A 144,179-nucleotide genomic window follows, 5' to 3' on the forward strand; every position below is an offset into this window, starting at 1 on the left:
ATTATACTACAAAAATAACTACAATGTCCATGCCCTTTAATTCTGCAATCCTACTGTGAGGCATATGCCCCAAAGTGGTCCATGATTTAAAAAAAAATCCCATATACATCAAATTATTTAAAGTAACACTTTTAATAGTGGCAAAAAGCTGGCAGCATTTCTTGGACTCAACGATCCAGCCAAATCAGCCTTCTTACTGTTCTTTATACAAGACGTTATCTCCCAAGTTTTTGCTTTTTGAATTGGCTGTCCCCTATTTGCAGAGTACACTTGTTCCTCCCCTCTACCTCCTAGAATTCCTTGTTTGCTTCAAGACTCTGCTCAGCTGGTCAAGCAAGTATTAAGAACCTGCCAAGTGTTAGGTCCTGTGCTAAGCTTTGGAGATAAAAAAAAAAAAGCCCTGATCTCAAGGAGCTCACTGCTTAATGGCAGACAACATGCCAACAACTATGCATAGATAAGACAGTTACAGGATAAACTTTCTACCTGAAACCGTTCCTGATCCCCAGTTCCTAATGCACTCTCCCCCAAATAACCTGATATCTATATTGCACATATTGTCTATATTTATATGCTTTTCTCCCTGAAAAGAATGTAAGCTCCTTGAAAGTGAGGACTGTTTAATTTCTATCTTTGTATCTCCAGTGCCTGGCACATAGTAGGCATATGGTAAGGCTTGTTGACTGAACTAACCAGAAATCCATTTATGACTACAGAGAAGCATAGGAAGCCTTATCAGATTCTTTTTAGCATAGTACCTGGCACATAGTAGACAGTAAATAAATGCTTGTAGGTTTATATGAACTAAATGAAATAAACAAAACCAGAGAAACAATATACAATAACAACGTAAAGGGAAAGAACAAAGAAATCAAAACCAAATGCTGCCATATTATAATTAACTGTTCGATCCCAAAGAAGAGAGATGAGAATTCATCTCCCTTCTTTGCAGAAGTGGGGGACTCACTGATTGTTTTCCTTCATTCCTGAACAGGACCAAAATGACATCACTATGTTGGAGTCAAGGTACAGTGTGTATGACTGGCTGCTCACACAAATACAGATTGAGCACGAATAGTCCACAGGAACATCTGGAGCAGAGGTGTCTATAAATTTGTGTATCTCACTGTTCTTTTGAGCTACTGCAATTCTGTGCTCATGGAGCACAGCGCTTCTTTGATGCAGGCACGCCATACTGGGAGGACCCTTGCCAGTGTCTCCCTGTACTAGTCTTCCCTGAACACACTCTACGCTCCAGTAAGGGACTACAGATGGAGAACACTATATAATGTACTTAAGGTGGGACTCGATTAATGTTTTGGCCAGCTTTGCTTAAGTGTTTGTTCCTCTTTTTTGTATGATAGCTCTCTGGGGGGCTTCACCAGTAGGAATATACTGCAAAATCTAGGTGATGTAAAAACAAAACAAAAATCAATACAAATTTTTAATCAAAAAGGCATTAAATGTCTTCCTGGCATTAGAAACCCAAGCAAACTTCTCCTGGGCCCTCCTCTCTATCAGCACTGTTTCTCAGCCCCCAGGCTAAGAAACACTCTAGTGTTCCCAATCTTTTCAGTATGAGGTGCATGGTCTTCTGGGCTCTCTCCCAGAGTACACCATTTTAGCATCTTGCCTCTTGTTGAATCTGTCTAATCTTGTATTATTGTAACTTTATCAATTAGGCAGTTAATTTGAAGGCCCATTTTTACTGCTTTCCCAAGGTCCCAAAATTTGTTATCTCTCTACTTCCCTTCATTCTTCCCTCCTCCTCCCAATAATTAGGGAACCACTTCCACATCTGCCATGAAGTAGCTTTACTTAGGATCACAGATTTAAAGTTGTGTGGGATCTTAGGGCCCATCTAACTTAGCTCCTTCATTTATATGGATAAGGAGAACCAAGACCCAGAGATGGTGCCGTGTCCAAGGTCACACCGATGTAGCAGAATTCAAATACAACTCCTCTAACTTCTAATAAATTTTTTATTGCACCATGGGGTCTTTCAAGATGAATATCTAGCTTGAAAGGGGCTTAAGGTACTTAGAATGATAGAATTAGGAGCTCAAAACCATCCCAAGTTTGATCCAGGCCAATCTCCTCATTTTATAGAGAACTGAGGGGCAGATGGTCAAGCTACTGGCCAAAGGGACAGTGAGTGGGGAGCTAGATGGGAAGAGAAGCAGACTCTTCACGCTTCTAAATGGCTCCTCTACACCCCTCCCTCCATGTATCACATTACTTAATTGAACCCTTCTGAACCTTCTGTACAAAACATATCATTTACAAAGAGACCCTCTCGCCCCCATCAAAATATTATGGGGATACTGACGATATTTGAGGAGAAAAAAAAAGTCAAAAACATGAACAAGAAGCTCCTTCGGAAGATAATTATTTAACTGTACAAGGCAAATAGCAGCCTTCACAACAAAAGCAAATTCCAGGCCTGCTCTGATGTGCTTCCCCCAAGAGATCCCCCACATCGAAACGCCCCCACCCTAAGCAAAATACATTTAAAGTGGTGCTAGTGTACAATTAGGGGCCGTCTGATTCTGGCACTGAACTTTGTGACTTATTTAATTTTGTTCAAATTGAATAAACGTGTCACTCGTTTACATAAGTCATTTACAGAATGGCTGCGGTTAGGGGAAAGGAACAAATGGGGAGGAAACAGAAGTCCCAGTCCCCCTTTCTCCACGCAGGGACTCCCTGGTTGTCAGGGGACCCCACCCCAAACCTTCTTTTACAGGCGGTATCGAGGCCTCCTCTGCAACAGTTGCCCTTTTCCTTCCCCAGCCTCTCCCACTTCGGCCTTCGGGATTGTCCGGTCACCCCAGTTTCCAGGTTTCCCCCTCCCCCCACAGCCCCTTCCCCCGGGGCCAGGCCCTGCTTCCCGGTTTATGCCCTCGGGCTCGGCCCCTGCTCCCCGACTTTCTCCTCCCCTGTCCGGCCCCACACTTCTCGGCCTTCCTCAACCGCTTCCCTTACCTGGAAACGGGTTTAAGAGAGGGTCACAGTGCCCCCCTGGCGTCCTGGTCTCCCAACGACTCCTCTCTAAGCCCTGAGAGGACTTCAAACGGATAGGAATCACCACCACTACACAATGGGACACCACCCCCCCAACCCCCCCCTCGACTGGCCACGCCTACGCAGCCTACGCCGGCACGTGCGTGCAAGTATGTTAGGGGGTAGCACGTGCACACCTGGGTGTTAGTCCACAGTAGCACGTGCCAAATCCGCGAGGAGCAGCTGCGCATGTGCCCCACAAAGTAGTTCCACTAGATGACTCTTATCTTGGCAAGCGTTGGGACTTTGGAGCGCTCGTAAGGAGTTTTTTTTTTTTTTAATTGAAAACATCTTCACTCTCTTCTAGCTTTTTATATATTAAATATGTCTTTTAAAATGCTTCATTATGTTTTCCAGCTAGTCATTTTTTAAAATTAGTTTTTTTATAAACTATTCAATATTTCTTTTGAATTGCTCAGCAACCCCTTGCCCATGGTAAAGGTATTAAGTAACAGCAGAATTCGAATAGCTACTTTGTCTTCGAATCCAGTAAACTCTCTCTGATACCTCATTTACTTTTCAAAATGATTAGCTAAAGTGCTTCAGGCATAATTTTACAGATGAGGAAACTGAGGCTGGGAGAGCTGGATCGATTCTACCAGTCACACAGCTAAGAAATGTCTTTGGTGGGATTCCAGATATTTCCCAAATTATTCACTTTATTGTTTTCTGAAACTGAGCACATCCCTTTGTTCTGCCCCAGTGCACTTTATCGTTGCTTTTATATTTTCTCCTACAAATAACCTTTTTTTTTTTAAAAACCGTTTTTAGTATTACCTTAAGATATACGAGGTAAGTAAAGCATATTGTCGTCGACTTTGTTTTTATATTTAAACTCTTGGATTGATACTCTTCTAAATGAAGCCTTCACTTATATTTCGATGCAATTGAGTCATACACTACCACCACCACCACCACCACTCCCAGCCAAAAGGTCATCTTAAATCGCCATAACACCTATGGCCGCCACTCCTACTAGGGCGTCCAATTTGGCCACTCTACTTCGATCCTCTGTAAGGAGGCTGATAGATAACTGGACTCCACCCCTTGAGGTATAGGGAAGGAGCAGGGCATTTGATTTGCAGGTCTTTTTTATTTCTTTATGCCCCAGGACTGAGATAAGAAGTATTTATCTGGGAGAGAAGAGGATAAAATCCAAAGGTGATTTGCTTGGGTTTCCCCAGAGGCTGGGGGCGGGAGGGGGAAGTAGGAGTCAATTGCCGCAGGTAACCCAAACTCCCGGATAAATAGCTAGCAAAAACTAGGATAGACTCGTATCCCCGCCGACCAGGTGACTGGAGCCGGGAGAGGAGGAGCCCCGCCTAAGCCCGGCCCACTGCAGACAGGTTGCTCCGTGGCTCAAGGTGCGCCCTTTCGTCACGTCCCCAGCGCCCCCCTGATTGGCTGCTCCAGCAGCCCCCGCCCCTCCCTGCCAGCTGGAGCTAGTGGCCGGTTCCGCGGCGTTCGGCGTCGCCGCCATCTTTGTTGATGTGTCAGCTCCGCTGGGGTTTGGGGAAACCTGCGGCTGGTGAAGAGTAACATTCCCGGCCTTCCTCACCGCACCCCCTCCCCGTCTGACCTTGACCGCCCCTCCCCGCCCCCCCCCTCCCTTGGCCTTCCAGACCTCGCCATGGAGAGGCTGACAACTTAGTCGACCGCCTCACTGCCGGGTAAGAGTCTCTTTCGGAGGCTTGGGGAAAGTAGGAAGGGAGTTCCCCGAGGGGAGTCGAGCTCGGGCTGGGAAGAAGAGAGTCCTTGGGCTGAAGAGGCTCCCCCGGGGGGGTGGCGGGGCTGGGGCCCTGCGCTCCTCCGCCCCTCTCCTCACGCGCTGGGCCCAGTTCGGAGCGGGGTCGCCGGGGACGTTCTGAGGCCCTGAAGGCGGAGCGAGCGCTTGCTCTTGTTCCTCCGGGTGGAAAGAAGGTGTGTGTGGCGGGGGCGGGGGGCAGGAAAGGGGTGTCGGTAAAGTTGTGAGCCCCGTACCCCGCTGTGCTCGCCCCTTCTCTCCCCGCGCCTCGATTCCCATAGGGGCAGGCGGGGAGGAGTAGGGAAGACCGAATGGGAAGCGAAGCGGGGAGCTGTGCTGGGGGGGGGAGGGGGGCTTGGGTCGTGATGCCTGCATGCAACGAAGCAGTTTGCGGAGAAAAAAAACACCACTCGTTCCATAAGCTGTATGTTTCCGTGTTGTGTTGTGGTTTTGACTCTTGTCGCGCCTTTTTGTTGTGGCGGCGTCGGGTCGTTAAGGAACCACTTCCTTCGAATGAGGGACAAAGGGGGTGCCTGTAGCCTTCCAGTCTCTAGTGCTTTTCAGAATCCGAGGGCGGCCCGGAGTTTTAATGAGCTCGTGACTTCCCATGAGTAAGACAGAACGATAAACTGAGGTAGGACGGCAAAGAACAAGGGGGACCTTGAGTGCTTCAGTAAACAGTAGGAAGCAAGCTTGCAGCCGCACCCCCGGCCTGTTCCTCCGCGTAGATTTGAGTTAGGAGAGCGTTTGGTGTTATTGTTTTACGTCCAGTTTATCGATTGGCATAATATGTTTGTGTTAGCGTGTAAATGGCCCTTCGAATTCAGCCCAGTTTTTTTTTTTCCCCCAAATTCAAACGCAAGAAACATGCAGGGAGGAAGTGAGCTTCATTTCTGTAAGTGGTGTTTTGGTAGCCCTTCAGGTAGTTGTTAATTCATTAGTCTGTAGGAGAGCCTTCTGCCCTGTGGTAGTCAGCGCTCAGGTATGCCGCGGGTGGTGGTGCGGGGTACCTGGATCTGCCTTGCTTAATATCTTCGGTTTGTTTTCCTGTGGGGAAAAATTAAAGTTCAGAAAAGTTTGCGATTGAATGGTGCAGCCGTCAGCCCTGTAGCGTATAATGTGTACTCTTTTGAGCTGCTTTTTGTAACTTTCCTTGTGTATCTGCGGAAACAGGAATAGTTATTCTTGTAAAACGCTAAACAGTTTGCCATGATTTATTTTTCTGGGTATAGTCACATGGATTATATTGAATTAAAATACGTGGGAGGCTGCAGGAGAATGGAAATTGCGTTGAATTCCATGTTCCAATCTGTAAACGAGTTATTTGTGAAATTCCCTTGATGGCATCATTTTAAAAATGCCATCCCTAAACAATAACTACAGTTGGACCTTGGGAAAACTTTTAAGTATTAGTCAGTTTTACACAATCAGTAGGCAGACCTGCAGTCTCATTTGGCATTTCTGAATTTTTTTTGTTGATGAATCATGAGGAGAATGGCTTGTAGTGGTTTAGAAACTTTTTTAATCCTTTAAGAGTACCTCTGCAGTCTGACTTGTCAAAATCTATTGAATGTTTGCTAACAGTTGAGCACTCATGTAACGAGCTTATTGGGCACCAATAATTCTCTTGCAAGAAACAGTATTAAGGAGCAGTGAGAGACGTGAAGATGCATACATAATAAAATATCTCCCTCAAGTTTTCAGTTTGGTAGGGGAGAGAAGTATATGCAAATAACTATAAAATTAGATGGAATGTAATCACTGTTTAAAAATGTATCTATGAAAATAAGTAATGGTATTTTAGAATAAAATGTTAGATAAACAGTAGAATTACATCATTCTCACAACGTGAAGTGTTATATACTGTACTGTAGCACTTCTTAAATGATTCTGAAGTAGGATAAAGCAACTTTGTGTGAATGTTCCCAAATACCTGTTTTCCCTGGAAGTACATTCTACTGATGTACAAATGTTTTCTACTTGATCTAAGGTCAGTTTATTACCATGAGCGTCCTTAGCCTGAGGCAGTTTTCCTCTCTTCCCCAGCCTTTTTCATTGTTTTGTTTGGGGGAGTTTGGCCGGGGACAGGATCCACTCCTGATCTTTGTGTCAAGTTCCATTGACTCATTTTAATTTACATGTTTGTAGCATAAAGTTAAAAAAAATAATAAACTACAGCCTGATTCCTGAATTCCACATAAACATGTTAGTAAGCTTACTACTTTTGTTATGTTATTTTACTCTTCACATTTTGGGAGACAGTAATACATATACATATATGCATATATACATATGTATGTAGTAAGTGCCTATTATTTGTCCTGCTATGTATTAGTTAAATTTGAGTAGGATAGTCCCTGCCCCCGAGGAGCTTACTGTCCATTATTAGAGGAATGAGAAAAATGCCTGAATAACTAATGGGGGTGGGGTGGGGAGGGAAATGCTAATAACACCAATGAGGATGTGATTTATGGGGATACAGAATAGGTTACTCTCCCTAGATGAGTCTGGAGTCTAGACTAACTTAATAAAAGGATTTGTTCTGTGAAGTTTGGATTCAAAGGGCAGAAGTTGAGGACCTAGAAGAGCCACATGTGGCCTGGAGGCCCCTAGTCTGGAGAAGCCATCTCTCCTTTAAGCCCCCTGAAGACAATAGTAGCAGACTTGAGCAGCAGCAAATAAGGTGTACTATCTGTTTGAGGATGCCCTAAAAAGATGTATTTGTACGTGTAGGTTTCCCTTGCTTGTTTACAACCTGTTCACTTTCTAGAAACAATTTTATCTCAGGAATGCAAATTCCAAATAGTCTATCTCATCTCAGATATTCTGAGGAAAGGCCCATAAGCTTCACCAAACTGCCACAGGGATGCATAACAGTAAAAACTCCCTACTCTTACCCTGTCTTAGAGTTGTTTCGGAGTCAGAGAAGTCTTGCTTAGGGTCCTGACAGAAGGACTTGAACCCATGTTTTCCTGACCCTGACACATGCTCTCTAGCTGTAAATTGACCTTTCCCAACAAATTTTATCACTTGCTAACAAATGGGGTTGGGAGGGTGTCTGAATAATTCACAAACTGGAAAAAAAAATTCCTAAAATGTAGTTGGTTATATCTTGTGGATTGATTGACCACTAATTATATTCTCCTCTCTCCTATAATAAAAAGGAATCTTTCACAAAATGCTTAGCATAATGCCCAGCCCTTAGCTGATGATATTCAATATCTACCTGTTTAGAACTTTTCCCTATTCAATCATGTTCCAATTTTGAATTTCTATGTATATAGCATGAAGATTTAAGCAAAATTTAATCCTCAGCTAAAAAGCTTCAATATACGGAAATCATGCAGATGACCTGAGAAACTTTTCATTAAATCTGAGATTGAACTACAAGTCAGAATTTTTGTTGTTTTTGTTTGTTTTTCTTTTCTTTTAAGACACCTTCTGAATTGTATCTGGTGATTGTAAATGCAGAACTCGGGATTCTGGAACACGGAGTTGAAAAATACACAGTAAGAGAGTAGGTCTTGTTTTTTCTCTAGTTTTATATAATTAAAAGGAAATGCTGAATTTCAGTTAGAGGTGAGTGAAAAAAAGATTTTTTTCTCCATCCAAATTCACAGACCCCCTCAAATTTCCTATCCACAGACCTCCTTTGTGGGGATGGGGTGGAATGGATCCCAGGTTAAGAACTCCTAGACCAGATCTGAAAATCTTGAGAAAACTGAATTATCATAAGTCTTGGGTGACTATTTTAAGGTTTTTGAGTAAGGTATAATGTCATCACATAACCGAGAGTTAAACTTCAGGTGATAACTAGGTAGCATAGTGGATAAAGTGCCAGGCCTGCAGTCAGGAAAACTTCTCTTCATGAGTTCAAATCTGTCCTCAGACACTAGCTATATGATCCTAGGCAAGTCACTTAACCCTGTTGGCCTCTGTTGCTCATCTGTAAAATGAGCTGGAAAAGGAAATGGCAAACCACTCCAGCATCTATGCCAAGAAAACCCCAAATGGAGTCATGACAAGTCAGACACAACTGAAAAACAACTCAACAAAATGCTTCAGGATGATCAGTCTGGCAACCAGGTATGGAGTGGATTGAAAAAGAGAGTAGATAGATCAATTCTAACAGTCCAGGAAAGAGGTTAATTAGGACCAGAGCTGGGGTGGTAGCTTAAGGATAAAGAATAATTGAAATTGTAAAGGCACTGGCCACATAGTTAAATGGTGAAGTTCATAGTGGAACTCTGCCTGAGTTCAAATCTGGCCTCAAACATTTTAGTTACTAGCTGTACGAACCTGGGCAAGTCACTTAACCCAGTTTGCCTCAGCTTCCTCATTTGTAAAACAAACTGGAGAAGGAAATGGCAAACCACTCCAGGATCTTTGCCAGGAAAACCCGAAATGAAGAGTTGGACATGACTGAAACAACTGAAAAACAGTGAGAAAATCACCTGAGTTAACCTGATTGGATTAAGAAGCTCAAGGTTAGGGAAGCACTGAGGGAGTTTAAGAGCCAAACTGGAAGAGTGACTGCCCTATTAATAAAAATAGGGAATTTAGGAAGAGGAACCAGGTTGGGAGCAAAATGAATTGACTTTGACAAATGTTAACATTGAGAGGCAGTGTAGCATAGTGAATAAAAAGGCTGACCTCGGGAAAACCTGGGTTCAAATTCTATCTCTGATGAAACTTGACCTTGGGCAAGTCATAACTTCCAATTGCCCAGATGACTTTCTAAGATTGAGTTTTAGAACAATCACTGATCTGCATTCTTTATGACAGTTCTTTACTAGGATCCTCCTACACCTATGAAATTATGAGTCTGACGGAAGAAAAAATAAGAAGTGCAGGGAGAACCTTTGGATCACCAACATTTATGAACTAGGAGAACCAAAGAAAGCCCATAAAGGAGGAGGGAGAAGCTTCCATAGAGTTAAGAAGAGGATGAGAATGATAAATTGCAGAAGTCAAGGGAAGAGAGAACAACAAGAAGCTAAGCTATTGTATTTTCTGTTTGAGTTATTTGAATTTGATGACCTTAACAAAATATCAGCAGAGTAGTGAGGGCAAAAGCAGATTTCAAGGGTGTTAGGGATAAATGAGCCATGTGTTATGTAGGGACAATGGATATACACTATATTTTTGAGGAGTTTGTGTATTAAGTAAAAGGGATATTTGTAACTTGGGGTAGGAGGTTAAATTGTTTGGTTTTTAAAATATAGGAGAACTGAATACATTTTGTAGCCAAGAGAAGGAGCTAGTAGAGAAGAAGGGATGGAAAATACGCAATAGGAAAGTGAGAATAATGTATTAATTGATTGGGGGAGGGCAGGAGTAGAAATAATTGAAAGAATGAGGACATCTTTTATGCCTTATCTTCCTGCTACTAGTTTGCAAGCTGTTACAATATCTCACAATCCTTTATTTGTATTACTAGATTTTGAGCTTTCCTTCAAAAAACATTTTATTTTGAAGGGGAGAGGAAGGAAGTTAAGGGAACTCAGTGTTTAATGGCCTGTGTTACTAATTAGGTGGTCACTTGTAGAAAGTGAAGGGGCTTGCTTGAGGAAGACTAGCCACCCTTGGGAGAATATAGAGCCATAACTAAAGATGAACAAAAATGATTATCCTCATTGGGCTCTAAGTGCTTTTTAGCAGTGAGCATCAGTGATAGAGACAGTTTGAGAGTTGTTTGTTTTTGTTTTTTCCTCCTGTCTGGAATAGCAAAGTGAGATTTAAATAGGAACAAGATTTGTTGATACATAGTATAGGTATAAAGGGGATGAGAAATTCTAGGGTATTAGCAAGAGGGTAGGCAGAAGAGTGAAACCAGAAACTAGCTAATGGACTGAGAGAATAAACAGAAGCCAAAGAGAACTGGAGGTCACACTGGGGTCGATGAGCAAATTCTACAAAAGGAGAGAGTGGGAGAGGTGGAAGAATGGTAAGGATTTGGTCAGAGTGGGCAATCTCCAGTATTTAATATCTTGGAGGTGTGGCAGCTCTTAATGATGTGGTATGGCTGCTTGTGTTCAGGTAAAATACCAAGATGAAGTAACTATAAAGTAAAACCATAATAGCAGAAGTTACCAACATAAATGTTTGTCACCAAGGTTGAAGGCAAACAATGGAGTATGGTGATCAGGTTGCAGGAGGAGACAGTATAAGGGAATGCAGTGGGTTTAAAAGGGGAAACATTTGGAGATTGGTGGAATAATAGGTGAGGAACAAGAATTACATCACCCTTTCTGCCTTATCCTTTGAGGAGAGCTGAAGGAAGTTGTCTCCATTTGGAGAATGGTTTAAGGTTTTCCTTGCAAAAGACAAATGTTGTGTTGACTTTACACAATCTTTCATTTATAATGTAGTTTCTGAAAAAGGTAAAAAAGACTGTGCTTATAAATTAAATAATCCAACTTTCTAAATAGCATTTCTACATAGTATTTGGGTAACATTTTAGTGTTTATTGGCTAACAATGTAGTAAGATTAGTTTATATTAAGGACTAATGATAAACATATAATACCAGATCTTTTAGGGGTTTACTTTGGAAATTTCTGTTCCTGTAAAGATAGGGTATCAATTTCTTGTCATAATGTTTAACATTATCAATTCCCAGATTAGAATATGCTATATTTTTTGTTTGTAATTTCTTTTCAAGATTCTTATTTAGAATAGTTCAGTTGACAGAAAAAAGCTTATTAAAGAAATACTTTTTCACTTGTTTGACTCTTTTATAGAAAACAATTTGCTAGAAGTGAGATCTTATTTAGATCTTAAGTGAGATTAATGGGGGGGAGAGGGGGTAACAAATCACAATTACTGAGGTTTTGTTTTGTTTTGTTTTTTTAGAGGGATGAGGAGTGTTTTCAGATAATTTGAATAAGCAGATAAACTTCACTGACCAGTTGCCTACAGCTGATGAGCTCCAGTAAGAGCGAAACCACTTCTCACTCCATTGCAATAATTTTGAAGTGTGAATTGGTCCTGTAGTACTGTGTCATAAAACATACTAAAATGGAAAATAATGGAATTACAAGATTATATGTGTTCAGTGTCTTAAATATTCTATCACATTTTTCCTAGATGTAAAAATTACTAGTCAGGCAAGTTAGTTTTTATCTTATTGTTCAGAGCTGTATATGTGTATCACTTTGGGGGTTTATAGACACTCCCCAAATTCTGAATAGTGACCTAAGAATGTGCTGAAGCTGAGTTGCACATTGCAATCTAACTCCCCTGCTCACTTTGGACAATTGCCAGACCATTCTGTAGCTCAGATGGGGAGCTGTTTGACCCCAGCATCACTTACCTACTTACAGTTCATGTACATTTCAAAAAATTTTAATTCGAACATTTGTTTAATATCTACTGTGCTTAAAACCCTGTGCTCTACATTGAGAGAGCTATAAGATTGGGTTCCTCATCTTAAGGAGTTTAGAATCTAATAGGGAAGATAAGGGATACATAATAATTATATAGTACAAATAGAATATAGTAATTGCTGGAAAGAAATAGAGTACTATAAGAGTTTGAGGAGGGAGATACCGTTACCTCAGACTGATAGGGGAGAGATTAGGCAAAACTTCATGGAACAGGTAGATGGGATTTCAGTATGCATTGAGGGGAGAACACATTATAGAAAAGGGGAAAGTCAATAGTAAAAGCATGGAAATGAAAAAGTGTATGGTGTTTGTGGAACATTGGTCCATTTTGACTGCAGTGTGGTATTGTGTGCCAAAGAGTAATATGAAAAAAATAGAAAAGGTAGACGAGCAAGATTGAGGAGAGCCTTGAATTCCAGGCTAAGGTGTTTGGACTTTACTCAGTAAGTAATAGAAAGCCATCGAACAGTGGAGTGATATGATAAGAAGTATGCATTAGAAAAATTAATCTGACAAGGGTATATAGGATAAGTCAGACTGGAAAAGATTTAAAGAATTAGGAAAGGTGGAAGGGAATTATCCTCCTAAGAGGTAGGTAGAGTCAGAATTAGGGCACTGATAGTGGTAATGGATAGAAAGAGAAGAATGTCATAGATTTGTGGAAGTAGAATCAATCAAGCATTTATTAGCACTTAACTGTTTTTTTTAGGTGCTACGATCCAAGTCTGAAGTGAGGTAGTTCTTGCCCTCAAGGAGCTTGCCTTCTGTAGGTGTGAAGGGAGGCAGAATGCAAATACATAGATCTATAGGTATATACACAACACAAAACTTAGACAAGGTAATCTTGGGGGTGGAAGGTAGGCTAAGAGAATGGCTCTTGAGCAGAATCTTGAAGAAAATCATGGATTTCAAGAGTTAGAAGTAAAGGAATGGGGAGCAACTGCTAGGCTAGTACAGAGGCATAGAGATAATGTTCTGTGTTAGAGACTCAGTAGACCAGAATGATTGGAGTGTGGAGAATGGGAGACAGAACAAGTTATGAAAAGCTTTAATTGACAAACATGAGTTTATATTCGATCCTAGAAGAAGTAGGGCACCAATGAATTTTATTGATTAGAAGGGGTAGCATGATCAACTGCATTTTGAGGAAATCTGTTGACAGTTGGGTATAGAGGGTGAGTTAAAGAAGGGAGAGACTTGAGTCAGGAATGCTAATTAGAAGGTTCTTGCAGTAGTCCAAGTGAGGTGACAAAGGTTGGAACTAGGACTGGGGAACCCATTAAATGTTGAATGGAAGGGGAGAGTCATATTGTGGTTTAAATCATATGATAGAGGGTATAAATAAGGAAAGTAGAAGGGCAGATTTTAGGGAAGAAATAGAGGACAGTGCTTTGAATACATTCTCTTCATAAGGGGGTAGAAAGAAGAGCCCACCAAGGCAAAAGAACCAAGAGTGTGTTGCCATGATAACTGACATTTATCTGTCTTTAAAGTTTGCAAACCACTTTACATACACTATTTCATTTGAATCATGAAAGCCTGGAGAGAAGAGAGTGTCTGGGGTTGGTCAGCATTGTGAAATACTTGAGAGAGGGAGGTCAAGGAAGAAACAGAAAAAACTATGAGATTTGGTGATAGAAGGCAAATTGAAAAGGAATGGGGAGTTGGGAGTGAGGTTATAGAGGCATCTTGTTTCCCATTTAGTAGTTAGTTCATGAACCCCTTAATGCTCGAAGGGGTTTGAACTAAAAATTCCTTAGTGACTCCTTAAGTAGTAAGTAATTGTAAAGGATATTATGAAAACTATCTTTAATTACCCTGGAGATTCACAATACATTTTTTTGTTCTTATTATTTTGAAAGGGGTTCAAGGAACAAAACCAAGTTCTGGATGTGTGAGGTAGTGAGAGAATAAAGTGTGAAGACTTCACAGGGTATATGTGTGTGTGTGTGTGTGTATGTATATATATACATATATATATATGTATATATATATATATATATATGTATATATATATATATATGTATGTATTTATATCTAAAATGTTTGGGAATCAATATTTAGAGAAGGGGCAGGAATGGGAACCAGTTGAGCAGGAAGACTGACTAGATCCTGAAGAGAAGACCAATGAGTTAGATCGTGAGGTTGAAGAAGTGTATAAGGATTGGTGTGGGAAGCTTTCAACTATGGAATAAGAGGGGGGACTTTGAGTGGAACACAAGATTGTGAAAGCTTCCCTATGAATAACTCAGGCAAGGTGATACTCAAATACTACAAATTTAGTTAGGATGTGGACCTCACTAGGCCTAAGTTTCGTTTTCCTGTAAATCATATGATTTCGGGGAAATCAGGTGGTATTCCCCTCTTCCCCTTCCCTAGCCTACTTACAAACCGCCATCTTAACATTAAAGTTTCCCTATAAGGTAATTCTGTAGTTTCTGTGCTGGTATTGGGTAAAACTTATTCCTGGTTAGATTGTGAGGCCACCTGTCCCCGCAAATGGGGACAGGGGTCCAGCCTCTGGGGTGGGATTTCTTAGAATTGTTTGTACAAGGATATATATCCCCTTGCTTGCCTTCTCCCCCTTGCCTCTCTTCACTACTATCTCCGCACTGGTAGTGGGAGATGCCCAATTCTCGAGACTTGGTCAAATAAAGCTTCTGTTTTTTTCCTACCTTGAGAAACCAAGACATCTCTGTTTTTTTCACTTGAGCCACTGGTTTTTTGTCCCACACATGGAAGTCTTACCTGGAATCAGTATATAAAAAGTGCTTTTCCCTGGGGACTAAATGAATCAATTAAAAACTGGACATTTTCAAGAAATATGGTATTTGGGATTACTGTTTCAATTTTGAAGCAAAAGATAAAGAGACTTCTGCAGCAAGTAGCCTATTGATTATTAATACATAAGAAGTGCTGTTGTGTAGTAGTAATAATAATGCCCTGTCAAGTCAGAGGCTCTGAGACAGTAACCTGGAGCAAGTCATTTAACCTCCCTGGGTCTCAATCTCCTTATCTGAAAATAGGGGCCTCCGGAGTTCCCTTTCAGCTCTGAATCTATGACTGTAATAAAACAACAGGTGTGTAATTAAAGGGAAATATTTGGATAGAACACAGGAGAGAAATTAAGGTTTTAAAGAGATTTGTGAATTATATGCATAAAAGTGATTATTGAAGCTATAAAAGTGTATAAGATAACTGAAGACTGACCTTTAGGTAATATCCATATTTGAGTGGGGAAGAAAGAAAAGGTGACATTATGAGTTTACATTCCCAACTAACCTCAGTTTCTTTTTAAATAGGCTTATTAGCTAGATGAAGGGAATATACCATGGATGAAATATGCCTGGATTTCTGATAGGGTCTTTACAGACCTTTAATGAGGCTGTGGATAATATAGGTGTATTTAGATTTACCTGAATAACAGGGCCCAAAGAGCAGTGAATGGATTGAATAGATGTCTCCAAAGATCTGTCCTTGTTCCTGTTGTTGTTCAGTTGTGTCATGGACCATACTGTCCATTGGGTTTTCTTGGCAAACATACTGCAGTGGTTTGTGTAGCAACAATCTGCTTGCAGCTACTGTGGCTGTGTAAGACCAACAACAACCAGTACATAGAAGGACTGTTGACACAGGTTCTTTGATCTGCTTTATTAAGGAAAGCAACTTTAAGGGGTTAACAATCTCAGTTTAATTAAACATACATATATCATTCATTTAATTCAGGGGGGAAGATGAGCCCCCTGAACTTCAGGGTAAATACAGACAGAAATTACAAACATCAACAGATAGACCTTGTCTTGATTCAAATCACAATTAATTCATAGTTACCAGAGAAGCACCAGTATCTGTCTGGGTTATCAAAGGCGGTTGGGGGGGGGGGCGTGGTTACAACAGCTTGCCCAGAGTCTCAACACTCCTGTAAGTGAGCCCCCAAATGTCAAACACCAACCTCAGATCTTATATACCTGTCCCAGGGCCCTGGGGCACTTGATTACCTCAGTGCTGAGAAACACTCAAAGAACAGCGAAAAGTCCCATTTAGGGTGTGGGAAAGTTAGTTAATCCCTAGTACCACCATATACTGGGTTTTTTTAATCAATGCCTTCCAATGGTCTTAGCTGCTGAGAAACATTCCAAGACAAGATCCCACTTTACCAGCCCCATTCAAACAAAGGCCAGAATCATTAAAGGCACTTAAGAGAATAACTGCAAAGAGCCCCATTCTGATTACCACTATCGTTTGTCCTTTCCTTCTCCAGTAGATTAAAGCAAACAGGTTAAGTGACTTCCCCAAGGTCACAACAGAGAGTGTCTGAGGCCAGATTTGAATTCAGATCTTCTTGACTCCAGGCCCAGTGCTGAATCCACTGAGCCATCTAGCTTCCCCTTTTTCATATACTTTTTAATCAATGTCTTGGATGGAGTAGATTGCATTCTTACCAAGTTTACATGGTTGCATAAAGCTGGGGTGGGTGGCTGATATGTTCAGCGACTAAATCAGAATGCAAAAATTGCAGGCCTTTGTCAGTTCTACCTCCTTTCTCAGTCACCTCTTCTTTCCTTCCTCCCCCATTGTCTTACTTCTGAGATTACTTTTCCTTTATACTGTATGTATCTTTTATGGACATAGTTATTTGCATGTTTTCTCCCCCATTAGAATGTGAACTTCTTGAGGGCAGTAACTATGTTTTTGCTTTTTTTTGTATCCTCAGCTTTTAGCACAGTGCTTGGCACATGGTAATGCTTGTTGACTGACTAAAGTCTCATGCTGTCTTTATGGAAAAGAGAGCAGATAAATGGATTGTGGATAATATACTTAGGTAGCTGACAGGCTAGATCCAAAGAGTAGCCAGCACCCTGGCCAAATACAACTCTTCACTAGTTGTCTTGTCTATTCTTCCCCCTGCCCCACTCCCTCCGTTCTCACCCGAAGTCTCCACATCCTTGCTTTTCAGGTGCATACTTGCTGTCTGGCTCCCCAAGACAACTCTACCTTGAGGCTGACTCAATGTTTGGTGAGTCCCTGCCTGGAATCTCCCATATCCTGAGATGACCAAGCCTGATTGATAACTCTTTACTATTATTGGCTTGCCCCATTTGCACACCTGGCCCCCTGGGGATGATGATAATCTACTTGAATTCATTCCTCAACTCTTACCTCATCATATCTTCCTCATGCCAGCGATTCAGCACCAGGGCTATCATTATACAATTCCATTCCCCATCCCCCACTGCAGGCTTCTGTCCCTATCAATCCAAACCCACCAACATCCCACTCAAATCCTACCTACCCCTTCCATTGTGGTTCCATAAATAACAAACTTACTTTCATCTTAAATCTTCCTTTCTCCTTCCATTTTGCACCCACTGAGACTTGCTCTTGATGATACCTACTTCCCTAAGTACCCTTTTTTCAGCACTGTTTACACACTTTCATTCATAGCCTGCCTCCCTTGCCCCCAGCTGTTGAAAGGGAATTTACTTTCTTTACTTTCTTTTGCTACCTCTAGACTCTCCTTCTACTTCCATCATTTAGTAACTTTCCTTTTGAGATTTAATTCAATCCATATTTCACCCAAATTCTTTTAGCTATTATCTACCTACCTCTAGGATACTTTCCTTCCTTCCTCAGTGAATTAAGTGCATATTTCACAGTTATCTCTCCTCCCCAACTCTTGGCCTCATTCTAGGGTTCTTCAGCATACACATATTGATAACTCCCTCAAAAATCCTAACTTACCAATTCCTAAACCCTATTCTTTGCCCGTGACTTACCTACTCCTCCACCTACTTCTCAGCTATTATACAGAGATGATCTTGCCATCACTCACTAGGGTTCCACTTCCATGTTCATGAACTCTGAAATTCCTTTATCTGATCATAGTCTGTGGTTATTTTGCCTTTCCCTCTGTCTTGCAACCCTGTTCTTATACTCACTGTGACCCCTCCCCTCCATCTCTTCCCACTCAGTTCTTTCTCAGGCCATCATCCCTGTGCTCACTATACTCTCCTACCTTCTTCACCTTGACCCCATGATGAACCAGTTCAATTCTACTCTATCTTCTACACTCCAGTCCCTTGCCCTATCACTCATCTTTCCCCAGCCCTGGATTACTCCACCATCTATTATCTTCACACCTTTTTACATGTTGTTGAAAGAGGCTGGAGGAAATTATAAAACTCTGCTTACTGGGTCCACTACACATTTGTTACATAATCTCAACTGAGCCCCCCCTACTGAGGCAAAGTAATCTTCTTACACCTCTCTAATCAATTCACTATTCAGCATATTTGGCCTTTCCAATTCTTTTCATCCCTTCTCAAACTACCTGTTGTGTGCGTTCCTTCTCCCCTGAAAAAAATTTGAGGCCTTTTGCATCTCATCTCATCTCACATCACTCAGATTTCTTCCCCACAATCTCCTCCTTCACCCATCTCACATGAAATTGGCCATTTTTATTGCCAAGGTTAACCACCTCTCCATATATATATGTGGTTGCATTCCATCCCACCACTTTCTGAGTAATCTTCAATCCCTCCCTTTCTGCTAGTGGCTTCCTTGTTCCTACACACATATATCTCTCTCCCCATCCTCAAAAAACTCACTTGATCAGTCCATCCCTGATAGCTATTTTCCTATATCTCTCTTCTTTTTTGTAGTAAACTCCTTTAAAAAGCCATCTTTAATCAGTGCCTCCTCCACTTCCTTTCCTCTCACTCTTTTCTTACTTCTGTAGTCTGGCTTCATACCTCATTCAGCTCAAACTGCAGTCTGCAAAGTTACCAGTAATTTTTTTTATTGATGAGTGTAATGGTCTTTTCTCAATCCTCATGCTTTTCAACTTCTCTACAACCTTTGATTACCTTTTTCTCCCTGATACCCCCTTCTGTCTAGGATTTTGTAACACTGTTGCTTCCTGGTTCTTCTCCTGCCTAACTGCTCATCTACACCATCTAAAAGTAACCTCTAAGGCTTTGTCCTGTTTCTTTTCTCTTCTCCTTTTATACCATGTCACTTGGTGATCTCAGCAGGTCCAGTTAATTCAAGTACCCTCTCTGTTCAGATGATTCTTAAATCTGCCCAGCTCTGTTTCTAGTTTGCATTCCCAGTTGCCTAGTAGACATCTTGAATTGGATGTCCCTTAGACATCCTAAACTCCACATGTCTGTAAGAAACCGGGGCGGGGGAGTTTTGTTTCCACAGAGTTGAAAGTATCTCTCTACCTCTTCCCCACCAGCTTTAGCAGAAACCAGGCCTATGGTCTGTCAGATGAAAGGTTAGACGCATGCTTAAACGAGCCATTTGAGGAGGGCATGACGCAGACAGTCAGGGGTTTGCATCTGGCCAGTGAAGAGCCTGGCAGGAGATTCGAGGTGAGGATCAATAAAAGGACTGACATCCATCTGAGTCTTTTGTGCTTTCTCCTGTACTCTGTTCAGAGTATGTACCCGTTTATTCAGGAGGAATAAATGTAATCTGTAATTAAAACGTTCCTGGCTTCCCAGTGAGTGTTGTTTATTCCTAGACAATGTAAGTATGTTTCTAACAATGTCCAAGACAGAACTCATTATCTTTTCCCTAAAACTCTTTTCTCTTCCTGCCTTCCATAGTATTGTTGAGGGCATCACCACCAAGTCACCCAGACTTGGAATCTAAGTGTCATCCTCAGCTCTTTACTCTCACCCTTATCCACCAGTGTTTTGCCAAGTCCTGTCTATTCTGCCTTCTCAACTTCTCATAAACATCCCCATCTTCCCCCGATGCTGCAACCTCCCTGGTACAGCTCCCTCACTACCTTACGCCTAGACAATTGCGATAGCCTTCTGGATGCTGCTTCAAGTCTCTTCCCTCTGGTCCCTCCTCCACTCAGCTGTCAAAATGGTTTTCCTAGAGTTCAAGTCTGACCATCTCAAAACTTTCCTAAAGTTCGGGTCTGATCCCCTTTTCAGTAAACTCCAGTGCCTCCCTGTAATCTTCAGATCAGACATAAAACCTCTCTTTAGCTTTTAAAGCCCTACTTATGCTGTTTCCCCTCCTTATATTACATTCCCCCTCCAGGACTCTACAATACTTTGATAGTAGCTTCCTTCTGTTCTGAACTGTAATACTCCATCTTCCTATTCTATGAATTTTCAGCGATTGTTTCCCCCTGCCCAGAATGCTCTTTCTCCGTGTCTCTTCCCCCTGACTTCATTCCTGTGTCAGCTAAAATCCTACATTCTGCAAGAAACCTTTCTAGTCCCCCTTAATACATTGGCTTCCCTCCAAAATTACCTTCCGTTGTCTCACCTCCTGGGTTGTGAGCTTCCTGAGGGCAAGGAACTCTTTGGCTTTCTTTTTATCATCTTTGTTTAGCAGTATTCTAAGCAGCCTTACCTGTGGGTGCTGTGCCCAAAGGAATGTAAATGTTGATCTCTGAAACCTCTCTAGATATCTTGTGGGCAAGGACTGTGCCTTAAACCCAAATCTCTCTGGCTGTCATTGATTGGCCAACAATAGGTCCCAGCCCAAGCCTCACTTGGTCTTTATTTGGGCCCTGGTGGCTCTGAATGACTGTAAATAGCAATTATTTCTCTGTTTTGGCCAGGAACCTAAGGACCTTCTCCTCCTAGGTTGATTTTTTTTTTGTTAAGTAGATGAGAGAGACCACTCTTTGCCTTATTTCTTACCTATCTTTAATCTCTGAATGGAGATTTAACTGAGACCTGGGAAAGACCGTAACTTAAAAAGGCCAAGGTCTCTCATTGTGTCCTGGGCCATCTCCAGTTGTCTTGATCTGTATTTTGCCGCTGGACCCAGATGGCTCTGGAGGAGAGAGTGAGGCTGGTGAATATGGACCACCCTCCCTCACTTAAATCCACTTCACTTGCAAGTCACCTTCTTAATGTCATGGTCCTCTTCCAGAACAATACCCTAGTAGGTGCTTAATTAATTCCTTAAAAAAAAAAACAGACTTGAATAGCATTAATGGTTCTGCATCAGTTGTTGTGGTGGTGTTTTTTTTAATAACAGTTATACAAATTTTTAAATTTTATTCTCATCCTTAAGTTTCAAGAAAATTTTGTACTATTATGAAAAAAAATTGGGACAAAAATTTCAAGTTAAACAATTATACATTGTAAATGAAGCTATTCAATGGGAACTACCCCTGCTACACTCCTCAGCTCTATTATCTATTCTATCCTCCTCCTTTAACATCTCAGATATCCATTCCCCTTTCTTAAACCTATTACCACAACCTCTTTAGCTTAATTCAGAACTATGCTCTAATAATCCTTCTCAACAAGGCAGCTTTTAATAATTCCACTTCACTGCATCGTTTTCAAAGGAGGTCTAGGGTGGAATATCCTAGGAATCTGTATTTGACCCTGTGTTGTTGTTTACCATTTATGTCAGTGACTTGGATAAAAGCTGAGGTGGCTTGCTTATAAAATGTAAAAATGACAGACCTCTGGGAGGGGTAGCTAACACACTAGATTAGTGATATCAAACTCACGGAAACATCTCTGTGAGCTGCATACTGATTTAACTACAAATGAACATTTTCATGTTGTATTTTTATTTATTTTGTTAAATATTTTACATAGAATGAATACATTTTAATCTGGTTTCTACCACACTAAGGGAGTTTTGTAGGCTACATGGCAGTTTTGATACCTGCACTACATGCAGTCAGGAACCAAAAAATCTTGACAGGTTAGGACATGGAGCTGGATCTAGTAATACAAAATTCAGTAGTGTAAAGCCTTACAATTGGGTTTTAAAAATCAACATACGTTTCAAATGGTAGAGACATGGTTAGCAATTTGTCATGAGCTGCTTTGAGAAGCAAAGCTTCCAGCAATAAAGTGATATTCCCGTTCTACTTTGACCAGGTCAGATAATATCTGAAATATTGGGTTAACAGTTTAGCAAGAATATTAATAAACTGAAAAGTGTCCAGAAGAAAATAGGCAGAATGGCAAAGTGCCTTCACCGCATGTAGTATGAGGATCGGTTGAAGGAATATTTTTATCTTAGAGAAAGAAGATGAGGTTCAGTGACTTAAGAGCTGTCTTTTGAGTAGTTGAAAGGCTATTGTGTGGAAAAGGGATTAGATATGTTCAATTTTGTTTCAGGGGCGGAATCAAAAGTTATATATGCAAGCTGCAAAGAGACAAGTTAGAGTTGATGTATGGAGAGACTTAACAATTAGAGCTATCCTTGAGAGTAGTGGATTGCCTCTGGATTTGTGAGAGTTGAAGGTGGAGAAGCAGAAGCTAGATAACATTTATCAGGTATGTTGTAGTGGGAGATTTTCAGATTTGGATTGGTATATATGATCACTGAGTTATCTTACACTTCCAAAATTCTGTGTATTTAAGGATACATTTTATTTTTTTAGTCTTCTACAGTTTCACCTCATAAATAAAATAGTACATGTCACTCCCCTACTCAGAAGGGGAGTTTTCTTCAGTTTTCTTTTTCCCATAGCCTATAGGATAACATTGAAATTCCTTAGCCTAGTAGCATTTCAACTCAGTCTAACTTCAATGTACCATTTTGGTATTTCAGGCTATTCCTTTGCACATAACTTTGAGTTCCAACTAAACTGTAATTTAAAAAAAAATTGCTATAGCATGCTTTTTAAAAGATTAATTTATTTTTGTTTTCAACATTCATTTTCACAAGATTTTGAGTTACAAATTTTCTCCCTATCTCTCTCCTCCACCTCACCCCAAGATGGCATACATTCTGATTACCCCTTTTCCTAGTCTGCCCTCCCTTCAATCACCACCTCCCACCCCCATTCCCTTTCTCCTTACTTTCTTGTAGGGCAAGATGAGCTGTGTACTCCATTGCCTATATATCTTATTTCCCAGTTGCATGTAAAAACGATTTTTAAGATTTATTTTTAAAACTTTGAGTTCAAAATTCCATTCTTCCCTCCTCAGCCACCCTCCTTGAGAAGGCAAGTAATTCAATATAGGTTATACATGTATCATTATGCAAAACACTTCCATAATAGTCTAGTTGTGAGAGACTAACTATATTTCCTTCCATCGTATCCTCTCCCCCTTTATTCAATTTTCTCCCTTGACCCTGTTCCTTTTCAAGAGTGTTTGCTTTTGATTACCTCCTCCCCTGATCTGTCCTCCCTTCTATCATTCCCCATTCCTTGTCCCCTTCCCCCGCCCTACTTTCCCGTAGGGTAGGATACCTAATTGAGTGTGTATGTTATTCCCTATTTAAGTCATATCTGATGAGAGCAAGATTCACTCATTCCCTTTCACCTGCCCCCTCTTCTCTTCCAATAGAACTGCTTTTTCATTTATGTGCTTTCACTTTTATGTGAGATAATTTACCCTATTCTCTCCCTTTCTCCTCCCAATATATTCCTCTCTCACCCCTTAATTTTATCTTTTAGATATCATCCCTTCATATTTAACTCACCCTGTGTCTTCTGTCTATATATATGCATATTCCCTCAAAATCACAAATATCATTTTTCCATGTAGGAATGTAAATAGTTCAACTGTAATAAGTTCCTTATGATTTCTCTTTCCTGTTTAGCTTTTCATACTTCTCTTGATTCTTGTATTTGAAAGTCAGATTTTCTATTCAGCTCTGGTCTTTTCATCAAGAACGCTTGAAAGTCTTCTGTTTTATTGAAAATCCATATTTTGCCTTGGAGCATTATACTCGGTTTTGTTGGGTAGGTGGTTCTTGGTTTTAATCCTAGCTCCTTTGACCCCCGGAATATCATATTTCAAGCCCTTCAATCCCTTATTGTAGAAACTGCTAGATCTTTGTTATCCTGGTTGTGTTTCCACAATACTTGAATTGTTTCTTTCTGGCTGCTTGCAATATTTTCTCCTTGACTTGGTAAACTGTAATTTTTGTCATTTCACAGTATCTTCTGTGTCCTGCCTCCAAACATTTTTGAAGATTTATTTACTATGCTTGAGATGCTCCCCTCCATATCTATGTTGAAATCACTTTTCCTTCAAGGCCTCACTTACCACCAACTTTATGGACACTAGCCTGATCTGCTCAGCCTCAAAAAACAAACAAATGGGATGTTTTTCCACAGCTGAAAGTGACCTTTCTCTGCTGAAAATTCCTTATCAAATATCTGGATTTCTCCATTGCCCCTACATTATTAGTTGCAAGAATACCCCTTGCATCTTACTTGTCTTCGCATCTTACTTGTTGGTAAGCTCCTTGAAAGCAAGGACTGTTACTTTTCATCCTTTTCTTTGCTGAATTGGATTAAATGCTTTTCTCTTAAGTCATTTTAGTGAAGCCTGTGATACTAGTGTTGTCTCCTAGACACTTTTTGACCAGATTATTTAATGTTAATACTATTAACAAGTTATGTTCTTGCTAGACTGGAAAGCTGTTTCCTGAACTCTGTATTCCATTTTCAGCATCCATGGATTCCAGCAGGGTGCCCTGTCCTCTTCCTCTTTTTCAGTTCTTGGAATCCCAGTCTCCTTTCACGCTCTACTCAGTGTTAGCCATCTCTGTGAAGCCTTCATTTACCTCTCCAGTTGTTACCTCTCCTTCCTCAATTTTACTTGTGTTAGATGTGTGAACCAGTTGTATTCTACCCCATAGAATGTAAGCTCTTTGAGTCAAGGAGTATTTCATTTATGTCTTTGTACCCTCAGCACCTGAAAGGTGTAGCAGATAGTGACCTAGTTGGCTTTGGACCTAAGAAGATCTAGGTTCAGATTCCAGCTGTAACACACTGTCCATGTTTGAAAGTCACTTAATCTCTCAGGCAACTCTTAAAACTATAAATTGTAGAAAAGGTGCCATTTTAAGTTTCCTGATTGGGGAGTATACTATTTCAATAAAATCACTGCTTCAGTCCATGTCCCTAGTATCTAGTGCAATGCTCTGTAATTTATTTCAGTAAGCATTGATTACATGCCTACCATGTGCTAGCTATGGATAAATTAAAAAATGGAATATGGATGGAAGAAAGGATATAGACATCAACTACAATATTTTCATATAGGAGTTAATTGGGAGAGCAAAATACCACCATAAATACTCTTTTATAATAAGGTGTTTACCGTACATGTGTGAAACACAGCAACAGAGAGAACCTTATTGGACCTTTTGATAATCACAAGAGACATAAAACACTAAAAGTGTTTGCCACTGTTACGGAAGATCCAATACAGGGTTCAAGATAAAGATGGATTCTCTTTTTTCAGGACCTTTCTTGTGCTGTACAGGTACTAAAATAGTTTTCCTTCTGGTTTCTTGTTTCATTGCCACGCTCAATAATTCAGTTAAATTATTAGTATTTTTAAAAATTCTCTTCTAGGTGCTATAAAGGATTATTACAGATGTACAAACGTATCCCTGTCATATTAGTTTCTTTCCTTTTCTTTGCTAATTAGTTTTAGAAGACCTATGCCCTCACCAAATCTACTGATTCCAGAGTTATCTTTCTTGATTTATCTCATATGACTGATCACACATCTGCTTTTAACTTAGTGATTCAGTTTGCATTGGACTGAGCCAAGTGAAGTTTCTGCAGCTCATTGTGTTTCATTTGTTTTTCTGGGATAACTGAGTAGTTGACTTTTTCATGAAATTTGACAGACAATTCTAAGATTCAATGATCTATGACATCCAAATTCATTTTGTGGTTCATTTCTTTTTTAAAAAGGTGAGGAGGGTAGCCAAGTTTTCAAATGAATACCTCAGTAATTTGATCGAATTCACTGAATTTGTGATTATGAGCTATGCTTGGAGGATTTCATTGAGAGATCAATACACAGCCCATAGAACCATATTTTACTTTGTAGTTGTAGATATGTGTTTTCTCCCAATAGACTACAAATTCTGTGAAGATAACAACTAATGTCCCTTTCTCCTGCTTTCCTGCAGCGTCCTGCTTATAGTGAGTACTCAATAAAAGCTGGTTTAATGAGTGAGTACTCTGCTGCTTATTTGCTCATCTAGTATTAAAAAAAATGCTATCTTTTCTTATCCTTTTATCCTGGGGCAGGGCCAGAAAAGGACTTTCCGACCTGAAAGAGGCAAGGTTCCTAGAACTAGGAACACCCACATTTTATTTGTACCTATATTTATTACTATTGAGAATATTTGCAAATCACCATGGAACATCGTAGTTCCCAGATTCCCTGCCAACCTGAAAAGCATATTCTTCTGTCCGTTATCCCTTCTGACCTGGCATTTCTCTGTCATTTTTACTGCAGCAGAGTAAGATTTAGTTGGTACCAGGACTTTGTTGTCCTTATTTCTCTGTGATATGTCATGTGTCTTGGAATAAGTGCTGCTTTGTGTCGGGGTGCGGGGAGTGATACACTGAGAAGCAGCCTGCTATAGTAGATAAGGCTGGCCTTGGAAGCAAGAAGATGAGGTTTCGTGTCTTGCATCAGGCACGTAATGTGCTTGTGTGACTATGGCTTGCGTACCACTTGACCCGTTGGTGCTCCCAGCAACTCTTAAAGACTGCATGCTTGGAGGATGTCTCCATGCTGGGGATTCCTCACACAGATGAAGTCAGGTTTTAGACAAAAAATACAGCATGAAATAAAGCCCTCAGAGTTAGTAAAGTCTTTTCCTGACTGTCCTCATACCCTTTTAATCTTTCTGTCTTAATATTCCTCCATTCTTTTCTTCCAGGCCCTCAAGATGGTCTTCCTATCTCCTTAGAATTAAAGTAATCATCATTTTTCTAGCTCCACCTCCCAACTGCTGACTTCTTCTCTACAGTGTACCTTTAGGGGACTAAGAATAAACATGGCAGGAAAAATGAAAATGAACAGATCCATTGTCGTTGTCTGAGTTGCTGTCAGTGTTACTGCCCTGGTTGGAAAAGATTCAATGAGAAGTATGCTGACTGTGGAGTTAGAGAACCAGGATTCAGATCCTGACACTACCTCCGTGACCTTTGGCAGATAACTTACCCCCTCTGGGTCTCAGATGGCTTGTCTTTGAAATAGATTTAGACCACATGGACTCTGAGGGCTCTTTTAGCTTTAGTTCTATGATCCTGTGATCCCAAAAAGCCCAGGTGGAAGGCAGCAAGAGGTCATTCTTGCAGTAGTCCTTGTGGGTTAGTCACCCTTTCAAGAGATACCTGGTCTGTGTCATCTTTGACTTCACACATGAGTTTAGGGAGAAGGGGCACGTGTGTAGTACGATTTATAGTGTATCTTATCTTTTTTATTTCATGTGATGTATAGGATGTCAAAGAAGAAGCATTCCCATCTGCTTTGCTTCTACACCCTAAGGACCCAGGGACCTTCCCATCAGACTTCCACCTGAAACCTTCCATGTGTGTTTCCACCTGCATTAGAATGTGAGCTCCTCAAGATCAGGGCCTGACTTTTCTGTTTGTATCCCCAGCACTTAGCATAGGGCTTTGTACACAATAAGCTGTCAATAAAGACTTCATTCATCCATGGTTAGTGTGTGATATTTTGGGCTTTTTTTTCCCTTTTAGATTTTTAACAAAATAAAATAAGAAGATCATAAGAAATGCAGAGTGAATTGGTGCCAGTTAGCTTGTCCGAGGTAGAAAATATACCTTCCATTTCATCAGATAAAACCACTGGCTGTACATCTGGCTCAAAAGGCTCCACGAACTGTTTTTCTGGAGATGAAGAGAGCAGCTTAGACAAAGATTCTAAACTGCTTCCATCAAAAAAAGAGATGACTTCACTTATGCTTCCTGAAGGTAATCAAATTGAAGCACAAAAGGATTACTCACCAGATCATAGTGGAGTTGGAAATTCTTATGACAAAGCAGACATGTATGAAGAAAAATCTCAGAGAATAACTCATTTTCCTGGTGGTGATTTTGCAGAACAAATATCAAAGACAAATGGAACGGAACAAACACTTACAGAAATATTGCAAGAATTAAGGTCATCTAAACTTACAGAAACATCCAGTGAAAAGACTTATTCAGAAAGTCCATATGATACAGACTGCACCAAGAAACTTATTTCAAGAATACAAAATGTTTCAGCACAGGAAGATTTGTTGGAAGAAATAGAATCAGAGCTCTTATCAGCAGAACTTTCAAATGAACATAGAGTACCCAATGGAATGAAAAAGGGTGAACGTGCTTTAGTTATGTTTGAAAAATGTGTACAAGATAAATATCTGCAGCAGGAGCATACTATAAAGAAGTAAGTAGCATACTGTAAAGAAATAAGTATTAACTTACCCCAAAATCCATTTGGGCAGTTATCAGAGAAAGAAATTTTAAATGCAAAATTAGTACTTTAGCATTGAAGACCTGGTAAGTAGATAATATAGTGCTGAGTCATACAAATTCATCAGCTATCTTGTATTTTTATAAGATAACTTTATCAAAACTTTTCTTAGAAAAATGTCACACATATTTAGTTATCCATAGGAAAAATACCAAGAAAATTAGAATTTCTTTTTCATTTTATTAACTGAGAATCTAATCTAAGAAATGTAACTCCTTAATCTAGTCTTTGAAAAACAACAGCCATCCAGAGAACGGTGCTTTAGTTAGGAAAGTGAGTTGAGAAATTTCTGTCCTACCACTGTGTAAAGTCATTTAGTTAACCTCTACTAAAGTCCAGTCCATGTCTTGTGGTATGGAGATAGTTCTGGGTTCTCAAAGGCCGAGCCAATAGAGTACAAGTACTGGCAAGACTAACCCATGCCTGAAAGGTGATTAATTGTATATCTGTTATTGAAGAACTAGCATACCTGATTTTGGACAGGCTTATTACTTTTTGGCCATAGCAACTCTCAGAGAAAAAATAAGTTGTGATCCGTATTGGTGGATACTCACACCAATGAAGTGAGATAGTATACCTGAAATACTGAATATAGAAGTAACTCAGGAGCCTTAATATTCTTGTAGAAAAATGACTGAATGAAATTAAACAGTAAGAAAATATCAATTTCTAGAGTAGAAAATATGTACTGTATGTTTTTCACTTTGAGAAAGTGAATTTTGGAGTAGGGTTTAGGACAGTGACAGGAACTGCTATAAAAATAAATATAAAAGGAACTTTAAAGGAAAAGAGAGGTACCAGGTGGGGATCCATAAAGTAGGAACAGGGGAAGGAGAGAGATTATTAAGTTTACCACAGGCCAAGTTGGAATGTCCTCCCAACTGGTCTATTTCCTGTCATTTCTTCCTCTAATGAATCCTGTACATCCACAAGATTAACCTGCCTACATCTTAGATTTTGTTTTATTATTCCCTTATAACTTTTCCCGGAAACAAAGGCCCATCTTTCTAATACCAACATTCTGGTGATGTTGATGTTGTATGGCTGTAAGACATGGAACTCTAGAATCTCTGAAGAACTGAAAATATCACACTGAGAGCATTGGAGAGGTCCATGATGTATATGAGCAAGCTGTAGTATATAACTAACTAATGAGAAATAGAAACACAGAAATAAACACAAGAGTAAAAAATGTTGTCAGGGAAATGGAAGTGCTTGTCATTTAGCAAGGTAGAAGGATAGTAGCCCAAGTATTCAGTCAGTGTCCTCATGGTATCAGGAGAAAGTAAGAGTCTGCAATGTTGGGTACACCCCTTTTTGACAAATTTACGGAAGATACAGGCAGGCATGAATAGGTTGTAATCTGCGTTGTTGGAAAGAATATCCAAATCAGTGAGTTTACAGATCCATTTTGTGTATACTCTCCAACTTTTGGTTCCTTATTTTCTGAACAGTAGCATTTCTGAAACTTTCTGGTTTCAGAACCTTTTTACACTGAAAAATTATTCAGGATCTTAAAGAGCTTTTATTTATATGGATTATATTTATAGATATCATTAGAAATTAAAACTGACATTTTTACAGTATTTCTTAATTTTAAAAATAGCAATAACAAACCCATTGCATGTTAACATAAATAACATTTTCAGAACAACATTTTTCATGAGAAGAGTAGCATAGTTTTACATATTTTTGCAAATCACTTTAATGTCTGACAGCTGGATTCTCATAACTATTTCTGCGTTAATCTGTTGTGAATATTTTGTTTAAAGTATGTGAAGAAAATCTGATATATAATTGGAAAATTAAGCAATATTTTTTAATAGGCAGATAACATCTTAGTAATATTATGAAAGTAGTTTTGAACTCATAGACCCCCGAAAGAGCCTCAGTGACCCCTAAAGGTCCATGGACCAAACTTTGAGAACTGCTGTTCTATAGGATAAAGTTCTGCTCTTCAAGGCCCACTGTTGTTCTGACCTACCCCCATTTTCTAGACTTATTTTGTACAATTTAATAACAAATAATATAGCTAAACTAGGACTACTTGCCCCTCCTCCTGCAGGTCATGGACCTTTGCTTTGCTTTGCTGTTTCGTTCATTTTTTTGACTGTTAAGATGTCAGCTGTTCCATGAAGCTTTTCTTGATAATCCTGATGAGAAACGATCCCTTCATCTGATTCCCCTAGGATTTTGATCATATTCCTCATCTACTGCACTTGAGATTTATAGCAAATCATCTTATACTGTTTTTATTTGTATTTATTATTCATACTTTGTCCCTTTTACTACATTTTAAGTTGCTTTGAGTCTAGGTTCAGGACCCTTTTATATTCCACATAGCATCCAGCATAGGACTGACCATGTGTATAACAGTGTTCAATAAATGTTTAGACTAATGTTTTTACTTTGTAATAAGGTTTCTTTGATATAAATTAGTTAGGAGTAGTTTCTTCAATCTAAAAATAAGAATGAAGTAGAAAAGAGAATTTCCCCTCCACCTTGTTTCCAGGGAAATGATTTATTTTTTCTGCTTATTTTGTCTATGCAGAATATTTCCAGATAAATTTCTTCCAAGATAAATTTCTTAATTATTTGTGCATCACCTCTAAAATTGTTTTAACTATATTAGCTGTCATTTAGTTCAAAATACTTCATAATTTTTACCATTATTTAAGTTTTTTAATTAAGAATATTTTCTTCTGTTTATGTATTAACTTTTAAAATAGAAAAAATTCTGATTTATTGCTAGTTTTCTTTCATTGATAAAATTAATATCAATTTTCTTAAATCTCAATGAAAACTCTTTCAGATGTACATAAAATTTAATTGTATTAACTACGAATAAGATTAAGAAATCTCAGTCCCCTAAAAATTGCCTTAAATTTAGCCAGGGTTATTTTGTATCATTGTTTTCTGATATAAATCAAGTCATTCAGATAAATTTTATAGCTTTAGGCACTATTCTGCAAAACACAAAACTGCTTGTTGCATATCTTCCAGATATCCAATGATATATATACTTGTAGTGTTAACTTATTCTGTGGTTCCAATCACGTGTCATTGATTTTTGAGATTTGACTAATATTACAATTAGGAACTGTCAGCAGAATTAATTTATGATTCAATTTAACAAATATGACAGATCTATTTTTCTTCTGTAATACAAGGTTCTGTGCTGGGCACTGGGGATACAAACACAAAAGAAAAGAATCTTGATCTCAAGGAGCTTGTATTCTATAAAAATAAATTTACATTGACTTTTGTTTTTCCTGTCTCTAGGGATCACATACGGAAATGTTTGCATTTCAGTTTTCACCATTTTCACACTAAAGTCATATAACTATAATGGAATATTATTCAGCAATACATATTTTTAAAAAGCATATGCACGGAAAGAAAATGAAAGATGCAATTAATATTCCCTGTAATATTAGGTACTTACTCAAGGGCATATGGTTATTTCATAACAGTATTATTAACAACTCGCAGCTCTCCACTAAACAAGCCTGCCTGATTTGCTTTTTGTAAAATTCATTCTGGAAATGTTAATTTATAATAATGGCCATAGCACATTTTGCAAATGAGGTACGGGGTATAGTCAGTAAGATGATTGAAAGACAGAAATTTTGCTGTAATCATGACAGAAATCCACACCCCCTTAAATGTGTACCTTGCAGCAATTTTTATCTTTTTGGTTTATATTTTGTCTATTCTATCCTTTTTATATTTAGGTTAATTAAAGAAAACAAGAAGCATCAGGAACTTATTTTAGAAATTTGTTCAGAAAAAGACAACCTAAGAGAAGAACTAAAAAAACGAACAGAAACAGAGAGACAACATATAAACATAATTAAACAGGTAAAAGGCAAACAAATAGCCTTAAAGCCATAGGCTATAGGCATACCTCAGTTTATGCAATGTATAGTAAGAGGGGTTTTTTGTGTGTTGAGTATGTAGAGGGGAGTTTGTAATGTGAAGTAGTCCTTTTAGTGAATCAGTCTCATGCTCCCCCATTTTTCTTTACAATAAAACTGAATTTGTATTCAGATTTTTCCTCATTTTGCTCAGAGGAGGTCCACCTTTACTCAGCTAGATGATGTGGAAATGAGAAGACATAAGAGGTAATTTGATTATCAACTCCTGCTAATTTAACTGCTAATTGAGGCAAAGCAATGATCCAGAAGCACTGATTTGAACATTTATATTTTGGAATGCATTTTTGTAGTGATATCTAAATATAATGCATTAATTTGCTATTCAGGCTGGATTTTTTAAAGTAATAGCTCTAAAAAAATGATGAGGCTGTACCTCAGAATTGACTAATTGACTTTCTGAATTCACTTCTTCCTTGGTTCAACTCTTCCCTGTACTGCCTGTTGTTGCTCCTCAACACTGAGCAGAGTTGTTCTTGCTATGCTCATGCTCATTTCTTGTCCCCTTGGGAGAGGGCTGAAGTACATGAAATATTTAAAGCTTAAGTAAAACCTTTCTTTTTCTATTTAACTTCCTAACCTGGCATCTTAAAAGGAAATAACAATAGGTTTTTAAAAAGTACTAATTTTTTGCTAATCTGGTATAGCTAATCTACTTTTGTATAAATGGGAGTTAACTATAGTTATAAATTTTTATTTACTTGGATGCATGTTCCTTGTGCCCCATGAGAACTAGACTTTAATGGACAAGCTGAATTCTTGTTTCTTATTAGGATTTTCACGCTATTGATTAGGAAATTCACACTGGCCAGGTGGGAAGGAACCAGAACTGTTCTTTTTAATGAACTCACTGGTAATTTGACCACTTCCTATAAGAGGAAACTGAAGTAACCATAACTTTCTTAACATTTGGAAAATCATACTTGTAACTAGAAAGCTGATAATTTTTGTTAGGTTTTTTTTAACATCTGTACATTTTTAAACATTAACTGTATAAGGTGACTGATATTTATATAGTACTTTGAGGTTTACAGAGTGCTTTACATACATTCTCATTTGAGCCTCACAATACCATCTGAGGTACAATAGAGATACTTTATCCCCAGTTTACAGATGAAAAAACTGAGTCTCAGAAAGCACAGACTAATAACATTGCATTACTTTAATTTTATTTTTTACATCTAGACTATTCGGTGTAGGTTTTCCTGTATAATATCATTTCATATTCATTTGTTTAAATATTTATGGTAGTTTTTTTTTAAACTTGGTATAAGAATAATCTGGAAATATTTGCTTTACAGTTAGAAACAAGAATAGAGGAACTCAATAAAGACATTAACATTTCCAAAGAAAAACTTGTAACGCAAGATACTGCAGCCAAAAATGCGATTCAGCAATTACATAAAGAAATGGCTTTTCGAATGGAGCAGGTAATTTCTTATCATTATTGTTACAAATCTGATATCCTGGTGAGTATGTTTCATAAGTAAATTAACATCTTTAGAACAAGAGTATCAGTAGTGCATAAGAAAAAAATTTAGTAAAGAATTTGTTGATACATTTAAATAATTGACTACTTGTTCTGTGCAGTCAAACATACTATTTTTTGAAGCCAGCCTAGAGGATGCTGTCTACTTTATACAGATGAACACTGTTCTAAAGCAAAGCTTAGTCTGTCTTCTTAGTTCCAGAGTTCTAGATACTATTTTGATTCTGTTCCATTTTGGAACTGTATTTTTAAAAGGCATAGTAAGTTAAAACTCATAGGAAGCAGGCGATTCCCTCTACACTTAATTCTAACTTAATTAGTAGTCTCCAGTTTCATCTTGAACATTCCCAGTGTTGAGGAGTTAAAAGTAGTCTGTTTTTAGCTTTAATTATTTGCATGTTCTTTATATTGAACCAAAATCTGCCTGCCTACAACTACCGTCCTTTGGGTCTGCATGCATTAGATTCCCCTTCTACATTAAAGTGCTTCAGAAATTCAAAAGAGCTGTTTTGTCCTCCCTTTTCCTCCTTTTTCCATGCTTCTTCTTGTTGAGTCATTTCAGTCATGTCCAACTCTTTATGACCTCATTTTGGGATTTTCTTGGCGAAGATACTAGAGTGGTTTGCCATTTTCTTCTCCAGTTCATTTTACAGATGAGGAAACTGAGGCAGACAGCATTACCCAGCTAGTAAGTTTCTGAGGTCAGATTTGAACTCAAGAAGATAAGTATTCCTGATTGCAGGGCCTGGCATGCAACCACTGTACCAGCTAGCTGCTTCTTATGTAGCATTGGTTTTAGACACTTTTACTATCTTAGTGTTCTTTGTCTTAGTAAATTATATCTTCCTTTTCCAAGTGATAAAAAACCTGTTTAATAACTAGAAACTGACTGTAAAAGGAAAAAAAAATTTTCTGTCTCTATTCTTCTGGCACATCTTCCATTCTCTATTATTTCTTACAGATTGCCATCCATGATTCGAGATGACATATACAAGCTTTCAGTGTCTGACACTGGAAACTTGAACTCATTTTAAAACCACTGGATGCATTCTTAACCATCTCATTTATCTTTGACAGCAGTTTACTTTTGTTAATAAGTTATTTAGCTGTAGTTACATCAAAGATGAAAGCAAAATAGGAGTTAATAAGTTTTTCTTACCCTTTATCATTTAACATTATACTATCTGTCCCAAGAAGTGGATCTCTATATTTTTCTTTTTTCTCCTCTGATTTAACTTTAAATAGTCTTAACCAAGTTCTTGGCATTTTTTGTTAGTTTTAGCTCATTCAGGATGTTAACCTTCTTGCAGCTTTTTTTAGATCCTTATTATCTATTTATGTTTTTGTTACTTGCCTCTCAACACTGTTCCTTGTGCCTCATGAGATGTTGTCTATCTGTTGACAGGAACACAGTGTTCTCAGATCATAAAACATGATCAAAAAGTCCAAGATCTGTTCTTTTGAGACCATTTCTTTAGTTAGCTCTTCATTTGCCATGTACTCCTTTCTGTACCAAAGTCCCAATCCTTGACTGGTAGAAAAGAGGCAAGAACCACTTGTGTTCTGAAGCCCTTCAGTTTGCTATCATGGACTCACATCCCTAGAGGTTCAGTTTGTTTCTTGTTACTATATCATTCATTATTACTTGAAATAACAGCAGTTGGTTTTGCTGGTTTGATTTGATCAGCACTAGAAGGCTTCACATCACTTTATCAGTTGGAAAGTCTAGGAAAATACCACATTTATATTTTGCTATAATAGTTTTTATGTAATTCCATCAGTACACATTTATCAAGCACCTACTATGTTCCAAGCACTGTGCTAAGCACTGAGAATACAAATACAAAGGGAAGCCGGTCCCTTATTCCAAGGATCCTACTAATGAGGGAAGACAGAACACAAAAAGTAAGCTGAAAAGTGTGGTAGAGGGAAGAGGTACCAGGGGCTTGATGTTTCATAGAGCCGAAACAAAGCAGAGCTGCTGATCTGGAAAGTTCTGATCTGAGCCCTCTAGGAAGGAAGGCTTTGGGAGGAATTTATTGCTCCGTTCTCCAGCCCTCCGGTCAAAGGGGAGAGGCAGCTGGGGGAGTTAAGAAGGCATTGAGTTTAAAAACCAAGTCAATCAGCATAGTACTAAGATTTCAGATGATTGGAATAATTTTATTAAGTTTATCTCAAATTCCCCATGTCCAGGAGAAGCATGATGTTCCATGGAATCACCCAAGCAGAGCTGCTGTTGGAAAATGGAGAATTACCATGTAGACAAATTCTTCTTAGCGACACTTCACCAGTGAATAAAAACAGATCAGTAGTATATCTTCCTATCAAGTTTAGTTGCAGGGATTCCTGCCTATGAGTCTTCCTTATTGTTCTGTGGAGCATGGGATGTTGCTTCTTTTTGTTGTATAGTTCCACTAGCATAATTTCTCCTTTTTCTCTGTCATGTCTTAACAAGTTCTTAGCACTGATTTTGATTCTTTTTTGGTTCTTAATAATTTGGTTCTGTAATAAGCAGAAATATGGATAGACATTCCTTTTCTTCCTCTGACAAGTATTGATAGGTAGGTCATTGCCAAGGCAGGAAGACAAAGCAGCAGATAATGCAGCAGGTCACTGAAACAGGTCCTTCAGTTCCAAAATATCTCCTAGGACTATAATTGAATTACAGTCCTTTGTGGCTTCCCTGGTAAGCTATTCCATAATCTGTCAGGTGATGAATATGCAAAAGTTTAGTAATATAAGATGTGTATTTAGTTTGGAGATGTTCGATTACAGTGCATTTTCCGATGATTTATTCTTCCATTTACTTTGTATTTAGGTGTAGAGGTAGCCTTGAAATATGCTAGATACTTTGTAAAGGGAAAATCAGTGTGACATCATGACTGAAAGAATTTCCTGAGTGCTTGAAAATTATCATTATGTCAAATTGTGTCATTATCAATCATTCAGCAAGCATTTATTAAATGCCTACTATTTGTCAGGTACTATGCCAGACACTGAGGCTAAAAAGAAGTGGAGCAGTCCCTGTTCCTCAAGGGGCTTAAAATCAATGTCTTACGCCATTTCAAAATTGTCCCTGAAAAGTTACCTAGAAATCAAGTTTTTTGTATATTGTAACATGATGACTCCATTTGTAAAGATGAAAGTGACTTAATACTTCATTTTTTAAAATTGGTACTGAGTGATTTGGGGCATGCCCTAGATAACAAACACTTTTTGGTGACAGTGTAAGCAAATAGAAACCTAAAGAGTAACTTTTTTATGTTTATCTCAAATTCCACATGTCCAAAATAGAACTTGTATCTTCCCAGCAAACCCTCCCATTTATCAAACTTACTATTTCTGTCAAAGATACCATCATTCTTTCAGTCTTGGGTTCTTAAATGTACTGCCATCTTTGACCCCTCACTCTTCCTTCCTAACCACATCTCTAGTTAGTTGCCATATTTTGCCACCTCTTCTTCACACAGCAACCACTTTTTTCAGGTATCCACTTCTCACATGGCTCACTGCAACAGCCTTACAACTGCCCTCCTTTTGTTTATTTTCTCCTGATTCCATTCTATCCTTCACACACCTGCCAGAGGGATCTTCCTTAAATGTGGGTCTGACCATGTCAATTATCAGTGGTTCTTTAGTCTGTCGGATCAAATATTGAACTCCTCTTTTAAACTCCTTCAGAACCTGGTCCTAAATTATCATTGGACATTACCGCCCATCTCCTGCTCAGCGATCTATTCTTATCTCATTTTTCCTTGTCTTTTTTGTAACCATACTGCAGGATTAGAATGCTTTCCCTCCATGGTTGAAACTTCAAAGAATCCTTCTCTTTCAGGATAAAACTTAAGCAGCCCCTTTTACATGAATCATTTCTTGACCCCAATCCTCAATGGCTAGTGCCCTCCCTCCTACCTCTGTAAAGAACCACATCATAGTTATTCTTTTTACATTTACATACAGTAGATACTTGTATGCTTATTGCTTCCTCCCATTAGAGTATAAGCTCCTGGAGAGGAAGAGTTGTTTGTTTCTTTGAATCCTCCGCTGCTCACTCTGCCTAGTACATATTAGGTACTTGATAAATGCTGGTGGATTGAATGATACAGATATCTGATTCTTTTTCTTCATATTACAAACATATTTGGAATATTCACGTTTCATTTACTAGTCACACTGAATTTTAAGTCATTATTTCATTGTTTAAAGTATCCATTTTATGAAGCAAAAGATAACAAAACTATAAGATTTTAAACAAAATTGACTATAAATGTACAAAATGCAAGTCCTAATTTCCTTCATTGAATTCCATTATAAAATGAAAGATATTCTTATAGAAAAAAATTTCTCAGATTGAGTTTCATTTTTAGTGAAAAATGAGATAGCTATATTCTGAGGTCAAAATAAGTCCCAAACAATTTTGTCAGATTTTCTTAGTTCCCCATAGTTTCCCATCCATAACTGGTTAAACCCATTCTTCATATCATAGGATTTAAAATAAGAAGGAGCGTTATTAGAGATCTAGCATCTGGCCTCGTAAAATAGTAGATTTGGAATGAGGAAGGCCTGAGTTCAATTGCTACTAGTTGTGTGACCCTAGATAAGTCACTTCACTGTGCTGATTCTCAGTTCTTCATGTGTGAAATGGGGATAATCATAGCACTTAACCTCATAAGGTTGTTGTGAGGAATCAAATTATATACATATGCATGTATCCCACATATTATTTATGTTATGCATAATGCTTTTCAAACCTTAAAATGAAATATAAAATGTATTATTGTTATTTATATTATAGATGTAATAGATGGCTCCCAGGTCACAGAGGTTATGCTACTTATATAACAAAACCGGACCATCAACCCATGGTCTTCTGATATTAAATATAATGTTCATTTCTTTTACTCTATTCCCCTGATCCTCTGATTATCATTATTATTACATGAGGAAAAAGAGGCTGTTAATGTGAAAAAAAAACTTAGTTAAAATTAATGGGCATCTTTTACACATTCAGTCAAGTTGCCATTAAAGTATATGTGAGTTCATGAAGAATATGTGATTTCAGTAGAGTGGGAAACCCCTGGTGCAGAAATTCCATCTATTTAAGCAGCTCCCAACCCATCTTACTAACTTTTACTTTTAAATTCCCTTCATTTCCAAATTAATCCTTTCCTCCTCTGTGGACCCTGATCCAGGTCCTTAGGAGTTACAGCCAGTAAGTGTTACAGGCTGCATTTCAAGCATACAGGTACCTCTTAAACTAGATTGCAGAATTAAAGAAAAATGAAAAAAAGTACCTGCCCTCTCCTTTGTGGAGGGTGAGGGACAAGGAGTATGGAACATTGCATGTACTGCTGATAATGCCACTTTTGCCAGACTGCTGTTTTTTTTTTCTCTTTTTTATTCTTTGTTGCAGGAGATGGTTTTCTGGGTTTGGGAGGAGGGAAGGATTAATTTGGAAATGAAGGGAATGTGAAAACAAAAGATATTAAAAATTTAAAGAATAATAGATTGGAGAGCTCTTCAGGTAAAGGTACTGGGAATGGCAAAGGGAGAAAATATACATTATATTATCACTTTTTTCTGTTGAAATTGTCATTTAAATAATTTGTTATATGTATCTTCATGTCAGGAACGTTGGGAATAATGGCATTACCAAAGAACTAAAAAATATTTTGGCAATGTAATGGTAAAACTGGTAGCTAGATATGGTATTGAAAGTTTTTTTTTTAGGACTTTTTTATGTCAAACTAAAACCTTGATATAATTCCAGATATTTAGCCCTGTTTTCTTACTTTATGTTAGTAAATAAAAGATAAATGAAACTGTCTAATGTAAAACTACTTTTTAATTCAAAATAATATTAAAATAAAGGCAAACAAGAAATGTGAAGAGGCTCGACAAGAAAAAGAAACAATGGTGATGAAGTACGTCAGAGGTGAAAAGGAATCTTTAGATCTTAGAAAAGAAAAGGAGGGACTTGAGAGAAAACTCAGAGATGCAAATAAAGAAATTGAGAAGCATGTTAACAAAGTTAAACAGCTTTCTCAAGAAAAAGGAAGACTACACCAGCTCTATGAAACGAAGGTAGAGTGTTTTTGTGCATTAGATAAGAACTTTGCTATTTTCTGCATGTATGTAATTAATAGTTATATAATCAAAACTTAACAAGCAGTTTAAAAAAAAACTTGAATGTTTTCTGTCAGCCTATCTCCCCAGATTTGCATCTTTACTAAGCTAGCATTCTAATCTTGCCCATAGTAATTTTGATGTGATAGTATGAAATACTGATAAATTTTATCCAGAAAGTAACTTTTTCTGAGAGGCTTTTTTCATCTATGCATATTAATGTTGTAAATTTTCATTTGTGTTCCAAGGTAAAGCTTCCAATTTGATCATTTATAGGGATATAAATGATATTCATATGTGACTTATTTTAAGAATTTAATTAGACCACAATCTCACTACGGAGCATTTTAGCTATATTCAGCATTTTGTTAATCCTTGAATGCCTTAGAAAATTATTTCATTACTAATGTGCCAAAATATGGCCTCATTTTATAACAAAACAGTTTCATAGTAAAGACTAACAAGAAGATCATTACTACCCACGCAGTGATTATTATGTTTACTTTACGTAAATTTTAGTTAAGAAATGCAACCAGTTGTTCACAGAAATTCTAACAAATTCATTTCATATGTCATTTTGACTTTTTATAATCAGAAAGAAATAAATGATGTGATATGCACATACTTTAAACACAAATGGTGGATTAAATTTAAATGTCAGTAGTCATTCTAGTTTTCTGATTTGGAAATTTTGCTGCCCTCTTGTGGGTTGACTTAAAGTTGTTTTTTATAATTCTCCATACTTAAAGAAACCTGAGATTGTACACTAAGCACTGCTGCAGGTAGTTTTATGAATTACTATCACCAAAAATATTTGTCTCCCTGTGGTCAACTTCTTCAAGTGAGGAATCTTTTTTAACTTAGCTAGCCTTCGGTCAAATGACATAACTTGTTCATAGAGGGAGTAAGTGGCCCATACTTAAAGCCCTTTTCAGCTTTTTAAGACTAGGTAGAAATGGCAGTCCACTGACAGCTTTCCAGAAACCAGGAGCAACTTCCTAAAGGGGTGTCAAAGTGTAGGTAGAATTTTTTTTTAATATCTAAAGACAATTTAGACTGAAATTTTTAGGAGATATTTGAGTCTGGATTAGGCAACCCAAATTACTAAGCGTTATAAAAAGGCTAAAGGAATTTTAAAAGAATAAAGGAATTTATGGTATAACCTGAGAATTTCTCAACTAAGAGTTATCATCACCCCACTTGTTTCATTCAGCTCCATTTTAATAACTTTGACTTATAAACAATGGACTTAAATAGTATCAGTCTTTTTTTTTTTTCTGATTTGTCTTGAAACTTTGAAACAATGGGCTTAAAATTACATCAGTCTTTTTTTTTTCCTTCTGATTCATCTTGACCACTAAATTCATTAATGCTTACTGAAATATTTTAATTTTACTTTGCTATTTACTGACAAGTTAGAGCAGCGATTCTTAACGTGAGTCCATGAACTTTAACAAAATTGATTTTAGAACTATATCTTAATATAGTTGGTCGTATGTATTTTATGCATTTAAAAGCATATTTCAAGAAGGGTTCCATAGGCTTTAGTAGACTGCCTAAGCCTAAGGGATCCATAACCCCTAAAAGGTTAAGAAAACCTGAGTTAGAATAACTAACTCAGAGTAGTTACTCTAGGAACATTCCTATGGTTGATATTTATATGTATGTAAAATATATAGTGATTGATTGCCTTAAATAGAAAAGTGAAAACATGAACTAATAACATTATATTTTAGGAAAGTGATGCCACTAGAATGAGCAGAGAAATTGAGAAATTGAAGGAAGATATCAACTCTCATATCATCAAAGTAAAATGGGCACAAAACAAATTAAAGACAGAAACTGATTCACACAAGGTTAGTATGATAATATGGTGGAATAATAGTCAACTGTGTTTTGCCCTCAAATACAGTGATGGGTAATGATGCCAAAAACTTAATGTCATGGCATATTGGATGTACTATATAGTATATATAGTATACAGTGTGTATATATACTGTATAGTATAGTATATGTGTATAAGGAAAGCTATTTATTTGGAAATTTTTCATGTTAAATTATCCTGATATTACATGCCACTCAACATGATTTACCATTAAAAAAATTAAACTTTAAATATTTTCTCTATCCTTAGTATTAAAGATAAATGTTAAAAAAAAAAACATGACTTCAACAAATCCTCAGATTTACTATAAAATTATCTAAGACACTAAGCTTCTAATTTCTAAACAGATGGCAGAACCTGATAAACATAAGTAATGTTGTTAGTGGGAAAAAAAAACTGTTTAAAGCAGTTAGATTAATAGGTTCAGTTTCTTAGAATTATTTTATGCAAAATTTCAAATGGATATTTTGACTCCAAATGCGTTCGCTACTTAAAATATCCATTCTCTGATTAGACCTTTCTGAATTAGAAGAGTGATTATTGAACTTTGACCACTTAAAGCTTGGCAACAGTTTTCTGATGGCAGTTATTAAAAAGTGGTTTGCAGTGTGTATTTTGAAGTAGAAATCCAGTGTTTCGTTTTTAAACTTTACTATTTTATTTTAGATTATACTTAGCTGTCACATTCAGAAGGTCAGAATTAAGGACATAGCTCTTAAATGAATGGTATAATTCACAAATTAACTTTTGAATGTATAAATATTCATTCCAATTTTAACTGAGATCTTTGTGAAATTAAACATTAGAATAATGTAATGCTGGCACTGGATGGGGTTTAAAGATTATCTGATCCAGCCCCTAGACAAGGAAATAGATACCCAGACCATTTAATTGACTTTCTCAGGGTCACAAAGCTAATAGAATATTGCAGAATCTGGCTGGGCTAAACTGTAGGCCTCCCAACTTCTCATTCAGTGCTTTTTCATTTAACTTTATTAGCATTCTTTTTGTTTGGTTTGTCTTTTTTCATTTCAGGAAACCAAAGATAAACTTAAAGAAACAACAATAAAATTAACTCAATCCAAAGAAGAGGCAGATCAAATACGGAAAAATTGTCAAGAAATGATAAAAGCATATCAAGTAAGCATTACTTTTTAACTAGCCAAATAAAGCAAATTAACAATATTCTTTCCTTTTTTTCAAGCTTTTTATGGTTGTATATTGAATGTATTTCTGCAGGAATTTTCCAATAAAATAGGCTCTTCTTTATGTTAATGTCCCCTAGGAAATAAAGTTGCTCTTCAGAAAATTCTTGGGAAAAGAAAACTAAATGAGCTATGAACACTACAAAATATTAGAGAAAAAATTGAAGTAAAGAATGTACAAGATTCTTTAAAACAATTTTTTTTAATCTGAAAATTTCATACAAATGTTTCAGTGCTAATCTCGACTGTTTCCATGTAGTGGCAGCATGGTAGAGTGAAGAGCATTCAACTTGGAAGCAGCAATCTGGGGTTTTCAATCCTACTTGTAATCTCTTAGTTGTGTGACCCTTGGCAAATCATTTAACCTCTTTCAGGCTTAGTTTACTTATTAAGAAAAGGTGATAATAACACCTACTTCACAGGGCTTTTACAAGGATCCAATGAGATGTCTATAAAGTATATGTAAACCCTAAATTCTGTAAAAATTCTATTTGTTGGTATCTTGTAGAATAGGCACTACGTTAGCTAAATTTTACAGTGTACTTACAGCTAAAGTATTTAACAGATAACAAATATAAGGGCAAAGCTTTTTATACTTTTGAAAGTGTGAAACTTAGAAGTTAAATTTCTTGTTTTTTCTTTTTATTCTCTTCCACCAGGAGTCAGAAGAAATTAAATCAAATGAGCTAGATGCAAAGCTCAAAGTCACAAAAGGAGAACTAGAAAAACAAATGCAGGAAAAATCTGATCAGCTAGAGGTGAATACTTATGTTCTGTACATACCTTCTACCATATAACAAATGCAGAAAGTCAGGACAGCTTCCTTTGCAAAAATGGTTTCTGCCCACTGCAAAGAGCAAGCAAAGTGTTTGGGGCAAGTTAGTTGATTCGTGATGGATAACATTATATTGTGATCTCCTTTTTAAAATTTTACAAGATGCATCATGCCAAAATAAAAGAACTAGAAGATTTGAAGAGGACATTTAAGGAGGGTATGGATGAGCTACGAACACTAAGAACAAAGGTAATTGCAATTAGTTATCATTGGGCCAAGAAGAGAATAAAGTAACATTTTAAATTTTGACCATGAAACTTGTTTGCTTGATTGATTGCTTTGTAGGGATGGGGAACCTGTGGCCTTGAGGCCACACATTCTGCACCCCTGTACGAAATGGGTTGGAAGAGAGGTGAGAATTGGGGAGACATAATTATATGGCAGAATAGGAGTTCCTGAAAAATGAAATACGATCCTGTTCTGTGCTTGTTTAAAGTTTTGCCATTAGTGTTTTTTAGAATATTATACCCATTTCAAAACCCACTTAAGACAATATATAATATTAATGATTTGGTTTTAGGCATTTGACTTAGAAACAGTGTTGATAGGCAGTCAACTGGTAAGGTCCCTGAGCCCTTAATAGTTGTAGGGGAAAAAATTATCATTAAGACCAGAAAGATCCTTTGCTACAATTCCCCTGGATATGTTAATGCCACTTTAATTTCTGATGGTCTGGCAAATCCAATATATATTATCTATATACCTGCTTTTTAAAAATAATTTAACTTTTTCCTCCAATATGCATCCTATTTATTCCTTTTCAAAATTAATCTACCCTTTCAAAATACTCCGTCTTTAATCTATATAGCACTTTAACTTCAAAGTATTTTCATATGCATTATTTCATTTGAGTCTCACTGTACAGTTCTTTGAGTAGGGCAAGTATTAATGCTTTTTTTAGAGATGAGGAAACAATTGGGGATTAAGTGATTTGCCAAAAAAAAAAAATGACATAGGTAGTAGTTAATGATAGAAATGAAACTAGAATCCTTATCTCTTTCCTCCTTTTGTTTTCTTTTTCACAACTATACCACACTGCCTTGAGTATTTATAGGATATTAATATATCATCACTACAGTGAATTTTTATAAGAAACAAAGGAATATATAACATGCTTATTTGGCAGGTGAAGTGTCTAGAAGATGAACGATTAAGAACAGAAGATGAATTATCCAAATATAAAGAGATTATTAATCGCCAAAAAGCTGAAATTCAGAATTTGTTGGATAAAGTTAAAATGGTAGAGCAGTTACAGGACCAGCTTCAAAGGTATTAAATAAGAAACTTTTATTTGTATTTATCATTAGATTTTTTTCCATTTGTAGGATATATTTTATAATTACTGAATAGAAATCAATTAAGTGAAATGAACATTTTCAGAAACAACATAGGTCAACTCTACTTAAAATGAGTATCCTGTAAATTTTAATTTGTAACACTTATAGATTCATCAGTGTTTTCCATGTCTATCCCTTAGTTATATCAATTTTTTCTTACTGTGAGGTACCATAAGTCAAAATAATTTCTAAAATTCTTGCCTTCTTTTGAACTCTTTTAGGAGAGTGTTTTAGAAGTTTCTTGTAGTTTTTATGTAATAATAATATGATGATGATGATGATAGCTAGCATTTATATAGCATTTTAAAGTTTGCAAAATGCTTTACATGTTTTGTCACTTGGTCCTCACAACAGCCCTGAAAAGGTAGGTGCTATTATTGTCATCCTCATTTTACAGATGACGGGCAGACAGAATATCTTGCTCACAGACATAATTTGTGTTTGAAGCCATTTTGAACTCAGGTCTTCCCGACTTAAGATCCAATTTTCTGTCCACAAAAGCTAAGATTAAAATTGTATTTTTAGGTAACGACTGTAGTAGTTATTTGTATGGCAGCATGATTTTATATTTTTATTTGTTCCTTGTCTTTTTAACACTAGTATAAGTACATAATCTTTTCCTTAAGAATATCTGAAAAACTGATTGGCTTATTATTTGACCTTGATAGAGCTCTATGTTGGATAAAAATTTTAAGAACAATCAGTGTCTTTTAGCAATCTTTCTACATTTTTTCATTAATGGCACTTTTTTTTAGAGGTAAACAAGAAATTGAAAACTTGTCTGAAGAAGTGGGAAGTCTGAATTCTTTGATTAATGACCTACAGAAAGACATTGAAGGCAGTAGAAAAAGAGAATCTGAACTGTTGTTATTTACAGAAAAATTAACTAGTAAAAATGCCCAACTTCAATCCGAATCCAATTCTTTACAGTCACAATTTGATAAACTCTCCTGTAGTGCAAGTCAGTTACAGAGTCATTGTGAACACATGAGACAGACTAATACTGATTTGGTAAGTATAAAGTTAATTTTTTAAACTAAGATAATGGAGAACAGAAAGGGATTGATAAGTCAGCATTAATGTTCTATCTTAAGATCCATTAAGATCATGTACTTGCCATTCATTTTGAGCTATTATATGTTTTTTTTAATTTTTTTTTTTTTTTTTGTAACTTGACTTCCTGCAAAACCACACTGGGGGAGGGAGGTACCATTTTTTTTTTTTATGGAAAAGAAAATTAAGATTTTTTTCAGTCCTGTCCAGAGTAATTATGTGTTTTATGTTGTTTAAATCTGTGCAGTAGTTTCCGGTTTTCTAAAAAATTTCACAGCATTTGAATGTTTTTATGAATTGTTTCTTTAAAAAAAAAATTGAAATCTTTCTAAAAATTTATTTAGTATTTTATTTTTACCCAGTTACTTGTAAAAACAATTTTTAATATTTGCTTTTCAAACAAAGTAAAAAAAAAGTATACTTCAATCTGTGTTCAGACACCATCACTCTTTGGAGATGAATAGCATTTTTCATCTTAAGTCCTTCACGATTGTCTTGGATTATTGTATTACTGAGAATAGCTAAGTCATTCTCTGCTGATCATCTTACGTTATTGCTGTTACTTTGTGCACAGTACATTTCACTTTGCATCAGTTCATGTAAGTCTTTCTAGGTTTTTCTGAACATCCTGCTTATCATTTCTTATAGTACAATAGGATTCCATCATAATCACGTACCATAGTTTGTTTAGCCATTCCCCGGGTGATGGGCATCCTCTCAATTTCTAATTCTTTGTCCCCAGATTAGAGGGGCTATAAATATTTTTGTATATATAGGTCCTTTTCCTTTTTGTTTTCTATCTCTTTTGGGATATAAACCTAGCAATGGTATTGCTAGGTCAAAGCATATGCGTGGTTTTATAGCCCTTTGGGCATAGTTTCAAATTGCTCTACAGAATGGTTGAGTCAGTTCACAACTCCAGCAACTGTGCATTAATGTCTCATTTTCCCCACATGCCTTCCAACATTTGTCATTTACCTTTTTTGTCCTATTATGTCCAACCTAATAATAGGTATGCGGTAGTACCTCAGAAATGTTTTCATTTGCAATTCTCCAGTCAATAGCGAGTTAGAGTAAAAAATTGAAATCTTTGAATTTACCATTTTTGTGTATAGTGTTATATTAGACATGGTCAAAAATGAAACATGGTAGGAGAAAAAGCTTTAATTCTCAAGAAGTTTGCAGTTTTTAAGAGTGGAAAAACCATTAGCACTAATAGTAATAGAGGTATATATTATAACTCATCACTTTTACTTTACCTTTGCTTTGTATTCAGGAAAGTAGGTTACTTAAAGAAGAAGAACTTCGAAAGAATGAAAGCCATGCTTTGCAAGCTGAACTGACTTCTAGACAAACAGAATTAAAAGCTTTAAATACTCAAGTTGAAGAACTGAAAGATGAATTAGTTACCCAAAGACGTAAACATGCTTCAAACCTCAAGGATCTTACCAAGCAACTTCAGCAAGGTTGAGCTTCTTCCATGTCAATTTTTTTATTCGTATTGCTTTTATTTATGAAGATTTTATGAGAATCAACTCTTTCCTAGTAGATTCTAAAACATTCAATTGTAAAACTGTTTTGGGGATAGCAAGGGCTAGATCTTTGCTTTCATTAATTTAGGGAGTAGCTTGTGAGGAGCCACTTCTGTCACAGCATAATAGCATCATTTTTTGCTACTTGAAATCTTAAGAGTGTTGCCTTGGTGACTGAAAAGTTAAGTAACATGCCTAGAGTATCAAAGATGGGACCTGAACCCAGGCTTTCTTGACTCCAAGTTTAACTCTATGTACTATGCTGTACTGCTTCTCTACAAAACTGTATTCTCTTATAATTTGTAGTCTCTTTTTAATTTGATGTTATCAAATTGATTTGCTAACTTGTTCTCCCAGTTCCAGGGTTATCCAAGATAAGTATGTCCCGCAAAGCATTTATTAGTAGAATCCTAGTATTTTGGAGCTGAGAAGGACCTTCACCATTTTGTAGTTTGACCTCATTTTATATATAAGGAACTACTTAGGACCATATTACTAGTTAAGAGAGTCAGAATTTAAGTCTTGTCTCCCAGCTCTAAGTCTTACTCTTTGCAGTATACTATACTGCCTCTTTTGCATTGAATATTTTTTGGTGCTTTGAGGACCTATGGTTTTGGGGCGTGGGTTCTTCGTCCACATAATTCTTCTGTGCCCAAGTATAAAATACTGAGTTGCTGTGGCCAAAAATTATCCATATCATCTAGTGGCCAACCTTCAAGTGGTGAATTTCTCTAAATTTAGCTAGACTGGTCCCCAAGCAAAAAATATATTTTGTCACCAAACTCATACTGTCTAAAACAAGATGGTAACAAGTTAGAATTGTTTGCTAGCTAAAAATACATATTTAAGAACTAGTGTACCAGTAGATTGCTTGATTTTAGTTTTACATGACCCTGCATTCTTCAAGTCCATGCCAGTACATGCTTTGGACAATTCCCCCAAGTTGAAAAGGCTTTCAGTGCAGTCCTGGTTAGCAAATTGTCTGTATGCCTTAGGACTCATGAAATATGGAATGGTTCATCATCAGGTTGGCCAAATATATCATGAATTCTGTGAACATGGGAATGTTTGAAACAGAGAAATATACAAAGGGGCTTTTAACCATAAGTTCCTTCTCCTGTTTCTGTGGCACAGTGGTGGAAAAGTTAGGTAGAGGATGCTAATTTTTAGAGGTTAGGCTCTTAAAACATTAAATGTTGCTACTTTAAGTGTAGGATCCTTGTCCAAACAATGAGTTTGTTACCACTAGAGGAACTGAACCATATCAACACATAAATGAAACCAAAAGACAAAGAAGTTCTAGTTAAATTGAAGAGTATCTCAGTCCATCATGCACTCAAGCACAACAAGAAATTTGATCACTTAGCACATTTGATCATGTTTTTGCAGTGCTCAAAGAAACTGGTAAAGCTTCTATGTAGATAGTTTTGTTTTATGCACTAGCATCTGTTGCAAATGATCAAGAAATAGAGAAATCCTTTGAAGAATTTGACAGGTTCCTCCAAATGAAGTCTATACTTATCTTGATACTTGGTGACTTAACTGTGAATGTGGTCATAGGAAGGATGTTGAGAAAAGCTGGAAGATCCCTGAATGGATATTCACCTCTTACTGTACCTATAATCTATTTTAGGTTCTAAATATGGTCTCAGGAGAATTAAGAATTAAATCAGAAATACAGGCCGTTGATACCTTTGTTCTTTGTTTTGGCATGTAGCTCTTTTGTGGCCCCCCCTCCCCCCCCAAAAAAAATAAAAAACAATTCATGTACAGAGAAACAGGCTACTGGGTTCTTGGAAAGTTTTTCAGAGCCTAGCCAGATCCATGAAAGAAAGTTTTTGTCTCCATAAAAACAATTCCAACAGTAGCAATATGGATGAATCAGTCTCTTTCCTTTCTCCCTTTCCTCCGTCCCTCCTTCCCTCCTTCAACAGTGCTTTCAGTGATCAAAGATGTCAAAGTGCTCTGGGCGTGCAGATAACAGATATTTTACCTTTTCCGCCAGTCGCTTCCCTAAATTCCTGCAAAGTAAGGAAAACTGATGAAACATTAGAGACACATATATGATGGCATTTTTCATATAGAAACGGGAAAGTTCTTTACTGCTGCAACCTCCCTTTCTCCACTCCAATATAACCTATTAAAATAACTATAAAAACAAATGAGAAATAAAAGTAAAGCCATTTACTCTGATCGTCTTCTTGGTGACTCTTAACTGATGAGAAAGTCATCACAGTGAGGAAGCCAAGAGACTAAAAGCTCATTCTCTTCCTGACGGAGAGATCTGGTACACAAGGAAACCATCGGTTCAACATAACAAACTCATTTTCAAAACATCATGAGGATGATGGAATATTATAAATAGTATTAGTCACCTTATTAAACATTGAAAAATAGAGGAAGGGGGAAAAATACACTATTAACAAAAATTGCTGACTAAGAAGACAGTCTGTCAGCAACTATTCACCTTTGGTCTTTGTTCATCCTCTCTAAACTTTTTTGTGAAAATGGTTTGCTGATTACAAAACACTTTTTGATCCGATATAGCAAAATTGAGGTCTAAAAGCTTTCCTCTAGTAAGGTGCTTTACTTGTAAATGTGGAGATGCTACAAAATTTTCTTGGTAGGTAGAACCACCATGATAACTTTGTTCTTTGGTCCTCTTGTTATTATCTTTAGGCAAGGCATAATCAGTCAATCAGTAAACATTTATTAGGTTCCTACTAGGGTAGCTTGGTGCCACAATAGATAGAATGCCAGGCCTGAAGTCAGGAATACTCATCTCGTTTCAAATCTGGCCTTAGTCACTTACTAGCTTTGTGCCCTCTGGACAAGTCACTCGATCCTATTTGCTTCAGTTTTATCATCTGTAAAATGAGCTGGAGAAGGAAATGGCAAACACTCCAGTATCTCTGCCAAGAAAACCCCAAATGGAGTCATGAAGAGTCAGACACAACTCAAACAACTGAGTAACGACAATAAATGCTTACTGTGGGCCAGGCGCTGTCCTAAAGTTGTGTTGATTATGTCAAGCACTGCAGAGACACCTCAGTACATTCCATCCGTGGGCATTCCAGAGGAATTGGCCTAACAAAATCACATGAGAGGAACCAGTTATGTGAAGAATGCCTATCACTCAGATTATTGTGTGTGCTTAGATAAACAGCCTGTTGAGTTAGTCCACCAGTACTTACATGTCTGATAGGAACAGCAGATGGATAATAATCTGGATCTAGTACTGAATAAGAAAAGAATGGGTTAGATCATATTTTGGAGATCATATTGTACATTTAATGAATCCCAAAGCTGTTCCCTGCCACAAAACACCTATAATTTATAGCCAGTATTCCTATCACAATCTCAGAAGAATCAACATCACAGGATGGATACCCAAAATGCAATAGAAATCAGTCAGTTGATCAGCAAGCTTGTGTTAAGTGAACACTGTATGCCAGGCACTCAATGTTGTAGGCATTGTGGCTACATAGAGAAAATGAAACAGTCTCTGCTAGTAGATGTGCAAGTGTCCAGTTTAGACAGAACGTAAATCATGTGAAGGGGAATAATTTCTAATAGGTCTAGAAAGGTATTCTGGAGCCAGATTGTAAAAGACTTTAAATGTCAAACGTAACAGTTTGTATTTAATACTAGTGATTAGGCAGGCAGCTACTAGAGCATTTCGAGCAGTGGAATGACACACAGCAAGATCTGTGCTTTAGGAATATCACTTGCCAGTTGTGTAGACAAGGAATTGTATAGGTCAAAGACTGTACACACAGATATTTAATGAGATTATTTCAAAAGTTTAGGTATAAAGTGAAGAAGATATAGAGAATGGGACAGATAGGAGATATGTGAAGGTAAAATCAATGAAATTTGGTAATTGATTAAATATGATGATTAAGTGAGAGTAAAAAGTCAAGAATAACTCCAAGGTTGTGAACTTGGATAACTAGAAAGATGGCAGATGGTACAAGGCATAACATGAATAGGGAAATTAGGAAAAGGAATGAGTTTGGAGGGAAACGGTTTTATTTTTGACTTGAGTTTGAGGTATATGTGGAACATCTTGTGGGAAATTTCCAGTATCCATTTAATGATACAGGCATAGAGAAAGACTACTGTTGGATCTGCATAAAGTTAATTGGACTCTGGGGAGCAATTGAAATGTCACTGAGAGTATGAGAATTGAGAGAAGGAAGAGAAGGGGGACCAGGACAGAGACTTGGGATACACCAATGATTAGGGGATGCGACTTGGATAATGATCCAGCAAAGAAAACTGAGATATAACTATACAGGTAGGGGGAAAAAATCTATTAGTTGTGTTGTGAAACCCCAGAGGAAAGATTATCTATCTGTAAGGTAGAAGATAGGTAACATAAATTCTGTAGAAAGAAGAGGATTAACAAAAGGCAACTAAGAAGTAAATGAATAGAGAAGTGGAACCTACTGAATGTACAGCTTTTTCTGAAAATTTGCATATCAAAGAAAATGGGATAATAGTTTTTGGATGTAGCATAAGGATAGGGACTGGATCTGTCATTTCATTAGTATGTAGAACTTCCAGGTGTGGAAATTCCCTCCACCAGTGCAGGTTGGCTCCTTCTTTGCAGCTTAGATACTCTAAGTTGCCAAGAGCACTCAGCCAGTAATTGAGCCCAGGTCTTCCTGGTTTCAACTTCTCCACATTGTTCTCTCTAGTTTGAGAGGTTGGTACGGTCAAATGAAAATTTTCCTGAGGATCAGGGAGAGCTGGGCGTGTTTGTAGGCTGCAGAGGAGAAGCCAGTAGATAAGTAGAGATTGAACGTGTGCGTGTGTGTGTGAGAGAGAGAGATAGAGATTGAGAGGGAGGGAGGGGGCAGGGATGATTACAGGGTCAATCTGATAGAAGTTATAATTATCATACTTATAAGAAAAGAGCTTTGACAAGAAGGACATTTTTTTTTAAATCAGACAGGAATAAAGGAGGAGAGCATGGGAGATAGTAATGTTCTGAGGTCTTGAGACGTAGAATAGGGAAGAAATAGGAACTCATTGCAAATAGCCCCTATTTTCTCAGTAAAGCATGAAGAAACAAGGTCCGATAAGTAGGGAGAGTAGAAGAAGGTGAAATGGGAGTAATGTGTAATATGTCTTGAGGAGGCTTGAAGGTTTGAAATCACTACTATGCAGAATGGCATAGAAAGCTATAAGTTATGTCTAAGTGGGCAGCATCATATTATTATAACTGGCATATGCAATAAATGGCATAAACAATTGACACTGAAGATATGTATTAAGAAAAAAGGTGAATGGGATAGCAAGAATAAAGAATAGCACATGGACAACCTAGGTGGTGTACTGATATCAACAGAAGTTTAAGACCCAAAGGGGAGGCGTTAAAATCCAACAGGCATTTATTAAACCGTGACGCGCTCATCTAGATGCTGGGGTTACTGAGACAAAATGAAAACAGTCTCTGCCTTCACGAGCTTCTGTTCTACTGCATGGCCTCTAGCGTGTAGGATAGGCCCTTTATGGGTGATTTCTGCAAAGATATAGATAGAAAATAATTGCACAGGATAACGAAGTATAAATTGATTATAAGTATGAATGTATTTACATAAGGAGAAATGCGTACTTACGCTAATGAAATATGGTTGTATTGAAATACTGAAAATGTTTGAAAGGAATTTTGAAAAGGAATTCTCATTAATGTGATGAATTTTCTGTCTTAAATAACTAAATTATCTGTTCATTATATAAATGTAGTCTCAGTTTTTCTGTTATGTGGGTATTTTTTCCATACAATGTATTTTAGTGATGCATTTTCACTTATAAGTGAATGGTTGGCATTAGTTACTCTTCTTTTAATTATTTATCCAATATCAATGATTTTCTGTTTGTCGGCACTAGGATCCTTGGTTGAGTGTGGTTAACAGTTGCTGTGTTATATAAATTACTCAAATCTGAGATGTTAGGACTCAGTAGTTAAAATACTTAAACTTACTATAGATAATGCTCTTCTTCTTTTTCCATATAGCACGAAGAAAATTAGACCAGATTGAGAATGGTAGCTATGATAAAGAAGTCAGTAGCATGGGGAGTCGTTCTAGTTCATCAGGTAAATTTTTTTAAAAAAAATACTAATCATCATTTCTTGATTGTAAAGAGAAGCAATAAATTAAGTTAGAGAATTTGTACTTTTGTTGGTCCATTTTGAAATGAGTTTTTATCATTAGCACAATTTGTAATTATGTTCATAAAAGCATTCTGCTAAGTGTTCCTTGATCAACCTGAATTACAAATTAATAGTGGAGGACTCTTTTCCTCTCTAATCAAAACCTACTCAGTAGGCCTTTAAAGTTCCCTTGATAAAAGAGCGAAGATAAAATATTGCTAGAAACAGGAGTTTGACTCATCCCTCATCATATACAGATACAGACGATTTTTCTATAGCTTAATTTTCAGGACATTTTTCTAATGTAGGATATAAGGAACAAATTTGCCATCATCATCTTTCTTCCTTTATTCCCCATAGGTTTTTCTTTTTTATCACTTTATTGATAATAATATGTGTCCAATTCCCTCTTTCCCTCTTAGGGCTTAGTCCTAGATTTTGTTTATAAACTTTAATACAAATATTACTAAAACTGGATTTAAAGTTTGTTTTGCTACCTTTCTTATGTTTTTTTCTCCATAGACAACAGCTGTATTGTCTCCAGGGAGCTAGGTGGCACAGTAGATAGAGTGCTGAACCTGGAGTCAGGAACACTCATCTTCCTGAGTTCGAATCTGGCCTTAGATACTTACTAGCTGTGTGACCCTCGGCAAGTCACTTAACCCTGTTTGCCTCGTTTCTGCATCTGTAAAATAATCTGGAGAAGGAAATAGCGAACCACTGCAGTGTCTTTGCCAAGAAAACCGCAAGTGGGGTCATGAGGAGTTGGAGACGGCTGAAAAATGACTGAACAGTAGCGACTTATTGTCTCTACAGATGACAGCCGCTCCATCTTCCTGACGTCACTGGCATAGGGTGTGAAGGAATCTTACAGCTCCCATCTTTTCTCACACTGAACCTGTGACCAGTTCCCATTTGTCATTATAGCACAAATTAGATATTGTTGTCTCTCTGAACTGTCACACCAGTATCTTACTTGACTACTTAAATGTCCCCCTTCTCTAGCTAGCTTCAGAGCAGAGCTTGAATACAACATGCAGTGCTTGCCCATAGTGCTTCTTGAGTTCGGATTACTGTCTCTGGGTTTTAAGCTTACTCATAGATTGCCTACCTCATCCTTCCCTTTTCTCATCTTCCCCTTTTGTTCTCACCAGTGATTTCCTTATTTTCTTTTTATTCTCTTTTCAGTGTATTTGCCCTAAATTGTGCATATACATAATCATGCATGCATACATATATGTATGTTTGTAAGTATATTGAGATTTTATATATATATGTATATGTGCATGTATTTATGCATATATAGGTTTGTAAAGTTTTGGTTTTTTCCTAATACTTAACACAGGAGAGCAATAATACAATTATTAGTCAATAAATGATTTGTCAAATTTTTCTCTTGACTTTTAACTGGTTTCTCTTAGTACAGACATTAAATTAAATTTTTAAATGAATAAAAGCTATGAAGACAGCTTATAATAATTGACAGTAAGCATTGTGAGTATTAGCATTTATTAGTGTACCATTGTGGTTTTAAGTATCTTTTTTAGCAAAAGTAACAGTTCTGATCATTATTACTTCTTACTGCTCCTCCTCTTTCCCAACAAACATTTCTTAGCGAAGATACTGGAGTGGTTTGTCATTTCCTTCTCCAGCTCATTTTACAGATGAGGAAATTGAGGCAAATAGAGTTAAATGACTTGCCCAGGCTCACACAGCTAGTAAATGTCTGAGGCCAGATTTGAGCTCAGAAAAAGCCAGGTGCTCTATCTACTGTGCCATCTGAGCTTACTCAAGGATAAAATATAGACTCCTCAACTGAGCATTTAGTCTTCTACACTATGCCTCCTAACTACATTTTTAGTCTTATACTCTCTCATGAACTCTGTTCAGTTTGCTAGCATATCTGTGGCACTTTAAGGTTTGCTGAGGCTTTACAAGTGTTTCATTTTCTCCTCATAAGAATCTGGGAGGTAGGTGCTGTCATTAGCCTCATTTTACAGTTCTGGAAACTTAGGTAAACAGTTTAAGTGCCTTGCCCAGGGTCACATAGCTAGTAAGTGTCTGAGGCTGGATTAAAACTCAGGTGTTTCTGACTTCAGGTCCAGCACTTTGTCCATTGTGCCAAATTGGCCTCCTAGCTGTCTTTTTTTTCCTCTCATATTTTTTTTCTCAATTACATGTAAAAAATTTTTTTTAACATTTTATTTAAATTCTGAGTTCCAAATTCTCTTCCTGTCTCCTTCCCCATACCCTCCTGGAGAAGGCAAACAATTTGATAAAGATAATACATGTGTAATCATTCAAAACATTTGCTTATTAACCGTGATGCAGAAGAAAACAGACCAAATAAAACAAAAAAACAAAAATAAAGTTTAAAAAGTTTGCTTCAGTCTGCATTTAGCCTTCACCAGTTCTTTTTCTGAAGATGGATAACATCTTTCTTCATAAGTCCTTCAGAATTTTCTTGGATCATTGTATTGCTAAGAATAGCTAAGTCATTCACAATCAATGTACTTTATATACAATTATCTCCTGGTTCTACTCACTTTACTCTGCATCAGTTCGTATAAGTCCTCCCAGGTTATTCTGAGAGCATCATCATTTCTTTTAGCACAATAGTATTCTGTCACAATTATATAGCACAATTTTTTTAGCTATTCCACAATTAATGGACATCCCCTCAATTTCCAGTTCTTTGCCACCACAAAAGAGCTGCTATAAATGTTTTTTGTATATCGTAGGTCATTTTCCTTTTTCTTTGATCTCTGGGATACAGGTCTAGTAGTGGTATTGCTGGGTCAAAGGGTACGCACAGTTTTATAGCCCTTTGTGACCATAGTTCCAAATTGTTCTCCAAAATAGCCCAGTTAACAATTCCACCAACAGTGGGAATATTTTTCCACATCCCTTCCAGCATTTTCTGTCATATTAGCCAGTCGATGTGTGTGAGGTGGTACCTCAGAGTTGTTTTAATTTGCATTTCTTTAGTCAGTAGTGATTTAGAGCATTTTTTCATATGAGTAGATGCTTTGATTTCTTTGTCTGAAAACTGCTTGTTCATATCCTTTGACCATTTATCAATTGGGGAGTGACTCATATTCTTATAAATTAAACTCAGTTCTCTCTATATTTGAGAAATGAGGCCTTTATCAGAGAAACTTGCTATAAAATTTTTCCTATTTTCCTTTAAATTTCCTTCTAATCTCGGTAGCATTGGTTTTCATTTGTGCAAGACTTTTTTTTTAATTTAATCAGAATTACCCATTTTACATGTTTCTTGTTTGGTCACAGATTCTTATCTTACCCATAGATCTGTTCTTCTGATTTGCTTATAATATCACCTGTTATGTCTAAATCATGTACCCATTTTAACCTTATCTTGGTATGTGGTGTGAGATGTTGGTCTATACCTAGTTTCTGCCAAACTTCTTTCCAGTTTTCCCAGCAGTTTTTGTCATAATAGCGAGTTCTTGTCCCAAAAGCTTGGATCTTTGCATTTATCAACCACCAGATTATTATAGTCATTTATTATTGTGTACCTAATTTTTCCACTGATACATGATTCTGTTTCTTGGCTAGAACCAGATTATTTTGATGTTTACCACTTTGTAATACAGTTTGAAAACTAGTACTGCTAGGGTACCTTCCTTTACGGTTTTTAAGTTAATTCCCTTGGTATTCTTGACCTTTTGTTCTTCCATGTGAATTACATTATTTTTTTTAGCTCTGTGTACTATGTATGGCCCTGAATAAGTACATGAATTTAGGTAGAATTGTCATTTTTATTATATTAATTTGGCCTGTCCACGTTTCCATTTGTTTAGATCTGATTATGTGAAAAGTGTTTTGCAATTGTGTTAATATAATTCCTGGATTTGTCTTGGCTTATAGACTCCCAAGTATTTTATATTGTCTGCAGTTATTTTAAATGGAATTTCTCTTTCTATGTCTTCCTGCTGGAATTTTTTAGTAATATATAGAAATACCAATGATTTATGTGGGTTTGTATCATGCTGTTTTGCTAAAATTGTTAATTATTTCAACTAGATTTTTTAGTTGATTCTGTAGGGTTCTCTAAGAATACCATCATATCATCTGCAAACATTGGTGGTTTTGTTTCTTCATTGCCTGTTCTATTTCCTTCACTTTCTTTTTCTTTTATTGCTATAACTAGTACGGTATCGAATAATAGTGGTAATAATGGACATTCTTGCTTTTACAGATGTTTGCTGATAGTTTTCAATAGATACTTGTTATTTTACTTGTTATTTTAAGGAAAGCTCTGTGTATTCATCTGCTTTCTAGGAATTAATAGGAATGAGTATTGTATTTTGACAAAAGCTTTTTTTTGCATCTATTGAGATAATTATATGGTTTTTGTTGTTTTTGTTATTGATACAATCATTTATGCTGATAGTTTTCCTAATATTGAACCAGCCCTGCATTCCTACCTAGCCTGCTTTTTAAGAAGTTCTTCAGTGTATTTCTGTGCCTCTTTTACCAGTACACCAGTTCTGATTTTTAAGGTGTTAGTTTCCTCAGTATTTTTGTGTCTCTTTAAGCTGTTGACTCTATTTTCATAATATTTTTTTGCATCAGTCTCATTTCTTTTCCAATTTTTCTTCTACCTCTAATCTTTGATTTTAAAAAAAATTTTGAGCTCTTCCAGGAATACACTTTTGTTGAAGTCATATTTTTCTTTGAGGCTTTGTTTGTATCTGTTTTGACATTTGTTGTCTTCTGAGTTTGAGTCTGAGTCTTGATCTTCCTTGTCACCACAGTACTTCTTATAGTTAGGTTCTTTTTCGTTTGTGCATTTTTCCAGCCTACTTCTTGACTTTTAACTTTATGTTGAAGTTGGGCTCTGCTCCCAGGATGGAGGGAACACTGTTCCAAGCTTCAGGTTTTTCATGCCACTTTTTTCAGAACCAGTTTTGGTGGGTCTCTAAATTTTTACTTCTTCCAAGATGTATGATCTAAGAGGAGAGATATGGTCATTGCTCTCCTGGTCTGTGCCCTGGTCTTTACCCTGGAGGGGGTACCTTTTCACCCTGTAGCCACAAATGCTGTTGTTCCTTTTTTCCCTGGAATTGTGACTCAGGCCCCTGATCTTCTGCGACTGCAAGCGCTAGTGTTCCTTTCTGCCTTAGGTCTCCTTCTGACACCAGGGCCTTCACCGCCTTGCAGCTGACCAGGGTTCCTGCTCCTTGGTGGCCACAAGTACCAGTGTGCTTGTGCTCCTTCTCTCCCTGGGACCTCAGCCCAGAGCTATGGATGGGTAATGCAACAGGGTCCTGTACCCAGTGCCAGCAAAAGGGCCTCTGTTGTCTGATGCCTTTACCATCTGTAGGGTGAAGGCTCCTGAAGCTGCTGCAGCTGCCAGTGCAGCTGCCTCCAGGGCACGTCCTATACTGCACTGTGCCACAACACCTGCCAGGTGAGACAGACCTTTCCTCCTGACCTCTTAAGTTGTCTTAGGCTAGAAAATTGCTTCACTCTTCATCTTCTGTTGGTTCTTCCACCCCAGAATTTTAGGTGTTCTTTTAAAGTTATTTGGAGGAGAATTTGAGAGAGCTCAGGTGGATTCCTGCCTCAACTCTGCCATCCTGCTCTAGCTGTTCTTTCTATGTGATATCCTATCCCCTTCCTCTGTGCCTTTAAACAAGTTGTCCCTCATATTTAGAATGCAAAGGCTCTTCACTTCTGCCTCATAAAATTTCAGACTTTCTTCAGAGCACAGCTTAGATTTCATCTCCTAAGGAGGCCCTTCCTGATTGTCCTCTCTATTAGTTTTATCTTTTGAACTCCTACCCTTAGCGTAGTGGCACATAGTAGATGCTTAGTAAATGTTATTTAATTAAATTCATATTATTGGAAAGTGGTTCATCTTCTATATAATTTGAAACTTGTTTTTACCCCCAAAGTTTATAATTGTTTCCATATTCCCATCCCCATATTATAGTTCTAAAAAGATTTAGATCCTTTTGATGCCTCTCTGATCCTTGAACTAAGGGGACTGATCATTCAGCCATTTTTAGGCATTATCAGCTAGAACTTTTCAATCAAGCCTTAATTGGGCATATTAAATGAAAATTTTTAAATAAATGGAGAAAAATAACAGAGTAAAAGATAATGCTAAACTAGACCCATTTCTGAACCCATTTTTGGCTCAGGGTCCCTTAATGCTCGGAGCAGTACAGAAGATAGATCACCAGAAAATACTGGCTCCTCTGTGGCTGTGGATAATTTTCCAGAAGTGGACAAGACTATGCTGATTGAGAGGATAGTAAGGCTGCAGAAAGCTCATGCTCGGAAAAATGAAAAGATTGAATTTATGGAGGATCATATAAAGCAACTGGTGGAAGAAATTAGGAAAAAAACCAAGTATGTATGATGATTTTGTATTATTTACAACAGTGTCAGCTAGTATTGCAAAGGTGACATTTTGCAAGTGAAATTTGGTAAAATTAAGTAATCAGCTACAGCTCTATCCTCAAATAATTCTTAGGCCCTAGTTCTTCATTTTAGAATAATAATATTATTATTAATTTTAGGTTTATAAACAATTTCTAAAACAATTTAGCTTGTTCCGGGAATGTGGCTAGAAAAATCTAGATTTTTGTCATTCTAAAAGCCAGATTAATATGATTTTCCTTCACAAACACTAACTTTAGTAAATCAGCTATACATTTTAAATCACGATACATGATTCTTTTTGAAGGGAATATAGATGTAAAGGTAGAAAAGTTAGAACTTTGATTTGTCATTTTCTTTGGGGCTAACATTATGCAATATTTATATTAATGATTTATATATAAATGAGGATATTTAGTTGACTAGGGGACAAATTACTAAATCACTTTTGGACAAATAATGGTTGAAGGAAACTGAAGTGTTTATATTCTTTTATATTTGTATTCTAAGTTGGCTAAATGCATCATCACAGTAAAAATGATATCAAATGAAAATCAGTTTTCCTTTACATATCAAGTTATAATTACAAAATTGTCTTGCATAAATCTCATTCTTGCCTCACAGCAATATTTTGAAGCAACGTCTTTTCCCAATTTCACAGATGAGGAAACTTAGGTATATTAACTGAGCCCTCAACTACTGCTTAGATGCTCTTTTCACTGTATTATGCTGCTGCTAAGTAAAGAAACCTGTTTAGTGTTCTTAGCCACTTACCAAGCAGTCATGGAATGCCTATTACTGTGGAACACTACATTTAGCTCTGGGGATACAAAGGGGAAAAAAATTAACAATTTCTGCCCCCAAAGACTTTACATTCTATTGGGGAAGATCTCTTTGGTTGCAAAATAAATACTAAGTAATTTTGGAAGAGGCATTAACATTCTGGGAGGATAAGGAAAGGCCTCACATAGGAGGTGTCATTTGAACTGAACTTTCAATTAAATTAGGGATTCTAAAAGGCCAAGGTCAGGAAAGGGGGCATTTCAGGTATAGAAAGTGACTGGGTAAAGGTGTGGAGCTGGGAGATTGTATCATGTGTGAAGAGCAGTTTGGCTGGATTATAAAATGTGTGAAAGGAAATAGTATATAATAAGCCTATAATTTCAGTTAAGCATCTAAAAGATTTTCATCTTTGACAGTAGCGCAGTGCTGGTCTTAAAAGCAGGAAGCCTTGGATTTGAATCCTGCCTCATACTTACTGGACTGTGTGATAATGGGCAAGTCACTTAACTTCTCAGCCTCAGTTTCCTCATCTGTAAAAGTGAAGATAGTAACAGTACCTATTTCCCAGGGTTGTTGTGAAGATCAAATGAAATGACCTGTATAAAATGCTTCGCAAATCTAAAGTGCTGTATAAATATTGACTACAACAGTACCATACATGTTTAAGCAATCAAGGATGCATCTGTAATAGTGGTTTTTTTCCCCTTAGAATAATTCAGAGTTATATCTTACGAGAAGAAGCAGGCACGCTGTCATCAGAGGCATCTGATTTTAACAAGGTCCATTTGAGTAGACGAGGAGGCATCATGGCATCCTTGTATACTTCCCATCCGGCTGACAGTGGGCTGACTTTAGAACTTTCCTTGGAGATCAACCGGAAATTACAGGCTGTTTTGGAGGATACATTACTTAAAAATATCACTTTGAAGGTATTGATATTTTTCATAAATTTTCATCCAATAAATCTGAGAAAATGTTACCCCCAAAACCTACCTAATAATGGTAGATTATTTCTACAATAGAACCCAGCTATTTATACCAAAGGGTGAAAATTCATTTTAAGGTTTATGTTTTTCTCCCTCATGCTTTCACGTTTTTTAAAAACCCACTTTATTTTCAAACAAGGTGAAAAATAACACTATAGGATGATTTAGAGGGGAGGAAATCAGTTTAATTACTATGAAATTATAGCTAAAATTTCTACCTTATTTGGAAGTTTTATTACTTTTGGATTTATTTTAGGCAGATTTTTATCTCAATTTGGTCTGCTGCTATTATTTGATTTAACCACTGTAGCAGATGATCTTCTGAAGCTTTGATGTTCTTTAATGAGTTTTTAAAAGTCAATAAATAATCGCTTATGCATTATCACTTATCACAGCATCCCTCAATCAGATTGCCACTCCTTTGTCTAAACTGACAGCCCTTCACTAAACACAGAATATTTCCATGGTTCTTAGAACAAACTAAACTTAAGGTTCGAAGGGAAATAAACATGCTTACTTATGAGCTCAATTAGGAGAATAAATTTCAAAATGAATCCTTTATTTGTGTGAGTTAATATTTTTTGTGTTTTTTTCTTCCCATTTTATAAACTAAAAATAAAAGGAAAATCTACAAACGCTAGGAACAGAAATAGAACGTCTTATTAAACACCAGCATGAACTAGAACAGAGGATGAAGCAAACGTAACAAAGCTCTTGCATAGTAAACAGACAAAAGCTGCAGAAGGAGCAGGTGCTACAGACCTCGGTGGCATTTTGAAGTTTTTCTTATGATCTGTGTGTCAATCAGTGAAAGTGTGTTTTGCCTGTTTGATACAAATTTAAGTCATAACGGAACTTTCTGGTATGACCCATCCTCGCTATTCTCTGACCATTTGAATGAGTTACTGTGTGTACTGTAAGTAGCATAAGCTTCAAGATTTTAATTGTTTGCACTGTGGAATATAACATCTTATTAACGATGAATTGGAAAAAAGTTTTAATTTGCTAATTGTCATATCAGATGCTGAAGAATACTACAAGGGCTTTCAAACACTATTTTTCCATCTCTCTTCCCATTAACATGCCTTACATATCAAAGGTGATTCAACCTTTTAAAAATATGCATGACAAGACAGGCATTTAAAAGCATTCGTTAATATGCACTTTCTTACTCTTAAAATAATCTGAACACAAATAACTATAAGACATTAACTTTGGAATTTTCATTAGCCATGTATAGTAGGGTATGCGTTTGGTTCTGTGACTTGATTTTAAAATTGATATTTGAAGTGGAATGGAAAAGTTGGTTAATGATGTTTGTGTAGTATCCTGAGAAATGTTCAGACATTCATTCTTCTCAATGTCTGGTTTGATTGTTAAGCTTTTCCTACTATTAGATGCCTTCTTTATAGCACCCATGCCTGGTTCATTGCATTTAAATGTTTCTCATTTTCACACATTTCTTTAGATTGACAGTGAAATGGTTTCCTAGAATTCATTTCCATAAAACAGATTCCCCATAGTGTAGCTTGAGAAAATTTTCATTGACTTAAATCCAAATTTTAAAATTGAACGAGTCGTTAGAACAGTAGACTACTTTAGAAGCTGTAATACACATATGCTTCATTAATATGAGAAAAAATGCAATAATGTTTAAGATTCAAGTTCCAAGGAAAAAACAGCATTGATATGTTTTGTCAAGACTGTTTTATTTGAATACTATCTTTTGCATTGTTAAATCCATTTTATACTGTAGATTATAACATCACTCCTCAAAGATTATTATATTTTTATTTAAAACTCACAATCACCTATGTGTAACCAAAGGATTTTTAGAGCCAAATGCATATACCTATTGAGAGATTTTACTATATTTATTTAAAATATGCACTTAATTTTTATGAGCAGTATCAATAGTAATTCTTAGATAAATTCCATTAGGGCAGGGACCATTTTTTATTTATCTCTGTATTTTCCCCAATGCCTAGTACGGTGCTTTGCACATAATAGGCATTTAATGTTCAGTTTGTTAAATTTTTTCATTTGTCAAGATGCTACTTAAATTCACCCTCATCTATTAGATTTTTCATGTGTGCATTTGTGTTCATATATTTTAGATCATTGTTTACTTTAATGCAATGCCTTGGCTATTGTTCAGTGGTTGTAACTGTTAAAATGATTAGTTTTTGTTTAATTTCAAATTTTTTTAAAGGGGAATGGATCCTTGTAGTTTATTGCCACTGGAAGTTTTTTGTTTGTTTTAATCAAATTGAACTCTAAAAGCTGGGTCCATTACAGTACCATCCCTCTCTAATTTGTTTTAAAATTCTAGTATTAATTTGACAGTGTTGCAAAAAGAAATGCAATATTCAAAGGTTCAATTTCTGTGGTGTGGTTTATATTTTCTGTATATTTAGTTCATGTACTTATCATACCTACTCCCATTTAGAAATTCAAAAAATTAAATTCAATGAAGATTGTTTATGTTAGTTGAGAATTAGTATTGATATACCATTATGTGTCTTATTTTTCATATGTGTAATTTATGAAAGTAAAAAATGAATAACCATATAGGGTAAGTGCAATCATGTTTGCCTTTTTTTTAATTTTCATTATTCTTTTAGGCCTTCATTGACACTCCTAGTGACTACTTATTGTAGCCAGATTTTTATTCCTGTGCAACCAAACCATGCTTGGCTTGTCATATAGATATATCTATGAGATACAATTTTAGTTTTTCTCCATATATGAATCAATATTCAGGAGGCTAAGATAATTATATGTCCATTATGTGCTACGTAGATAAGCTTTTAAATTTCTACATTTATCAGAGATGGAAATTAATTAGTCCAGTATTTATGTCTACATATGTCCATTGGAGAAATCTTTACCAAGAAGTTAGTTTTTGGAAGAAAGCCATTAGAAAGTATATGTTAACCATATTCTTATTTCTAATATAAGTGCAAGTAGAAATCCTTTGAAGAAAATATTTTACTTTTTTTTTTTAATGATGTACACTACAGCCTTACATATCTGGATAAGAACTGAACAAAGCCAGGGCATACAAAAATCCAGATAACTCTAGCTAGATATTTGGCTGTATAGAGGACAGTGGATTTATACCTTACCCCTGTGTAAGCAAGTACAGTAGGATTTGTATAGATTGTTATTATTTTAAATATATGGGAGAGGTCCAGGAGGGAAGGAGAGTCTAGACATCTGGAAAAATAACATGTATTGTATGCTCTTTAGAAAAATCATATTTATTAAAGACCTAATGCATTGGTATCTTCAGCTAGGTATCAGTATTTTAGGTTCTTTGGGTAGTAGGGAATAGTGTACATATATACAAGTTATCATATCTTAAAAAGTAAGCACAAAGTATTAAATTATTAACAATTTTCCCATAGTAATTCAATTCTTAATCCCTCAGCCAGAGAATTTAAAATGAAGATTTAGCATCAGGGTAAAAGAGTGGGGTGGTTTTTGAATGACTTCCCTAATTAAGCAATGTCTTTTTTTCATGTGCCCTGTTTTCTATACTGTACAAATGTGAGGAATAAGTTTCTATTTCCTAATTACAGAATCCTGTGCAGTTTAGAATTTTTTTGGTGTGTGCATTTATACACATAGGTTTGTTTATAGGAATATATATGCACAAATATAATTATTTGAATATCTCATGATTTTTAACCGTGGGTGGGTCATCAACTAATGAATACAGTTCATGCAAACAGCTTCAGGATGTCCTACTTTTTGAAGTTATTTCAAGGGTAATTGTCATACAACTCAATTCTGTCAAGCTGATCAAGCTAAGAGATTGATATAGAATAACCAAAGATACTAATTTAGTTTTATATTTTCAGAAATTCACTTCTAAGGACATCTGTTATAAATAACATGGCCCTTTGTAACAGGTTAGGGAAATGTTAATCTAGGTGTATAGTTGGATGGCCTAATGATGCTTTGGGGAAATTATTATTATTTTTTTTTTTTTTTTGAGGAATGCTTGTTGTTATCAAAATAGATTGCTGTGGTTCTACAGATTTTTTCAGCATTAAGCAGAATTTGATACTTATTTATTTTTTCCTTTTAAAAAAACCTTATAACATATGGCATTAGCTTTCTAGTAATGTTTTTAGATTACTAATGCCAACTGGTGTTGCTGACAAATGCATCTAATTATGTTGAAATATCATGTCAGTTTCTTAAGCAAAAAATTTTTTTTTCTTTTATGATATGTTTAAATTTCTTACTGAAAAATTTTGCATATAAATATAAAGCTAGGTTTAACTACACAAAATCTTTAGACTGTGTTAATATTTTAAATACTCCGTGGCACCCTGGTGAAAATCTTTCATAGGTCATCTTTTCATTCACTGTGATTTACTGTTCTTTGTGCTTACTGGCTCTAGTGACTTGAGTTTTTTTTTCCTCAATAACTTTAAGAACAAAACTCTTTTGACACTTAACACTACTCTTTTAAAAATCTTTATTGCCAGTTGGTGGCACTATTAACCAGAATTTCAAAAGAGGTAATTAATTGAAAATTTCTCCAAATATGAAGATTTTTGAACAAAATAATTAAATGATGGTTATAGCTATATAGTAAAGATGTATTTTTATTCCAGAATGAAAAGTTTTTTAAAAATTTGTGTGTCCATTGTCTGCAGTGGTGAAATTTGTTTATATTTCTGAATATGTGTATAGTCTCTTTGATTTCATTAAAATATTAATTTTGTAGATATGATTCTGTATAAATGAAGTTTTTCAAGAAGTCATCACAAGTTCACGCTGTATATATTGTAATATTAAAAAGAAAACATCTGCTTCCATGCTGTAATTTAATGGTATCTCGACTCCTTCTTTACACTCACTCCTCTCTGAGGACTCTTTAGAACCTATCTTCAAGGCCAGTTCACACTTCAGAAAAGTGATTTTTTTTTTTTTTACCATGCTTGAAATATTCTCCTAACTTACTTAGAAATGCCACCTTAGAAACAACCAATTGTAGCCATGGAGACTATCTAGTCCAACCGCTTCATTTACAGATGAGAAAACTGAGGCTAAGAGAGGTTAAATAACTTGCCCAGGGTTAGAGTCAGGTCTCTTCAGGGCCCCTAGACTGGTACCTTTTCTGTTCCACTTGATATACATGTTGGTGCTAATGAGCAATAAGTAAATTAAGTTTTATGTTACCAAGCTGTACTTCAAAATTAATGAAATTGTCAGAAGCTGATTTTCAAACTGTTGTAAACACGTGTATTTGTTTTTGGAGCTGATATAATTTCTGAAGAACTATTTTTCGAAATTTATCTAGCTTTAAGTAAAAAGAACTAATGTACTTGATGGTAAGAAAATATGATGTGAATTATTTCTGTGTAGTTGGTATATGTAATAGATATTTCCGACAGTTTTGCTTTCTACTACTTTTTAACAGTCTAAGCGTAAAAAGTACTCTTAAATTAGTGTGTTCATTATAGAAGGAGAATCCTTTCCTAAAACCGTCATGTTCAGGAAATAGGTAAGATTAATAAGACAACTTGTTTTGCTTCATTTCCTTTCCAAGTGTAACTCATTGCAGTAGTTCAGGTCATACAGCTATGCCAACTGGGCCCACAATAAATTTGTGTCTAATCTCAACTGGGCCCTCACTGGTGTAGTCTTCCATGTTTGAATCTTTGTTACAGTCCTCACAGTGGCTGTTTCAGACTTTTATCTTTTCTGCTTAAGACCCCCAAACCACACCTCCCCCTCTCTTTCTCAACAGCCTACCTCTCCTCTTACTTTAGTAAGGAAATAGAAGCCTTCCATCATGAACTCCCTTTTCTCCCCTATTTTATACCTCAAAACCCTTTAACATTCTCTATTCTTTCCTCTTTTGCCCTAGTATCTGATGAAGAAGTAACTTTCCTTGGTAAGGCCAACCCCTCTCTATTTGTGCTCTTGGTCCCATCCTCTTGCTTCTTTGATCATTTCCTGTCTGTCATCTTCAGCCTTTTATGTACAGGCTCCTTCCCTGCTGCCTACAAAGATTCCCGGCTCTCCCAGTCTTTTAAAAAACCCTTCATTCGACCTGGCCGTCCTCTCAAGCTATTGTCACGTCTTTCCTCCCTTTCACAGTTAGACTGCTAGAAAAAGCCCTCTATGCTCTCTGCCTTCTATTCCTCACTTCTTACTCCTCATCCTCTTGCAGTCTGGCTTCTGACCCCTCTTCTCACTGAAATTGCCCTCTCCAAGGTTACCAATGATTTAATTGTTAAATCTAATGACCTTTTTTTTCAGTTCTCAGCTTTCTTGATTTCTCTGAAATGTTTGACACTGTTGACCTCCCTTTCCTCCTCCTAGACATTTTCTCCCTTGCTTTCATGAGTGTTCTCTCTTTGTTTTCTTCCTTTCTGATCATTTTTATGAGTCTTCTTGGCTGGATCAGATGTGTGCCCTCTTCTCCAATCCTCTGTCCTGTGTGCTTTCTCTATACTATCTCAGTGATATAACTGGCTTCTTACCTCCTCTCTCCCCTCACATAGATGCCACTCCATTTCAGACCCTCGTCACTCTTGCCTAACAATAACTTCCTAATTAGACAGTCTGTTTCCAGTTTTTCTTCTCCAATCTCCATACAACTCTCAGAATAATCTTCAAGTACATCTGGTCATGTCCCTCCTGTGTTCAAGAATCTTTTTGTTACTCCCTTCTGCCTCTGAGTAGGATTGTAGATATGGAACTGGAAGACCAAGTCTTCTCCAGCTTGATATTTGAAGTCTTTAGGAGTCTTTCTTCCATTCGTTTTCCAAAATTTATTTATTACTACTTCTCATACCCTTCTTCCTGACAAAATTGGCTTCACATTCTGACTCCCACCATTTTACCTTTGTAAGGCTGCCTTCCACATCTGAGATGCAGTCCTTCTTCACATCCACCTCTTAGAATCCTTCGTGACCACCTAACCCCTGGTGTTATTAGTACTTTCTACCCAAATTATTACTTATATCTGAAAATGTTGTATCCCTCTATTTGAATGGAAACTCCTTGAGGGCAAAAACAGTTTTTGGTTTTCTTTGTATCCCCAACATTGTACACATAGAAGTCACTTACTAAATGTCTATTTAATTGTTACCTATCTTCATTGACACATGGACATCAAGTAGTTTTCCCTGAAAAGAAATGTTTTATAGGAAAAACAGAAACACAGGAAGTAATTCTATCTCTGTTCATTTGAACTCAGCAGTAAAATCTGAAGGTAATGGTTATGATGACAAGCTTTTGTAGTGCCATTAAATTCTGTTAAATAGTATCAATGTTTTAGTAGACATGGTGACTCACATCTTTGTGAATGGAAATGCCATACAAAGAACTCTTTATAATCCCAATCTCATCCTAATAAAAATCATTCCAAATGTACAAATGAAAGTCAAATATGTCCCCCTTAATTTAGTTATATTTTTGTCCCTGTTTTCACTTTGTCCTCACAGTAACCTATAAAGTATATGGTATAAATATTACCTGTATCCATACTTTACAGATAAGTTAAACATCTCTGAGAGGTCAGGTGCTCTGGGTCACACAGCTTGTCCATGGTAGAGCAAGAATCTGAACCAGTCGTATGACTGAAGTCCAGTCTTTTTTCCACCGTCAGGTTGCTCTGTAGGAACAGAGGATCCTCAACACTGTCATGGACCCTCATTTCTCCTATCTTTATATACTGCATGATCTCACATTAAAACTAGAGGCAGCTGGGTGGACTTGAGTTCAAAACAAGCCTCAGACGCTAGTTGTGACACAGGTAAGTCATTTCACCTCTGTCTGCCTCAGTTTCCTGAACTGTAAAGTGGGGATTATAGTAACATCAACTCCCCAGAGTATTTGTGAGGATCAAATGATGTATTTGTAATGCACTTAGCACAGCACCTGATGCATAGTAGGCACTTAAATATGTGTTCCCTTCCCCTCCAATAACTGATTATTTGAATCAATCAACAAGCATTTATTAAGTGTCTGCCATGCCAGAAGTTGCTGGGGATACAAAAACAAAAACAAAAGTCCCTGCCTTTGAGCCTGCACTCCAGTAGGAGAAAGATGCTTTTATGTAGAAGTATACACAAGAAAGACAAGATTATTGGGGGAGGAGGCATATGCGGGTTAGGAAATCGAGAAAGGCTCCATGTAGAAGGTGGTGCCTTAATCTGAGTTGTGAAGTAAACCAAGAGTGTTAAGAAGCGAAGGTGAGAATGACAAATGCACTCCTGGCATAGGGAACATCCAGTGTGCAGGTGAGAGGCAGAGTACTACGTATGAGAAACACTAACAAGGCCAGTTTGGCTGCACTGTTAGTGTGAGTGAAGAAGAGTCGTTTTTAGCATAGGGGCAAAGGCAGATTGGGATGCAGGTTATGAAGAGTTAAATGCTAAGTGAGTTTATATTTGATCTTAGCTTTAGCTTTGATTATAGAGTAAGGGAGTAACAATCTACATTTTAGAAAAATTATTTTGGTTGTGTGTAATATAGTCTGGAATGGGAGGGCTGTTTAGGAAGTTAATTGCCGTAGTCTGGGGCAGGGCTGTCCAACCTTAGGTTTTTAGTGAAAAAATAGGTAATATATTTTGATTTGCCGTTTTAGTGAGAGCTCTGCAGTAGCTTGGCTTCATTTACTAAAGCATTTATGTAAATTTCTATGCTTGTAGGTGGGCTGCATAAATACTCATGGGGCAGGGCGGGGGGCGGGGGGGGGGGGGGGAGGGCGAGGCACATTTTGGACAACCCTCCTTTAGGGGAAAGGTGTTGAGGGCCTGACCTACGATGGTGGCTGTTTGAGGGGAGACAGAAAGATATGGAAGAGATTTGGAGGTAGAAACAAATTTTGGCAACCTACTAGATAAACAGTGAGGTTGCAGACCTGACTAGGAATACACTGTTAATAGAAAGTTTTGGAAGAACATTCTTTTGGGGGGAGGGGGAGGGGGAGGGGAATGGAAGAATGTGAGTGGTTTTAGAAATTTTCTTTTACATTTTTTGGGGGGGGCAGGGCAATTGGGGTTAAGTGACTTGCCCAAGGTCACACAGCTAGTACATGTGTCAAGTGTCTGAAGCCAGATTTGAGCTCAGGTCCTCCTGACTCCAGGGCTGGTGCTCTCCTCACTGAGCCATCTGGCTGCCCCGGTTTTAGAAATTTTTAGTTTAATGTACCTAAGTAAAATTCAATCCAAAATGACCAGTTGCAATGGCTAGTACAGGTCTAGAGCTGAAGGGAGTGAACTAGGGCTGGATAATAAGTCTTGGGAGTTCTCAGCATAGAGCTAATAAATCCGAAGTCACCAAGAAGAGAGAAGGCTAGAGCCTTGAGGTTCAATTCACAGTTAAAAGGTGGGATGTAGATCATTATCCGGCAAAGGAGATTGAAGAACAGTCATCACCCAGGTAGGCAAACCGAGAGCAATGTCAGAAAAACTCAGAGAAAGTAGTATCCATAGGAGAAGGTCAAGAAGACTGAGAACTGGGAAGAGATCATCGGTAACTTGAAAGAACAGTTTCAGTTGAGTGAGGAGGTCAGACACCAGTTGTACAAATAACATCTTGAATATGATTTCCATCATTTGTGATGCAAAGGTTGATGCACTTTGCAAGATTCACGTGAACTCCATGCAATAAGTCAGTAACTCCACATTGCCGCCAATTTTAGCACCTTCACTCTTGGAATATGAATATGAAATCATATGATGATATTTGAAGTTGAAGATGTTATTCGTTAATATTCCAATTAAATAAAATGTTATTGAAAATTTCAATCATTTCATTTCTTGAAAATATACATTTTTGCCTATGTGTCCAAACTTTAGCAACACCCTGTATGATCTGTCCTCATGGTTTCTTCAGATCTCTTGGGTTCAGTTATCTTCTCTATGCTGAAGACTCCTAGATCTATATATACAAGCCCTCATTTATCTTGTGAACTCTAGTGCCACATCACTAAACTGCCTGCTCAACATCTCCACTTGGATATCCTATAGTTATTCAAACTCAACCTGCCTAAAACGGATCTCATCTTCTTCTCCCTCTTCTTATAATAACTTCCCTATTGCTTTCAAGGGTGCCATCATCCTAGTTACCCTGGTTTACAACTTCAGACTCATCGTCTTCACTTTCTCCCATATTCACAACTGCCAAGTCCTATTGTGTCTATCTACACAACATACCTTTCATCTATTCTCCAGACTTGCTCTAGTTCAACTCCTCATCACCTCTCGGACTATTGCAATAACTTATTTGGTCTCCTTGCCTCTAGTCTTTCCCCTCTCTGATCCACTTCCCACACAGCTACCAAAATGATATATTTAACTGACCATTTCATTCTTCTGTTCAAGAAGCTTGACTGGCTCCCTGTTACCCACAGGAACAAAATACAAATGCCTCTGTTTCACACCTTAAACCCTTTGCAATCTAGCTCCAACCTGGCTTTCCAGACAGATTTTACGTTATTTTTCATGCACCTTAGAGTCTAACCAAACTGGCTTATTTGTTGTTCTGGTGCTCAACAATCCATTTCTTGCCTCCAATGCTCTCCTTCCCCATCTCTGCCTGAAAACTCAAGTTTATACCCTGCATGAGGTCCTTCCTGAACCCCCTCCCCTCACCATTTACTTTTTTAAAAATTATCTATGTACGTGGTTTTTCTTCAGTAAAATGGAAGTTCTTTGAAGACAAGCACTCCATCATTTTTGGTTGTTTTTTTTTTTTTTATCCTGAGTACCTAGCACAGTGCCGGCACATAGTAGGTACTTAGTGCTTGTTGAATTGAATCCAAATGACTCATCAGAGCCCCAGCTGAAAGCAGTTTATCTCAGAAACTACTGCCTTCCTTATCACAACCGTCCCTGCTCCTCCCTCCCACCCCTTCCCACTTGAAGCTCTAACTGCCTGAAATTCCACCCCTCCCCAAAGCCTTGTCTTCATTAGGCAAGTGTTCGTTACCAGAACCTTTTAATTAACAGGGATAGTTTGGTAGAGAGGTGAGTTTGTTCCTGCGACTTCTGTAGGAGGAGATGCTTTCCTGCTATCCACAGGCAAAATGCATTTTTCGACAGAAGCAACATTAATGAAGCTCGATTAACTTTTGTATCACTATTAGTACCATCACACAATGAGATTTTATGGGTTAAACAGAGTTTTTTGAGCCAATCTGAAGCCTATTTTTAATGGCATTGTTTTTCTGTGGGAAAATGTGTCCTGAAACATAAACAATCAAATTAAAACAGAAGTTTTGGAAAGGGAACCTACTGTATTTGTAAGCTTAGAACATGACATTTCAGAGGTCATCTAGTTCAAATCATACCTGATTGAGAAATGGATTGTAGACTAGATAATACAGATGTGATCATTGAGGTCTCTTCCAATGCTGCAATTCTCTGAAGTTTCATTCGTCATAAAATCTGCTCTTTGGTACTTGAATGAAATTCCTATTTTATTAACAGCTTTGATACAAAGCACAAGAGAAAGGTGACAAGCTCCTTTGCCCCAAACCTAACTATTGTGGGAAGCAGCATGACGGAGAAAAAATAGTACTGCCTTTGAAGGATCTGGATTTGAATTCCAGGGCTGCTGTTTTCCTAAGTGATCTGGGAGATATTCAACTCTCTAATTTCTTTAAGTGCCTTAATTTCCTCATATGTGCAGAGTGGGTTGGACTCAACTCGGATTCTTTGTAACCCTAAATCAACAATCCTGCCTCTGTGCCTGCCAGTTTTATTTTGGTTTTGTTTGAGTTAAATCATAACTTCTCAGGGAATTCTTACTTTGCGTAGGGAAAAGTTTGAGTAAGGCTCCTTGCTATTTCCTTATTTTGAATTAAAGTCACAGACTTGAGACACAAGTCCAGATCTGGGAAAAGCCCTAGAGAGAATTTGTTGGGGGTCATGGGAACAAATCCATTAGTGGTAAGAGGAAGTAGTTAAGTGATAGACCTGAAAGAGCGGGAAAGAAGTACAAAGGAACTTAGAGAGAGCTGGGTAAATTTGTACTACACTGACTTTCGAGAAAAGGGAAGCTGAGATAGAGGCTGAGAATAATTTCAAGGTGAAAATAAAAATAGAAAAGGGCTTACAAAGAGCCAAAAGAGATTCCTGATGGGTGCTAATAGAAATTCCTTTGGTAAGCAGGCTCATGATGGGAAAATATTCAAAGGAAACTATTTCATGATTTATTAGTAACTAATTGAAACACTTTAATGAAGGTGCAGTCCCTGGATTCTAGTCTAGAAATTATTATTCATATTAGTTATTGATTTCTAATTTTAAAAAATGCATGGTGGTCATGGGAGTTTGGTGGATGAGGTGGGTGGTTTTAGCATTTATAAAAGAAAGTGGTTGAGTACGCTTGACTCTACTCAGTACAAAAGAGACGAGTAACAATCATTTGACTTGAGTTAAGTTTGAGCAATAAAGCACAACATGGAATGGCAAGAGACAAGCAGACCCCAGTTGAGATTTCTGGTCCAGACATACCTGAATAAGAAACTTTCACACAAGTGGTCATGAGCCTTTGTTTTATTATTCCCATATTATAGTTGAGGAAACAGGCAAACAGGTTAAGTGACTTACCCAGGGTTGCATAGATAGTAAATGTCTGAGGCTGAATTTGAACTCAGGCCTTACTGACTCTAGGTCCAGTTTTCTATCCTCTGTGCCACTAGTGGTTATTACTACTGTTAAATCTATGAGGGCTAAGACCATTTCTTACACTTTTTTTGAATCTCCCACAACTCTAGACATCTAGTATAATCCATAAATACCTGATAAAGTGTGGGGGCTTTGTATAGTTCATTTTCTCTAAAAACTGAATTGACCATAGCTCACTCTTAAACCAATTTCCTTTTAAGAGAGTCATAGTAGACCAGAGAATAACTGAGAAGTTTGGCTGGATCTTTTAAACTCTTTGAAGAGGTCTAGAATCAAAGCAAAACAAAATTCTTGTGCCATGGGACAGAAGAGATATAACTTTAGTTGTTTGAAAAAGTCCTGATATTGAATTCTCCCTGTCCTCTAGAATAGCTGGAGAATAGGTTAGAGATTAATGTCCCCTGTAGCTAAATTTTATAGCTGCTCTGAGACCATAACCTTGAAATTCAGGGTAATGGAAGCTTATAAAATCTCTACCTGTGTGAGAACATTGAAGTTTGTGTGGGAGTTCTTTTCTTAAGGGAAAACAGTCAAACATTTATATTGATGTTAAAATGAACCAGTTGACATCATTGAAGAGGGCTTATTTCTGGTACAAAGAAAATTAGATTTATGCTGAGACAAAGTGCAGCATGCTAGTTTGCATAAAGTTCTAATAAGTTAGAACTTTAAAAGATATAGAAATCTAGTAAAAGATATTTATTTCAACCTAACATGAAAAAAAAAAGATGTCACATTATGTGTCTTTAAAAAAGTTACTTTATGTCCTTATAAATTGTAAGGTATTTTATCAAACCAAGTACCACTTCATCAAAGCCCTATGAATTACTTTTCTTTTAAAAAAGAAATTGATACATTTTGTTTTTACATGACCTTCATTTCCCAACATACCCCTCCTCTCTTCTCTACCTCCTAGAGAACCATTCTTTATACAAAGAGCAGGGGGGAAAAGGGGGAGAGGGGGCAGTTCAGTAAAACTAAATGTCACATCAACCATGTCGGGTAGAACACTCTATGTTCTACACCCATACTCTCCCACCTCTGCCAAAAGAAGGAGGGAGGTGCATTGTCAAAAGTCTTTTGTTGGTGCCATATATTCCGTTTTCTTTTTTGTTAACGTTCTATCCATTTACAATCCATATTGTATTCATTGTGTATATTGTTTTTCTGGTTCTTCACTTTGCATCAGTTCATATGTCTTCCCAGGCTTCTCTGTATACTTCATGTTTGTTGTTTTGTATAGCCCAGTAATATTCCATCATATGCACACACTACAGTTTGTTTAGCTATTACTCCATCAGGGGGCATATACTTTTGTTTCCTGTTCTGTGAATTCCTTTCCAAATAATCACCTTGACCATGTCGGACGGAGGATTCCTGCATGGGATTGATGACTTCTAAAGTCTCATCCATCTTTGGATATTTCGTATTGGGGGAAAGAAAGACAAAAGATGAGTTCTAGTTTGAGCTCTGTTGCTTACCATGTGACTTTGGATGAGGTGCTTGACCCTTCGGATTTCAGATTCTTCATTATTAAACTGAATTATTTGGTTTCTGTGATCCCTTCCAGGCTATTGCTCTTTCCATCACATCAGAAATTCTGTGAAGGAGGCCTATCAATTCTTACTTCGTGGTAAATGTATCTTGGATTTGTCTCTTCCTCTATATTCCCAGATGGTGAGCATCTTGAGGACAAGGACTGTCTTTTGTCTTTCTTTGTATTCCCAGTGTTTAGCACAAGACCTGGCACATAGTCAGTACTTAATAGATGTTTATTAACTGACTACCATCACTCTTGTCCAGATTGCCATCACTTTATGCTTTATTGTCACCCTTGTAGCAAATTCACCCGGTGGTGTTCTCACCTAGAAGAGGTAAGATTTCTGACCCCCAAATTGTGTGACTGGGTACCTAATTTGCAAGGCAGTACTGTCTTCCAGAAATTTCACCATTTTTGTGACCCAGCTACTGAAGGCTTGACATTAATATCAAAGCACTATCAAGCTTCCTGCACCCCTTTAAGGCTGGAAGACAAGAAGCTATTGATAAAATCCTGATCTTTAGGTAAGTCTTTTACATACAAGATGTCCCTGCATCTAGTCTCCAAGAAGTCTGCACATTCAGTGATGAACTTCTTGGCCAAGTCAATATCTTAACCATGCACAGCTTGTAAGGATCAGATGAGATGATGATAAGATGAGATAACAATGTTTGCAAAAGTACAACTCTCTATAAATATAGGTTGATGTAGAGGCAGTATTCTGTCATAGAAAGAGAACTGCTGAACAGAGAGTAAAAAAAAAGGCTTTGGATTGAGTCCTGGCTCCCCTCTGTACTTATCTTCTCTGAACCTTGGTTTTCTCATCTGTAAAATGAGGTCTGTAATACCTGTCCTTGCTAATTCACAGGGCTGTGAAGAACTAGATTAAAATGTAACTGGGAAATATTTAACAAAATAAATAAAAATGCAATAGGACATAGATAATGTCCATTTGTGGTTTTCTAGGTCAGTATGTAAAAAGTACTTTGTAATTGCAAATTACTAAATAGCCATGAGTTGTTCCTGTTGTGGTGGTGCTCCTCTAAAATCCTCCTGTCATACCTAATCTTGGCATGGAGGGAGGTGGTCTTGGGTTACCTGACTATGCCAATGAAATCCAAGTTCCAATAGGTTTTGCCAAACAAGAATGGCTTTGACTCTGATCTTGGCAATGAACCAACTTCATAAAGGTTCATCACCACATAAAGGTGACTAATTAATTTCCAAGTGATTAATTTCTTTGGTTACAGCAGCTTGCATAATTGTTGACTTGGAGATGTGGTCTGTATGGGTTACCCTTATTAATGAAATCATGCATCTGAGCCTGATAATAGCAGCTCATATTTATAGAGCACTTGACAATTTGCAAAGTCACTTTGCTTCTAACAACACTCTGAAGTAGGTCAATATTATTATTGCAGACATCTGTTGAGAATCTGAACTCCGGCCCCTACTCTTCTGTCTCTACTCTCATTTGGTGGTCTCATCAGATCCCATGGTTTCAGTTATCATGTCTCTGCAGAGATGATCTGATGACAGATTGATAAGATTAGACAGATATAGAGATTGTGTAGCTATCTGCTGTGGGAGGCAGCATATCATAGTGGAGAAAGTGGGGGACTTGGAGTTAGCAGATACCAGGGTTCAAATCCTGCCATTGATAGAAGTTATATGACAAGGCAGCTAGATGGTCCAGTGAATAGAGTACTGGGCTTGGGACCAGGAAGATGCTTATTAGTTGTGTGACCCTAATAATACCTAAGTACTATGATGGTAGTGCAAACAAACCTCTGTTCGGGGAGGTGGGAAGTGTCTCTGAGATCCATCAGATCACTTGCAACAGGTGGCTTCCGCTCTAGAGACAAACCCCTTCCTCCTCCTTTGCCCCCTTTCTGTAATCCTTAGCTGCTAGAAACTTCCATACCAGAGACTTCATTGCTTTTGTTGCTAGAAACCTCTGTTGGACAATCCCTGGCATCTCTATGCCTGTGACATCAGAGACGGAAATCGAATCAGACTTTTCTGAGTAAGACCCCCACCCCTCTTCCCTCACCTTCAGAATGTCCCAGAAAGTGGGTTGCCTTAGGCTGTGCCAGTGTATAGACAGCCCCATTAGGCTGAGCCACCCTGTGTGGGGTGGGCATATTGCCCCAATTTTTGAGGTGTGGGCAAGTTGTTGGGGAGGGAAGTGTCAGAGAGCATCTCTGAGGTAAAGATGGACTTTCCCCACACCCATTAGGAGGAATGACTGGTAAAGCTGGGTCCATTAGGGCTGAGCAGCAGCTTTCCCCCAGGACCATCCTTGACCTCCTTCCTCCAAAGACCATCATCATGCCCAAGGTCTGCCAACCACCCTGGCTGTGTTCTAACCCCTGCCTTCTGCCTCCTCCTCCATGGAATGTCTCCTTAAGTCTTAAGCCTTCCATGGTATGTTAAAATATAGCCATGATAGAAGATTGTTGCTTTTCTCATCACTGGGAAGTCTGACTTTTATGAAAGTCTTCTAAGACCCCAACTATTGCAAATGGACTGCGATGCCTCCCTTGTAGGCTTGTTGTAAGGGCCAAATGAGATAAAGTGTGTAAAGTGCTTTACAAACTTTCAAATATTATATATAAATATCATTTCCATCACCACCACCACCACCACCACCATCATCATTTTACATATTATCTTGAACTACAGCTAGACACTGAATTGGTCCTAGTATTGAACATGAGGAAGAGAGTGGGCTGGATAATATTTGGGTAATTGCACGTTCCTTTTAATTACCCAAAGCTTCTCCCTGATATAATGGCCCATCTTTTTAATATCAATGTTCTTTTAGCAATGCTATAAGGACATGAGTTGTGAAGCAACATAGTCTCTGAAGAAGTAAAATTGTGGGTCAACCGAATTGATATCAAGCATATTGGTCTGTAATAAAATCAACAGAGAATTGCCCTGGAGAAGCAAGGTGAAGAATGTGATCATGGCAGGTGGACTGACTACATAGCAGGAAAGCAAGAAAACCAACGTGTAGCCTTCATTAATATGCTTTATTAATATCCATATACTGTCAAGTGAGTTACAGCAAGGGTTCTTAATCTGGGCTCCAATGAGCTTTTCAAAATAATTTTCATAACTATTTCAAAATAATTTATTTCCCTTAAAATCTTATGTATTTTATTTTATGCATGCAAAAACATTATTTTGAGAAGGTCATTGACTTTACCATACTGCCCAAGGGGTCTGTGACACACAAAAAAAGTTAAGAATCTCTGATTTAGTGGAAGGGCCTTGGCATAGTAGATCCACTCCACCCCCACCTTGTGGAGAATTAGTAAGATTACATAATCATGGCACAGTAGGAGAAGCCATGAATGAACTGTGTATGGCCTGCACTGTTGAAAGGACTGACCACATTGATGAAATCACTAATCCATTGAAACATTAAAGCATTTTTGTTTAATTATTTTTGAAGTGAATTCCAGTCATAGCCCTCCATATTAAGTACCTACTATGTGCAAAGGTAAAGGCAGTGTAGTGTGATGGATCATTGGAACACACATGCAGAGTAGGAAGGGACTTCAGTGACCATCTGGTCCAATCTCTTAATTTTACAGATAAGGAAACTGAGACTCAAGAGAGGTAAGTAACTTGCTCATGGTCACACAGGGAGTAAATATCAGAAATAGGATTTAAACATGAGTCCTTTGACTCCATCACCAGTGTTCTTTCAGTCTGTCAATAACATTAAGTGCCTACTATGCACCAGGCACTGTGTTCTTTTCACTTATATTGTGGGGGAACTCCAAGAGCAGAATATCCTCTGACTCCTCTGTAACGCAGCCTTGGAGAGAGTTTCCTAGGATTAAGTGACAACTGTGTGCCAGATTCTGGGTCATTTAATCAAACCTTACTTCTATATAGTGCCTGGGGGGACCCCTAATTCTCAGGGCAAATCCACTCATACCCCACCCCACCCAAAATTCATGGAGTGAGTGTCCCCAGAGAAGGCTACCCAGGGTTGGTTCTCTGCGGACCCTCATTTAATAAAATCATAGCTTACAAGCCTCCACTAATATGTTTACCTTCAACAGTATGTGCCAGAGGCAGAATTTATATCTAGATCTTTCTTTCTCCCTAGAGTCCTGGGCCTCTCACCTTTACCATGTTGCCTCTTGCTTCTCACAGCATAGCTGCCTAACATATACTTTTTGAATTTGAATTTAATTCAACTCATTTTACAAATTAATTAACTCATTTTACAGATAAGGCGACTGAGGCTAAGATTAGATGAAATTACTTGCCCAACATCATACATGTCTAAGTAGCAAAACCAAAACTCAAAACCACAGCTTCTCACACCATCCTCTCACACTGCCATTTGTTACCATCTCAAAGTATTGTTGAGCTCCATTGGTGCTTCAAAGGGAATTAAACACAACTTAGGCATGGTGTTGTTTCAGTCATGTCTGACTCTTCATGACTCCATTTGGGGTTTTCTTGGCAAAGATACTAGAGTGGTTTGCCATTTCCTTCTCCAGCTCATTTTACAGATGAGGAAACTGAGGAAAACCAGGTTCAGTGACTTGCCCAGGGTCACCCAGTAAGTGTCTGAGGTCAGATTTGAACTCAGGAAGATGAGTCTCCAGGCCCAGCACTCTACTGCTCCCCTCAGATGCCCTTTAGGTATAGTACTTAAGATCATTAGCCTGGCATCTTGGAATAGAGGCATCCCTGGCATCACAAGGGTCTGCCATTTCAGCAAACAATGGGAAATAAGCAGAAGTTTATTTCATGGTACCTTCCTGGGTTTTCTTGGGGTAATTATAAGGCTGCTTCATAATATACCTAGCAGTTGCTGTCCAGAGGCTTCCATGGCCTTTAGATGCCTTGGGACATTCATTGCCCTGGCCAAGTTTCCCAAGTCCTGACTCACTAGAAGTGAATTCAGGTCTCTTAAAGCAAATGAAGAACGCTGGGGTTCTGAAGGACCTTCTAGCCACAAGTTCTCTGTGGATTAGTCACTTCCTAGTAACTGAAGCAAGTACTTTGAGAACAATGGGAGCTGTCAATATTGACAAGCAAGGTGGAAAGCAGAATAGAGTGTGGTACACAGTGTTTTGTTAGAACACAATAAAGTTGACTGGCAGTTCCTTAGCATTCAAAAACTAGATTTCAAAGAGAGAGGAAAAAGAGCACGTAGGCTTTCTTATCCTACGACAACTCATGGCCTTAAAATGACGAGGTGGCCGCTAGAGAGAGTATTGGATTTGGGGGCAGAAGAACTGGGTGTCAGCACCTGCTCTGCCATGTTAATAATTGTGTCTCCCCAGACAATTCATTTACCATCTCTCAGCCTCAATTTTCTCATCTTTAAATAGGGATAATAATATCCCAACTAGCTACCTCACAGGTGTCATAAGGAAAGCACGTTGTAAGCCTTAAGCCCTACGTAAATGTTTTACTGTTGTTGTGGCTAACCTAGGGATGCATGCGTTTCATGTCCAAAGTGAGAGAGACCCTGAGCAAATATCTAGTTTGTCCAAGATCATCTCATAAGAATTAATAAATGAGTAAAAAAGTATTTATTAAGCTTTTTACTATGTGCCAAGTGCTCTATTAAGTGCTTTGGAAATTAATAGAAAAAAATGAGTCTCAGAGAACTCACGCTCTCATCGGCGGAAGATGACCCATTTTTTTTCCCACTTAGTAGTATTTTATTTTTCCAACTACATCTAAAGACAGTTTTCAAAATTCACCTCTAGAAGGCCTTGAGTTGCAAATTCTTTTCTCCTTCCTTTCCTCCCTTCCCCCTTCCCAAGACAGCAAGCAATCTGATACAGGCTGTACAACCATATTAAACATATTTCCACATTAGAATGATCCATTTTAAAAAAACAGTCAAGCTGCTGGGCATATGGAAATTTTAGAAATCTTAACTAGGAATACACTGAAAGAAGAGTTGGCAAAGCTCTCATCTGAAGTTTCTTTTGGCTTGGACCTGTAGTTTTATTGGTGATTGGGAACTCCCACTGCAGAAACCCACTCTGATGCAGATCAACTCATTTTTAGCTGCAGCTAGGTTGTGCAGTGGATAGAGCACTGGGCCTGGAGTCAGAAGGACTCATCTTTCTGAGTTCAAATCCAGCCTCAGACACCTACTAGCTGTGCAACCCTGGGCAAGTCACTTAAGCCTGTTTGCCTCAGTTTCCTCATCTGTAAAATGAACTGGAGAAGGAAATGGCAAACCATTCCAGTATCTCTGCCAAGAAAACCCTAAATGGGGTCACAGAGAGTGACTAACATGACTGAACAACAACTTAGATAATTGCTTAGGTAAACTGAGAGGTTCAATAACTTGCCCAAGGTCACCCAGTTGGCATGTGTCAGGAGAGCTTCCTGACTTCAAGGCTGACCAGTCCTGAATCTCATTTGATAGCTACGCATTTTCAGTAGTGTGAAGGGATGACTGATTAATAAATACATGGCATGGAAGCTTCTACTCATTAGAAGTTTCATTTGATAATATGTAGCTTGAACTCTTGACTTTTTTGGTGCATTTTCCAATATGAACTCCTTCTGAAACAACTGCTCACTGTTCCAAAAGAGCTATCATGCCTTACTTTAGTTTCTCAGCTTTAAAATCAAGGGCTATAGAGGTGATAGAGAATCACTGAAATTGAGGGTAAGGATCTATACAAAATCATTCTTCTTGTTTATAAATTGTAGGATCTTTAACAACATGATTTTTATATGCCATTTAAACCTACTAATCAAATATTAAACTATTAATTTAAGGAAGGTGTTAATGTAATTTCAAATTGGCTGAGATTTGGGATTTGAAATATCTGTCCAGTGGAGAGTACTCTGCAGCAAAAGTGGCTGTCCCTTGGGCGCTTTTCACAATGGACCAAGGATCATGTCAGTTACAAATGAGTAATGCTTTTGTCAAATACCAAGCGATATGCAAGGCCATAATAATTAGACTTAGTCAGTCTTAGGAAGGAAAGGGAAAATGTGCACATTTGAAAATGTCATCACTCATTTAGAAGAATTCAAATTATAGGAGGGCCTCAAATGATAAGAAAAATAAGAAACCCAGCACACAATTTTAACAATTAATGCTCATTCTAACCAAAAGCCTCTTAAGTAAATTTCAATATGACATTGTTTTGGAAGGAATTTAGCATTCATGGTTAATTAAAAAGATGTTAGGTATGTCCAAATATTTCTTATGTCTTTTAGTCAGAAACTCTAGGGAAATAAGAACACATCTATTTTGAATAACTACTGTATAATTGTGCTTTAGAACACTTAGCTCAACAACTGTGTAATAATTCTTAATGATGGATCTTTGTTTAAATCTTGTACAGAGGTAACATTTATAGGAAGCGGAAGGGAGATGCAAAGGATTCTGTAAAGACCTAAGATGCTGGTGATCTTAATGTTCATAGATGAATATCCTTTGCCTCTTAAAAATTTTTCTCCACTTTATTTTTATTATAAATAAATGTTAAGAGCCATATTCTAATGTTTGATTCATAGATGCAACATTTCAGACCAAGAAGGAATCTGAGTCATCTAGTCAAATTTTATTTTCTATATAGCAACTTGAGTGGGGAAGAAATGGAGGGAGAGGCAGGTCCACCTATACCCCCCCCCATAATTCATGTACTGAATCTCTCAGAGAAGTTTCCATGGGTTAAAGGTAAACAATGGATCCATATTCAATAAATCTATAGCTTACAAGCCCCCACTGATGTGCTTAACTTTAGTAGTCAGTCAGTGTACACAATTTGTTCAAAGCAGAGATATTTGAAGAAAAGTCTTAGTAAAGAAAGTAGCAATAAAATATTTTCTCCATGGAGCTGAGGCCTGTTCTCCCACAAATGAGCAAGGTATTAATGGTAAAAATACAACATTTGTGGAGGGGAACAAATGTAGGAAACATGTATGACCAAGGCTCATGCAAGATGGATGTACATAGAGGGAATGTATGTACCCAGAACAAAGATGTGAAGGGGCAACTCATGCCCTCAATGCCAAAGAGCGCTTAATGTCTTCTAGTGACATCATTATAATGCTCCTGCTGAGGCTATTCCCATCTGCTTTCTGCCGTTATCGAGGCCTGGGTTTGACCCAGCAGTATATGCTATATGTGCTTCTTTGTGAATACGCCTGAGCTTTATGTACTCTGTACATATATTCCTCCATGTGTGTGCTTTGACTGAACATCCCCTATGTCTGTGACCTTTTGTGCACATACCATTGTCTATACATATGCCACACTTACTCTGGATCTAGTGTCCACTAATGATATGTGTATTTGTGAGAGGTCACGGCTCAGGTGTATGTGGAAATGCTCTGTTGCTGCCTTTATTACTACGCAATTTCACTAAATGAGTGTGCTTTGAACTCACTGTATCCTTTGTCTAGAACAGCCATGGCGGGTTGCAGGGTTTTGCACATTCACAGAGTACTTTGGACACAGTGTAGCCTTCTGTGGGAGACTTGCTTTGTGAGTTTGGGAGGGGGAGGATATGTTCCTAGCTGTTATACTGTAATTTCCATCTTAAGGTCACAGATTGAGACCTGAATGGACCTTAGACATCATCTAGTTCAACCCTTTCATTTATAGATGAGGAAACAAAGTCCCAAGTAAATGAAATGAATGATCTGAGATCATTCAGATATGAAATTGCAAAGCTGGAATTTGAACCCAGGTCCTCTGTCTCCAAATCCGGCATTTTTTATAACTGAATCATACTGTCTCCAATTCTGAGGTTCTGGTATTTTAGTAATCCACTGGAGTAAAAAAAATTGGTATATTTTCTTTTGTTTTTAGCTTGTAATTAGTTGGTTTTCTGATATGTTCTGTTACAAGTCAGACCATTTGCTTTAGGATAACATTTGCATTGTTGCGTGCTAAAATAGCACAATTTTGACCAAGAATTAGAAATTGAGGACATACCTATCAATTGGGGAATGGCTAAACAAATTGTGGCATATGAATTTAATAGAGTACTATTGTGCTGTAAGAAATGACCAGCAGGTGGACTTCAGAAAAACCCGGAAATACTTATATGAACTGATGCTAAGTGAAGTGAGCAGAACAACAGCTACTTTGTGCAATGACTAACTTTGATAGACTTGGCTCTTCTCAGCAATGCAAGGTTCTAAGACAACTTCAAAAGACTCATGATGGAAAATGCTGTTCACATCCAGAGAAAGAACTATGGAGTCTGAATGCAGTTCGAAGCATAGTATTTTCTCTCTTTGTTTTTGTTTTGTTTTTTTCTTCTTTCTTGTGGTTCCTCCCATTGGTTCTAATTCTTCTTTATAATATGGCTAATGTGAAAATATGTTTAATATGAATGTATATGTAGAACCTATATCAGATTTCATGCCATCTTGGGGAGGGGAGAGGAGAGGAAGAGGAAGAAAATTTAAAACTCAAAAGCTTATGGACGTGAATGTTGAAAACTAAAAATAAAATAAATTTAAAAAAATAAAGTGGTATTTGTTACATATATCATGAGGATGGAAGCTGACATGAGCAATATGGAAGTTGAATTCTTAGAACACTGGTGTTTATCAATGCATCAAAAGTCACATAGAGGACTGCCATTTAAATATGCATCTCGTATAATTTAAGCAATAAGGATACTGAGAGCATCCTGGGAGATGCTATGGCTACTTTATATATTGCTAATACATTCAATAAGTTGGATTTCGTCTTGATACAGTGTTGATACTCCAGAGACACAATTTAAGTCTAGATATATCCAGTTCAGGATTATCCTCCCTCTTACTGACATCAATGGCTTCCTTAGGCAACTTTGGACTCATTCTGTTGTAGGCAAAGTTTGGAAGGTTCTTGTCACTCAGTTCTCAGAATTCTACCCTTTTTATAAGCTATAACGAATATTTCTCTCAATGGTGTTTCAAAAAACTGGAACAAAATTGTCACTTGTAATCTACTGCCTGGAACATCAGGATGCTCTACGTCTTCCGTCTTCACAGTCATATCTACATGAGAATACAGATGGAATGGACCTATACGTAGCTGGTGATGAGGTCAGGCTAAATGTCTTTGGAAGTTAGAGCAACCTCCATCCCTAGCTTCATCCTCATTTCCCAATGCTGGTTTAGTAGACATCAATTTCTATTTAACCAAGTCTGTATTTATTTCTAAAAAGCACCTGACATGTGTCTGCATCTGTAGCAGAGGATAACTGTTTCTTCAGTTCTTTCTATTGTTGGTATCCTTGCATCAAACTGTTAGAACCTCTAGTTCCTGACCCTTTCCTTCTTTAAGTGTATATGCACATGAAAGGCCAGGAATATGGGTGGGAAGGTAGGAGAGTAAATTCTGACCTTGTCTCCTGGACTTAGCTTTGTTTCTTTGACTTTCTCTTACCCTCTTATCAACAGGGCTGAGTGGAAGGTCTTTGAAGTTGAGAAAATGATTCCTTAGTATTTTTGTTGAGAGAGCAACACCAACATATGTAATATTGAGGTACAGCCTAGCCTTTAGAGATTAAAATCAAGAACCATAGGAAATGCCCACCATAAACTAAAGTAAGGTTGCTGGTGGACATATAAGCCCAGGAATAAAGAAGTTAAGTCCAAAGAAAAAAGATTAAACCTGAAGACATAAGCTTGTCTATTCTGTGTCTTAACAAACTTGGTGCAGGGAATAACAAATCGTCTTCTGGAAGTAGAAAGACGTTTTTTTTGTAGCCAAGAGTCTGGAAAGAAACAAGCAGCAGTCTGTAAAGCAAAAAAGGAGAGAAAGGGAAGAGGGTTCCCCAATCTAGGGAGGGTTTTTTCTGATTCTCTGGCTCACACAAAGGCAGCTGCTTTTCTAAAAGAGCTATTTTTAAAAATCTCTAGCTTTGAACTAAAAGCACTACAGAAGCAACTCTTTTCATGAAGAAGAGAGAACTATAGCCACAGACGTCCACTGAAGCCACAAGATGGAAGTTCTACAGCCAAATGCAGGTGGCGGGGGCTGCTAGCTGGAAAAAACCATATATCTGGCAAAGGATATGTGTCTAACAGAAAAACAACTGGTAGAACAGTGTTCAGACAAGGCTAAGTGCTTTGGAAGAGACCAGGAGGCAGCAGATCTGGGGTGAAGTAGCTCGATGGTATTTTTTGAAGACATCAGTGACTCTATACTATTGGAGGTGTGACTTACTTTTCCACATGTGCTCTGGCCACACGTGTTCCCTAAGTTTGTACTTCTACATACATCTTCCTTCCACTCTTCTCACTAACAATGTTTGGATTTGTGGAAGAGTATGTCTCAGAATTGTGGGAGAGATGCTTTATTGCCATTTTTCTTACTTTGTCATTTTATTAAATGTGTTTGTTTTGAACTAATTGTGGATTCTGGTTGATTATTAGAGGTAAAGATATGGGCGAGGGGGCAAGCACAAACTATAGTTTTAATGAATGATGACTCACAATGTCCCTTGAACCTAGAGTAGCCTTCTCTGGGGGACCCAAACTATAAACTGGGGAAGGGCTCTTGAATGCTATATGTAAATGAGGAAACTGAGGGAAAATAAGATGTCCAAGGTCATGAGATTTGTTGATACCAGAATTTTAAATTTCCTGACTCTCAATATAGGTCTCTTTCTGTTACTCATTGCTATCCCCTACACTTCATTATCAAAAATGCTGTTTCTTTCCCTCTGGTGGACTAGAACAAGTTGCGTTAAGGCACATTGGGAAAATCTCTGTTCTTAGACTTTTTTTTCTTGCTAAACCCATGGCAACAATTTTGTTCTCTAAGAAATATTCATTCCTCCATTAAAATCCTTCTCTGGTGTCTCATCTGTGTGCAGTGATTCTTGTACAAAATCCCTGAGGAGCCTATCTATACCTCAGGCTTTTAATAGAAGCAAGGCTTCAATGAGGGATTAAAAAAAAGGAGATTTGAGGTACAGGAGGGGAGATTTGAAACTTGTTGGGAGGTTGGAGAGGAGGAGAGGACACAAGAGGAGGAAGGAAAAGGATAGTTGTACATTTAGAACTTGCGGGGAAAAACATCAGATTTGAGGCTCTCCAGGAAGAAGGAGCTGGATGGTCTGAGGAGGAAGCCACTACTTGTCTTCCAAAGAATGACATAGAAGAGCCACAGAAGCTATTAGGTGAGAGATCATCCATCCATTAAAGGTCAGAGAAAGAGCTGAAGAGTAGTGGTGGCTAATGATTCCCTGGTCAGGGGCACACATATTTGTTCACCTGTTAACAATAATGGGGAAACCTGTTATCTCTCTGAGTCCTATATCCAAGACATAATAGACAATTTCACAAAACTTATTGATATAGACAGTTACTATCAACTCCTGGTGATTTATTTGGGCACAAAAGCAATCTAAAAAGTATTGCCATTGCTTACAAAGTCTCAGGCAAGAAACTGAAGAACTACGGGTTGGATTTTCCTCATTGTTGCCTATTGAAGTTATGAAATGTAGGAGAGAACAATTGATTTGGGAAGTAAACATCTGAAACTGGGAGCCAGATTTCTCACCTATAGTTTAAAATATAGGGATGACAGATTTCTGACCAGGTACAAAGTATCCCTGACATTGGTTAACAAGAATGTATTTTTTAGGTATCTTAAAATTTTAATCTAAAAGGTTTTAAGTTAAAAAGGATGGTAGAGGAAGAAGACCACTTACATATATTCACCAAGCTAGATATCATAAAGAATAGCTATAAGGAAGATAGACAATTAACAACTGAGACACCCAGAAGTTTACAGAGGGCAAAATCCAAGAAAAGAGTCAGCAATAAAAATTGAAATGTTTATAAATAAACGCTCAAAGTTTAGATATTAAGTAAGAGCAATTGGAGAGTCTAACACAAGGAGGCAAATGTGACCTCAAGGCTATCCCTTAGACTTGATAGTATGAAACATATGACTGGAATATGATTCCAGATGGTGGTTATTACCTAATTCAGAAGAAACAGTAGAGATAAAAATGGTGGTAGGGTAGCATGACATATTAAGAAAGTACATTTATGTGATGGAATCCAGAAATCCAAAGAATAAGGAGGGAGTATGATAGAGAACATTTGGGTAAAGTTTGATGGAGGGAGAAAAGAAATTATTTTGTTATCCAAGCCCACTAACAACCATTTAGACTGAAAAGGAAAATAGATTAGGAGTTTGGGGAATAGAATGCATGCCTGATCCATAGACATGATATAGTAATGATGGAAGATTTTGGCTAGTCATATATCTACTGATGCTCCCTACCTAGTCAGAGCAGTTAAAAAACTTCTTGACTTGCCTTAGTTATAATTTCTTCTTTCAAAAAGTAGAGATAACAACAAGGGAAAATTATGGTCTGCATCTGATTCTCATTAACAGGGAAAACTGGTCGCTTGAGTGGAAATTATGGTACCCTTGAGGGGAAGTGATCATTCCACCCTAGAATTTGTGGTAGAGCAGAGGAAAGCCAGGAATAATCTGAAAGATACTTTTGATTTTGAAAAGCAGATTTCACAATAAATTTTGTGAGATTTTCTATTATGTCTTAGATATATGACCTGGAAAGATAACATGCTTCTCCATTATTGTTAACTGGTCAACAAATAGGTGTGTCCCTGAGTAGGGAATCGTTAACCACCGTTACTTTTCAATTCTTTCTCTGACTCTTAATGGGTGATCTTTCACCTAATAGCTTCTATGGCCCTTCTATATCATGCCCTATATATGCAGGACAAGCAGTTGTCCTACAAGAACATCCAGCCATTTTCTTCATGTAAAGACAGATAAAAAATCCTAGGAACTAAAATTCTATGGGGAAAATCAGCTAGAAGGTACGAAAAACTCAAGAATGAAATTCTGAAATCACCGAGGGAAACATTCTTTTTTTTTTTCATTTTTACTATCTCTTTATTTTAAAAAAAGTATTAACACTTCAAATGTTGATGATTTAACAGTAGCAATCCCCTCCAATCCACTGCAGTCGAGCAACTAGCAACTCCGAAAGAACTTGACCAATTTCTATGAAGTTGAGATGTACAGTTTCAATCAAAGTCCTACTATAATACACACTCCAGTTAAAATGTTGTATTCTTTGGTAATATCATTCATCTTAAAGAGCAACCATAATTATATTTTAATTACAATTTTACAAACAAAACAGATTTTTAAAAACTTACGCAACCCTTAAATGGAGGAGGAAGTGAGTAGGGAGAAGGAGGGAGAATTTCAGAGGCTGAACAATGTTTCCATACAAAAAGAAAGCTGGATGTTAAAAAGTTTAAGTAACATAAGACAGCAAGTAAATCTTCAATAATCCAAAACAAACCAGGAAACTCAAATCAATAATTGTGTATGTGTGTGTGTGTGTGCGCGCGGTGCACACATATGTATGTACATACACACAATTTGTATGTTTATTTTTATAAAGAAGACTTCCTGAGTCAGCAAGCTGGCTATCTATTCCTCAAATATGCGCACAATTATTGCTTCAGTGGTAACATTTTAAGGGTTAATAGCATGCTTATTTGCATTTGTTAAACTGTGACAACAGGAAAATGCATGTGACAATCATTCTTAAAGTCAGAGGCACAATGTAAAATTCAGAAACAACTAAGTCACTTTCCTCACACTTTAAGGGAAACAGTTCTAATGAGAAGAGTAGTTAAGAGTTGTCTGAAGAGAACAATATGGATGCTCACCTAACTCATCACCTACTTAGATTTTTAACGGAAAAATAGTGATGACTAACATTTATGTTACACCTTGTAAAGGCAATTAGGGTAGGACTTTTTTTAAATTCTTTTCTCTTTTGGAATGCTGAGGTAATCAAATGTGACGACAAGAAAAATGGGACTTTTTCCTGTTTTTTATCTGAGTGATTCTCAGCACTGAGGTAATCAAGTGCCCCAGGACCCTGAGATGTGTAGATAAGATCTGAGGTTGGCATTTTATTTTGGCGGCACACTCACTGAAAGAGTGTTGGTGATGAGACTCTGCGTAGCTGTTGAAGCAGCACCCCCCCAGCTTTGAAAAACCCAGATGTTGTTGCTTCTCTCTCTGGTAACTATGTATGTATTGCTATGGATAGAATGGTTTGTGTAATTACCCTGTTTATATAATTTCTGCTTGTAATTTCTATTTGTATTCTCTCTGAAGTTCAGGGTGCTGGCTTTTCCCCCTGAACTAAGTGAATGATATAGTATGTTTAATTAAAGTGAGATTGTTAACCTCTTAAAGTTGCTTTCCTTAGAAAAGCAGATCAAAGGACCTGTGCTACCAGCATTTATGTGTGCTCTTGTTGTTGGTCTTTCACCCCCACAACAGCTGCTAGCAACATTGTTGTTACACACCTTAAGGGTTGCAAAACATCTTACATATATTATTATCTCATTTGATAAAATGGAAGGTACAGGTATGAAAGATGGAAGTAAGACCATGTAACACAGGATACATTTAAAAGTGTGACATAGCGCTATAACAGTAATTTCAGGAGTGCTAAAGTTCAAGATGAGGGAAAGTTGATGAGGAAAGCTAAGGATAAGAAGAGAAAAGTTTGGGTTTGGGTTATTTTTTGGAGGGCTCTATTAGGAGAAAAATGGGGTTTAAAGAAGGGACAGAATCATAACTGACAACCTAGAAAACAAAATCTTATATATTATTTTTGTTTTCTCTGCCAAGGAGAAGGATTTTAGCACTAGATATGATGAAACAAAAATGGCTAACGGGATCCTCTACTTGCCCTTTATGAATTCAAAACCACATGGACCAAATAAACTACAGCCTCATATATTGAAAAAGCTGGCTGATGGGATTGTTAATAATATCTAGAATATCTTGGGAGACAGGAGAGTTATCACAAAATTAGAAAAAGGCAAATGTCTCCATTTCTTAAAAATGGAAGAATACTGTATATAAACTCTAGGCCAGTAAGCCTGACTTTGATGGCTGCAAAAAATTCTAGAACAAATCGCTAAAAGGATGGCTAATGAATAGGAGGAAAGGGAATGGTGGTTAAAAAGAGCCAACAGCCAACATGGCTTCAGGAAGAATAGGTCATGCAAGACTAGCCCTACTTAAAATTAGCTCTAGACTTGGAGTCAGGACAACTTGGTCAGATTTTATTTCAGACACTTACTAGCTGTGTGACCCAACTTCTTTCCTTATCTGTAAAATGGGAGAGAACGTCACAGGGTTATTTTAAGGTTCTAATAAGATGACGTATGGCTAGGAACTAAAGGATAGGAACTAAACCTATGATTTAATTGGTAATGGGGAACTAAGTAGACAAAACTCCCTCAACCAATGCAGGCAGAAACCTTTGCTTATAATATGGATATAATTTTGCTTATAATACATATAATCTTACAGAGTTTCCCAGAGCACTGAGAAGCTGAGTGACTTTCCCAGAGCCAATATTTCTGTAATACTCTGTTACAATGATTATTAGCTCATTTGAAGCCTAGGAGTCAGTATATTGGCCCCTAAGGTCCACATAGTTACTTCCTCTTCAGGTTTAGGAAGTTTATCTTACACAAAAAGTTATATTTAGTCACAGTAGACCTGTGCCCTCGTTAAGAAAACTCTTTAATGTTTAGGCAGGGATTGGGCTGTTTCCTAACTTTGTGTTTCTATCTCCAGTTAACTCTAGGCCTATCTATACTTCAGGCAAAATTTATTTTGTAGGAAATGTTTAGGTAATGAAACAGCACATTTTAGCTTAGTGTCTCTAGATGAACAGGCACTAGGACATGAAGTCAGGGAAGGAGCCAATGTTTTCTCAAGACTTCCCTGATTAGCTGTGTTCAGGCATTTGAAGGGTTGGTCAAAAAAGAAGAGGGACTGACTTGTCCTGCTTGAGCCAAGATCGCAGGACCAGGAGTAATGGGTAGAAACTGCAATGGTATTTTGATGTCAGGGGGTAAAATTCCTAAAAATTAGAACTTCCCAGAGTGGAATGGGTTACCTTAAGAGGTGGTGGCTTTCCTCTTCTTGGAAGTCTTCAGGCAGATACCAGAGACTCTTGGTCAGGGATATTATGGTGAGGATTTCTTTCTTGTCTGGGTTGATCTAGATGGCCACTGAGTTCCCTTCCAACTTTAAGGTCTATAATTTTGTGTGAGCACAACTCCATCATATGCTAATCAGGGAATCTAGTACAGGCTGGATAACAGACTATGTTTATTGTTATAGGAATAGTCTAGCTATGTTCAGATAAACTTATCACCAGATTGACAACCTAGTGATGAGTTTTTTCAGTCATATCAACTCATGAAACTATCTACTAACATAGTGATTCTCAAAGGGCAGTTTGTGAATCCTGGGCATCCCTTAGACTCTTTCAGGGGGTCCATGAAGTCAAAATTATTTTCATAATAATACTAAGACATTTTTTAGCTATTAAACTACTCCTCCTTTTTCTAACTACATATCTGAGCTAGAATGTTGCCTTCTACTTCAATCAAAACAATTTATCACAACAGATTGAATGTAGAAGAAAGATAGAAGAATCCTGATATTTTTTATTAAGCCAGATATCAAATAGATTTGAAAATGATGTATAAACCAATTCTCTCTTCTAATTAAAAGAATAGTCATTTCCCCCCAAAGTGTGTTATTTATGTTAACATGTAATGGGTTTGTTATTTTTAAATGTAACAAATCTTTTAAAAAGATGTATCGATTTTAATTTCTAAAATGGCAAATATCAATAGATACAGCCCACATAAACAAAAGTTCTTGGGAGGGGGGTGGTCTTCAATAATTTTTAAGTGTAAAAATTGATCCTAAGATCAAAAACTTTGGGATCTTCTATATGGAGGGAGCACTATCAGTTTTGGTGGAGAGAGTGCATACACATATCAAGAATCAAAGATCTCTGAAGTATTGAAGAATTAGAATAAGGATTTTTTAAAATGACTTTAGGTCTTGAAGATAGTACTGAATGTCCCATCTCAAAAGACAATAGAATTTTATTCTTCTCAAGCCTTCTTTCCCTACAGCCCCTGGAAATAGAGACTTCTCTCTTCAGCAAGTTTGGGACCTATGAGGGAATGGTTCTATAAAAAAGTAACTGAACCTTCCAGCTGTGGTCACCTGAACATGTTTGTGTATTTCTCTTCTTCCTCCAGTAACTAATAAATAGAATCCAAACAAAACTCGCAGACCAGCCCTCCTTGACATAATTATATATTTTCTGACACTAACTTGCTGTGGGACCCTGGACAGATCTCTTTGGGCCTTCATTTTCTCACCTGTTAAATGTGGGGAATTGGAAGGGATTGGACTGTAATGAGGGTCTCTAAGGTCATTTCCACTTCTGTCTAACATTCTATGGGTCTCCAAAATCATACTCAAACATTGGAGGATTTATTTGCCACTAGGTGGCAGAGCGATGTTATTAAACTGTACTAAAATGTTATTCAGACCATAAAACTCTTTTTTTTTTAATATTTATGCCCCTCCTTCCCTTCTCCTCATGTTTTTTTCAGCCCCAGTAACCTGAAAAAAAAAATCCTCTCTTTGTATTTTCATCTGTTACTACTTGTCCTTTTAGCTGGTGGGGAGGAAAGGCACTAAATGAGAATAGCAAGAGAAGGCTCGGCTATACCGAACAGTGGGCATACTCCTATCTTCACAGAGTCTACAAGAGTACTGTTCTGCTGTTACTGTCAGGCAAGGCCATAAACACGGAAAATCAAAAGCATTCCAACCTTTAAATTTTATCTCCAAGTCTCCTAGGGCTGGAAAATAAGTATAAATTAACAAGAGAATCAACATTCTTGCCAAGTCTTTTGTATACTATCCTTCCTTATAGCAGATGAGTCAAAAACCACTGATAATTGCTTTTCTGCCTTTATTGGGTTAGTTCAGTTTCCCACCCTAACCACAACAGGGACAGCAGACCAAAAAAAAAAAAGGTTTTCTTTTCTCTCTTCTAGTGCTTTTAAAATACATATATTTATATATAATTGTATATATGTATACATGTTAACATATATAGAATATTTTTTGAAGAAAATGACTACATTTCCCAAAACTAAAAAATTAGAAGAGTTTTTACTCTTTTTAAAAATGTTATTTTACACATTATTTTCAAATCTCTTATGTCTGGCTTAATACAAGACAGCAGGATTCTTATATCTGTTCCTGTATCCACGTCTACATGCATAGATACATGTGTGTATTTGTTGTTTAGTCTTTTCAGTTGTGTCTGACTCTTCATGAACCCATTTAGGGTTTTCTTGGCAAAAGTACTGGTGTGGTTTGCCATCTCCTTCTCCAGCTCATTTTACAGATGAGGAAACTAAGGCAAACAGGGTTAAGTGACTTACTCAGGGTCACTCAGCTAGTCAGTGTCTGAGGCCAGATGTAAACTCAGGAAGATGAGTCTTCCTGACTCCAGCACTTTATCCACTATGCACCTAGCTGCCCCATATCTGTGTGTATCCGTTTCTTTATCTCTATCTATCTAGACTGCTCTACCACAAAATGACTTCCTTTTGGAATTTAAGCCTAAAGATCCAGTTTCTTAGCATCATAGATCTTCTTAGATCCAGAAATCCTAACTGCCTTGTTTTACAGAGGAAGAGGCTGACATCCAGAGAGCCTATGATTTGCCCAAGATCTTAATTAATATGTCATGAATTTAAGGTTTGTTTGCATGTGTTGTTGGATATCTTTCTTCAGGGTTCATCTGTGCCTAGGCATTGTTTACATTTTTCTTTTTTTTTTTTTTTTGGAGGGGAGAAGGCAGGGCAATTGGGGTTAAGTGACTTGCCCAAGGTCACACAGCTAGTGTGTCAAATGTCTGAGGCCGGATTTGAACTCAGGTTCTCCTGACTCCAGGGCCGGTGCTCTACTTACTGCACCACCTAGCTGCCCCTGTTTATATTTTTCTGAGCCAATAAATGTAAGTTTCTTGAGCATGGGGAATATTTTTCATCGTGTCTTTGTATCACTAGAGCCTAGCACAGTACTTTACACAGAGTAGGTGTTTAATCAGTGCATGTTTAATTCAATTGAATTGACTCACGGTTACCTAAGTATAAATCCACTTGGCCCCATGCCTTTGCACAGGCTGTTGCCTATCGTTATAAAGTTCTCCTTCCTCCCCTCTGCCTCCTAGAATCCCTAGCTCCCTTCAAGGTTCAGTTCAAGGGTCACCTCCTATATAATGCCACATCTCAACTCTCAATTATTAGTGCTTCCTGTACCCTGCCCAATTACTTTGAATTTTCTTTGTATATGTTTTGTAAACAACACAGGTTGTTTCCTCCCAGTCAAATGCTGTCTCCTTGAAGACAAGGACTATTTAATGCTTTTCCTTTTGTATCTCCAGTTCTTAGAACAGTGTCTGGTAGACAGGAGGCATTTAATAATTGCTTGTTGAATTGAGTGAGCAGGGCTGGGTTTCAAACCTAGATCCCTTCTTTTGAAGACTACAAGTGTCCATCTTGCTGAGGATACAGATGTTCACTTTCTTGTACTTTTGATTTTTCTCTTTGACATGACTTAAATGACTCAACGAGTAGATACTTATCATCATCCTCATCCTCATCCTTGGTAGAAGGACTTCTCTGAGATGGAAGGCATACTTCTCTTTTCTGCCAGGAGGTAGGGAAACATGCATCTAGAGAGAATTCAGCATTATATGCAGAAGGGAAATTTTCTCCATGCTTAACTCAAGAAAGATTTCGCTTGGCATACCTCTCAGATGACCTGGTTAGAACTCAAACCTCATAATTCTGTTTTCAGATTTGAAAATATGGAATCATAGAAAGGGACCTTAGAGATCATCTGGTCCACAGAGGTTACTTAACCTGGGGTCTGTGAACTTGCTTGTAAAAAAATTTTGATAATCATTTCAATGTAATTGGTTTTTGTAGTCCTATATATTTTACTTTGTGCATTTAAACCGATTTTTTTCTGAGAAGGGACCACAGGTTTCACCAGAATGCCAAAGGGGCCCTTGACACAAACAGTTCTGGAACCCTTGGTCTAGTCCAACCTTCTTATCTTACAGATGAGGAAATTAAGGCCCAGAAAAAGGAAAGGATTTGTGTAGGGTCCCAAAGTTGGTTAATAGTAGAACTGGGTCTAAACCCAGGCCTTTGGACTCCTCATCCAGTGTTCTTTTTACCACACCAAGTTATTATGTTGCTTTTAATATAAATTGCTAAGGTTGACAAGAATATTTGTCATATTTCCTAGAAAATTAATTTTTATTAATTACAGACCTGAAAGCAAAGGTAACTTAGCCCCTTGCCTTATGAATTAAATGTTCTTCTCCCTTTCATCCCCAGATTGCAGATGCTAATTTAATATTGGAAGAGGGCCAAATGAAATGATAGCAGCTCACATGCCTCTGGATGGGGATTAACCTAAGAAGATATGATGGGAGGTCCTATCATCTGAAAGGACACATTATCTAAATGACTGTGGCAGTGTGGTCTGGAGGTTGTGGCTGAGGAAGTGTTTCCCTGCAGGGGGCCCTTCTCTTAGCTCTGTTAATAATAGAAATACCTAGCATTTATATAATGCTTTAAGGTTTGCAAAACACTTTACAGATGTTATCTTTTTGCTCCTCACAACAAGCCGATGAAGTAGGTACAGGGGTGTACTGGGTAAATATTTAACGACCAGGCTGGTAAGGGTAGGAGTAAGGAATGGGGAAATATTGTGCACACACAGCCTTAAGCTTTCCTATTAACGCTTTCTGAAGTCTAGACAATCAATGAAACAATAAATCAAGCTTTGGTTTGTAGTGATTGCTGATTTCTGAGGTATAAAGGATTAAACCAAAAATTTAACAATCAACTTGGATTAAATTTAACAATCAACTTGGATTAAATCTGGCTTTCAGCTCGCCACCCTGGGTCAGCACTATTATTTCTCCCACTTTACAGAGGAGGAAATTTTGTCTCAGAGCTGTTAAGTGACTCGCCTGGGGTCACGCAGCTAGCGAGGCAGGATTCAAACCTACCAACATTCCATCCATTCTACCTGGCTGCTCCTTCATTCTATCTCTTCCACCTGGTTGCCTCTGTCCCTGAACTGCTGTTCACTAATTGCATTTGGTCATCACTGCCCTAGGCAATACCTTTAGCTGTGACATAGGGAGGGGGCGATTCTCCCTTTCTCCAGTACAGAGGACCAGGACATTGTTCAGTAATATTTGTAGAGTATGACCTAGACACCTAGACATTGTGTAAACAGCAACCGTGATGTCAACCTTGCTCTGCCCTGAAACTGGTAATTTCTCACATTGATAAATCTTTAGAGCCAAAGAGAAAGGGAAACTTAGGAGTAGGGGACAATTTTTCACCTGTTCTAGACTTTAAAAAATTAACCAAACCAAATAACTTGCCTCTTTAAAGAAAACCCCCACTCCTACAACCCTGACGCCGACTAATTTTGGCATTATTTGCCTTGGTGATTGTAGGATATTACTGTGTGCCCTGGAAGCAGCATCCAATTCCTGCTTTCCCTCTAAGAGAGCCAGGCCATGGAGCTGAGTGAGTAGCAGCTGATGGAATGTAAGGTCCTCAGGGAGGACCTACCCCCTGAATTTCTGGGTTTGTGTGGTTTTTTTGTCTGAGTGTCTCTGTTAGGTCCTGCTTTGATAGGCGCCACAGAAAGGCCAAGAGACGGAGATGGAGGGAGATAACCTCACACCCTGCTGATGCCTCTTCCTTCCGAAAGCAGCCCCGAGTCTCTTCTCCTCATATTACTTAGCTCATGTCTCAGTGATTCTAGAGTCACTGCTGCCCTGTCCATCTTCTTTCATATAAAACTCAAATTGCTTCTCTTTCAAATTCCTCTTGGGCTCCACAGCTTTCACCCAGATTCCTGTCTTCCACACCTTGCTCTTCCTCCTGTCGTGGGGCACCCACTTCTCTCTTCTTGCATAACTCATTTGCTAACTTTGACCACCAGGTATACTCCCCTTTCTAATAAATCTGTTGCAAAATGGAGCTTCCTTAATTTAGGTCCTCGAGAAAATTTACCTTCTGGACAGATTTTCCAGCTAGAGAGGAAAACCTCGTTCATTCTGTCTCTGCCATTCGGGATGATTCCTTTTCGTCATAGTCTGAACTTTTTCATTAATGGCACATTTTTATTTGGCACAGGATGCTAGATCATTTCTGTAGCAAGGCACATTTCTAGAGCTTTAAGAATCATATTTCTGCATATCTGGAAATTAGCAGACTTTCTTTTTATGGCAATTGACAAATACAGCCTCTCCTATTAAGGAATCTGTTGTGCTACACTGCATATCAGTGACAACATTCTCTTTATATGGGGCTATAAGGGAGAGGCTCAGAAAATTACAAGCTTGCCATTAAACAAAATTGTGTTCATTTTGGTCTCTTTTCTTCTTTGATCCCTCCTCTGCAGGCAATTCAGCGCCTTTTAGCATTCTTAGGTAGAAGGAGACCCAAATGTATTTGTTTATTTGAAGGAGGTGATAGGGGAATGAGGGCTAAATGATTGTCCCATGAATTCAAGTTATCACTGTCTTCAAAATGAATTTCAAATCCGTGGACCTCAGTCCCCAGCTCTGAAGAAAACATGGGAGTCTGTTTTAGGATTTTGACCCAGTGGGCGTCATTGATAGTTTTAAGTAATAGGGAACAGGGATCAGGCCTGTCATTTCATTGGTGTGGGGAATTTCCAGAAGAGGAAATCCCTTCCACCAATACAAATCAGCATCTTTTCCACAAGTTATAGCCCTAGGAAGTTGCTTAGAAGACTAAAGAGTTAAGTGATTTGCCCTGGGTCACACAGCCAGTATGAATCAGGGCCAGGAGTTAAACCCATGAATTCTTGGCTTTGAGGTCAGCCTTCCACCCAGTGTACCTTGAACCTGAATCTCAGAACTGACCATTCATACCCTTTAAAGTCTTACTACTTGAAAATGACAAAGATGATCATCAATCAACAGAAGGTGGTATCTTTCTTAAGTGAATGGGCAGGAATTTTATTTCTAAATATATACTAATGTTTATGGTCTGACAAATGGGGAGTGGGAAGTTAAATCATTGGCTAAGGGAGCTCTTTAGACAAAGTACATGCTCTCAAGAACTATAATGGGATTATCTTGGTACTGGTATTAATTACCGCTTCTACATTATGTGCTGTAGCTTTTATTAGTTACTGGTAATACATTATTCTTTCAATGAGTATTTATTGAGTACCTGATATGTACTAGGGACTGTCAGGCAGTCCTGTGATATCAGCGAGTTAGGAAATTTAGCCATGTCATTTAGCCATTGAGCAAAGCATTAAATGACAGATTTTGTTGTTCAGTCATTTCTGTCCTGTCTGACTCTTTGTGACACCATTTGAGATTTTTTTTGGCAAAGATAACAGAGTGGTTTGTCATTTCCTTCTCCAGCTTATTTTATAGATGAGAAAACTGAGGCAAAGAGGATCAAATGACTTGCCCAGGGTCACATAACTAGTAAGTGTGTGAGGCTGGATTTGAACTTAGGTTCTCCTGACTCCAGGCCCAGCACTCTATCCACTACACCACCTAGCTGCCCACTAAATGACAAATAGATAGGTTTCTATTTTAACAGGTGGGGTATTCAATCCAGAGAAGATATGTCCATCTAATTTGCCATTCTTGGCATATGCATCTTAATGAATATAGGGCACTTTTCTTCCACATGTGAACTTCCTAAAGAGTTTCCCCCCCCTTCTGAGTATACCTTTTTATTTATTTTTTTAATTCAATTTTATTTTGCTTTCAGGTTAGAATTATTCCTCTCCCACTCCTTCCCCTCTCTTCTAAAGAGTTATGACCCAATTCAGATACCATGAGACTGCCCTCCCTTTAAGCACACCCAAGAACAAGGGGCAGAAAGGGGGAGATATTGCCCTAATGCAAAACAATGCTCACACCCAAGTTTTACTTCCTTTTCAAAAGACAAAGCAAAAGAGACAAGCTCAAAGCTCCCATGGGCTACGAGTTAGGTATAAGAGACAAGGGAAGGAAAGAGGAAGAGGGCAACAAAAGCAGAAGTAAGGTTGACTTGCATGAAGCTCCTTAGTTCAGCTCCAGGAAGTTACTCTAGTTTATGCCCAGGGAATTCCAGGGTCAAACAACTTTTCTGAATGACTTAGGTCTACCTAGACAAGGCTGGTTTTTCTCAGAATCACTGCCATGGTCTGTGTTTACTCAGAGAGTGCATACAAATAGCGAATGTTCAGGGCAGAAGAGAGGGGAGGCTCTGTTGCCCTTTTCTCCGGGTATATTCCATTGAAAATGCTTTCCATACTGTCTGTAGCCACTTACAATTTTGTTTTTGACATTGGTCCAACTGATACTGCACCCAGACTCTTCTCTGATTATAAGGGTGAGGTTGAGTTGATTTTTTTTTTTTGGTGGAAGATTTAGAGGCCATAGAAATACTGTGAAAACTGCTGGGTCCCAGATCCATGAGTTCTTAAGTCAGTTGTGGTGCCTATTTTTTCCCTCTGTTTTACTTCGGTTAAGGGGTTACAAATTGGAAGCAGTGAGGGAGTGGATATGCAATTTATGAGGCTATGCTGCATGGGCCTGAGCCAAGGCTGGGGTTTTTTGTTTAATACATTTCATCCCTGAGGTTTAGAGGCCAAGTGTAGGCTTGAGGGATGGGTTTGCCAAAGTGTTGCTGTACGTGAGGCCTTCTTGGTGACCAGACAGACCCTAAAGGGATTTTACTCCTGACCTGCTGTTTGCTGACCCGACTGCAAAATGCAATGAAGTCTGACCAGTTCAGCTGGGAGTTTCTCTGTGCAAGTCTGACTTGGAACTTCACAGGGGAGGGGAGGGGAGTGTGAATGACTATGAGATAGGAAATGGAAGAACTATAATGTTCAAGTCTGTGTTACTGGGAGGCTAAAAGGGAGTTCTATAAATAGGTGTTTCATCCGCCTCCTCCCCACGCCCCCATTCCTTCCCCAGCCACAGCTTCTGAAGGTCAGGGTCCACAAGTCTAGAACTCGAAATTCACCTTGGGGCTCTAAGGTATAAGGGAAAACACACTTCTGCTTGGGGCCGAACTTTAGGGCCTTGGCTGCCCTCTGACTGGATTGAATTCTAAAATTACTTTTAGAGTAAGAACCCCTAGCACTGCCTGGGGACATGTTTGTGTAGAGAGATATGAGGCATAGTCCTAAGGCAGGCACTCAGTTGTCGCTGCTAGGCGGAGTTCTGCTGGTGTGAGATAAACTCTGAGGCTCTGAGTAAAACTAGGGCAAGTTATTCAAGAACACACAGACATACACACGCACACACGCATGCACGCACACACGCGTGCACGCGCACACACACACACACACACACACACACACACAAAACTATCTCCCCTGACCACTTCTCTAGTGTGTAGGAAGTCTTCCATGCCAACAATTCCGAAGCCCAGCTAATGAGGATAGCACTAAATTAGTGGGGAGTTATTTAATGCCATTCTGTACCTTTCGCCTGTCTCTTCAGAGCATCTATGGCTGAACAAGGAAGAGATTTTCCTACTAAAATCCAGATAACTTACTCTGGTTGTATGACAAACATCCCCTACTCCATTGCCTCCTACTTTGTAAATATTTTAGAATAGAGGATACATGGGAAATAGAGTGGTGCCAGAGCTTCTGGAAACTTCTCTTCTGGTCCTCAGAGTTTAGAGTCACTCCTTCTGTCAGTGGAACCTATTGTTCCTCCGTTCACCTCTGCTGCGGACCTTGGTCTCCTTTTGCACTCCTGCTCTCTCACTTTTTCAGCTTCCCACCTCCGATCTAATGGCCGTTTCCTATTTCATCGTCTTTCCAATGTCTTCATCGTCTATTTTGTGCTTTCCATTTCCACAGCCCTATTTTCTAATTTGTATTTCTAGCGCTTAATGATTTGCACACAGTACTGATATCCATCCGTCCACTGATTCATTGATTCATTCATTCACTGTCACTGCTCTAGAGGCATCTGGGTGATACAGTGGATAGGGTGCAAGACCTGGAGGCAGGAAGACCTGAGTTTATGTATCTGGCTTTAGACACTGAAGAGCTGTATGATCCTAAGCAAGTCATTTCACCTCTGTTGGCCTCAGTTTCCTCATTTGTAAAATGGTGATAATAGCATCTACCTGCCAAGGTTGCGATGAGAATCGATAGTGAAATAATAGTTGTAAAGAGCTTAACACAGTGCCTGGCACATAATAGATGCTTAATAAATACTTCCTTTCTTCTTTCCTTCCTTCCTCCATTTCTCCCTCCCCCCCTTCCCTCTTTTCTTCCCTCTTCCCTTCCTTCCTTTTTTTCAGGGGGGAAAGCAGGGCAATTGGGGTCAAGTGACTTACCCAAGGTCACACAGCTAGTAAGCTGATCAAATGTCTGAGGCTGGATTTGAACTCCAGTCCTCCTGACTTTGGGCCAATGCTGTGCCACCTAGCTGTCCCCCTTCCTTTTTACTTTCCTTCTTTCCTTCCTTTCTCCCTCCCTTCCTCCCTCCATCCCTCCATCCCTCCTTCCCTCCTTCCCTCCCTCCCTTCCTTCCTTCCTTCCTCCCTTCTTCCTTCATTTCTTCCTTTTTTCTTTTGTTCCTCCCTCCCTTCTTCCTTTCTTCTTCCTTCCTTCCCTCCCTTCCTTCCTCCCTTTCTTCTTCTCTTCCTTCTTCCCTTCTTCTCTCCCTCCTTCCCTCCATCCTTCCTTCCTTCCACCTTAATCTAGCCCTCATTACTTCTCACCTAGTAGCCTCCTAAACAGTTTCCCTACCTCTACTCTTACCTGTTTCCAATCCATTCTTCACCTAGGCCACCAAAAAAACCTCAATGCAAAGACTTGATTAAATTATATTACTGCTCGAAACCCTTCAGTGGTTCCCTATTGATGACTGCACATGTTACCCTCAGTGCCTAAGCCATGTTAAAGTGTATCCTATGGATCCCTGAATCATAGATGGAAGAGCACCTTTCACTGATGCCAATCAAAACCCTTCTATACTTTCTCATCTTGTGTAATTTTGGCTCATGTATTTCAGTAAATTCTTCATAGAGGCCAGAGGCCTTCCTCTTGCCTTTTTTACTATTTTGTGGATTCCACTGGAGGTCTCAGGCTGAGCATCTCTTATTCCTCATCCTCTTGGAATTATTTGTGCACACAGTAGGCACGCAATAATATTCACTGACTGAGCAAACTTTGCACATTAACAGCACAGCATCTCTGAGGAAATTAATAGGGCTGCAGAACATTGCAGTGAAATGAGACAGAAACAGGCACATGATAGCTGGGGAAAAGCACAATAATGGAAAACTTTCTGTCTCATGAAGACAACAAATGAGGTAAATGTGTAAGTAGGATGGATCTTAGTGAAATAACTTTTTCCTTTGGACCAGGAAGACCGTTGTTTAATTCTGACAACTCTATGCTCTAAGTTGTGGCTTGATACTGTCACATTCCCCCAAACCAGAGGTGGGGAACCTATGGCCTTGAGGCTACGTGTGGCCTCCTAGGTCCCCAAGTGTGGTCTTTTGACCGAGTCCAAGTTTTACAGAAGAAACCCTTTTATTAAGGGGATTTGTTCTGTGAAGTTTGGATTCAGTCAGGGCCCCACGTGAAGCCCTAGAGGGCCACTTGTGGCCTTGAGGCCACAGGTTCCCCACCCCTGCCCCCAAACCATATTGGGAATGGAGGACATGATCTAAATCCAACCTAAGATACTGGGTCAAATGCTTTGGTAGCAACATAATACTAATTTTACCTCCTCTGTTCTTGACATTTCACAATAAGAGGAAAACCACAAGCTGAAGCTAGCAAAGACTGTTATAATTAACTCCCAACCCTTCAAGCAGCGCTTACTAGTTGGTTTTTAGGTTCCTGTGGCTTGGAGGTAATGTAAGACTGTTTTATGTAGCAGTTGTTATGGAAAGAAAAACTTTAGTTGCTAAACAGCGGCATGGTTCTAGAATACCTTTGGATCTGCTGTCCTCGCAGGCTCATGGGATTGGTTTACCTGGGAAACCTGACCATATGTATTTGGGATAAGATGAATTAATGTGGTATTTGCTGAAAAGTCCACTAATGAATGTTTTTGTCTAACCGATAAGGCTCTAGAGCAGAGTATGGAAGAAGCTCTTATTTTCTTTTGTAAGCAAAAGAAAGGATTTCCTATCCAGGATCAAACTTTATTGTTAAATAGGGTCAGACTAATCCAGACATCATTAAGACATTTGCTCCTGGACACTTTTCTGAGAAGTGGGAAAGGGACTACTGGCTCCCAGATACTCATTGACACTGGGAAGAGTTATCACCAATCCCTGGAAATCCTGTCCTCTTAGAGGTCCTGCCCTGGGACCAGGAGTCACAAGAATTAGCCCGGCCTTCTGGGCTGAAGTAGTCACTACTTTCAAGTACCACTCTATATGATCTGTGGACCTACTTTGTGTATAACTAGTCTCCCTGTCTCCAAAGATGTCCCCTTTCCAATCTGTTCTATGCACTGCTGCCGGTGAAATCTTCCTAACGGTCAACTCTGTTACTACATTGCTCAAAACTCACTGATAGCTCACCATTGCCTACTGAATGTCAGTCAATAAATATTTATTAAGCACCTACTATGTGCTAAGCACTATGCTAAGCATTGGGCACTAAAGAACAGCACGGGATATCCAGGATTGGGAGAAGGGGTATCAGAAGTTTAACTGGCTGCTGCCTATCACTGCGGTCCACCCCCCTCTGTCACCCCTGCCCTGCCTCTCACACACACCCTGACTCCAAAAGTAAACTGAGCCCTAGTACTTCCGAGTTCCCATCATCCGCTACCCTCCTTCTCCCCACCCTCACCCCCGACTGTACTCTGTATTGTTAATAGAGGAAGGTTACCTTCATCCTGCACCTTTTTGTTTCACATTCCTTCTCTTTTCTGATGCTCACTGAAACCTAGCTTTTTCCTGAAACTACCGTATCCCTTGCTGCCCTCTCCAAGGTTGGCTGCTCCTTTCTGGGGTACAGAGGGGGTTAGCATAGTCCTTGCTCACCGTCTTCAGACCCTACTGCCCACCACCCTTCCTCAGAAACCTCTCCACCTTTAAAGTTCACTGTAGTTTGTTCAGAGCCTTGTTATTATCATTTATCACCCTCAGTACTTGACTCAGTCTTTTTCTGCATCCCAACACCTTCCCACTTCAAACACCCTAGTCTCCCAGTTCCTAAATCACCTCCCATGGTCGAAGGTTCCAGTTTTCCTGGACCATTCATAGTCATCTCGAGATAACGATGACTCATTAAGGGAGTACATATTAGACATGCTCCCTTCCCCCAGCGGCTGTTACTGAATTGGTCCCAGGGGCCAAATCCTTGTTACAGCTCTGCGCTTATGCCTGGAATTCAAGGCCCCTCCCAACCTGTCTTTAGCCTATATTGCTCCTTCACTTAAGTCTATGCTCCAAATAAAGTGTTTTACTTACTATTCCCAAATTTTAGTGCCTTGGCACTACGTCAATAATTTAGCTAGGGAGAGTACCGGGCCAGGAGACAGGAAGACCTGAGTTCAAATGTGACCTCACATATTTGACTGTGTGGCCCTGGGCAAGTCCCCTAACTGCTGCTTGCCTCAATTTCCTCATCTGTAAAATGGGGTGATAATAGTACCTACTTCCCAGGGTTGGTCTGAAAATCAATTGAGACAATAATCACAAAGTGTTTAGCACGGTTCCTGGCACATAGTACGTACTACATAAATGATAACTATGGTTATCTCTACTCTCCTCATCTCTGTCTTTTCCGTCTTTTGAGGCCCAGTTTGGATGACACTTTCTCCACAAAGTTTTCCATAATCCCCTTCTTAGAATCTCTCAAAAAAAGAGAAACCTTCCTTTCTTAGACTCTTATCTTATTTTGTCCTCAAAGTTGATTAACTTCTATGAGCCTCAGCTTTTCATCTGTAAAAAGGGAATACACTACCTACTTCGAAGGGCTGTGGTGAGCAGAATGTTTGGTAAGCCTTGAAAGACCATATCACTGTGAACTCCATATTAACATGGCTACTTGTACGCATGTCTCACCTGTCTCTCCTATGAGGTCGTCCGCTCCTGAAGTTCTGTCTCCAGTGCGGCTCCCACTCTTCTGTCCTTCTTCTCTGCTTAGGTTGCCAGAGCCTTGGCTACCTAGAGACCTCACCTTAGGACTCCATTAGAGTCAATCTTCACCACCCAGAACTCTCCAAACCATTTCCTTCCCTCCCCACTAAACTAAATTTACTTAATCTACATCTCATTCCCTCAAGGCTTTGTTCTGTGCCAGGGAATGGTTTTCTAATCTGATAAACCCTTGCTAATATGTAAATATGTAAGTGGGAGCTAATGGACTGGTGTATTACCCCTGCTATGTTTGCATTTTAACTGGGGCCTTTTGGAGAAATCATGCCTTGGCTCGAATGAGTGACTCTAAGGATGGTGATCTTGGGGTCCACAGTGGACGCTGAGAAGATCGGTTTGTATAAGCAGGCTCTTTTAACACGCCTCCAATCCTGACACTTGAGATCACGTGTAAAGCTGGAAAGGACTTTAGGGTCCACCTAATCAACCCCCCTCACTTTATGGATGAGGAAACTGAGGCATGAAGTGGCGAAGCGACTTGCCCAAGGTCACACAGGTGTCAGAGGTGAGATTTGAACCTAGGTTCTATGGTTCCAGAGTTAATATTCTTTGCAGTATACCAGCTTAGGGAGCCAGAAGGCATAGTTGCTAAAGTGCTGGGCTTGGATTCAGCAAGAATTGCATTCCCATCCTGCCACAGGCATTTACTAGCTGTGTGACCCTGAGTAAGGGTCACTTTCCTTTATCTGACAGTCTCAGCTTTCTTATCTTCCTCATTATTAGAATGAGTATTCCAATAATAGCCCCTACTTCAAAGAGTTATCGTGAGGCTCAAGTGAGATAATGTGTTTTGTAAATCTCAAACTGCGATATAAATGTAAGTTATTACGACCTTCCCAAGACAGCTCCTTATTCTGTCAATGGATAGGGCTAGATCTGGTGAATAGTCTGTTCGTAACCTTTTGACTTGCCTTCTCTCACTTAGTTTTCTGACACTCGCTATGAGTTCTAGGCTCAAAATATGGTGGTTCAATTCTGACCTTTTGGTTTGAATTGTTTATTGAGGCCAAATAAAGAATAAAAAAAGGAAGGGGCAGAGAGGGATGGCCTTACATCTATACTACTCTTTATCTATTTCAAGTCCCTGTGTTAATAAGAGGCAGTCACTCAATTTCAATTTAAAAATGGACAACACTTAGAAGCAAACAAGAGGGGCTATTTGATTCCAACAGTTTAATTCCGTGCATGTTGAATGATGTACAGTCTGTACAGTCACTCCAGAAAGTCTTTTTCCTACTAATGCCAGTGAATGGCCTTGGCAATTGTGGATCTGTGTCTTATTCAGGAGGGAAAATAGGAAGGGAAGTATTTCCATAATTTGGTTCAGCAGACTATAACTTTCACAATAGCTGAACTGACAATCAAATTTTAGTTATCAGAACATCAAAAGGTGGTTGGTTGTGTTTCTGACTCAAAAAAAAAAAAGACTAGGTCTCATCCAGCCTGGAAGTGCAGGGGTACCTAACAGGCATAGGAGCTATAACCAACTCTCTTTCCAGCCTGGGCTGGTTTATCCGTCCTTAGGCAACTTGGTGCCCTATTCCCTCAAAAGTCTCACAATAAATGTAGAACTTAGTGTGGACCCCCAATTGACATAGTTCAGTCTTTCTGACTTTTAAAAGATAAAAAAAAAAAATGAAGTTCAGACTTGGAAAACTTCAGCCTACAATGTAAATTCAAAAAGATGGGCCTCTCAAAGTCAAAATACGTGTATTACCAATTGGAGCATCTTTCACTCACAGGGATGAAGAGTTTCATAAAAATTTGTTATATGACATTCATTTAAGGTAGTTAGTTGCTGTTCCATTTTCCAGCAGGAAACTAAAGTAAATCAATATCTTGTTTAAATTCTCACCCAAAGACTCAGGAGGCTAAGGAATGAATGTTCAATGCTCCGTGTGCTTAACTGTACATGGAGTGGCTGACTCTCATGATACCAAGGCACAGACACTGTGATCAAAACCTTTAATTCAATCATCGAGCAACACTCCTTTTCTACATTCATTCCTTCTCCCATGTGCCCCCATGGACTGCTATGTAATTTATAAAAGTGAACTATATTTTTATGACAAAGAGAGAATAGCATGACCTAAACTATAGACATCATTTCATGGAATGAGTTCATGTGTATATGGGGGGCAATCTCCCATCATCTCAGCCATCATCCATGACTCCTCCCCTTTTCTCTCCTCCTACATCCTGTTATTCAACAAGTTCTGTCCATCGTTCCATCTTAAGAGCTCCCTTATCTTTCCTTAACATTCCCCACTAACCTAGTCTAAACTTTTATCACTTCATACATTCCTGGACCTATTGCAGTAAACTCTTAACTCATTTTCCTATTTCCATTTTCTCCCTCTCCCTATCCATCCTGTACCCTGCTATGTTATCCCAGGAGGAAAAGTGTCTGTAACAATCTCTGCCCATGCCTGAAGCTGCACTCATCCATGGCATTTAAGTAAGAGACAGGAATACTAACATTGCTGGGTATTGAAATTAGCCCTACACCACTGTCTTCATAGAGGCAAGTAGGACTTTGATGATAATGAGACAATTTAGGGGCAGAAGCTTTAAGTTCCTCCTGATTTCCCTTCTTCTGTTAGTATACAAGTCCTCAGGGGATGGCAGCCTGAGGGACATCAGGCTTTTGTGCTCTTCCACACCTGCCCACTCGGGTATCTTTTCTGTCTGTGATCACGTTGTTATCTCACCCCAGGCTCTGGATATAGGTGTAACCATCCAAAAGTCTGTGATAGCCTTGTCTTTTCAGTTTTGACAAACGCTGTGTACCTGAGAGACATCATGGTTTAGATCAGCACTTCTGGGGTTGTGAAAAATTTGGCAACAGTAAAAGGTCTCTGAATGTGCAATGACCAAAAATTAATTAAAAATCAAATGCATAATGAATCCCAAATGCTTCTGGCAATGCTTGCCTGTGTTGCATCGTGCAACTTTACTGCAGCTTTGGTTCTGAACACAAAGCATGTGCACTTTGCACTGTGCATGCCCTCAGGCCATGCAACACCAGGAAAAGGGGTCTTTAGAGGAAAAAGTTTAAGAAGCCCTGGTTTAGATGATAGCATGTCGTATGAGGTCAGGAATACCGAGGTTAAAATAATGCCTTAGATTTCCTAGTTATATGCTGCTGGGGAAATCATTTAACCATCTCATCAGTGAAATGGTCATAATAGCTCCTATCATATAGGATTGTTGTGAGGACAAAATGAGATAATATATGTTGGGCCCAATGCAATATTAATGACCATAGAAATATTTATTATTATTATTATTATTAACTATTAAGCACCAATGACTTTTATCATTAAGATGTACCTGTAGAGACCAAGACCATGATATGCTACCAAATTAATCTTCCTAAGATATTACTTTGCAAATTTCAATCCTGTGTAGAAAAATCTGTAATGGCACCCTGCCTGCTTAGAGGGTCAAGTCTAAACTCTCTCTGGCCAGTGGGTTCTTAACCTGGGGTCTGTGAATTTATTTTCAAAAAAATTTGGATAACTACGTCAATACAATTGGTTTCCATTATGGTCCTAGGTATTATGTGTTTTATTTTAGGCATTTAAAAACATTATACTAAGAAGGAGCCCAGGACACCACGAAGGCTAAGAATCTCTGTTCTAGTCTAATGTTCAAGGCTTTCTACAACCTGACCCCAACTGCCTCTTCATCCTTATATCCTCCTCTTCTCATATACAAAACACTTCACTCCAGCCAAAGGAGTTAACTTATTCTTTGCTGGCAAATACACAGGTGTCTATATACATATCTCACATGGTTGTTGTAAATTATGATTTGTAAATCATAAAGAATTATGTAAAGGTCAGCTGTAATAATAATTATCATTATTACTGTAGAATCTTTGAGCCCATAAAGATCATAAAAGGCCATTTAAAAAACAACAAATGCTAAAAAATAGTTTTTACTTTTAATTGGGGAGAAAACAAATAAAATATTGTTAAATCTCAGGGGGGAAAAGAATCTAAGAAAAGAATCACCAAATTTCTTTCTGTAAAGAAACATGAAATTGAGGTCCTTTTTTTTGGAGGGGGCAGCAATCTATTCCTCTTGGGGGAAAGGATAAAAAATATGCCAGAATATATATGACTCTGTCTGAATTTCTAGGAAGAAAAAAAATCTATGTATAGCTGAAATTGTAATAAACAAGTTTCTTATTTGTATTGCTTTGTATTTATGCACAAATCATAATTCTTCCAATTTGCTAGTAGTTAAATATCTCGTGTATCATTTCAGAAAACATGATTTCATTGATGTGAGTACTTTCTCCACTGAGACAGATCACAATCTTTTCCACAACTTATTACTTGGCTTCTGAATTGTCATAACCATAACAGAATTCTTCACTTGGTGGGCAAGCTTTAGATGATAAGACTCTTCAAACTGTCAGTTCCCAGAAAATAGATGGAGAGAGCCTGTCCGCAGCCTGTATTTGAAGCTTTTCCAGCTTTATAGGACCTAGCCATGACTTTCCCTCTACTGCTACAGTCTCAGAGAACCTAGAGTCAACCCCCATGCCATGATGAAGCATCAGATTAGGATGTCAGTGGAGAATTTATTACCATCAATGGAAAATTGGGGGGAAAATAAGCTCTTTATTTACTAGTGTCCTTTATGACTTTGTTTAATGAATGCTATACTCTGCTTATCTTTCTTTTATTGAGAGAACAGCTTGGCTGCATTTCAGTCTCCAGGTCCCTCCAAAATGAGCACTCCACTTAAGTTGTTTATTTGCTTTTTAAAAAATGCACTGGGATACACAACTATGACTTAACCTCAAAGAAAGGTCATTTCCCCCCTCATAGCTTTGATCACTGTGGAAGAAATGCTCTATCCGAAGTCGATGACTGTGTACTTGTACTTCTAAAAACCTTTCACTATTCACTCCTCTGTCAGGCATGTCACCAGTGAAAAAACTTTCCTTTGCTAAGACCTCATTGAATCTCAGATGGATTTTGTTCTCTTCGTGGGTAGGCAATGCGCCTCCAGCTGGCATACCAAGAGGTGTTGCTACCTGGGGCAGGTGACTTTCATTAATTTGTGAATTTGGTCATATCGAGTTCCTTAAAACTCATGATGTTATATTTATGTAGTGCTTTATACCTTTATGTTATATGATGAGAAAAACCAGGGGGATGATTTGATGCTATGTAGTATGATTTCATATATATAAAAATGATTATTTCAGTTGTTAATGATCCAGTTTTACTGAATATATTTGATTGAAATGAATCAAACAACATTTATGAATATTTATCGAACAATGAATATTTATGAAGCACTTAGTACGTGCAAGAGATTGTTAGGCGTTGTACACAGAAACAGCAACATTATGCAATGATCAGCTATGAATGATTTAGCTATTCTCAGCAATACAGTGATCTAAGACAATTCCAAAGGACTCGTGATGGAAAATGCTATCCACATCCAGAGAAAGAACTGATGGAATCTGAATGCAGGTCGAAGCATTCTATTTTCACTTTATTTCTTTCATGGTTTTTTCTTTTGGTCTGTTTCTTCTTTTACAATGTGACTAATATGGAAATGTATTTTACATGATTGCACAAATATAATCTATATCAAACTGTTTATCATCTTATGGAGGGTGGAGGAGAAAGAGGGAAGGAAAAAATTTGGAACTTAACAAAAAATGAATGTTAAAAATTGTCTTTATATGTAATTGGAAAAAATAAAATACTATTAAAAAAAGAGATTTTGTTAGGAATACAAAGAAGAAAGCAAAACAGTCCATGACCTGGAAGACCTTGCATTCTTGGAGGTTTGGGGGTGGCAAGGGGAAAATCCAACATGTAAAATAAATACGTAAGTAAGCAAATAAATAAATACAAGTTCATTTGAGGACAGAGAGAGTGATCACAATAACAATAACATTAGCTAGCACTTTAAGGTTTGGGAAGCGCTTTACTGATCCAACTTGATCCTCACAATAACTACGAAGTAGCTGCTGTTCTTATCTCTATATTATAGGTGAAAAAAGAGGTTAATATACAGAGGTAAAATGAAGAAGCAGGGGATTCTGAGAGACAGAGGAGGCAAGGAATATATTTCAAGTATGGGTAATAACCTATGTAAATTTATGAAGATGGGAAATGGAACTTTGGATTCATGGAAGAGCTAGTAATCCAGTCTTACTGGAATGAAGAGTTAGTCAAGGGTGAGTAATATAAAATGTCTGGATAGGCAGATTGGACTAGATTGTAGAAGACTTTAAATGCCAGGTAGAGAAGTATGTATTTTAATCCTAGAGGCAATAGGGAGCCACTGAAGCTTTTTTGAGTGGGAGAGTGACAATCAGACCAGGGTCTTAGAAACATTATTTTTTGGCAACTGCAGCAAGTTCAATTAAATTCTATATAGAACTGTGTAGAAAATGATACTAAATTCAATAAAGTTACTAAGTGCCTGCTATGTGACACAGTGCACAAGGCAAATTGGAGAAAGGAAAGAGCATAAGCAGGGAAGTCAATTAGGAGTCCACTGCAATAGTCCAATCAAGAAGTGATTAGTCAAAACTAGAGGAGTGGCCAGAAGTGAATCAGCATTTAAGTGCCTACTATATGTTAGGTACCATGCTAGGTATTGGGGATACAAAGGCAAAAAATACTCCTCGACCTCAGAGAGCTTACATTTTTTTTCAGGGAACATAATGTGTATACACAAATTATGTGTGTATACACACACACACATTATATACATGAAATATAAGATCATTTTTGGAGGGGGAGGGTTGAGGAGGCAGTAGTATCTGGGAGAATCAAGAAAAGTCTCCTGTAGAAGGTGGCATTTGAGCTGAGATTTGGAGGAAACTAGCAATTCTAAAAATCAGCAATGAGGAAATAGTTTATTCTAGGCATTGGGGAGAGCTAGTGGAAGGAACAAAGATGGAAGCATATATGAGGAAGAAGTAGAAGGACGGTGTGGTTGGTCCAAATAGTGAATAAGGATAGTATTTATATACCATAGCTGGAAAGGTAGATTGGAACCAAGTATTAAGAGCTTTAAATCCCAAACAGAGACATTTGTATTTGATCCCAGAGGTAATAGGGAGCCATTGGAATTTACTGAGTGGGAAGCAACATGGTTAAGACCCAGGCTTTAAGAAAATCACTCTGGGTAATTGTGTGAATAGTGAAAGGGGAGAAACTGGAGGCACACAGACCAATTAGGAGGCTCTTGCAAAAGTCCAAGGGAGAGGTAAGGGCCTCAACCAGACTGGTGACTGTATGAGTAGAAAGGAAGACATGGGTGTAAGAGATGTTACAGAGGGAGAATCAACAAAACTTGGCAATTGACTGGCTCAGATTTATGAGATGGAGAAGTCATGCTGACTACAAGCTTGAAGCTTGTGAATCTTGGCTCCTGGAAAGATGGTGGTACCCTCAATAGAAATAGAAGTTTGGAAGAGAGGTAGAGTTTGGGGGGAAGATGAAAGTTCTGTTTTGGACATGTCAAGTATTAGACATGGATGTTAGACATTAGACATGGACATTGGGTGTGTTGAGTATTGGAGATGTGGAACTGCAGCTCAGGAGAGAGGTTAGTGCTAGATATGTAGATTTGGGAGTCATCTGCTTATATTTGATCACCAAGAAAGAGATCATAGAGAGAGAGTGGAGGAGAAGGCCCAGGACAGACCTTTAGATGAGATTCCTCTATCAAACTTGAGAACAATAATAATGATAATTATGAGGTGTAAAATGTCTTTTAAATCCCAGCTAGGGGGTATGATATGATGATCTAGAAAAGAAGACTGAAAAGTCAGATAGGAGGAAAGCATACTGACATTTTATACATTATTATAAGTATAATAATAATTATTGTTCTCAAGTTTAATAGAGAAATCTCATCTATATTCGAGGGTCCAATCAACGTAACAAAAACCCAGAGGGGAAAGATTATCCAGGAGGTAGAGTGGTCAACAGTGTTGAAACTGCAGCAAAGTCAAGAAGTATGAGGCCAATGAAAACTCTGTCGGTTTTGGTAGATAAATTATCATTGTAATATTGAAAAAAAAAACAGGTACTAGACCAGGACTTAGAAAATATAAGACAAGGTTCCTGCCCACAACGAGTCTATAACATAATTGGGCTAAGAAGACACATTGTCCCAGTCCATTGCAATCTCTTTTGGTGATGTAGGAGAGTTTCACTTAATCACTGTTCAGTGAATGCTAAAAGGGAATGGGCCTTTGTGTTTAAGTCATGTAAATGGAGAGGCCTGTAGCTTGAGATGCTGAGAGACGGGTACAATCAAAGGCAGCAAGAGAAGGATACAATCAGGGAAGTCACCGGACCTGGGGTCTGATGGTCAGTCATCATGTCTCAGGAGAAGGAGGAGAGGTTCAGCTGTGGTCCTGTGGAGAGGCTACTGCTGAGCTTCAATATCCTTTGATAATTGATAATTCAAATCCCAGTAACGATTTGATATCACCCATTGGTAATTGCCAGCTCTCTTAATCATTCTTCCTCACTAGAGTGGGGAATGGATGGGTCAATTTTCCTCTACACCAAGGCATCCTTTTGGGGTGAGGGAGGAGTTACATTTACAATATATAAAATGAAGGAATACAAGGTCATTTGAGGACTGAGAATACTAATGATAATAACAACTTAATAATAGTATCTCTAAAATTAGGACTGTGGACCAACACCACACAGTAGGGTAGCACCATATTATTACGTTTAGTCCACACACAAGGACAGACTCCTGCAGCCTACTTACTGGGGCAACCTTCAGGCAAATGACAGTTATATGTTTTATAGGAAACAGTCTCACTGAAGCTTTTTGGATTGGTTATTCATCTCTGATGTCACAGGGAGGAAGATTCCTGGGATTGACCAGAGGGGCCCTACCACTATAGAAGCATGGGGTATAGAAGTTTCTAACATGGAAAATTCTAGAAAAAGAAAATTCCAGAAAATGGGTATGAGACAGAAGAAGGGGTATGTCTGGAGCAGAAGTAGTATGTCACAAATGGAGCCTTATAGATCTTAGAACAAATAAATGGGTGTTTTTTTAGTGGCATCACAAATATATGCTTAAATAAATGAGTAAACATTACAAATAATTAGGTGCTTAACTATGCATTATAGGTAATCAGAGAGAACTGTTATATATATATATGTATATATATACATATATATGTAAATTCTAATTGCATGGTAATATGACAATTGCAAAAGGAGCTAAAGAAAGGGAAATCAGTTTAGGCTGTAATTAGAGAAGATTTCAGAGAAGTGAAGAAATTATTTTCTGACATGATGAGGTAAACAATAGGGGAACACTGAATATTTTTAAATAGGGAAGTGATGCAGTGGAGGTTTATGAAGATTAGTCTGACAATGGCATGCACATGATAGATTGGAGAAGGAAGCAGGTAGGCCTGGCTTCAAGATCTGCCACTTAAATATACCCAGCTGTGTGACCCTGGGCAAGTCCTTTAACCTCTCAGAGATCCAGGCAACTGTCTCTTAGACTCTAAGTTTCAGAAGGTGCTAATCTGCATTACTAAAAAGAAATTTCTCACTGGGAGCTCCTTACAATGAAGAAATCATAGGTCTGATCAATTTTTTTTCTCAAATGCATATGTGAAATGATAGGTAAGGGACTGGGTTAAGAGTCAAATCTCAGCTACCTTATATTTTCTGGGCCTTGGTTTCCTCATCTGTCAAATTCTGGGATTGTACTACATAAGTGATGTCAAACTCAAATAGAAGAGGTGGGGATTAGTCTTTACAATGATCCCTACTGATCTCCTATTGACTTAAAGAAAACCACATATTGACATTATCTATGTTCTATTGTTTTTTTAAATTTATTTTGTTAAACATTTCCCAATTACATTTTAAACCAGGTTCTGGAGTGCTGGGCAGTGTATTTGACACCTCTGTGCTAGATGACCTCTTGGGTCTTTTCTAGCTTTAAGATATATGACCCTAGGATCTCAAAAACCTCAATTCTGCCTATCCCATGAGGTTTGTGGAAGTGTGCCAGATCTTTAAAATGATAAGTGTGCTTTTAGGTCAGATGAATTTCCTGTCTCATCCAGTAATTCAAAAGATGCATCACCGATTTGCTCCTGCAAGCATCCTGCAGCTGCCGCCAAGGCTGATAAAAATAGATTTTTTTTCTCTTTTTCTTACCCGTTGATGAGAATACCTCAAATAACAATAACAGCTTACTTAATACAGTGTTACTATGTTACTGTGTCCTACAAAGTGTCCAGGACCCTGAAGTCATTTTGTACATCATTATAATTATAGTAATAATTATTATTCTCAAGTTCAATAGAGAATTCTCATTTAAATTTGGGGGTCCAATGAATCAACAATTAACAAGATAATAAGACCAAATACATAAAGCAGTCAGTGCTTCAGTAACCTCTAATGCTTGTCTGTTTGCTGTAGGCCCTGTGTTGTGTGGTGTAGTTTCAATTAGAACAATGGCAAATTTGTTCTGTCTCTTAAAATAAAATTCTGGTTTCCTCTATGCCTGGGGCTGGTAATGGGAGGTAATGTCTTTTCTCTCTAGGTCACTGGCTTTCAACTGGCCACAGATTGGAAGTGAATGAAAACTATGACCATCTGTGTGGGGACAGCGGAGGGAGCAGCGCTGACCTCGGGGATCTGGGTACTTAAATGAACTGGAAAATCTAAGTCAGAGAACCATTCAGTGGTATATCAGTGACTTAAATCTGATGGCTTGTGCTACTAAATGACCTGCCTAGGAGGGAGCTGGCAATACCTGCAACAAAAAAACTCGTCTTCTTTCCTCACGAGTCTGAGCAGGCAACGTTTACAGGAATGGGTGAATTCTATATGAACTGAATGCACTCAGTGTGGACCTAATAGAGAGGCGGCAGAGGAAGGAAGGAAGGAAGGAAACAAGCATTGATGAAATGCTTACCACGTGTCGGGCACTGTGCTTAAAGCTTTACAAATAGTGTTTCATTTGGTCTTCACAACAGCCCTGGGAGGTAGGTGCTACGATTACCTCCATTTTACAGATGAGGAAACCGAGTGCCTTGCTCAGGGTCACACAGATAGTAAATGTCTGGGGCTAGCTTTGAACTGGAGTCTTCTTGATTCCAGGCCTCGTGCTCTATTCCCTGCATCACCTAAACCAAATTGGCTTAATTTGGTGGCTTGAATTCTTCACTTCTAAGAGCATATTCCCAAGTATCTTTTCTGCCTTTTTCCCCCTCCTTCGTTTTTCCTTCTTAATCTCTTTTTCCATACTGGAAGCAGTATATAGATAAACAGGATGAAGGAGGCAAGGTCAAGTTTGGGGTGGGGAGAATCATTCCAATTCCTTTTCATTTCCTTATCTAAATCAAAGCTCGATTTAATATATGAAATCACTGTCAAGTGTGGCTCAACATGCCTTTTATCACTCCAGTGGCATCTATCATCGCCTTGTTTGAAAACCCTTACAGCTCTTAATGTCTTATTCATTTTGACATTTAATCATTTAGTCATTTCCCACTCAGAGTAGGTTTTAGTCATCAACCTTAGTCTCCCTCTTCCCCTTTGCCTCCCCGATTCCCAGGCTGCCTTTAAAACTTAGTTTAAACACTTTCTGCAAGACACCTTTCCTGGTGCCCTTCCCTTTCTCCCTTCCTTCTCCACTGGCCTCCAACTGTTGGTCCATTGCCTCTGAGATCACCTCCCATTTACACTGTATGTCCTTTGTAAGTACCTACTTGTTTGCATGCTGACTCTTCATTAGAAAGTCTCTACACTGGCAGCCAGAGGGTACAGCTGATAGAGAGCTGGGCCTGGAGTCAGGAAGATCTGAGTTCAAACACTTAAAGTTTAGACGTACACTGGCTGTGTGACCCTGGGCAAAGCATTTAACCTGTTTGCTTCAGTTTCCTTGATTGGAAAAAGGGGATAATGATAGTAGTATCTACCTTCAGGGTTGTCATGAGGGCCTAATATTTGTAAAAAGTGTTTAGCCCGGTGCCTACACAGGGGTGAGGACCCTGTGACCTCCAGGCTACATGCACCGCACTTGAGGACCTAGAGGACCAGGGAATAAATGTTTATTCCCTCCTAGTCCATTAACATGTGAGTTCTTTGAGGGCAAAGACTTCTTTGTAAGCTTAGGCCTTAGCACTGTAGCCTGGCATCATGTAAGCACTTAAAACTTGTTGACTGACTGACCAACCTGCAACTGAAGCATTTGGATATACTGGAATGAACACAGACCTTAGAATCAGAAGAATTTCATTTTGCTTCCACCTCTTCTGCTAATTTAGGCCCTCGGGACATATCCACAATTCCCCAGACTCTGAGAACTAGAAGGGGCCTTGCAAACAGTCTGTGACCCCAGGTTTCTTCATCTGTGAAATGAAGATACAAATGTCTTCCTTGCCTCCTTCCCCAGGTTGGTGTATAGATCATATGAATGAAGTGAGATACATTAAGCAAGGAATGTTGTAACTGCTTCTGTATAGAAGTGTTACTGTTATTAATCCTACTCTGCCTTGTGTTGTTGCTTAACTTTCATCTGTATGTCTTGTCTTGACGATTAAGGTAGGGGATATATCTTAGGTTTCTGGATCTTCCGCGGTAATTTGGGAAAGTCCTGAGCACACACAGTTGTCATTGTTCAGTCCTGTCTGACTCTTTATGACCCCATTTGGGGTTTTTTTTGGCACCATGCTGAAGTAGTTTGCCATTTCCTTCTCTAGCTCATTTTACAGATAAGGAAACTGAGGCAAACAGGATTAAGTGATTTGCCCAGAGGTCACGTAGCTAGCAAGTGTCTGAGGCCACATTTGAACTTAGGTCTTTCTGTTTCCAGGCCCGGCACACTATCCGCTTCACTAGCTAGCTGCCTGAGCACACACAAAGTAGATACCTAAAGGAATGAATTGAGTTATTTCTGCTTAGGAGTGAAAAAACTAAAAGGGAGAAGAATGTCCAGGGCAAGGTTTGAGTATTGCTCAGAGGAGAAGCCTGTTTGGCTGAGACCTTGGACCCTTGTAGTGCCTGTTCTGAAAATGTTGAAGAAGGTGATGGGATGGATGGTGCATTCAAGGTACCCAGACACAAGGAAGCATCCAACATCAAAAACATTCCAATGCTTCGGATAGGCAATTCTATTTTTTTTTCATATTCTTCAACAGTTGTGCAAACTAGTATGTATTACAGATAGGACTTTAACCCAAATCTTCCTGACACCAAGAAGGGCCCTCTTGCCACCATTTATTTCACACTGCTTTTCCTCCTGCACCTCTATTGCTTCAGTTTCAACTATGGCCGCTTATGGCACCATTTGCCAGGGAAAGCCATCTCCAAAGACACAAAGCACTGAACACAATTGCTCCCTTTGCGTCCAAGGACAGACCCCTCATCCCAATCTTCCCCTTCAGATTTTTCAGAATCAACAACTACCCCTTCTGTGAAGCTTTCCCGGATTGTTCCAGTTCACAAGCAAGACTCTCTGCTTATGAACTTTTATAATACTTACTCTCTGTTCCAACCATCTGGCACTTATTCTACTATTTATTGCTCCTCTTTTCTCTGTCCTTCTCCCCAGCTAAACTTTAGTTCCTTGAGTACAAGGATCATGGCTTATATGCCTTTGTATCACCAGCACGAAACAGAGTGATCTGCAAACAGTACATGTTCCCTAAATGTTTGATGATGGCTATGATGATCATAATTATGGTACATACCAATAAGATTGTTCACAAAAGAAATAACAGCTGGCATTTATACAGTAATGTTTGCAAAATGCTTTATATCCATTATCTCATTTGATTGTCACAGTGACCCCTTGATGTAGCTACAACTATTATTCTCTTTTGACAGACAAGGAAACTGAGGCAAACAGAAGTTAAGTGATTTGTCCAGGGTCCCTTGATGTAGCTACAACTATTATTCTCTTTTGACAGACAAGGAAACCGAGGCAAACAGAAATTAAGTGATTCATCCAGGGTCACATAGCTGGGAAGTATCTGATGTGGGATTGGAACCCAGGTTTTCCTGAGTCGAGGTCCAGGACTGTATCTACTGATTTTGGTTGGCTTTGGCTCTCTGTTTCTGAGTTTTACATTCTTTTTTTATTTAACAGGTAATACTCAGGTAGTTATGGTAATTTAATTCTTCAGCTATCCTGATTCATTATGTAGAGAGGAACAACTCCAAAGTATCTCTTATTAGGAGCTGCTGCCATAGCTATGACTCCCACATTTGTGATATAAATGTCCCTAAGTTGATTTGTGTTAAGTCTATTTTGGATGAAATCATAAAATATATACAACTATGTTAGAACACCAAACACTAAAAAAAAACTCATCTCACGCAGGGATTTTGGATTATTGATATTAACATGCTTTGAAATATAATACAGTGGGAGGCCTTATGACTAGATCCAGAATTATTCCTCCTAAGGGACCACTGAAAGTAACAAAAAAAATTTCAGTAGAATTAGTATATTAACAAAAAAGTTTATAAAATATATAAATAGAAACCATGAAGTTCCGGTGTGACAAATACAAATAAGAACAGTATATTTGACACTATCTTTAATTCAGAAAATTTCTAAATTAACCAGGCAAAAATAAACTATATGCACCAAAAAGGTTTTGGAAAGATACGTAGTAGATATAAATAAGAAGCAGTGTATCGCCAATGATGATATTCCCAAGGATATATGTGAGAAGTAAGTAGCATTTTAAAATGTCATCGGTGACATACATGGGGAAAAAAGAGAAAAAGAAGTGGGCAGATTATGTAGTGAGAGTGAATGATAACAGATACATAACTCAAGTGGTACCCATGTGTACATGAAATGTTTAAAGAACTAGAGGAAGGCCTACAGCTTGTTGACATTCTTGAAGAATTTATAAAGGAACATGGACTAGAATTGTAGAGGATGAGAAGCTGTAGGGGAGGGAGGGGGGTTGAAACTTGCACTGGTTGGAAGAATGCTTATATGCATGTGATATGGCTCCAAGAAAGGAGGAAAAATGGGAGCTCTATGAAGAAACCAGTGTGAATGAAGAGAGAATTCATCAACCAATTTAGACTTTAAAAAAAGGATATGTGAAAAAGATGGGAGCAAGACCAAGTAATAAAGGAATAATACAAAAGAAGACATGGTCCAGTAACCAGTGTGAAGAAGGTTAAAGGACATGATGAACTGGGGCTTATGAAAAGAGCTAAAGCTAACGAAAGTTACAATGGGGAAAAGATGAGGATATGACTGCCTTTTGGGGTGGATGGGACAATGATGGACAACTGAGAGAAGGCAGATCTCCTTAGTTCTTATTGTGCTTTTGTTTTCTTTGGCAAGGAGAACAAATTTTGTACTAGAAGTGGTAGAACCAAAATGGCCAACAGGGATTGGATATTCAAGCTAAGGACATAATTAAAAAGCATCTTAGTATCCTGGTGGATAGTCAGGTAGCACAGTGGCTACAGTGATGGGCCTGGAGTCAGGAGGTCCTGAGTTCTATCCAGCCTCAGATACTTACTAGCTGTGTGACCCTGGGCAAGTCACTTAACCCTGTTTGCCTTAGTTTGCTCATCTTTAAAACGAGCTAGAGAAGGACATGGCAAATCACTCCAGTATGTTTGCCAAGAAGACCCCAAAAGGGGTCATGAGGAGTCAGATATGACTGAAATGACTCAACACCAACAAGTGTCCTTGATGAGTTAAAATCATTTGGCCCAGATGCATTACATTACTGGGTACTTAAGCTTTTTTAAAGCAATCCCAGAAACCTAGGAAAATCTTCAAGCATGAAAAACCAGTAAGAGTATGGGGGATGCACAGTGTCCATGTAGAAAAAGCAATAGTTTGGGGTTTTTTTTTGGAGGGGAGAAAGCAGGGTAATTGGGGCTAAGTGACTTGCCCAAGGTTATGCAGCTAGTAAATGTGTCAAGTGTCTGAGGCTGGATTTGAACTCAGGTCCTCCCGACTCCAGGGCTGGTGCTCTACTCACTGTGCCACCTAGCTGCCCCCAAGCAATAGTTTTTTTGTAAAAGAAAGAAGGTAAAGAGACTGTCCTCCAGTTTTCACAAGGGGTGGGAACTTGGGATCCAAGTCTCTTACACTGAGTCTACAGTGACCCAACTGCTTATAGATCTGCCTACAAAGCTTGGGCGTGTTCTGCTACATGTGTCGAAGGCTGAGCCAGGGCCAAATGCTTGCAGTTAATTTCAATACGTAGGCTCTATCATGACAGTCATTATCTGGTCTGACCATGTTCTTTTTGAAGTAACTCTTTTGCCCCTGGTGGAAATCTAGCTGGTCCTTTTCTACTGCCTCAGCCTGCCGGTACTTAGCAATATACTCGGCAGCTGGGAAGTGGAGGGTATGCTGTAAGTCAAAATTAGAGATGGTCTGCCCCCTCCCTTCCACAGAGGTAAGAGATCGGCGTCTTTTAGGTGGATAGGGATGAGGATGAAAGTCTCCCCATTTTTGGCCCAGCTTTTCATTCCATTGTAATCCTTTTACATAGTTTGTCACAAGAGAAACCGTGGAAGAAATGACCTTCTCTGGGACAGTGTCCATCAGTGGATGTGACTGCTGAGTCACTGTCAGTGACATCTGAAAGAGCATTAGAGAATAGAAGGAGTATGACAGGACTGGAAAAGCCAAAATGTCCAAAACCAGAAGAGAACAGTGTTTGCAAACTATAGGCTAGCGAGCTTGACTTTGAGCCCTGGGAAACTGCTAAAACCAATTATTAAAGAGATGGTTTAAACGGGAAGTGGTGATTTTTAAAAGGCAGCTTTTGCCTGACTAACCTTACTTCCTTTTCTGATAAGGTTACTAAATGTTAGATTAAGAGAATCCTGAAGATAGAGTTTACATAGACTTTAGCAAAGTCTTTGACAAAGTATTTCAAGTTTTCCTTGTGGAAAAGACAAGGACTAGATGATGATATAATTAAAAGGGTTAAAGTGGAAAGGCCAAACTCAGAGGAGAGTCATTAAAAACTCATTGTAAATTTGGAAGGTCTCCAGTGGAGTGCCCCAGGGATCTTTGCTGGCCTTGTACTGTTTAATTAACATTTTTTTTTAAATCAATGATTCAGATAAGAGCATAAACGGCATACTTATCAAATTCGTGGATTACAAGAATTTGGGGAAAATAGCTAACATACTGGGCAACAATTATGATTCAAAAAGTATTTTAAGGGCTAGAACATTGGAATGGATCAAATAAGGTGACATTTAATTGAATTAAAAGAAATATCTTACATTTTGATTTTTAAAAATAATTTCATAAATACGAGACAGAAGAGGCATGATTAGACAGCAATGTATCTGCAAAACAGCTGAGGATTTTTTGTAGATTGTGGTATAGCAGCCAAGGAAGGAAAGGAGCATTTATTAAGCACCTACTACATTCCAGGTGCTTTACCAATATTTCCTCATTTGAGCTTCACAATAACCCTAGGAGGTTGGCGCTATTATGATTATCATGCTCATTTTATAGCTGAGGAAGCTGAGGCAGACAAAGAGGAAGTGACTTGCTTAGGGTCAATGGCTCAGTGTCTGAGGCCAGATGTGAACTCAGACCTTCCTCAGTGTGCAGGTCCATCCACGGCATCACATAGCTGCCTCAAAGGCTGCATTAAAGGAAGTAAAGCTTCCAGGAATAAGGACGAGAGAATTTTAGTGTGCTTGGGTCAGATCCCATCTGGGGTGCATTGTTCAGTACAGGGCACCAGGTTTTAAGAAGAGATGCTGACAAACTGGAGAGCATCCGGGGAGGGCCCTCCAGTCTGTGCTTGTATGAGGATTAATTGAAGGAACTGGGATGTTTGGAGAGGAGAAGCCTCAGGGTGGATGTGGGATAGCTATGTTCAGTTGTTTGGGGGACTGACATTTGGAAGAGGGATTGGACTCAGTCTTCTTGGCCTTAAAAGGTAGAACCAGGAAAAAGGGGATGAAATTTGCAGAAGCAAATTTTGTCTTGATGTCAGAAAGAACTTCTTCAAAGTCAGAGATATCCCAAAGAAGAACAAAGGAAGCTAGGTGGTGCAGTGGATAGAGTGCAAAGTCTGGAGTCAGGAAGACCTGAGTTCAAACCCACTCTCAGATGCTTACTAGCTGTGTGACCCTGGGCAAGTCACTTAACCCTGTTTGCTTCAGCTTCCTCAACTGTAAAATGGACTGGAGAAAGAAGTGACAAATCACTCCAGTGTCTTCGAGAAGAAAACTCCAAATGGAGACATGGAGAGTCAGGCATGACTGAAAACAACACAACATAGAATAACAGATTGTCTTGGGCGGTGGTGAGCTCTCCTCATGGGAGGTCTTCAAATAGAAGCTGGGTGGGATGGCGTATTATTGAGTATGTGGTAGTAGAAATTATTTTGGGGGATGTGGGTCGGACTAGATAACCTCCAAGTATCTTCCACTCTAAGAATTCTGAGTCTGTGACTGGATTGAAGTCACTTAATAAGCTAGAGCAGGAGTGGGGAACCTGCAGCCTTCAGGCCACATGTGGCCCTCTAGACCCTCAAGGGCAGCCCTTTGACTGAATCCAAACTTCACAAAACCAAAATCCCTGTTCTATGAAGTTTGGATTCAGTCAAAGGGCTGCACTTGAGGATCTATGCAGCCTCAAGGATGCAGGTTCCCCACCCCGATAGGGGATCTGTATAAGGATCACTAAATGCTCAGCTTTGAACTGCTGCTCCCAAGGCTTCTCCTCCAAGCCCACCCTGAAATGAACTAAAAAGGAAACTCTGAAGGCACTCCTTTCTTCAAAGGGTTGAATGGGTCATCCTCATTGACTTCCGTTGAAATACCAAGGATCTGGTCAGAACTCGGGGGAAAAATTAAAATGGAAGATGGAAGATGATGTGGAATACTTCCTCGAAGAACAAGTTAGGATTTAAATAGGCAAGTGATTTAAGCCGCCCTTCATTTCTCTCTGGTGTGATCATATGGAGGCCAAGTTTATCAAAATCATAGCTCTCCTCCTTCCAAAGGGATGGCATGCCTAACATATTTACTTGAAGAGGGATAGGGTAGGTCTTCTGGCTCTAGTAGGAGCTCACAAAATCTGGAATTGTCAGGGTGTGGTGTACAAATTCAGCTTGCAGGGCCCATATTTACAGATGACTTGTTCGTAATAGAGAATAAAGCTAGAAAGTCTGTGGTTTCAAAGCTTATGTTTTGGAAATTATGTAAATATGTATATTTATGCAATGGATTATGAAAACCTTTTGAAAACAAACTTGGGTATTTACATCGCAGACCCTGAGACTCCAAAAAGTTGTCATGCGCTGTTATATCAACTTCCATACACCAGCATGAAGCCTTTAAAAAAAATATTACTGGGCTATGAAATAATGAAATGAAACCACAAGACAAATAAGGTTAATGAACCTTTCCCTCTAGACCACCACTATGCTTATTTTTAGAGGGTGGAAGAAAAGACGATTACTCAATGCAAGATAATTACAAACAGTAAAGAGGAAAGATACAAAACGGAGGAGAGCACTTACATAAGAAAATTGAAACTCTGTAAAAAAGGGAAGAGGATGAATATTTATTTTTTCCTCTTTTAATGAGCTTTGTGGGGTGAGGGGCAGAATGATTAAATTCTAGAGGGGAAAAATGTACTTTTCATCTTCAAAGTGATTTAATTTGAAGAGAAATAGCCTAGTGAAATAAAAAATTATCTGAGTTGATTAGCAACCATAGCAGTTTTTAAATGTTATGGTTCTTAACTTGATGGTTAAGAAACTCTTATAACATCCTGTGAAGTACAACTGAGTAATTTTAATGTCTTTCTTTTGCCCATAACGACCACCGGTTTAATCTTTCATTATCAAGAACATCTCCTAAAAATTGGAGTCATCACTTAAAAAAAATTTGTCTCAAGCTTTGGTCATCTGGACACTGTAAAATGAAGTATGTTGAGGAAAGGGAAACCCTCAGAGGTTTAAATGATGGACGAGGTATCTTACTTAGACTCCAACACGTCAGCTCTCTGCTATGGGAGGACATGGAAATAGCTCACTAGAAGATAATGATTACAGGAGCAGATGAGTCAGACAAGGTACGCAGAGGAGAAATCTTTGCTGGAGGTGACACAGATTTGGAAGCCTCGAGGGACTGATTTTTCAAGATATCTGAAAGAGGGGAAGATACTGAGCAACTGGAAAAAATTCAAGGACGGTATTATTACATCACCTCCAAAAGGGGGTTGAGAGGATATTTACCAACCCATATCCTTCCCCTTTCCTCTCTCTAAAATTCTTGGAAAAATGATCCACAGAGGTATTATTGTAATCCTTAATAATTATAAAAATATTAGAAGTGAAGAGGAAAAGTACACTAACAATTTTCTACAATGGACCACATTTTCATGGACACACAATTGACTGTAGCAGATGTGCACTGATAGGAAAGGATTTATTTCCCCATGATGCCATGGGCCGAAGGTATGGGGACCACTGTTAAGAAAATCAGTGACGTGTAGTGATGACAGTGAATCGCAGGCGTCATGGAATCGATTTAGAATATGGAACTAGCTGGGTAAAATGAACAGACTGAGTGACAAAGAATCGTTGCGGCAAGCAGATTGTGGGAGCTGTGACAATCTGTTTTCTCTATGTAGAGTGTAGGAGTTGCTCTCCCATGATCTGATATAGATGCGGACCAGGCCTATGAGTTCCATAACAAATGAGTGTGCATAACCCTCAGGGGAAGAAAGCATGAGGGAGATGACATTGCATTCACAGATGTTCCCAATTCCACTCATGCTTCAGGGACTTCCCCTATCGGTGCCATGAGTTTTTCAGGTATGGGTAGGAATTAAAACTGAACCCTTTGCACATCCTAGGGAAACTGACCTTATTCTCTTGCCAACTGGGCTTGGGTGCAAGTTTCATTTCTGTATATTATGCAATGTATATTATTTTATGTTTATGCTCAGATGTATATTAGAAGATTACATGCAGGAGGTGGATGTCGATGGTCAGAATAATTCAAGAGAGAAGTAGGAATGACCCAAATTCATACATTTACAGAAAAACTTCTAGGAGACAGCAATTATAAGCCACAAGTATGAGTTATTGAGAAGTAAACAAAGTTGAACACAGGTCCAAATATGAGTCAAAAGTTGCTTTTCAACGGTGATATTTGTCATGGATTACCTTTTGGTAGGCAGTATTGATTTAGGGGGTTGATCCATGGATTGTGATAAGAATTTTAGTGAAATATCCTGAAGGCATTTGCTGATTCAAAACAGCAATGCTGCATGTGGGCATTGGCACAGAGATAACAGAATGTAGCCAAGGTTTAACGTGTGAAACCTTACTAGGTAACCCACAGATGCTATATATAAAACATGACTATGCCTATGTATAAGGCCTTTGTGGTGATACATATTATGCATTGATTACTTCCTCTGAGGGGGAGGGGAAACCAATGAAGATGTGTGCCATAGGGTTTGCTTGCACACCTGGCATACCATTCTAGGTATACCTGTAGATGTAATGCATGTATAAATCCCGTGTGACCTATGGCTGTTGTACAAAATGTGTTCTGTACTTACAAATTAGAAATTGATATAATTTGCAAGACCTTCCAATGTTTAACTAGGGCAAGAAAAGTCTTTTTGCCTCTGCTATAATTTGCAGGGGTAGCAATTTTTTTAACTGGTGGGAGAGCATAACAGGGACATAAACCTTCAGTTTGCCACCAGCTGTACCAGCAGTTGTCAGCTTTCCCCTATGGTGTTTCTGGGGCCTTCTTAATGCTTCTCTAAATTCCTGGGCAGTTTTCATGCTTGAACCTAGTCACATTGGATAGATACCCTATGTAGGATTTCATACAGGATCAGAAAGCTTGTTGGATGCATGGCATCATGCACCATTGAGGCAGTACCCACATGGATAAGATTAATTGAAGTATGGAGTTGACTTGAATGAAATAACAAATGCTAATGGAAAGGCAAGTATAAATTATCCAATGATAAAAAAGAAAAAAAGTATTTCAACTTCTCTCTTTAAACCTGGGATAAAATAGAACCTCAAAGTAGGATTCTGTTCTTGATAATTTTCCACTGCTATTCCTTTCTACCTAAGGACTGAGTTTTGCTTGATCCTGGGATGCTGGACTTTTCCTTTTATTTTTTCTTAATATGATTCTCCATATTATCTTAGCACAACAAACACTAAGCAATTTATAATGTAAGAAATGTTTTACTATACTGTGGAAATTTAGGTTTACAAACTATAGATGGATAGCTAAATCACAACTGCATTGCTCAATTCACCTTGTCTCAACTAAACAGGATGATCATGGCCTTTGGTTTTCATTCCTGGCTTCACTCCTGTTTTGACACCCCAATCTAGAATTATCTTGGGTCTCCTGGTGAATGAGAAAGCAAGTTCCTTTGTTTTCTCTAGGGTTTACCCTGGAGCTCAAGCTCGGCCTCTGAGTGATTCAAGTGATTACATCAGCACGAACCAAAAGGAGGTTTATCTATTCGTCGATCTGACTCTGAACTAGTCCTCGGAGAAAGTATTTTGCATTTTCTTCCACTATAGACTCTTAATTTTCCTGCTGAGTTCTGATCAGACCCTCAGCATTTCAATGGAAGTCAATGAGGATGACCCATACAGAGTTTTGAAGATGGGCTTCTCTGGCTTGAAATCATTTCTGGTAGGTTTGAAGGAGAAGCTTCCTAAGCAGCTATTTGAAGCCAAACAATTTAGGATTCTCGTATAGATAAATGCCTCACTCTCCCATTTTAACACCTTACTGAACAGACTTTGATGGATCCATAGTTTCATTGATGTGGGTACTCCCTCAATCAGTACAAACTGCAACTTACCCACAGCTTCTCCTCTGTACGTTTCTTTTTGTTGTTATTTTTCGTTTTCAACATTCACTTCTATAAGATTTTGAGTTCTAAATTTTCTCCCCCTTCCTCTCCTCACCCCTCCCCAAGACGATGTGCAGTCTGATAGAGGCTCTACATATACATTCATATTAAACATATTTTCACAGGAATCATGTTGTAAAGAAGAATTAGAACCAACGGGAGAAACCACGAGAAAGAAGAAACAAAAAAGAAAGAGCAAATAGTCTGCTTTGCTCTGCATTCAGACTCCATAGTTCTTTCTCTGGATGTGGATGGCATTTTCCATCATGAGTCTTTTGGAATTGTCTTAGATCCTCATCTGTAAAACCCACCTCCCAGCGTCGTTGTGAGGATAAAATGACATTTTTAAAGCGCTTTGCAAACCTTCAAGCTCGGTGTAGATACCAGCTATTACTATCGTCCCCATCTTACAAACGAGGAAAGTGAGTCAGAGTGACTTCCCCGGGGTCACACAGCAAGGAACCACCTAGGACAGGACTCTAACTCGGGTCTTTTTTAGTGCAAGCCCAGTGTTCTAACAACTACGCCAACCTTTGTTCCATTGTTTCAAGCATGTCTGACTCTTCCTGACCCCATTTGGGGTTTTCTTGGCAAAGATACTGGAGTGGCTTGCCATTTCCTTCTCCAAATCATTTTATAGATGAGGAAACTGAGGAAAACAGGGTTAAGTGACTTGCTCAGGGTCACACAGATAGTATCTGAGGCTAGATTTGAACTCAGGAAGATGTTTTTTAGGGGAGGGGGAGAAGGGGAAAAAGTAAAATAAAAAGTGCACAGCAGAGAACAAAAGAGAACCTAGAAGGAAGCAAAGAAAAGCTGGGTAGCTTTGAAAAAAATGTCCTATTTACTATATATGTTTTTTTGAAAAGGAAATTCATTGTTTTATATTGAATCCTCCTATTTTACATGGAATTTTTTTTTCTTTTCTCGTTTTGGATTTAAGTTCAAAATGAACGAAAAATTTGTGGGGGAAAAAAAAGGAAGATGTCTTTCTCACTTCAGGCCCAACCCTCTATCCACTGTGTCACCCAGCTGCCTTACACCAACCTAACTGACATGATGTCTATACCCCAATTGTTCCCATTATGAGCCAGGATCGTCCTTAGACTCCTACTCTAAAATCTCTCTGACCTAAACTCTGTTTTCCTGGACATATTCCCTTTTGGGGACTGCTCCTAATAGTCCTTTAATCCCATGAATACAACCTATAATCTAAGCAATAAATCAGGGATGACTTCAGATTCATTAAGATAGCTAGATATTAGGCAAGGGAGATTCAATGTAGCAAACCCACTAGAATATTTTGAGAAGGCATGAAAGGAACAACAAAGGCACGCTAGAATAAGTATTACTGATTTGAGATGATTTGGTTAAAAAAAAGTAGTTCCTTATCCTTCATATCAGTAATCCTTTTCAATCTTTCTTTAAAATAGCCTTCTCTATCCTTCCCTCCCTTCCTGCTCCTTTCCCGCCCCAAATTTTTCTTATTCCCTACTTGGATTTGTTAAAAGGCATTTTAGCATTTATCATAATTTGCTTAAGGACTTGTATACAATGGATTTAACACCTGTAATCCTCTACCTGGTTAAGGAACTACTGATAAGTAAAGTATTTCCTTGCACATAGAAGTCCTTTTTTCAAAGCTCTCAGTAAGCTGTTCCTCAGAGACGGCCTGCCTGTCAGTCAGCTACCATCCAGTCACTTTACGTATATTGCATAGGGAGGTAGCAATTGATTATCAAGGGGAGAGAACCTGAGGCTTTAAGGCCACACGTGGCCTTCTAGGTGCTTAAGTGTGGCCTCTGGACTGAATCTAAAATTTACAGAACAAATTCTAAAGGATTTGTAAAATTTAGATTCAGGCAAAAAGCCACACTTAAGGACCTAGAAGGCCACATGTGACCTTAAAGGCACAGGTTCCCCATCCCTAGATTAGATGATGTCAAAAGCCACAATCAAAACTAGGGATGAAAATGGGAAACTACATAGATCTTCTGCATCTGTGGTTCTTTCAAAATAAACATAAATAAAGCCTTCTAGAAAACAATTTATGTGTCAACTTTAATTTTCACTTCCACTCATGCTGTAGAATGTCACCAAACTTTCCTGAGGTTCAAGTTAGGAAATTCCATTTTTAAATATTACGGATCTGTTAAAAAAAAAAAACTCACGCACACAATCAACACACTCACGAAAGCTCTGTAGCAACTGGGGTTGGACAGCTTCATGGAAAAATTTATCTGCACAGCTACAAGCTGAAAAAGGAATTTGGAAAGCCTCTGGAGAAGTTCCTGATCTAGCTGCACTTGTCTTCTCCTCTTCCTATAAAGTCTGATGTTGGCCTATAAAATTATGAAATATTATCTTGAGGATTCCTTGAAAGTCAAGTATGCTTCACCAAAGTGGCAAACTCACAATGTTCATTCTTGGGGAAGGAGTTATCTCGAACCAGGGTTCCAAAAGGTAAAAACCAGGAGACTGACATAAAACTTGAAGATTTATTTTAGAATTAACCTTCAAGAAAGCCTGATTAAGCGAACAAAGATTTTTCATTTTACAGGCAAGAAGGAAAATTCTGGGTAGCCACAGAGACTGGCCACAGAGACTCTTAAATACTTTGAAGAGACTACAAAAAAAAAAGGTTTAGTTAACAATAATGGCTTAAGGTTAAAAACACACACACACACACACACACACACCCCAAAACCAACCAAGAAACCAAGAACCCTAAATATCAAAGTAAACAGTCTGACTTTCAGATCCCGGGGCCTGCATTCTACCTTCCCATGGAAACATGTACTCTGTGGTTCAAGCCTTAACCAGGAAAATGAGTAGTACAAGTGTGTGTCATCTTATACAACAGGTGTGTTCTTGGAAACAGGTGCAAATCAAACATTGACAAATTGAATCGTATTTCCTTACTTACCTTCTCCATAAACTCTTCACTGGACTATTATCTTGACCCCTCCCTTTTCTGAATCCCTATAACATATGTAGTTTACAGCACACAATTTATCATTTAATTATATACCATCTTTTATTGTTTCCTAATTGTCTTTGTCTACCAGCCACCTTGAAAGTTCTTTGAATCTGGTTTCCGAATCTTAAATTTCTCTGGTTAATTCCTGAATTTAGCACAGTGCTGGGAATAACCATAAAAATGATGAAGATAATTAATAATCATAATAATTCACATTGCTTTATTAGAATTTCAGAGATTGGTCTTCCATTGCCAGTGGCTCCTAACACTACCTTTAAGATCCTTTGCCCTGTATTCTAAGCAAGTTTTAAATTATTTACTAATTTTTAATAGCTTAAAATAGTACGAAGATTTTGGGACACCAAATACACCCATATTGAGAGTTGGGACTGTTTCATTCTTTGTAACCATACCCCCAGTGCTCATCAAAAAGCTTGGCACACAGTAGGCACTTTAGTCATTACTTTTTGATTGCTGGTTACCCAACATTTTATGCTATGAAAGCTTAAATTTGCAATTAGCCTTTGGGGACACCCTGAATAAATCACATGCACCAGGGAGTGCCGGTCAGCCAGCCAGCCAGCCTGTCAGTCAATAAAACATTTATTAACGCCAACTCTGTGCGAAGTGCTGGGGAAAAAAAAGAGTCAAAAGATAGTGCCGGCCCTCAAGGAACTCATAATCTAAGGGACCACAACAAGCAAACAATTATGTACAAACAAACCACATATGGGACAAAAGAGGGAAGGTACTAGAATTAAGAGGGATTGGGGAAAGGCCCATTTGTTTATATGTATTTAAAAGAGTTTTGTAGTTTTGTTTAATTCTGTTCATTCAAGTCAAAGGTCTATTATGTAGAGGCAGCATGGATCTGGGGTCAAAGGTCTGGGGTCAAGCTCTGGTTCTGTTACTTCCTGTGTGACTTCTGGTAGAGTCACGTCTCTCTGGGCCTCAAGTTCCATCTCTGTAAAATGAGGAGTTTGGCCTACATGATCTCTGAGGTCCCTTAGAAGATCTCTGAACCCAAGATATTCTGTGCCTGCAGAAGTCTAAGTTTTCCCAAAACAGAGGAAGACCAGAAGTGGAAAATCTGTTATCGGAGCAGACCAAGGCAATAGGATACGGTTCCTATCCCTTTGGAAGGGTGTTGTTGTTGCTTAGTCCATCAGCTAGCTGTGCCTGAGTCTCGGTGATCCCATTTGGGTAGAACCTATCAAGTAATCAATCGACAAGCATTTATTAAATGTGTAACATATGTGGGATACCGTGCTCTTGATGGGGCACACAAAGACAAAAAGGAAACAACTCTTACCTTTAAGAAGTTTAAATTTTACCGGGGGAGAAAATTTAAGCCCATACAAAATATATATTAAAAAAAAATACAAGGCCATTTTCGCAGAGAAAGCACCAACAGAAAAAAAATAGGAAGGCCAACAATTCGATAGATTGGCAAGTGATCACTGAAATGGGTACTCCTTCCATATCCTCTGCCCACAGCCGGTTTGTACCTAATTACTTATGTGTTCTCTCTCCTATTAGAATGTAAACTCCTTGAGCACAGGCACTGTTTTTGTCTTTACTTGTATGCTTAGCACAGTGCCTGGCGCATAATAAATGCTTGACAAATGTTTGCTCATAGGGGCAGATTGTAATCCAGTCATATCCCCTCATCTTATGCAGTCTTGTTAGTGTTCTCCCAGAGATTCTCCCTAGGGAATTTACTCAATATGCTGGGGGATTTTCTATAGATCTTTTTTATATTTTTGGGTAATCAGCTCAGCATTTGGGCTGCCCATCTGTTATGCATTGCTCTTGCTACATAACCAGCCCAGTTCCTTTCTCAATTATAAATTTCCTGAATGAAGCTGGAGCCTAATCAGACTGGCTCTTGAGACCTGATAGTTAAATTTTCAGTGAGACCATTTACAGCTTAGGAAATTGGCAAATGCTATAAATAGAGGCTTGATTGTTTTGTTTATTGTCTAGGCTTAAATAACGGAGAAAATGTTAATGATGTGGATTAAACTTAAAAGCTATGGTTATTGTGCCCCCCAGAAAGCTGCTTGTTAAACATTTATCAGCACACTTTTTATGCATAGTTCATCATTAAAAACACATCACATATATGACTGATATTTTAAAAAGTGCTTTTCAGCCTTTGATAGGCCCAACTAGGAACAGTCTTGATCTTCTATCTCTGCCACAGAGAATTATAGGACCACAGATTTAGCACTGAAAGGAGCCTTGGAGGTCATAAAACTCAACTGGAACATTTTATATATGGGGAAAGTGAGACTTGTAACTTACCCAGGATCATGTGACTATGATGTGAGTGTCTGAGGGCAGGATTTGAACTTAGTTATTCCTGACTCCGAATCCAGTGCTGATCCATTATGCCATGCTCCAAGGGTATCATCTTAATGCTGAGTCAGAGATAAAGGGTACCATCTGATAAATTACAAGCTCCTCTCCTTAGCTCCTAAGAGATATACCTCGGAGGTTTGTCATTCCAGTAGAAGCATAACCTAGCACTTGTCCAGCTAACAAGTTGCGAGAAGACAGTGGGATGGAGAGGTATTCCTATGTCAGATTTCAAGGGGATTGTGCAGATAGAAAACTGGTTTCTACGAAACAATTCTTTGGTTGCCATAGTCAGGGGATCATCTGAGTGGATCAACATTCTACAACACTCTCTTCAGTCACGCACAAGTCACTAATAAATTCTAATCCTACTCTCTCAATACTATTGCAGTGAGTGTTCAGAAAAACTAAAGATTATTTTAGTAGCATGAGCTAGGTGCCCATGGTCACCCGTTACTATAGGAAGGTATTCATTCGGTCAAGATGCTCCCACCACTGATCTCCTTGGTCTTCTGCCCCTTCCTTCCCCTCCCGGGAAATGGTGGTGGATTCAGACACAATTATGTATCAGCCTACTGCAGAGTGCTGTTTCAGGTTGTTTATTGTTATTCTGTTGTTTCCCACCTACCTGTGAAGAGACTCCTATTTTTAATGAACAATTTTAATGTGACAGCTGTCAACTCTCAGTTTATAGTGGTTTAAAAATAGCGCTTCCTGACAGGTAGCTGTTAAACAACTGGAAAGATGTTGAATGGCGAGAAGGTTGCCTGGTGTTCCTGCATGTTTGGTCCTAATTAGAAACTGTTATCCCAGAAAATTAGAGAATAGGAGTGAGACACCAGGGTTCTTGCTCATGGGCCTCAAGTTATGCCCGTAGCACACAGCCAAGGGCAGTGCCAGGAATCTGCTTCAATCTGCCCGCACCCTGTTCTAAAGCTGAACAAGTGACCTTCTTGGAAGTGGGTGCATTTTACCCTGCTATTTCTGGCAATGGTTCCGGTTCTCGAGCTCTTTATTCTTCTGGTTACACTTCCAAAGTAAGAAACATGTTGTCTGCTTGATACCAGGTCCTCAGTGCCAAACACATTCTTTCGATGATGTGGGGGAAATCTTGCATAAATCCATGTGAGGCTAAGAAAATGAAGGTACAAAGAAGTTGTTCCCAAGACTTCTCTAGCCCATTTCTGGGAAAGTCTGCCTGGCTCAAAATGGATATTAAAGTCACCATCTTCTCCTACAACCAAGAAGGGAATGCCTCATAAAAGAATTAGCTTTTCTACTTGTAGTTTCAGGCAACACATGCAGCTAATATGTTACTTGAACTTGGCATAAAAGAAACATGGGCACTGAGGGTGATGTTTTGAAAACAGTTTGGAAGCACAGAAATGATCGTTCTCTCTTCAACCCTGCCCCACCCCCCAAATAGTTATCTCTTTGCACACTTGTGTTTTTATTGTGGTTTCATTTATTTTTATGTTGAATGGAAATGAGAGGGATCTTGGAGAGTTTTAGCTTTTGAACTTCAGTTATAGGGGCCCGTTTTTGTTTATTTTCTTGACTTTTAAAACTGCTTTGTACAGTCCTTGTGTTTTCAGCCAAGGAGATCCTGTACTTTTAGGACTATATCAAATAGTTTTGTTTTTTTTTGCATGTGGCTGTAGTTCACAGGATCATGGAATCTTGATGGAAACTTTAGAAATCATCCAATTCTGCCGCTTTTTTTACAGAGAGAAAATCTGAAGTGAGGAGTAATTTGCCCAAGATCACAAACAATGTTTATTGAATCCTTTGTAGAATATCAACCTGGTAGCAAGAAATAGAAAGGGTTCAAAGAGATGTTTAAAAAAAAACCCAGTTTTGCTCAGGTGGGGAATCTTGAAAATCACTAGAGAGAAGAAGCTATGAATGTATTCAGGACAAGGGAGACAGGACTCTGAGGGAGAGATGAATTTGCTTCACATAAATAGATTAAAGTTCAGTGGCTTTTTCAAGGGATTCAGACCTCTTTGGTTTGAAAATCTAGCTGAGAATCCCATGAGAATAGTTGTCCTCTGGGAGTCCTCATACTTCCTATGTAAAAGTCAGCCTGTGAATTTCACAGGAAATGTTACTCTCACAACATCCTGATGTTTGCACCTTGGTTTCCAGCAGCAATTGGAAGAGCAAGGGATAGGTAAAAATGAATGACAATTAGACCCTTCAAAGTTTAAAAAAAATTATATTATCAGGACTGGGAAATTCCAGTTTAGAGTAGCGATGAAAAGGAAGAGATATTTCTTATTTAATCTGAATTAATTTGTCCCCAGATGAAATAAAGTTTGTTCATCTAAAATCATTCTTTAATTTTTATCTAATGGAAAAAGGCTCTTCCTTCCTTGCATTGCTGAGTCATTTTTTTATTGTATCCAACTCTTCATGACTCCATTTTGGGGTATTCTTAGCAAAGATACTGGAGTGGTTTCCTTCTGTAGTTCATTTTACAAATGAAGAAACTGAAGCAAACAGGGTTAAGGGACTTGCTCAGGGTCACACAGCTAATAAGTGTCTGAGGTCAAATTTGAACTCAGGTCTTCATGACTCCAGGCTTGGCATGCTATCCACACCTAGTGTAATTGCATTAGTGCCTGTCAATTTGAAGATGAGTTTCACTTTTTTTGAAGTCAAAAGTAATTTATTATCCCTCCTGTCTGCCCTTTAGGAAAATATTTTGTTGCATGTCCATTATGAATGTCAAATTACAGGCTCAGCATAAAAGCAATAAATTTAAAAAAACAGAATGCCTTTATCAATTATGATTTAACCCCTTGCTCCTTACTGGAAGATGGATAGAAAGAGGGAAGGGATGAGACACCCTCAATGGCCACAATATGAAATTGTTTAGAAACTTTGAGCAAGGTGAACCATGAAGGTCCTGTGCTTTGCTGCTGCTGGGGTCAAGGTGGCAAAGTAGACAGATAGTTGATTTGGAGTCAGGGAGGCCTGGGTTTGCTTATCAGCTCTAACACTTGCTAGCTGTATGACCTTGGAGTCCCTATTTTTCATCTGAAAGATGGGGACCATACCAGCTGGTATTCAAAGTGCAGTTGTGATGACCAAATTCATAGGTAAAGTGCTTTCAAAAAACCTTAAAGTATTATGTAAATGTCAGTTACTACAGGGTAGTGAGGCCCACAGGAAAGTCTAACTAAAGACCCAGAAGATGAAGATGGAGGTGGGATAGGAGAGGAGCCAGAAAACAGTGATCGATGGAGAGTGAGAAGGGGTCTTAGAAGTCAAGATTCCTTCGTTCTATTGATGAAGAAACTAAGGCCCAGAAAAGTTTGCTTGAGGTCACTCAGGTCATATAGGGCTGAGTTAGAATGCAAACACATGTCAACTGCCTCAAAGGCCTAGTGTTCTTTCAACTACACCACTCCAGGTTGATTGTCTTGGTCATCCCCACGCATGACTATCTAGGGAGACAGTGCCACAAAGTGATGAATAAAATTATGTAACAGGCTGTGATTTCAGATGGCATCCACATCTTTCATCCATCAGCATATATTTAGTGGTGCCAGAGACTCTGGTCAGGGGTTCAAGAGAAGTTCTTCCCAATATACCAGGAGCAGTTCGTTGCTAACTTTCTTTCTCTCCAGGACAAATATCAGCAGCTCACTCAGCAGTTATTAATGACCTTCTTTGTACTTCAGAGAGTTCATTCATTTCCCCATGCCACCCCCAGTTTCCCTAGTATCAAGGTGCTGATTTTAGAGATCACCTACTCATTTACCCTTTCTAATTCTTAAGATTCACAGGGCAACTCTGCTGAAGAGTTCAGATTATCAACCACAAGGCAATGAAGGCCGAAGTAAACCCAGGCATCCCTCCTGTCAGACTCCCAGAAATGCACACTACTGGTGCAATTTTATCATAATTTTAGAGTTCAGCATAAATTCTCCTTCAAGTGACACTTCAACACTTAAAACAATTATTTCACTTTAAAATTAATTTCAAATGTAAATTGATGTTTTCTATATTAATATTACGGCATTTTTTTTTCATTAGAGTAGTGGTTCTCAAACTTTTTGGTCTCACCTTTACATTTTTAAAAAATTTTCTCCCCTTCTCTCCCCTCCCCCCTCCCCAAGACAGCATGCAATCTGATATAGACTCTACATAGACACTCACATTAAACATATTTTCACATTAGTCAGGTTGCAAAGAAGAATTATTAACCAATGGAATGAACCATGAGAAAGAAACAAAACAAAACAAAAGAGAAAGCAAATAGTCTGCTTCGATCTACATTCAGACTCCATAATTCTTTCTCTGGATGTGAATACCATTTTTCATCAGGAACCTTTTGGAGTAAGATACCTTTACATTCTTAAAAATTACTGAGGACCCCCAAAAGCTTTTTGTTTATGTGGGTTAGATCTATCAATATTTACCATATTAGAAATTAAAACCTCTCTAGTGTTATTATGAAAATAGTTTTGACTTTGCAGACTCCTTCTAAAAGTCTTCCAGACTTTTTCATTTTAAAATTTTTATGGTAAATAAATGGGAGGCAGCATAGCATAGTGGACAAAGAACTGACCTTGGAGCCAGGAAGACTTGGTTGTTCAAGTCTCACCTCTGACACATGCAGGCAGAGTGTGTGACTCTGGGCAGAGACCAGAGTCACACACTAGTGAGAGGTCTCACTAGACTTTTCAGTGTCAGAGGCAACTCTCTAGCACTATAAATTTGCAGAGAAAGGGTTGATCTCAATTAGTAGAAGTCCCTTGTGATGAGCTTCCTACACAGATGATACCACAGGAAAAAAAAAGAAAGAAAAGGTCACAATGAGTTCACAAACACATTGCCTTACTTACAAGCTTTATCTGAGGAGGCAGACAGGTCTCTGGGAACATCTGACATTAGACATCAACTTACAAGACATCCTAAACTGTTCATACAGTGATATTCTAAAATGTACTAAAATCCTTATGAAATTTTAAAGAAATTTCAAAGCATCTGCTCTCCATCCAAATATACCCAGCTTCCTAAGAACCGTGCAGTAAATCAATGATATGGTCTGAACTGGTAAGTTGTCCATGACAGGCAGAAGACGGAGTCTTTCATATGATGCCTCACACTGATTGGTTCCCAAACAGTTCTCCAACCAGTTGCTCTCAGTCCTCTGCCATTCTTGATCCCTGCCAACAACGCTGTCTCAGTCACCTCTCTCTTGGGGTAAAGCCAGACACTGTATGGTCACGATTTAAAGTTCTCTGGCTTCTTCCCTGCTTCCTACTCTAAAAATACATTGAGACTAATCAACCGTGATGTCAGTAACCTAAATAAGTTACTAAAAGTGAATTGGGAGATCAAACGTTGTATTCAGTGTATTTCACCCTTTAACTTGAAAAGATTTGGGGTATGTAAACATATGTCTTTAGCATGTTTGATATGATATTGTTATGATTTTTCATTTTTTTAAACTTGTAAAGTGATACGTTTCGTTGGCTTGATTCTTCAATTTATTCCACCATGTTTTTATATAATAACTTTGAAATCTGAACAAATAGAACGTTGTTTAAAGGAAATAGACCCTCACTGCTATCTCAAATGGACTGATCTCTTGAGTGACATCTGATTCCTGATATGCTCCTGCATTATAAATGGAAAACAAGATTTAAATGTTCTTTCCATAACAGGCACCAGGATGAGACACATAACAGGATATATCCTAAGATTAGATCACTTCAGTGATTAGAAAGAAACAATCTAAAAACTTGAGCATTCTCCTGCATACTAAAACATTTCAAGTTTTACCCTGTGTCACATTCCGACTCAATTTCTCAACAACAGCTCAAAACATTCCCATTCCTTTCCTCCTGCTTCTCACTGAGTAAGTACAATTCAACCCTAGAAGTTTCTCTATACCCCTACAGTAGAGGTTGATATTCAGGGTATTTATTTAATATGCTTCTGGAATATGAATCAGGAAAATGTTCTCACATCTCAAATTCTTCTGAATCAGAATCAGAGAAATGATTAAAAGGGTAGGTGGTGTGTCTAACTAAAATACCTGAATCATCAGGAAAGACTGAGATAACAATATTATTTCCTTGCAGAAGGTTAAAAGAATCAATAAGTAATAGGTAACATTTCTATGGCACCTACTACATGCCAGGCACTGTTCAGTGTGCTTTATAATTATTATGTCACTTGATCAAATGCCTAGTCCCAAACATGAATAATTTATCTTTAAAGAGTACTTTTCCTCAATATCTCAGCTCCTTGCAAACAACAAATTTGTTAAAATACTGAAAGTGTACTGCCATTTTATATTTTTATTATTATTTAATTTAATTTAATAAACATTTAATATTTTATTGTTAATAACTCATAGTGATTTCAAGTCAGCAAAGCACTTTCCTTACAACAAACCAAGTATATTATTTCCATTTTATAGACAAGGAAACTAACACATTCAGAAATTAAGTGACTTGCCAAGAGCCCCTCAGGAAGTGTTTGAGGTAAATTTTGAATGCAGGCGTCCCAACTCTAAATCCAGCCCCCTTTCCACCATGCTGTTCTACTCATGGTTTCAGAATAATTTCTGCATCCATAAAAACGAAAGCACACACAGATCACCAAGAGAGACTCCTGAATCTCTGCCCAAAAGGAAGAGTTCTCTATAAAACATTTCACTGTGAGCTATACTCCTTTTGTCAGAAGTTGAAGATAATAATCTACAAGTTATTTTAGTTGGGGATGACCTATGTATGGAATGTGGGACTTCAGAGAACTGTGGTGTTGATTTGCTCAGACTGAATCTTCATGGATGAACTGACTTTTCCTAACTTAGTAAACACAACTGTTTAAATTTTGATGCAAAAATAATTAAATCACACATTTTATTTAGTCTGTGTTTTTTTTTTTGGAGACCCTTGGCTTTGTGGGTTTCCTATAACTAGGAGGAATATAAGGGAGGCATAGAAGGCTTTTCTTCCTTCCACATCCAGGAAGATAAATTATTACAATAGCCTCCTGGAAACATTAGAGTTGAGTTTGATAAATGTTCAATGATTGGATTACTTTATAAAAAAGCAAATACTTTTAAATCCTTTTCAAAAACAATTTAGAATATGTTCTTGTTGAGTAACTTTAGTGAAATCTCATCTTTACGGGATTATAATGTGTGCTTTCCCACATACCTTACCTTTTTCATACTTGGGCAATTTCTAATGATGATAAACAGTCAATCAATCAATGAACACTTATTAAGCACCTACTATGTGCCAGGCACTGTGCTAAGTGCTGGGGAAACAAAGAGGCAAATAGTCTGCCCTCAAGAAGCTACAATCTAATGGAGGAGGAGTCAATGTGTAAACAAATATACACAAAACAAGCTATATACAGGAAATAATTAAGAGGAAAGGCACTGTAATTAAGAGGGTTGGGGAAGGCTTTCTGTAGAAGGTGAGATTCTAATTGGAGTTTTGAGGAAGTCAGGGAGATCTTTTGGTCTATCTATGCTTATTTCACCAAAGTACTTGGAAAATATCCTTACTGACATCTAATATGCTGTGATGGTAGCACTAAAAGGGCATGCTCCTACAAAGCTTCATAGAAAGTCTTGGCTCCCTTTTTTAGAGATACTCTCCTAAACCAATCATATAACAGTGATATAGGAAAAATCTAGATTAAAAAAAGTGATTACAGTATGAGAAATCACTTTGCCAAATCATCTTTATATTCCTGGTGCTATAATTCTAGTTTGGACTTTTAAGAATCTCATACTTGAGTTAAAAGTAATATCCTTCTAATTGTTCTGTCTCTAGTTCTTTCCCTCTCCAAACCATCTCATACCTGCTGCTAGATTAATGTTTCTAAAAAATTGCTTTTGTCTCACTGTATATAATCCTTCTATGACCTCTACTTCCCACAGGGTAAAATTGAATCTCTTATTCAAAATCCTCTGCAGTCTGTGTGTGTGTGTGTGTGTGTGTGTGTGTGTGTGTGTGTGTGTTTTGTTTTCTCCCCAATAACATGTAAAGGCAACTTTAACATTCATTTAAAAAAATTTTAATTCCAAATTCTTCCCCCCCCCTTCCCTCCTCCCTCATTGAGAAGACAAGCAATTTGATGTAAGGCTAAACATGTGCAGTTATGTAAAATATACTTCCATATTACGATCCATGTTTTCCCAATTTATCTTTCCAATTTTGTCTACCACCTGCTTCATCAAAAGGGACCTCTGCTGCAGCTAGGCTGGTATATTAATTGTTCTTGGATCATAACTTCATCATTTCTACATCTACTCTTTAGTTTACACTACTCATTCCACCCTCTCTTCATACCTCCAAGTACCATCCCTTATTCCAGAACACCCCTCATC

General features: G+C 38.2%; 1 protein-coding gene across 1 annotated transcript; it reads left to right on the forward strand.

Moving 5' to 3' along the window:
* The first annotated feature begins 4,674 nt into the window (after positions 1 to 4,674).
* CCDC186 (coiled-coil domain containing 186) lies at positions 4,675 to 67,186 on the forward strand. Its single transcript, XM_036734940.1, has 17 exons — positions 4,675 to 4,733; positions 17,152 to 17,211; positions 27,673 to 28,363; positions 32,185 to 32,311; positions 33,687 to 33,815; positions 39,746 to 39,958; positions 41,737 to 41,856; positions 42,921 to 43,025; positions 43,750 to 43,848; positions 44,028 to 44,114; positions 45,052 to 45,194; positions 46,018 to 46,273; positions 47,592 to 47,781; positions 53,873 to 53,953; positions 60,184 to 60,394; positions 61,917 to 62,136; positions 62,816 to 67,186. Exons 3-17 carry the CDS (start codon positions 27,708 to 27,710, stop codon positions 62,897 to 62,899), a joined length of 2,721 nt encoding a protein of 906 aa, XP_036590835.1. The 5' UTR covers positions 4,675 to 4,733; positions 17,152 to 17,211; positions 27,673 to 27,707; the 3' UTR covers positions 62,900 to 67,186.
* Positions 67,187 to 144,179: the final 76,993 nt, after the last annotated feature.

The sequence above is a fragment of the Trichosurus vulpecula genome, chromosome 8, assembly GCF_011100635.1.
Source record: "Trichosurus vulpecula isolate mTriVul1 chromosome 8, mTriVul1.pri, whole genome shotgun sequence".
NCBI lineage: Eukaryota > Metazoa > Chordata > Mammalia > Diprotodontia > Phalangeridae > Trichosurus > Trichosurus vulpecula.

Bases quoted from the DNA above. Each gene is read 5' to 3' on its own strand.
- CCDC186 (XM_036734940.1), top strand. From the start codon at position 27,708: ATGCAGAGTGAATTGGTGCCAGTTAGCTTGTCCGAGGTAGAAAATATA. The intron at 47,782-53,872 runs GTTGAGCTTCTT...TTTTCCATATAG, and splicing joins TACCAAGCAACTTCAGCAAG to CACGAAGAAAATTAGACCAG. The intron at 60,395-61,916 runs GTATGTATGATG...TTTTCCCCTTAG, and splicing joins GAAATTAGGAAAAAAACCAA to AATAATTCAGAGTTATATCT.